This window comes from Gossypium arboreum, chromosome 3 (assembly GCF_025698485.1).
Source record: "Gossypium arboreum isolate Shixiya-1 chromosome 3, ASM2569848v2, whole genome shotgun sequence".
In the NCBI taxonomy this organism is placed as follows: Eukaryota; Viridiplantae; Streptophyta; class Magnoliopsida; order Malvales; family Malvaceae; genus Gossypium; species Gossypium arboreum.
In genome coordinates, this window is record NC_069072.1 from 100,084,556 (window position 1) to 100,228,734 (window position 144,179).

General features: G+C 37.7%; 1 long non-coding RNA gene and 1 other non-coding gene across 2 annotated transcripts; one reads left to right on the forward strand and one right to left on the reverse strand.

Moving 5' to 3' along the window:
• Window positions 1-30,646: 30,646 nt before the first annotated feature.
• On the reverse strand, window positions 30,647-91,831 carry LOC128290078 (uncharacterized). Its single transcript, XR_008279718.1, has 3 exons — window positions 91,757-91,831; window positions 31,671-31,756; window positions 30,647-30,859 (listed from the first exon to the last, which is right to left on the reverse strand). It is a non-coding gene; the product is annotated as an uncharacterized LOC128290078 (long non-coding RNA).
• A 36,487-nt stretch (window positions 91,832-128,318) lies between these two features.
• On the forward strand, window positions 128,319-128,425 carry LOC128290782 (small nucleolar RNA R71). Its single transcript, XR_008280568.1, has one exon. It is a non-coding gene; the product is annotated as a small nucleolar RNA R71 (small nucleolar RNA).
• Window positions 128,426-144,179: the final 15,754 nt, after the last annotated feature.

The window sequence follows — 144,179 nt, forward strand, 5'->3', positions numbered from 1 at the left end:
CTGAGGCTCCCTTTAGTTGATCAAACAAATCATTAATGCGCGGCATCGTATATTTATTCTTTATTGTCACCTTATTCAGCTGACGATAGTCGATGCACAACCTCATGGTTCCGTCCTTCTTTTTCACAAACAATACTGGTGCACCCCAAGGTGAGAAACTTGGTCGAACGAAACCTCTATCCGTTAAATCTTGCAACTGAGCTTTCAATTCCTTTAATTCCATTGGTGCCATACGCTACGAAGCTATCGAAATCGGTGTAGTCCCAGGTACAAGCTCGATGCCAAAGTCTACCTCCCGAATAGGTGGTAAACCCGGTAATTCTTCGGGAAAAACATCCGGGTATTCACAAACCACTGGCACAGATTCAAGCTTCTTTTCTAACTCTTTGTCATCAAGTACATACGCAAGGTATGCTTCACACCCTTTTCTTACATATTTCTGAGCCAACATTGATGATATTACAGCTGGCAACCTATTCAAGTCAGTAGACTCAACTCGGTTTATCTCGTTATTTACACACCTCAAATCGATGGTTTTTCTTTTGCAATTTACAATTGCATCATGTACGGTCAACCAATCCATATCGAGGATAACATCAAATTCGTCAAGCGGTAAAAGCATCAAATCGGTAGGAAAAGCAGAACCTCTCGATTTCTACGGGACATTTCTTACACACTTTGTCGACAAGCACGTAACGACCCAAAGGATTTGACACCCGAATTACAAACTTAGTAGACTCAACAGGTAGAGTCTTACTGGATGCTAAGGTTTCACATATATAAGAATGAGTAGAACCAGGGTCAATCAAAGCAATCACATTAGTATCAAAGAGAGTAAAAGTACCGGTAATAACATCTGGCGAAGAAGCATCCTCGCGTGCGCGAATAGCATATGCTCTAGCAGGAGCACGAGCCTCAGATCTAGTTGTAGCATCTCTAGATCCTCTCTGACCGCCACTAGCATTGCCCGTATTCCTAGATGGTCTACCCCGAGCAGTAGTAGCACCAGGTTTCCCACTCTGATTTACATTTTGTTCAGACAACCTCAGGCAATCTTTAATAAAGTGGTCAACTGATCCGCACTTGTAACAGGAGCGGTCATGGAACCTACAACTCCCTGAATGCCATTTACCACAATATTGACAATCCGTTCTGTCTCGACGATCATTTCCAACACTGGCGACCAAAGTGACTCGTGCACTCATAGGGGGTCGATCACGATCTCGTCTAGAAAAACCCGAAGTGTCTCAAGATCGGCCCAAATCATCTCTAGATTTCTTCGATGACTGTTGAAAGGGCCTCCTTGAAGAACTCTTACGAAACTCCTTTGCTCCCATATCAGCTTTTCTTTTCTCCATACTGAGCTCCTCGGCTTTGCAAGCTCGCTCGACAAGTACCACAAATTCTCGGATTTCCAAAATGCCAACATACAGCTTTATATCATCATTTAGTCCATCCTCGAAACGTTTACACATTACGGCTTCTGAAGAAATGCATTCTCGAGCGTACCGGCTAAGCCTTACAAACTTTCGTTCATAGTCAGTAACCGACATGGAACCTTGTTTAAGTTCAAGAAATTCCTTCCGTTTTTGGTCAATGAATCTCGATCGATATACTTCTTTCAAAACTCAGTTTGGAAAAACTCCCAAGTTACTTGCTCTCGAGGCACAACAGAAATCAACGTATTCCACCAATAATAGGCAGAATCACGTAGCAAGGAGATAGTACACTTTAGGCACTCATTGGGTGTGCAATATAGTTCATCGAGTACGAATAGTGTTGTCCAACCAAAATTCACTTGCTCGGCATCATCATTGTCGGTAGCTTTAAATTCAAGAGCCCGTGTTTTGGGATTCGTTAAGCGGGGCTTATTTGACCTTATTTGGTCAGTTACCGGAGGTATTGTAGGTGCAGGGGTGGTATTAGTCGGGAATGGAGGTTGTGGAACAGTCGTATTAGTCGAATGTATTGGTTAAACCAATCATTCATCACGCTATAAAAAGCTTACCTAGCCTCATCATTCGGATTGCTAGCAATAGGTTGAGAGTCCGCCGGCGCTGTCCCTTGTGCGGGAGAAGGCGCTACACTCTCAAGATCATCAGCTATCGCTCGGTCGGGATCGGGATCCATTACTATAAATAAACACATTTGCAAATGTCAGAAATCACCACACTATCAAATAATCACAAAATGGCATGTATAGCTAGACCCAAACGTATTACGATAGTCCTAGAATCGACTAAACCGTAGCTCTGATACCAATAAAATTGTAACACCCCGTACCCGAGACCGTTGTCGGAAGTGACCACGAGGTGCTAACAGACATAATTCATGTATGTTCACATCCATTGTAAAATTTCCAGACAAATGGCTAAGCTGCGTCACTTGTCACCTTAAAAATCATATCTTGAGTTCCAAAACTCGAAAATCAGTTTCGTAATTTTTCCCTGAAACAAGACTCATATATCCATCCACAAATTGTTTTTCTAGAATTTTCAATCGATCAAATTAGTACAGTTTATTAGTTAAAGTCTCCACTGTTACAGGGTTCGACTACACTGACCTTCCTGCATTGTGACTTAGATAACTCCTTATACAGGGCTTCAATACTTATGACGTTTGTTTCTAATGAAACTAGACTGAAAAATGAATCTATACATATATGGCATGACTTCTAATTATCTCTGGTTAATTTATAATGAATTTCCTAAGCCCAAATAGGGAATCCAGAAACAGCTCTGGCCCTGTTTCACGAAAACTTTAAAATCTCATAAAATACTGTTCATATGATCGTTTCATTACTTCCTTATGAAAATAGATTCATCAAGGTTAAATTACATAATTTATTCACTATTTAATTCCATTCTTACTATTTTTAGTGATTTTGTAAATCCACACCACTTCTGCTGTCAGCGTCTGTTTTTAAGGTAAACCTTACCTATTTCATGGTTTTCCATGAATCAACTAGAGTTTGTCATACATAGCATCAAAATAATCATAATTAATCATTCCCAATGGCTAATCATTACCAAACATTTCCATACCTCTCAATGAACAACATACAAGACGATTATAATGCTATGCTCAAAGTGTATATAAGCCATTTTCGCATGGCTATCCAAATTTATACAAAACCAAAGGGTACATGACCAACAACAAAAAGGGTAGTCCTATACATGCCATTTTTAGAGTTCAACCAAAAGTGTACCAAAAGGGCTTTGATAGTGTGGACGACTTCGACTTCGACAATCCCGAGCCCGATAGCTGGCGAGCCAAAATCTATAAAACAGAGAATCAAAGAAACGAAGTAAGCATTTAATGCGTAGTAAGTTTTGAATAATGAAATTAGTTTCGGCTAAGGTATAACATTCATATGGCTAAATGGATAACTTCATATATGCACATTCTCATAAACATACTTACTTCACACTTCAATCAATATATTCTTTCACAAGGTATCAAACCTAACTAAAGGCCGAAAATTCGTTAATCAATTGAACGAATACTATTTAAAATGAATCGGCTTTTCCGATGCATATACGAAACATAACTCATCGTTCGGATTTTATGAGCATATTAATTTGAAATTTACAGAAAGCTTGCTCAATTCCAAACCCAAGCATCTTCGGGATTTAGCCGAATATAACGACTTGCTCAAATGCCTTCGGGACTTAGCCCGGTTATAGTAACTCGCACAAATGCCTTCGGGACTTAGCCCGGATATAGTAACTCGCACAAATGCCTTCGGGACTTAGCCCAGAATTAGTCACTAGCACAAATGCCTTCGGGACTTAGCCCGGTTATCATCCGAATACCCATGCACATATCAGTAAATCATGACACAATCTATATTTCATTTTCATAACTAGAATTCAAACACAAGTCACTTATCAAGCATTATCATTTTCAGCTCAAAAGCTACATACAAGGGCATGATTTTGATTTGCTTATAACATAATCTAATCGAATCATAATCTAAGTTTCATTACTCGAAAACTTACCTCGGATGTTATCGAACGATTTAACGGCTATTCGATCACTTTTCCTTTCCTTATCCAACTTTGGTCCTCTAAGCTCTTGAGCTAATTCAAACAAATTTAACTTATTAAAGTCTCATTATGCTAGCTTATGGCGAATATGACAATGAATTTGATAGGTCATATGGCCACCTTTAGCTCAAATACAAAATGGTCATACGCATTTTTAATCACATTAAGCAATTTAATACCATTAATCTAACATTTCCTCATATGCAACTTTATGACCGAATACACATATCATTAACTCAATATCAATTAACTAAGCACTTAAACAAATTCTCTTTAACTATGCACACATTCAGCAATGACAAAGACAATTTAGCAAACCTTAAATTCAACTTATAACAATATATATATACTCAATATTCAAAGCATTTAACATCACTTCACCATAATTTTTACATCATGGCTGAATGTTCCTTTGAACCATTTACCCTTACAAGGGATAAATTTCACCATCAAATCTAACAAGGTTATAATCCCATGACCGAAACCTCTAACAACACCAATTAAAAGTACTTCATGGGTTTGAGATAAAACCAAGAAAGAAACTCATAAATATCGAGATATAAGCACTAACATTGTTCATCTAGATTTAGCATGAAACAACATCCATCACCCTTATAATTACCATAGCTGAAAACCTTACTCATTCAAAAATCCAAATCTCAACTTGGGTCACAAAAATAACTTGATATCTCATCAACACAACATCAACACCAAGCAAGAATGATACATCTATGGCCGAGTGTCATCTCCATCACATAGCAAGATTTAGACCATGGGCTAGGTAGAACTCAAGCTAACAACTAAAACATGCATGTATCTCATGGAACATCATCAAACATACCTTAATCTAGATACAAGTATGGCCGAACCTCTTCAACCCTTTCTCCCCCTCCTTCCTTTGATTTTTAAGTCAAGAAGAAACAAATGAGAACTTTTTTTTTTCTTCTTTCAATTCACGGCAATGAAGGGGGCAACCACACACATTTTTTTTTGTTTCTCCTCCTACTAACACTAATATTTTATTGCCCATGTTCTTTATTTTATTATTCCTAACATAAGCACTAACATAACATGTTTATGACATGTTTTGCCCATAAGATTTTGTCCACCCTCCTTGTCATGGCGGCCACTTACTAATTAAGGGGAAATTGACATGCAAGTCCACCCTTTGATCTCATGCACTAATAGATCCTTATAGATCGACCTATCACATTTCAAAAGTGTCACACATAAGTCCTATTAGCTAAATTCACATGCAATTGACTAAATCGAAGCTTAAAACTTTCACATATTCATATTCACATATTTTAGACAATAATCATTATATTCAAATAATTTGGTTACTCGGTTTAGCGGTCCCGAAACCGCTTTCCGACTAGGGTCACTTGAGGGCTGTCACAGATGCTGACACAATATGTCCCAGAAAACCAACCTCACGTAACCAAAATTCACATTTACTGAACTTTGCATATAACTGCTTATCACGTAGAGTCTGTAATACAATTCTTAAATGCTTGGCATGCTTAGTTTCATCTTGTGAATATATCAAAATATCATCTATGAACACAACAACAAATTGATCAAGATATGGTCTAAAAATTCGGTTCATTAAGTCCATAAAGACTGCAGGAGCATTCGTTAGTCCAAAAGGCATAACTAAGAATTCATAATGACCATACCTCGTTCTGAGTGCTGTCTTCAGCACATCAGAGTCTTTAACTCGTAATTGGTAATAACCCAATCTCAAATCTATCTTTGAAAATTTTATAGCCCCTTTCAATTGATCAAACAAATGATCCATCCGCGGTAAAGGATACTTGTTCTTGATTGTCAGTTTATTCAGTTGTCTGTAGTCTATACACATTCTCATCGTGCAATCTTTCTTTTTCACAAACAATATGGGAGCACCCCAAGGCGAAAAACTCAGTCGTGCAAATCCTTTGTCAATTAATTCTTGCAACTGAGCTTTTAATTCTTTTAAATCTATTGGTACCATTTTGTACGGAGCTATCAATATCGGCGTTGTACCCAACATTAACTTAATACTAAATTCAACCTCTCAGATCGGTGGTAAATCTAGTAACTCTTCAGGAAACACATCTGGATACTCACACAGAACTGGCACTAATTCAATTTTCTTTTCAGTCACTTTCATTTCAAGCACATAAGCAAAATAAGCTTCGCAACCCTTTCTTACATATTTTTGAGATAACATCGATGAAATCACTGCTGGCAAACCATTCAGATCATCTGACTCAATTCGGATAATCTTATTATTTTGACATCTCAAATCAATCGTCTTTCTTTTGTAATTCAAAACAGCACTGCGCAACATTAGCCAATCCATTCCTAGGATTATATCAAACTCATCAAATGGCAACAACATTAAATCGGCTAGAAAGTAATTATCCCGAATCATCAATGGAAAGTTCTTGCACACTTTATCAACCAACACACACTTCCCTAAAGGGTTCGATACTCTAATTAAAAATTCAGTAGCCTTTATAGGCAAAGTATTATTGAATACTAAATTCACACAAACATATAAATAAGTTGATCCTGGATCTATCAATACAATAACTTTAGTATCATAGAGTGTAAAACTATCGGTAATGACGTCCGGAGATGACGCTTCTTCACTAGTGTGAATAGCGTAGGCTTGTGTAGGTGCTCTAGCATCAAATCTCGTAGCAGTGTCTCGTGTCGCCCCTCTACCACCACTCATATTTCCAACATTTCGGGATGGTCTGTAACACCCCTTACCCGTACGCAAGACCGAGACAAGGTACGAGGCATTACCATATACAAACATGACATTTTTGGAAAATCACAGGCTATAAAAATTTGGTTCCAAATTAAAACCAATCAAACATATTCGTAATGTCCCTATTATGGGCCTACGAGACGCAAAATATGCATTAAGAATGGTCCAAGACTAAACTGAAAGCTTAAGAAAATCTTAGGAAATTTTTTAGGTTTAAGCCTCACACGCCCGTGTGGAGGCAATGCACATGCCCGTGTGCTTGGGACATGCCCGTGTCCTTTACCCGTGTAGAATTAATTGAATTTATTTTCCATTTTGAACCTACAGGGGTTTTCACATGGCCGAGCACACGCCCGTGTCGTCGCCCATGTCTAAAAACCCGAGCATTCTATTTATGATGTCATCATGCATTTAGGGGCACACGTCCAAGACACATGCCCGTGTCCTCTACAAGGTTGAGACACAGGGCCGTGTCTCTGCCTGTGTGTTTATTACCATGCATACTGATCTAAAAATTTTAGCTGCAAGGGACACACGGCCACACACGGCCTAGACACTCGTCTGTGTGTCTACCCGTGTAGACCTTTTTGGAGGCTACAATCCAAGCCAATGGTCACCCTCAACATCCACACAGATCTATGAACTTTTATGGTATTTAACAGGGCCTAAATATGCCCAATGACTACCTATAATGGTCTATTGCATGTTAACCTCATCTCATTGGTTTTATACATGCTAGATTATCCTTTTTGTATTAAGGATTACCATATCATCAAACACATTTAGACTTGGCTCATTTCATAATTCATTGCCAATTATGAACTAGCCATCTCCAAGTGATTTGGTCAAATTCTACATGTCCATTCATGATATACCACATTTAACCATCTCATGAACATTTAAACACCAACATGCACAATTAGTAAGTTACAACATACATCAAAATGAGCCATGTCTTATGGCCATATACAAAATGAATAGGTATATCATTCAAGCCCTTACATTGGCTAACCAATGATGCATATAATAAAATAACCAAAAACCTATACATGCTATTGAAACAAAGTAAGGGTATTTATATACCAAAGCAAGATAAGATGATAGTTTTGACAATACTCCAACCGTCTTCCAATCTTCAGGAGTCCACGAGCTTTGTAAAATAGGGAAAGGAAAAGGGTAAGCATTAACATGCTTAGTAGGTTCGAATAACAGGAAGGTAAACTTACCGATTATTTAGGATACAACCATAAAAGATATTCACGCTAAATATGCATAGTATAAATCCCATATCACATACACTCAATCATCAAGTTAGTTTCCTCTCGAGCAATATAGCATTAACCTTAGGTGAGCTCATCAATTCAAACATTTCCATTCTCGTTTCTCATTATAGTCTCGTTGGGTTTCTCAAAAATCAAGATGAGTATCCCGTTTACCGTCAAGTCATGCTAGTGACCATTTTAAATATACACTCCCGTCAACCTCATTCTTATAGCGGGATTACCAATCTAGATTAAATCCCTCATAACATAAATTCAAGGAGTATTGTCGGGATTACCATTCCAGGCTAAATTCCTTACAACGAAAATTACTCCAATTCTCTCGGATCTGAAATGCCAGTCCAAGCTAATTTTAGTCTTTAATTGTATTACCCGTCCAAGCTAAATTTATAATGTACATATATTCATCGGGAAGGTTCGATAACTTAAGGAACACTCGTCAGGGCTAGATCCTTACTATACTGAGATCATCGGATTACCCGTCCGGGCTAAATCCCTTTCTGCAACACATGCAGGATCTCATGTCATGTAAACAAGAATTTACCCATCGAATCTCCCTTTTTCATTCAACCGGGACAATTGTCATCTTTTTCATTTCACACTACCACATTTCATGGATTGTCATGCAATCAATATAGTTTAACATGCATTTAAGAATATGCATTTTCAAGTATATTTAAAGTTTACTTCGAGTTACACGAACTTACCTAGAAATTGCTTCGGTTTCATATTTCGGTTATTCTGAAACCTTTCGTTTTCCACGGTCGACCTCCGAAATTGTTTCCTCGGGGTCTATATCAGTAAAATTAAATTATTAATACCTCATACTATTCATTTCAAACTTAAATTTTACCCCAAGGAAAATGACTATTTTGCCCTTAACCTTTCTCATTTTTACAAATTAGTCCCTAGTCTAGTATAATGGAATGCACGAAATTACTTGGTTACTTATGCCTAGCCAAATGTATTCTAAGCTCATACCAGCCCATATTGTCCTCTATTTCACATTTCTACCACATATTTTATACCTTTTACAAAATGGTCCTTTAAGTCATTTCTATGAAAACCTACCTAGTAAAAGTTGTTTACCATCCTTTAAACTCTCATATTCCTCCATAAATCATCAAAACACAAGCATCTGGTGCTTGGGTAAATTTCCAAACATGAACCCTAGCATGAGATAAGGGTAGAAATAGAAAGAGCATGTTACGAGGACTCAAAAATACAAAGAACATTAAAAACGAGGATAGGATTGACTTACTATCGAGCTTGAAATGTTAGAAAACCCTATCTATGGAGACCCTTAGAATTTCAGTAGCATGGAGAAGAAAATGAGCTGATTTGAGCTTGATTTTTTCCTTTTTATTTAGTTTTTTACCAAATAACCAAAATGCCCCTCTTTACAAAACTTCTAAATTTTTCTATGCATGACCATTTTTGTCCAAAAACTTAGAAATTGGAAAAATTGCTATTTAAGTCCTTCTAATTTATAATTCAAGGTAATTTAATGCAAATTACTTCTAGAACCCTAGTTTTGAAATTTATTCAATTTGGTCCCTAATTTCCAATTGGACACCTTATACAATTTCTTTATGAAACTTTAACACATACTTGTTTTCATATCCTAGAACTCATAATAATCATAAAAAAAATATATTAACGTCAGATTTGTGGTCCCGAAACCACTATTCTGACTAGGCCCTATTTCAAGATGTTACATTTCTCCCCCCTTAAGGACTTTCGTCCTCGAAAGTCTTACCAGTAAACAAGTTCGGATATTAACTTCTCATGGCTTCTTTAAGTTCCCGTGTGGCCTCTTTTACTCTCTATCTATGCCATAAAACTTTAACCAAGGTTATATTCTTGTTCCTCAACTGTTTGACTTTCCGAGCCATAAAACTGTTTGACTTGTTTCGATGCTACTTTCAAACAGTCGCGTATCACTTTAACCTTTTCTTTAGTTTCCCTACTAAATCAACTCTGTGAATATGGCTTTCCTTGAGTTCTATCCAATACAGTGGAGTCCAGCACTTTCGGCCATACAATGCCTCCTAAGGTGTCTTCTTTAAACTCGTCTAGAAACTTTTTTTGTAGGCGAATTCCACCAATGGTAAATATTTCTCCTAACTGCATGAAATTCAAGGACACAACACCTTAACATGTTCTCGAGAGTCTGAATCGTCCGCTCAAACTGACCATCAGTCTGTGGGTGAAACGCCATACAAAAACTCAACTTTTTACCCAAAGCTTCCTGGAACATTCTTCTAAAATCTTGAAGTGAATCTTGGATCCCTCTCTGAAATGATTGATAATTGTACCTCATGTAGTCTCACAATCTCAAATATGTACAAGTCGGCCAATCTGTCAAGGGAGAAATCTGTCCGCACAGAAATAAAATGAGTCGACTTCGTTAGTCTATCAACTATAACCTAAATGGCATCTTTCTTCTCCGGTGTTAACGGCAATCCTGTCACAAAATCCATAGTAATCCTGTCCCATTTCCATTCGGGGACCATCACGGGCTGTAATAAACTTGAAGGCACTTTATGTTCAGCCTTAACCTGTTGACATATCAAGCATTCTAACATGAATTCAGAGATATCTCTTTTCATGCCATTCCAAAAATACATTTTCTTCAAATCATTATAATCTTGGTACTTCTCGGATGAATAGATACTCGGCTATCATGTGCCTCTTGCAAAATTTTCTGAATCAATTCACCATCTTTGGGTAAACAGACCCTATCTCGAAACATCAAACAACCATTAGGATCAACCCAAAAATCTGATTCAGCGCCCGTCTCACATAGTGCTCTCTTGGCCTGCAAATCATTATCATTGATCTGAGCTGCGCAAATCTTTTGAAGAAATGTCGGTCTGGCTCTTAACTCTGCCGAAACTGAACCATCATCGGAAAACACCAATCGTGTGTTCATAGCCCTCAATTCAAATAAGGACTTCCTACTTAGAGTATCGATGACCACGTTCGCCTTTCCTGGGTCATAATCAATGATCAATTCATAATACTTAATCAACTCTAACCATCTCCATTGTCAAAATTCAATTCCTTTTGAGTCATCAAATACTTTAAACTCTTGCGATCGATGAATACGCGACAAGTTTCACCATACAAATGGTGTCTCCAAATCTTCAAGGCAAAAACGATGGCAGCAAGTTGCAAGTCGTATGTTGGATAATTTTACTCGTGTGGCTTTAGTTACCTCGAGGCATAGGCTAATACGTTGCCTTCTTTCACAAGAACGCAACCTAGTCCATTCATGGATGCATCACTATAAACCATAAATTCTTTTCCCGGGTCGGGCTGCACTAAAACTGGAGCTTCTGTTAGCAACATCTTCAACTTCTCAAAGCTATGCTGACACTTTTTCGACCATTTAAACTTAACATCTGTTTGCAGCTACCCCATCAAAGGAGTTGAAATTATTGAAAATCCTTTCACAAAGTGTCGATAGTAACTGACTAAGCCCAAGAAGCTTCTAACCTCGGTTACGTTCCTTGGCGGCTTCCACTCGACAATGGCAGAAATTTTGTTTGGATCTACTCAGATGCCATCACTCGACACAATATGGCCTAAGAATCTGACCTTTTGAAGCCAAAGCTCGCTTTTTCTTAACTTAGCATACAATTTCTTATCTCGCAAAGTTTGTAAAATAGTCCTCAATTGTTCAGCATGCTCAGACTCACTACGGGAATAGATCAAAATATCGTCAATGAATACCACAACAAACTTGTCCAAGTATGGTCGGAAAACATGATTCATTAAATCCATAAACATAGCTGGGACGTTCGTTAGACCAAAAGGCATGACTAAGAACTCGAAATGACCATACTTCATCCTAAAAGTAGTCTTAGGCACATCCGACTCTTTAATTCGTAACTAGTAATAACCGGATCTTGGATCTATTTTTGAAAATACAGTGGCTCCTCTCAATTGATCAAACAGGTCATCAATCCTTGGCAACGGATACTTATTCTTGATAGTTACCTTGTCAAGTTGTCGGTAGTTTATACACAGCCTCATCAAACCATCTTTCTTCTTTACAAATAATACTGGAGCACCCCAAGGCAAAAAGCTCGGTCTTACAAAACCTTTAACCGTTAGTTCTTGCAATTGTGCATTTAACTCTTTCAGTTCGGTTGGTGCCATCCTATACGGAGCAATAGAAATAGGAGTTGTCCCAGGCACCAGCTCAATACCAAACTCTACTTCTCTAACGAGAGGTAATACGGGTAGCTCTTCCAGAAACACATCTAGATACTCGCATACTATTGGTACCGATTCCAAATTTAACTCAGATTCTTTAGTATTCAACACGAAAGCAAGGTAGGCTTCTTATCCTTTTCTCATATACTTTTGAGCCATCAATGAGGTAATCAAAACTGGCAGAGTGTTCAACTCACTTGAATCAATTCGGAGAACCTCACTATCTGAGCATTTTAATTCGATATACTTGCTACCACAATTTACAATCACATCATGCAAAGCTAACCAATCCATGCCAAGTATTACATCAAACTCATCGAATGGAAATAACATAAGGTTAGCCAGAAAACAATGATCTTGAATCATCAAGGGACAATTCTTACAGACTTTATCAATAAGAACTGACTTGCTTAGAGGGTTTGACACCTTAATCACAAATTCTGTAAGTTGTACAGACATGTTCATGTTAAACACCAATTTCATGAAAATGTATGAATGAGTCGATCCTGGGTCAATCAAGGCAATAACATGTACATCATGAAGAGAGAATGTACCCGTAATGACATCAAGAGCAGAAGCTTCCTCCCTAGCGCATATCGCATAAGTTCTCGTCAAGGCTCGAGTCTCTAGTTTTGCAGTTGTGTCCTTGGCAACATTTCGACTGCCACTTGCACTTCCAGGATGTCAGGGTAGTCTACCTCGGGAATTAGGAGCATTAGACTTTGGGGCTAGATCCACTTCTTTATCAACTCGTTCTGGGCAGTTTTTAAGGAAGAGGTCAAGAGAACTACATCTGTAGCATGCACCACTCCTCTTTCGACACTCACCGATGTGGAATTTGTTGCAGCTTTCACACCTCAGCTTTTGATCATCCACACTTCCCACACTAGCTACCTTGGTGGAGGAAGACTTCGAGTTGTGACACTTAGAGCTTTTTGTTCTTCCCGAATATCCCACTGATGCAGTGGAACGCTCTTGTTGACTCTTCGATTTCTTTGTGGGCAAAGAGTGTGTTCTGCCACTAGATCTCTTATTTGAAATTCGAGCCTCTCTCTTTGCTTGCTTTCTTTCATTGTTTAGCTCTTCGGCCTTCTTGGCCTGATCAGCCAATGCTGTAAATTCTCATATCTCAAGAATCCCGATCAATAACTTAATTTCCTCATTCAAGCCTTCCTCGAAGTGCTTACACGTTCCGTCTCTAATTGAACCTACTCTGTGGCATATTGACTTAACCTTACAAATTCCCTCCCATATTTTGACATGGTCTTATTTCCTGGCCTGAGTTCCAAGAATTCTTTTCGCTTCAAGTCTAAAAACCTTTGACTGATGTATTTCTTTTTAAACTCAGCTTGGAATAAATCCCATGTAATATCTTCCTTCGGTACCACTGAAGATATAGTCTTCCACTAGTGATATGCAGTATCTTTTAGAAGAGATACAACACACTTTAAACACTCCTCAGGTGTACATGACAATTCATCCAAAACTTGCGTAGTGTTCTCGAGCCAGAACTTGGCTCGTTCAGCATCATCATCAACCTTAGCTCTAAACTCTTCAGCCCTATATTTTCTAAGTTTGTCCACTGGTTCTTTACCAATTCTCACGGGTGCCATACCTTGTGGCACTTCTTCCTCAGGCCGAGCAGGGGGCGGAGGAGGTCGTGGTATGTTGGGGCAGATTCTCAAATAATCCCTAAACTATTCATCCATCATCTCAAAGAAGGCATCTCTTGCCTTTTCTCGACCTTCAAACATAGGCCGCCTACTACTACTAGCAGTAGCTCGCTGAACAGAAGCTGGAGCATGACTCTCGGCTCCCTCACACTCATCTTGAGCTTGATTGGAATACATTTACTATATTCAAATACAATTAAAAATGCTTAGGAGATGTCACCCTATCATAACTTGAATGATAGCATGTATAGCTATACTCACTACATGTTATGTTAGTCATAGAACCGACTAAACCATAGCTCTAATACCACTAAATGTAACACCCCGTACCCATACCCGAGACCAGGACAAGGTACGGGGCATTCCTGTACGCAAACATGACATTTTTAGAAAATCACAGGCTATAATAATTTCGTTCCAACTTAAAACCAATCAAATATATTCGTAGTGTCCCTATTATGGGCCTACAAGACCCAAAACATGCATTAAGAATAGTCCAAGACTAAATCGAGAGCTTAAGAAAATCTTGGGAAAATTTTTAGGTTTAAGCCTCACATGCCCAAGTGGTGGCAATGCACACGCCCGTGTCCCTTACCCATGTAGAATTAATTGAATTTATTTTCCATTTGGAACCTACAAGGGTTTCCACACGGCTGAGCACATGCCTGTGTCTCTGGCACGTGTCTTTCACATGGCCTAGATGCGCTCGTGTCATTGCCCGTGTCCAAAAACCTGAGCATTCTGTTTATGATGTCATCATGCCTTTAGGGGTGCACGGCCAAGATGCACGCCCGTGTGCTAGGCCGTGTCCTCTACATGATTGAGACACACAGCCCTGTCTCTGCCTGTGTGTTTACTACCATGCATAATAACCTAAAAATTTTAGGTGTAGAGGACACACGGCCGTACCACACGCCCGTGGAATTGACCGTGTGCCACACATAGCCTAGACACACACCCCTGTGTCTACTTATGTGGAACTTTCTGGAGGCAAGGTAATGATGACCCTCAACATCCACACATATCTATAAACTTCTATTGTATTTAACAGGGCCTAAATATGTCCAATGACTATCTACAATAGTCTATTGCATGTTAACCTCATCTCATTGGTTTTATACATGCTAGATTATCCTCTTTGTATTAAGGATTACAATATCATCAAACACATTTAGACTTGGCTCATTTTATAACTCATTGCCAATTATGACCTAGTCATCTCCAAGTGATTTAGCAACATTCCACATGTCTATTCATGATATACCGCATTTAACCATCTCATGAACATTTAAACACCAACATGCACAATTAGTAAGTTACAACGTACATCAAAATGAGCCATGTCTTATGGCTATATACAAAATGAATAGGTATATCCATTCAAGCACTTACATTGGCTAACCAATGACGTATATAACACAATAACCATAAACCTATACATGCTATTGAAACAAAGTAAAGGTATCTATATACCAAAGCAAGATAAGATGATAGTGTTGACAATACTCCAACCGTCATCCAATCTTCACGAGTCCATGAGCTTTGTAAAATAGGGAAAGGAAAGGGGGTAAGCATTAAAATGCTTAGTAAGTTTGAATAACAGGAACGTAAACTTACTGATTATTTAGCACATAACCATAAAAGATATTCATGCCAAATATGCATAGTATAAATCCCATATCACATACACTCAATCATCAAGTTAGTTTCCTCTCGAGTAATATAGCATTAATCTTAGGTGAGCTCATCAATTCAAACATTTCCATTCTCACTTCTCATTACAGTCCCATTGAGTTTCTCAAAAATCACGATGAGTATTCCATTTACCGTTAAGTCATGCTAGTTACCATTTTAAATATACACTCTCGTGAACCTCATTCTTACAGCGGGATTACCAATTCAGGTTAAATCCCTCATAACATAAATACAAGAAGTATTGTCGGGATTACCATCTAGGCTAAATCACTTACAACGACAATTACTCAAATATGCTCGGATTTGAAATGCCAGTCCAGGCTAATTTTAGTCATTAATCGTATTACCTATTTGGGCTAAATCTACAATGCACATATATTTATCGGGAGGTTTGATTACTTAAGGAACACCCGTCCGGGTAGGATCCTTACTATACTGAGATCAACGGATTACTGTCTGGGCTAAATCCCTTTCTGCAACACATACAGGATCTCATGTCATGTAAACAAGAATTTACCCATCGAATCTCCCTTTTTCATTCAACCAAGACAATTGTCATCTTTTTCATTTCACACTACCACATTTCATGGATTGTCATGCAATCAATATCTAGTTTAACATACATTTAAGAATATGCATTTTCAAGTATATCTAAAGTTTACTTCGAGTTACACAAACTTACCTGGTAATTGCTTTGGTTTCGCATTTCGGTTATTCCAAAACCTTTTGTTTTCCACGGTCGACCTCCGAAATTGTTTCTTCGGAGTCTGTATCAGTAAAAATAAATTATTAATACCTCATACTATTCATTTTGGACTTAAATTTTACCCCAGAAAAAATGAGCATTTTGCCCCCAACATTTCACATTTTTACAAATTAGTCCCTAGGCTAGTATAATTGAATGCATGAAATTCCTTGGCTACCCATGCCTAGCCGAATGTATCCTAAGCTCATATCAGCCCATATTTTCCTTTGTTTCACATTTCTACCACATATTTTATACCTTTTACAAAAATGGTCCTTTAAGCCATTTCCATGAAAACCTACCTAGTTAAAGTTGTTTACCATCCTTTAAACTCTCATATTCCTCCATAAATCATCAAAACACAAGCACCTCATGCATGGGTAAATTTCCAAACATGAACCTTAGCATGAGATATGGGTAGAAATAGAAAGAGCATGTAACGGGGATCTTAAAAATACGAAGAACAATAAAAACGGGGCTAGGATTGACTTACTATCAAGCTTGAAATGTTGAAAAACCCTAGTTTTGGAGACCCTTAGAATTTCAGCATGGAGAAGAAAATGAGATGATTTGAGCTTGACTTTTTCCTTTTTATTTAGTTTATTACCAAATGACCAAAATGCCCCTCACAAAACTTTCAAATTTTTCTATGCATGCCCATTTTTGTCCAAAAACATAGAATTTGGGCAAATTGCTATTTAAGACCTTCTAATGTATAATTCAAAGTAATTTAATGCAAATTGCTTCTGGAACCCAAGTTTTGCAATTTATTCAATTTGGTTCATAATTTCCAATTGGACACCTTATACTTAGAATTTCTTCATGAAACTTTAACACATGCTTATTTTCATGTCCTAGAACTCATAATAAATATGAAAAATATTTTAACGTCAAATTTGTCGCCTTGAAACCACTATTCTAACTAGGCCCTATTTTAGGATGTTACATGGTCTCCCTCTAATTGCAGTGTTACTCGGCCTCGTCTTCTGAGTGTTATCTTTTTCAGCTAACTCTGGGCAGTCTTTAATAAAGTGATCTAGTGAAGAACAACTATAACAAGTTCTATTATTATTTTTCACCCAGCAATCTCCAAAATGCCGTCTTCCACACTATTGACACTCAGGTTAAACATCTTTTATGTTACCAACACTTGATACCGATGTGGCTTGAGCTTCAGGGCTGGTGTATTGCTTCCCGTGATCTCCATTTTGATATCCCACTGAAGCTGTTAATCAGTTAAAATATTCTCTAGATTTCTTTGACGAGGAATGATAAGATTTACTCATCGATTTGTTCCTCAAATCTCTTGCCTCTAAATCCGCCTTTCTCTTTTCTTTGTTGAGATCCTCGCTTTACAAGCCCTCTCAACCAGTACTACAAATTCCTTCAATCCAAGTATCCCGACTAACAGTTTTATATTTTCATTCAGCCCATTATCAAATCTTTTCCACATTGTTTCCTTAGTAGATTCATACTCCCAAGCATATTTGCTTAAACGTACGAACTCTCTTTCATACTTTGTCACTGTCATCCGGCCTTGTTTCAACTCTAGAAACTCTTTATGTTTCTAACCAAGAAATCACTGACTGATGTATTTTTTTTGGAATTCATCTTGAAAGAACTCCCAGGTAACCCGTTCTTTAGGAACTATTGATGTCAACGTTTTCCACCAATGGTACGCATTATCCCTCAACAATGATACAATGCATTTGACACATTCTTTGGGAGTACAGGACAATTCCTCGAATACTCTGATTGTGTTCTCGAGCCAGAACTCAGCCCTCTCAGCATTATCATCAATTGTAGCCTGAAACTCTTCAGCCCCATGTTTACGTATCTTATCCACTGGTCGCTTACTCAATCGAATCAGATCTATCACTTGTTGTACAACCAGGACTTGTTGAGGAATAGGTGGGGGTGGAGGTTGTTGAGCAGTCGGATTCATTCGTACGAATTCTGTGAACCACTCACTCATCATTTGGAAGAAGTCTTGCTTAGCCTCTCCCCTTTGACTACTCGACATAGGCCTAGAATCAGCCGACGCTATCCCTTGAGTGGGAGTTGGTGCATTACTTTCAACATCATTAGCTACAGCTCATTCGAGATCTATTTGCCATATAAAAACACATTTTAACTGTCAGGAATCATCACACTATCACAGTTTATATATATGGCATGTATAGCTAGACTCTCACACGTTACGTTAGTCCTAGAATCGACTAAACCCTAGCTCTGATACAAATTAAATGTAACACCGCTAACTCGTATTCGTCGCAAGAATAGGGTTACGAGGCATTACCAAATAACACACTTCATTCACAAACATTTATACATTCATACTCACAATCCATTCATACCAATGACATTGTCCCTTAAAAGGTCCTATGAGACCTTAAAACATGCTTAAACGAGGTTCGGGACTAAACCGATAATATTTACAAACTTTAGGAAACTTAGGAATTTTTTTTTGATTTTAGGGTCACACGCCCATGATAATAGGCCATGTGCCACACATGGCTACCAGACACGTCCGTGTCATAGACTGTGTGAAAACAGGGCATACATACTGACTTGCACCACATGGCCGAGGACACCCACGTGTGCCAGGCCGTGTGAAAACTAAAGGGGTTACTGACTTGGATCACAAGGCCAACCACATGCCCGTGTGCCAGCCTGTGTGCCATATACGACCAGTAGACACGTCCGTGTGTCTAGACCGTATTAGAACTGTAGCGTACACTGACTTTAATTCGAAGGGTACCCCAGGGGACAAATAACCGTGTAACATGACTGTGTGCCACACACGGCTGAGACACATGCCCGTGTCTTTACCCGTGTGGACAAAAATAGGCCATTCGAAAAGCGAATTTGCCACTCTTTCCTCATGCTCACCTACCCATCAAAATGGTATCATTTCAACACATATATAGGCAGCCAAAACATATCAATTCACATACATATCATGCCATCTATTCACAACCATTTCAACCACTCAATTCCACAACCAAAACAAACAGTTTCAATATGTCAAAATCATCAAACTTGCATAACTTCTAAATGCATTTACCGATCAACTTATCACCTATTTCATGCTTCAAAATATACCATTTTATCACCTCAAAGTTAAGCCACAACATATATTTTTTCTAGCATTATCTCACCACATAACCACTAGTTACATAAACAAACTTATAACCATCACATAAGACATTATATACATTACATGCGTCATATAATAAAAACATAATTCAAACCAACTTAAAAAGCTATATTCCAACATTTACAAGCCAAATATGATGGCTGGAATCACGAATCAAAACATACCAAAATGACACTAGCCTATCATACCATATACCATATATACAAATCTTCCAAAAATACCAACGACATGATTCATAGTGTGATGATGCCTCCTGACGATCCCCAATAATCTATAAAACAAAGACAAATAAAACACACAGTATGTAACACCCCAAACACGGCCTAGACGTTATGGCCAGATCTGACGTGTCACATGGACTTACGACTTAGTATGCATTCGCTGGTTTAAGTGATTGGGGTGGTCTTTGTAAAAACAGCGGTTGAATAAAAAGCCAGTTTATCAATCTTTAGGCTATCCATTTGTTGTGCTTGTTGAGTCTTGAAAACGTTCATTAATTTTGAAAACCCGTGCAGCCTAACACTATCAGTTTTGTCATAGTATAAATATAATCAGAAAATAAAACCATAACAGAAAAAAAAAATTTAAATAGTAGCATTATTACAACTTAAAACCCAAAATTAAATCAGAATATAAAAATAATAAAAAAATAAACTAACTTAGAAAAATCAACTTTGTAGATGATGTGGCCACTCCGAATCCCTCACAGCTCCAAGCCCACTATGGTTGGGGATTTCTTGCAGAGATGAAACTACAGGGTGAGTTCGGTAAACTCAGTGTGTAACATAACCCAACCATAGCCCAAAACAGATCAAACCTTAGAGTCAGACTTATCGGGCCTGACCAAAGATAGAAATCAGAATGAAACCCATAGGCCCATAGCAGATACAGAACAAATATATCATGAATGCAGAAATCCCAACCCAGAGCCATCCATAACACCCCCGTACCAGCCTTACATCATGTGGGGAGATTACTCGACCCACCCAACCGCTACACACTATAGAAATTGCAGTGAGGCTGCCAGATATTGTGACGAAGTCACCAGATATAGATATTGTGGCTAGGCCACCAGAACAGATATATATATATATATGTGGCGAAGCCACCAGATTGCACCGAGGCTGCCAGATATTATGACGAAGTCACCAGAACAGATATATGTAGCAAGGCCACTAGATTACAGCGGGGCTGCTAGAATGCTTCCTTCATCAATATAAACCCATGTCCCATGCAACCGATGTGACAGCCCAAAATTGACCCTAGTCGGAAGGTGGTCTCGGGACCACAAAACCGAGGCATAAAAATAGTTTAAAATTTATTTCGATGCCTATAATATGTGTGTATTCATGTATGACATTTTTTTGATGATTGGTTTAGTGTTATAAAGGTGAATTTCACTAGAAAGGACCTAGTAGTGAACTTTGAAAGTATGATGGGGAAATGTGCGATGACTAATTAAAGCATGCATGCAAAATAATGGACTTGCATGTCAAATTCCCCTTTATAGGTGGTGGCCGGCCATGACAAGGAGGATGGGCTAAACATGTCATGAAACATGTTTTGTTGGTGCATTAGGGTGAAATAATAAACAAAGGTGTATGGGTGATAAAAAAATGAAAAAAAAATGTGTGTGAGTGTGGTAATCCCCCTTGCCGTGAGTTGAGAAAGAGGGAAGAAAAAATTTTGTTGTGTTCATCCTTTCTCATCCTTTTGGCTGAAAATCATAAGGGAAGAAAGAGGATTTTTGCTTCATGCTTGGTTTAGAAGAGATCTAGAAGGTGATTTGGCTAAATTGGCATCAAGATTAAGGTATGTATGAGGTTGTGTTAGGAGTTTCATGCATGTTTTGGTTGCTAACTTGATGTGCATGTTAGCCATGGCTCAAATCTTTGTTATGCCATGGAAATGGTATTTGGCCAAAGTTGTTATGGTGATAAAGCCATTGCATGCTAAGTGTGAAGCTTGATGATGATGCATGCAATGATGGATTGTCTACTCTTGAGTAAGATTTTGAGTTTTCTTTTTGTGTTTAACCATGATTGAAGTTGAAAGGAGCATGATTGTCATATTCGGCCATGATGCATTCATGAGCATGGTTCATGCTTCTTGCATGTTAGTTAAAATTTGTATTTTGGATGGCTATGGACACCTTGAAATTCGCCATGCTCATATATGTATATATATGTTTGCACATGATGTTTTGGCTATGAAGTAAGTGATGAATATATTGGTTTAAAGAAGAAGATGTTGAAGAATGCTTGTGAAATTGCAAGCACAATTGACCTAGCACACATATAAGTGCTTGATGCTATATTATAAGTTTTGAGCCACAATGTGCAAAGCATTAACTAGTAAAATGCATGCTGTTTTTGTGAGGTATTAAGTGCATAATTGGCCTCAACATGTACATGAATATTCGGCCTTGGGTAGCCTATTGAAGGCCTTAGCTTTTCCTTGATGCTCAAATAAATTGTATTGAATTGCTTGATGTAGTATAAAATGTGCATGACCATTGTGTATTCAAGCTAAAGAGTGGCCATATGACCATTTAAACTCCTTGTCATATTCGGCCATAAGCTAGCACAATGTGGTTTTAATAAATTGAATTTGTTTGAATTAGCTCAAGAGCTAAGAGGGCCACAATTGGAAAAGGGGAAGGAAAAAGTGATCGAATAGCCGTAAAAGCCGTTCGACAACATCCGAGGTAAGTCCTCAAGAAGTGACCTTACTTGAATTATGTGAGATGAAGTATGGATGTGTATGATTATTGACTTATGTGTGTATGAGTATTTGAATTCTACCCGGGCTAAGTCCCGAAGGCGAATATGCTTGTGATTATATTTGCGTTTTGAGCCTTAGTAATGAAAATGAAATATGTATGTCCAATGATTATTGATGTATGTGTACATGAGAAATTGAATGATATCCGGCTAAGCCTCAAGACAATTATGCTGGAAATTATATCCGGTTAAGACCAAGGCAATTGTGCTAGTGGCTATATCCGGTTAAGACCAAGGCATTCGTATGAAGTTATTCTATCCGGGCTAAGACCAAGGCATTTGTGCACGTGATTATATCCGGTTATATTCAAGAATCTTGGGCTGGAGGTGAGTGTTGGTTGCTGTAATGAATTCAATTAGTACGCATACACTCGAAAAGCCCAAAGGATAAGGTACGTTATATGTGCATTGGAAAGTCGACATGTTTGAGCAACATTCGCTCAATCGACTAATGAATTTCAGTTATTGAATTGATTGATACTTTGTGAAAGTATATAATGATGAAGTGTGAAGTAAGAATGTGTATTAATGAAATGATGCATTTGGCTATGTGAATGTATTGCTGTAATTAGAGTTGATTATATTCCTTGAGACTTACTAAGCATAAAATGCTTACTCCGTTGCTTTGGCTCTCAGTTTTCTAGATTTCGCTCGATAGCAATCGGATTCGGGATCGTTGAAGTCGAAGTCATCCACACTATCAAGCCTCCATTTTGGTATAAATTCTTGGTTGAACTTGAAATGGCATGTATAGGACTACCCCTTGTTGGTTAAATATGTTGTGATGTATATATATGTACGGCCATGCGAAAATGGCTCGTAAAAGTGAAGTATCGACTTAGACTAATTGTGGTTTGTATGTATATATATTTGGTGTCATGATGTGGCTATGGCTTGGAAATGGGAATGTTGGTCACATGATCAGCCATTGGCATGGTTAAAATGATCATATATGAACCTATGTATGGCAAGACTAGTTGGTTCATGGAGACTACCAATAGGTAAGACCTACCTTAAAAACAGATGCTGCCAGCTGCAGTGACATGAATGTGAAAAATCACCAAAATTCGTAGGAATGGAATTAAATAGTGAATAAGCTATGTAAATGAACCTTGATGAGTCTATTTTCAGATGGAAGAAACGAAATGGTCATAGGAGTTACATGTTAAGAGATATTAAAGCTATTGTGAGACAGGGCCAGAACGGTTTCTGGGTTCCCTGTCGTAACTTTAAATATTTTCTATAAATTATCCAGAAATAATTAGGAGTCATTCCTTATATGTACATATTCTATTTTGAGTCTAGTTTCATTAGAAACAAACGGCACCAGAATTAAAGTCCCGTACAGTGAGATATTCAAGTTGTAACGCGCGAAGGTCAGAGCAGTCGATCCCTGTAACATGGGCGACTTTAACTAATAAACTGTACCATTTGACCCGACCAAAAATTCTAGAAATAAATCCATGGATGGATATATGAGTCTAAATTCAGGGAAAATTTACGAAACCGGTTTCTGAGTTTTGAAACTCGAGATATGGTTTTTAAGGCGACAGTGACGCAGTTTTCCAGCCTGACTGGAAATGTCAAATGGGTGGGCAAAACAAGTGAACTTGGCTTGTTAACCCCTCGTGTCCGACACCGGCGATGGTCTCGGGTTCGGGGTGTTACAACCGAAATAATATGTCATGGCATACGTATACAGAAACAGAACATCATGCTTTTTAGAAAAAAATAACCCTAGGGGTAAAATCATAATTTTGCATGCATAAGGGTATTTCAGTAATTATTACCTATTGCTAAGGTTTCATGCTCATTTTAACGTTTACCAAGTAATCAGAAGTACTTACCTCGTCTTTTTACCAAAGTGGGCCCAATAGCCCATTGGCCCGTTTTCGGCCCATTAAGCCCAAAAATACCGTTGTGCACAAAAATGCACACTCTCCACTCTAATCATCCAAATGCACCATATTCATTAACAATTGTCTCACGAGCACTCACTGTAACACCCCATACCCGATACCGTTGCCGGAGTCGAACACGAGGTGTTAACGGACTTAATTCATTAATTAAACAGCTCATACAATTCATTTTAAAATTTCCAGACAAGCTGGCTAACTGCATCACAGTCGCTTTAAAAATCATATCTCGAGTTACGAAACTCAAAATCCAATTCCGTAAATTTTTCCTGAAACTAGACTCATATATATATCTACTAATTTTTTTATAGAATTTTTGGTTGGGCCAATTAGTACAGTTTATTAGTTAAAATCTCCCCTGTTTCAGGGTTCAACTACTCTGACCTCTGTGTATTACGAATCAGATATCTCCCTGTACAGAGCTTCAATGAGTATGCCGTTTGTCTCTAATAAAACTAGACTCAATAAGGAATCTGTACATATAAAGTGTGATTTCTAATTATCTTTTTAAAATTTATGGTGAATTTCCAAAGTCAAAACAAGGGATCCAGAAATCGCTCTGGCCCTGTTTCACAAAAATTTAAACATCTCATAAAATATAGCTCATATACCTATTTCGCTTATTCCATATGAAAATAGACTCATCAAGATTCGATTCCATAACTTATTCATTATTTAATTCCATTTCTAATGTTTTTAGTGATTTTTTAAACTCACATCACTGCTGCTGTCTGAATCTATTTTATGGTAAATTTTACCTATTTCATTGTTTCCATGGATTAGCTAGCAATTTGACATACATAACACCAAATATGATCATAATTAGCCATTCCAATGGCTAATCATTACCAAGCATTTCTATTTCCCTACCACTCAATAACCATATCATAAGACCATATATACAAAATGATTATAATGCTATACATGCCATACTCAAAATATACAAGCCATTATGCCAAGATGGTATACGGATAGTGTGGCGTGCCTCCGACCGCTTCCGATTTCCGAGCTGGCTTGTCAACACTACAAGGAATGAAAAGGAGGAGTAAGCATAAATGCTTAGTAAGCTCACATGCAAATAGCAAGTAACATAACCATATAAGCAAACATAAAACATCATTTGCATAATCATCACCAAGACATTCATATCACCTTTTCATTTATCATCTTACCATATTGTAGTTATATCGAGTTTTCAACCCGAGGGTTAAGTACATACCTGTTCAAATTATCCATTTCACAACACTTACCAATACGTCCCTTTCATCTTGAGTATTCCTCCGTTTGAGTAGAACTTTACCCGTTGAACACATCGAATATAATTGGATACATGGAAAGTTTGCACATAAGTGCCACATATGTAGCCAAGCTACCATGTAACCCGCCCATAAGTGAACTCGGACTCAACTCAACGAGCTCAGGCGTTCACATCCATAAGTGAACTCGGACTCAACTCAACGAGTTCGGATGCCTAGTTACATCTCACGAACTCGGACTCAACTCAACGAGTTGGACGCTCGCATCCATAAGTGAACTCGGACTCAACTCAACGAGTTCGGATGCCCAAATATCCCAGTGACATGTCACTTGTATCCTAATCCATTCCTAAGGTTCAACGGACCTTTTCCCAATCATGTGTCTCAACCATCTTCTACGGAATGCCGATACCGATACTCGGTAGTATTTCATATTTTCCAAGTATATCACATAATTTGACATATTATCAAACAATTATCACAAGTATAATATTTCATAATAATTATCATATCATTTAAAAACATTAAAACATTTAAAATAATAACTATGTTACCAACATTTACATATGAACTTACCTCGTATGCTAAAATGGCTATTTTTACCATTTCGTCCACCACTTGGTATTTTCCCCATTTTAGCCCAATTTCAGTTTTCCTTGCTCTATCATTTAAAATATAGTCTAATTAGGACTCACATTATTCAAATTGACCCAAAATCATATTTTGGAAAAATTACAAATTTGCCCCTAAACTTTTGCATATTTACACTTTTGCCCCAAAGCTCGTAAATTAAAAATTCAGCCTATTTTCTTATGTTTTATGACATGCTGATCATTTTTCCCTTCTATGGCAACATCAAATTCTCACTCTAACATGTACTTATGACTATTAGGTATTTTTACCGATTAAGCCATTTTGCTTGTTTTCACTTAAAACCGAGTAGCACAAGTTGTCTAACATAATTTAAAACTTCATATTCTATCATAAAACACCAAAATACACAAATTTCACCTATGGGTATTTTTCCAAATATAAACCCTAGGTTAAATTATTGCTAGCATAAGCTAAATCGAGCTCTAGGGACTCCAAAAACGTAAAAATCATTAAAAACGAGGCTAGAACGGACTTACAATCGAGCTTGGAAGCTTGAAAACCCTAGCCATGGTTTCTCCTTGCTATATTCGGCCATGGGGTTGAAGATGAGCAAAATTGGCTTTAATTTTGTATTTTAATTCATTTTACCCCTAAATGACCAAAATGCCCTTACTACTAAACTTTCCAAAATTCCATCCATGTCCAATTTTTGTCCATAGACTTAGAAATTGGTAAAATTACTCTTTAAGGACCTCTAATTAATAATCTAATTCAATTTTATGCAAAATACTTCTAGAACACAAGTTTTGCAATTTATTCAATTTAGTCCCAAATTTCAAATTAAGCACTTTATGCATAAAATTTCTTCACGAAATTTTCACACAATCATGCAATCATATCATAGACCTTAAAATAATCATAAAATAATTATTTCTATATCGGATTTTGTGGTCACGAAACCACTATTCCGACTAGGCCCAAAATCGAGGATATTACAACTCTCCCCCTTGAGGATTTTCGCCTAGAAAATCTTACCGTAAAAGTGGTCTTCACTTTTAATCTCATATTTGGTGCCAAGAACTTGCACTTAGACTGTACCTCCAATACATCTCTTCAATTTCTCATATCATCTAAAAGCTTACGTCTCAACTCTCAACTGTTCTTAAATTTTCAACCCTTCTCAATTTCCCATGATATCATGACATAAAACCCAGATCTCAACTTGATTTAATGGAGACCGAATTCCAAGAAATCCAACAATCAAAGAGACACGAAATTCCATGAATCGATGAGTAGGAATTCATTCAATCTGAGATGTGATTTATAGATCTCGCCAAACATTTAACAATAGGATACATCACATTTTCCTCTTTCCGCCATAGAAATAATTCGATATGGCCTCAAGAATAATCCTTCTCATTTCCATCCCAATATCAACATTGACAAGGATAATTTTGATAGATCCCAATGCTCGGCTTTAACCCTTTAACAACTCCGATTTTATGTAACATCGGATGCTCTAAACTATCACATTACCTCACCGTCTTGAAACACATCACAATTCATACAACAATACGTTATCGAAAGTCGAAGTCATTGCTCAATGTAGACTAGTCTAGTTCGACGCTTTGTTACCAATATTCTTATCTATCCAAACTCTGTCAACATGTAATAAACTTTTCAGCTTTCACAAGATGGAAACCTTATCATTCGTAGTGACTTAAACTAATATTCAACTCTTTCTATTAAATATACACTTCTCGTTCAAACTATTTACTCTTTTATCCGTACAAAATGAAATTCTATTATCGACTTGGGAAAAATAATCCGACATAATTGTCACATGAAATCTTTCAAATAAATAATTTACCATACCGACTAAAACTCGCTTTTATCACCTATGCCTTTCTTGATGTCAAATCCTTACACGAAATTAGAAAAATCCCAATACTAAAATCACCACATTACCAAGATCAAATTAGAAGTATAGTCATATTTGACATGATTATCATGGGTCAGAACCCACTTGAACATGAGTCGTAATTGACAAATTATGGAACAAAGATAACAAGAAAACCGAATAAAGAAATCCAAGATAGAGAAACCCGAATAAAGAAATCCGAATAAAGAGATCCGGGATAAAGAAACCCAAGATACGATACTATGCCGAGAATCGAAAACCAAATTCATAGAGAAAATACGAATATACGATAATTCAAAGAAAGAAAGTCCAAAAGAAAACATCATTTAATCCCATGAAATCAAATATAACAAGATCAATATATCTTCCCATACATATATATCGATGAAGCATCAAGTAGAAAAACAGAATCATAATATCATATGAATTCTCTCATCAATTCTTATCGACGAAATGAAATAGAATACCCAATGAAATAGAGCAATATAAATTATAAACCATCAGACTACCAATGCTTTCATCCAACACCAAATTAGAAGACATTCCCATATAACAAGAATTTCTTGAAGATCAATAGCCATAGAAATATTTCGAGAACGGGTGAACACATAGAACATCTCAAAAGAGATCGCTAAATCTGTCCGGTCATAATCTGTCACACTCGGATAATTCACATTTGAAATATCATTTCCCCAACTAGTTCTGCCGTCACAAATTTCATATTAAATCATTCACTAAAGAATGTCAGTTCTGAATAAATTTCGATTTACACTTTTCTCGACCTTGCACTTGAGTAATTCGATTTACCAAAGAGAATTCCTTCTCTAACTGGGACAGTGCATAATTCCAATAATCTTTATATCAATCCGATACTTTCTGGCTCTAACTTTACTTATCAGCTCATTTTCAATCTCGAATCATACTTATAATTATTCTATCACTGAACTCTTTGGGTTCTCAACCGGAAACTTATTCAATACAAATCTCATGAAATTCCATTATAAGTACCACTTTGGTAAGGGGGAGGGGTTGTAGGACCTCTGACTCGACTTTCTTATACATACACATATGACACAACTTCCATCATCATAGTAACATCATCAAAATCATGTCATTCATTCATGTTGGCTTACACCAATTTTCCTATTGTCCCATTTAGACAATATACTTATGCATACATTCTATGTTTTCTAGACGACTTTACTTATCCATTCATTTAATTAAATTAATTCATGCTCATGACATTATATAAGGCCAAACAAACATAGATATTTGCATCACAATCACAACTTTCATTTCGTGCATCATCATGTACATATCATTACAATCATATAATTTAGTCCAACAATTTAACATAGATAAGTTCATTTCATTATAATCCTTTATCTCATAAAAAATTGTATATCATTAACATTCATCAACATTCAACGTCCAATCAAGACAAGGACATTTTCATTCAGATTATGATATTATGACCTTTATTCATACCTCTACTACTTTCTATTTGTTCCGTTCATCTTATCAAGTAAGCCACATACACTACATCGTATGAGCATTAAGCAAATATGGATATTTATCACAACATGAACTTTCATCCCACATATTATCACATATGTATCATAAACTTTTATTCATACTTTTCTGAACCGAGACTTATCATAATCATAACTTTACTCAAATACCTTCACATAACCGTGAACATGGTCGTACATTTCGGTTGGAGAGTACCTGTCTAAATAAGACGGTACTCATACAGCGTCGGAAGATATCACACTATCACGGATCGATGGCATGTATAGCTAAACTTTTACACATGCTAGGTTAGTCCGAGAACCGACTAAACCTGCTCGATACCACTAAATGTAACACCCCATACCCGATACTGCTGTTTGAGTCGAACACGAGGTGTTAACGGACTTAATTCATTAATTAAACATTTCATACAATTCATTTTAAAATTTCCAGACAAGCTGGCTAACTGCATCACAGTCGCTTTAAAAATCATATCTCGAGTCACGAAACTCAAATCCAATTCGTAAATTTTTCCTAAAACTAGACTCATATATATATCTACTAATTTTTTATAGAATTTTGGTTGGGCCAATTAGTACAGTTTATTAGTTAAATTCTCCCCTGTTTTAGGGTTCAACTACTCTGACCTCTGTGTATTACGAATCAGATATCTCCCTGTACAGAGCTTCAATGACTATTCTGTTTGTGTCTAATAAAACTAGACTCAATAAGGAATCTGTACATATAAATTGTGATTTCTAATTATCTTTGTAAAATTTATGGTGAATTTCCAAAGTCAGAACAGGGGATCCAGAAATCGCTCTAGCCCTGTTTCACAAAAATTTAAACATCTCATAAAATATAGCTCATATACCTGTTTCGCTTATTCCATATGAAAATAGACTCATCAAGCTTCGATTCCATAACTTATTCATTATTTAATTCCATTTCTAATATTTTTAGTGATTTTTTAAACTCACGTCACTGCTGCTGTCTGAATCTATTTTATGGTAAATTTTACCTATTTCATGGTTTCCATGGATTAGCTAGCAATTTGACATACATAATACCAAATTTGATCATGATTAGCCATTCCAATGGCTAATCATTACCAAGCATTTCTATTTCCATACCACTCAATAACCATATCATAAGACCATATATACAAAATGATTATAATGCTATACATGCCATACTCAAAATATACAAGCCATTATGCCAAGATGGTATACGGATAGTGTGAGCGTGCCTCCGACCGCTTCCGATTTCCGAGCTGGCTTGTCAACACTACAAGGAATGAAAAGGAGGAGTAAGCATAAATGCTTAGTAAGCTCACATGCAAATAGCAAGTAACATAACCATATAAGCAAACATAAAACATCATTTGCATAATCATCACCAAGACATTCATATCACCTTTTCATTTATCATCTTACCATATTGTTGTTATATCGAGTTTTCAACCCGAGGGTTAAGTACATACCTGTTCAAATTATCCATTTCACAACACTTACCAATACGTCCCTTTCATCTTGAGTATTCCTCCATTTGAGTAGAACTTTACCCGTTGAACACATCGAATATAATTCGGATACATGGAAAGTTTGCACATAAGTGCCACATATGTAGCCAAGCTACCATGTAACCCGCCCATAAGTGAACTCGGACTCAACTCAACGAGCTCGGGCGTTCGCATCCATAAGTGAACTCGGACTCAACTCAACGAGTTCGGATGCCTAGTTACATCTCACGAACTCGGACTCAACTCAACGAGTTCGGACGCTCGATCCATAAGTGAACTCGGACTCAACTCAACGAGTTCGGATGCCCAAATATCCCAGTGACATGTCACTTGTATCCTAATCCATTCCAAAGGTTCAACGGACCTTTTTCCCAATCATGTGTCTCAACCATCTTCTACGGAATGCCGATCCGATACTCGGTAGTATTTCATATTTTCCAAGTATATCACATAATTTGACATATTATCAAACAATTATCACAAGTATAATATTTCATAATAATTATCATATCATTTAAAAAACATTAAAACATTTAAAATAATAACTATGTTACCAACATTTACATATGAACTTACCTCGTATGCGAAAATGGCTATTTTTACCATTTCGTCCACCACTTGGTATTTTCCCCATTTTAGCCCGAATTTCAGTTTTCCTTGCTCTATCATTTAAAATATAGTCTAATTAGGACTCACATTATTCAAATTGACCCAAAATCATATTTTGGAAAAATTACAATTTTGCCCCTAAACTTTTGCATATTTACACTTTTGCCCCAAAGCTCGTAAATTAAAAATTCAGCCTATTTTCTTATGTTTTATGACATGCTGATCATTTTTCCCTTCTATGGCAACATCAAATTCTCACTCTAACATGTACTTATGACTATTAGGTATTTTTACCGATTAAGCCCTTTTGCTCGTTTTCACTTAAAACCGAGTAGCACAAGTTGTCTAACATAATTTAAAACTTCATATTCTATCATAAAACACCAAAATACACAAATTTCACCTATGGGTATTTTTCCAAATATAAACCCTAGGTTAAATTATTGCTAGCATAAGCTAAATCGAGCTACCGGGACTCCAAAAACGTAAAAATCATTAAAAACGAGGCTAGAACGGACTTACAATCGAGCTTGGAAGCTTGAAAACCCTAGCCATGGTTTCTCCTTGCTATATTCGGCCATGGGGTTGAAGATGAGCAAAATTGGCTTTTAATTTTGTATTTTAATTCATTTTACCCCTAAATGACCAAAATGCCCTTACTACTAAACTTTCCAAAATTGATCCATGTCCAATTTTTGTCCATAGACTTAGAAATTGGTAAAATTACTCTTTAAGGACCTCTAATTAATAATCTAATTCAATTTTATGCAAAATACTTCTAGAACACAAGTTTTGCAATTTATTCAATTTAGTCCCAAATTTCAAATTAAGCACTTTATGCATAAAATTTCTTCACGAAATTTTCACACAATCATGCAATCATATCATAGACCTTAAAATAATCATAAAATAATTATTTCTATATCGGATTTTGTGGTCACGAAACCACTATTTCGACTAGGCCCAAAATCAGGATATTACACTCACACGCTCACGAGTTCACAAAATACCAACGTTTCGGTATTTCGACTTTTACCGATTCAGTCTAAGGGAGGGTGTCATTTACACACCTGGTTGATGATGATTGATGACGATATCTCCCACGCGATAATCCTACAATCAATCACTAACACATTAGACTTACGAATTAACGATAACTAACATAAATCCACGTCAACTAACCCAATCATCACACAAGTTAGTCATTTATGCACAAGGGACAAAATAGTCTTTTTACCCTCCAGGGGTAAATCAGTAGTCCTACCCTACAGGAGTATTTTGGTAATTCTACCTCACAAGGGTATTTTTGTAATTTTGTAAATCGAGAGTAAAACGGTAATTCTATAAATCGATGGTACCTTGGTAATTTTACAAGTCGAGGGTATTTCAGTAATTTTACAGGTAGAGGGTATTTCAGTAATTTCACAAATTAGGGGTATTTTGGTAATTTTACAAACTAGGGGTATTTTGGTAATTGTACAAACCAGGGGTATTTTGGTAATTTTATAAACCAAGGGTATTTTGGTAATTCTACAACTTATCCACTTGGGCCTACGGACCCATTGGGACCACATGGCCCATTTCAGCCCATTGCGGCTCGAAATAGCCGTCCTACTGCTAGAGTAATGAGAAATACACACCTCTTAGGAGACTACAGTTAATCCGCGCTCCAAACACTCTTAGTTGACGCCCACCCCAAACGAGCACGTCACAAAACGAAAGGGATCAGCCAAGAAGGGTATGCCTACTCTCCTCATGGTTTGCTCTATTTAAAGCCAGCTCTCCATCTACTCTTATGTTAGCTTCCCGATGTGGGATCCCTCCATCACCAGAGTTTAAAACCAACACCAACTTTTGCCGTCCCAACATAGTAAAATAATCAACCTTTGCGTGCCAAGGGATTCGAACCAAAGTTCTCTCACATGCCAACTCACGCCACCACCACTAGGCCATCAACTCATTTGTGTCATAAATCCAACACATTAAAGTTTAAAGCGCACCTACTTGCTTCCAGATTTATTGAAAAGAAAAACCAAAATATATTGCAAGAGCCAAGACTTGAACCTTGGACCCCTTGCTTCCTCTATGGCGTCACTTCCTTGTCCCCTAAGTGGCGCCACCTTGCCACTACACCATACTCATTTTTGTGTCATCTTTTACCCCTCTACTCTTAAAAGCCCAAACGCCAATTGCATCACCTGTTCATAAAATTAAAATTTCGAAGTCTACCACGGATTTAACTTAAGTTTGGGCCTTCCAAAGGCCCACTAACCTACTAAAATATATATTTTAACCAACCAGAACACACACAAATTTTAAAAATCACAAGAACACAGAAAACCCGAAAATTGAGGCGTTACAACTCTACCCTCCTTAAAGAAATTTCGTCCTCAAAATTTTACCTGAATCAAACAGATAAGGATATTGTTGACGCATCGCCACTTCTGGCTCCCAAGTAGCTTCCTCTCTGCCATGATTACACCAATCACAGAAACACAGAAAACCTAAAAATTGAGGCGTTACACAGTAAGCTTCATAGCTTAGTAAGTTCGTACCAAAATACTCAATAGTTTATAATATACAAATCATCAAGTAATAGACACTTAGTAGTTCTCATAACATCATTCAATTATAATCTATAACCATTTATCATGTATATACAAATTCATCAAGCTTCATACGTATAGTATTAACTACCACATAGGTATCGTACGTACTTTCCTGTATTTATTTATTTCATTCTCACCTCTTTGTTCAATACATTAAATCATGCAGAAATCTTTCAATGCTCTAAGAACTCGCACACCTATTGCATAAATGATGAGTCGAAGCTATAAAGATATCGCACACTTAGTGCCATCACATTAAACTGAAGCTATCTCGATATTGCACACTTAATGCCACATATAGCCAAAGTGCTTCCAACTCGTACAATGAGTACTATATATACATAGCTGAAGCTATCTCGATATTGCACACCTAATGCCACATATAGTCGAAGCTTTTCCAACTCGCACAATGAGTATTATATATACATAGCCGAAGCTATCTCGAAACGCACACTAAATGCCAAACATAGTCAATTTGTCATCGTATGCAATCGTAGTCATATATACATATACAATTTATGCATTATTAAAGCATTAAAAACATAATTATAACAATGTTTATCACGTACAAACTTACCTCGTACTTGGAATTGACGAATTGAATCGATTACTTGATAACCTTCGATTTTCCCCTATCTAAATCCGATCCCTTTCTTTCTCGATCTATATAAATTCAAAATTAACTCATTTAATCACATAATTATTCAATTTAGTCCACAAACACATATTTTGGTTTTTTACATTTTGGCCCTAAACTTTCAAATTTCTTACATTTTAGTCCCTATTTCATAAATATACAAAATTCACATAATTCAATTTAAACAATTGCTTGCTGAATTTTATAGGGACCTCTAGTAGCCTTAAACTTTCATTTATTCACACATTTAACCTCACATTTTAACATTTTCACAAATTAATCCCTTTCATACAATTTCACCAAAAATCACTTTACAGAACATGATAATCTATCAATAAATACTCATTTTCCATCATCAAACATTCAAATGCTCAAGATATCATTAATGGTGTTTTACAAAATCACCATCAAACTCAAATTAAGGCACGTGCTAGCTAGTACTTGACGCAACGATCCTAAAAACATAGAAATCATCAAAAACTGTGCAAAGAACATACCTTAATCAAAGGTTATGTTAGCCAAATATCAAATCCCTAAAATGGATTCTTTTCTCTCTCAAATTCGATTAACAAGGATGAAAGATGATGATATTTTAACTTTGTTTTAATTAATAATAACTTACTAATTACCATTTTAACCTTAATGAATAAACATTAATATCTTATAATGGATGTCCATAAATGTCCATTATCACAATCAATGGTCTAATATCAACATAAGAACTTCACATTTAATAAGCCATGGCAATTCAGCACTTTTAACAAGTGGAATGCAACTTTTGCATTTTACGCGATTTAATCTTTTTTCTCAAATTGAGCTATTAAACGATAAAATTAGCTCACAAAACTTTCACACATATATTCACATGCTATAAACACCAAAAATAATATTAAAATAATTTTATGACCTCAGATTTGTGGTCCCAGAATGACTATTCAGCTTTAGCTAAAATCGGACTGTAACACACCCTACTTTTGCAATCTTCTTTTCTACTTTGTGTAGAAACGAAAGAGAAACATCTGAGGAACTACAACAAAGAGTTTTTCATGGAATCCAAAGAAAGTAACCGTGGTTATGGGTTCTCAACTTATTTCTATTGTTCCATTAGATATATTTCTTGAAATTTTTTTAGTTCCTAGATAGAAAATCCATCGAAAATACCTCCACAAAAATCTAGGAGAACTAGCTATCTAGAATCATCAACGATTTCAAACCCTTCAAATTTTTGGAATCAAAATATTAAAAAATACTTTTTAGAAATTCAAGGAAAGACGTTTATTTAAGGATGAGGGTTTGAACCGTTGATGACATGATGTCAAGAAATTTGGCCCTTGTAATACAATATATGAGAACACTTTTGTGTGATCTTGAAAGATTCTGTGGTGTGATAACTCTTGAAAAGAGTTACATTTCAGGATTTTAGACTTGGTTAATTGCTTGTATTTAGGTGAAGTTAGTGTATTTTAGGATATTATATTAGTATATTTTTAAAACATTGAATCATAAAGCTTGGATTGTGCTTAAATGTTATTATGTTACTTTTACTTGTGGGTGGAAGGGATTTGTTTGTGTTTGAATAGCAGGTGTAGAATGAGGAAAAGAAATGAAGGAGTGAAGTTTTGTAATGGTAAAAGGTTGGATGGATTGCCGACATTAATGGCATGGAAATTCTAAGAAGACACTGAGTCAGCATTCAATTCGTGCCACTCTTAGTCAACTGTAATTGTACTAGAAAGATCTACTTGAAATAGAGAGAGAAAAAATTATGGGCTGAGAGGGGGATCTATCTTATAAAAAGTGAGGAGAAGAGATAGAAGGGAGAGACTTTTCTTTTAGATATTTTTTTGGGGGAAAGATCATAAGGAAAAGAACTAGGGGAGTAGTAGAGGCTGAGCGGTAGACCAGAACTCGAGGGAGAAGAAGAAGGCAATCAACCTGGTATTTGAAAGACATTGCGCCACCAGAGTTGAGGGTTGGATCGATTAAAGCTTCCTGAAGTTCTGCCTTTATTTTCTTAAATTACTTCTTTGCAAAATTAATTGTTGAAGATGTTGAATGATATTTTGAATTCTGATTTGATTAAACAACCCATGAGTTAAATCTCATCAGGTTGGGATTATTGGATGATACTTGAATTTTCCATTAATGTTGAAGCTTATATTTGACCTAATTTACAGTTTCATTCAATTTATTCTTTTGAATTGAATGCATGCAATCTCTAGACATAGATGAAGGCGTAATATTCTTATAAATATAACTCAATTATGAAAAGGTTAGGTTAGTTGGACAACAATTGATTGATACGAATGGGTGTTCAATAGAATGCCCATTACAGTCTCTAAATTTAGAGAAACGTTCGTACAGAGTGAAGATTAATCAATACTAGGAATCACATCTGAGGTCTATAGACATATATTTCCTTAGGTAAGGTATCCTGAGGTCTTGCTCTCAAAAGAAGTAGACCATTTTAAATCCATTATGAGCAGTAAGTTGATTAAGAATTTGTCAAGGCATTATTGGTTTATAAGGGTAGATTCCTAGTAATCCCAACCTTCCAATCAACAGCGTAGACCTTCTTACTTTTGTCTCAGTATCTTTACCATAACATATTTTTAAATATTTGCTTGTTTACAGATTGCACAGATCATCATTATTTTGATTACCCTTGCATTTCTGTCATTGTTTTGCCTTTGTATAATTCACATACTTCATAGCAGCAATGTGACCAAGTTAATCCCATGAAGATGATCTTACTTATCATTATATTACTCAATTCAACATTTATACTTGCACATTTCGCATATTATATTCACACACGACAAGTTTTTGGTACCAATACCGGAGATTGACAATTTGGTGAAATTTGGTTTTGTTATTGCTTATCTAGTTCCATTTGTTTTATCTAACTTAGTTGTCTTTAATTATTCTAGTTTACTATCAGTCTATGAGAAGAGGCATTCATGTTAATAAAGAATATCCTTTTGACCCAGAGTTCGAAAGAACTTTGCAAAGAAAGAGAATAGAACTGCGAGATATGGCTAGGATTGGAAATGATCCAGGTATGGAAGATCCATTTCATCCTAATGGATAGGATGTTGACATTCCTCGTGTAATAGATGATTGAGACAGGCCTATTCATGAGCATGTAGTACCAATTCTGGATTTTTTGAACACAAGGATAGTCAGACTACACAAAAAATCTTAGTAGTTTGAGCTAAAATCGGTGATGTTTCAGATGTTGCAAACGGTAGGACTATAACAACCCATTTTTAGTCAAATCAGAATAGTGATTTTGGGACCACAAATCTGAGGTCAAAATAATTATTTTATTATTATTTTAAGGTCTATAGAATGATAGTAAGATTTAATTGTTTGCATGCTCAATTTGATAAAAAGGACTAAATCGTGTAGAAGTTGAGTTCTATTAGTTAAAGGTGTCTAATAGCTATGGAACCTTAAAATGGAGGTCCTTATGTTGTAATTAGACCATTAATAGTATGTGTGGCCAAAGATGGACATTAAATAGGTGAATTTTAAATTATTAATAAGGTTATTATAGTAAATTAATTAATAAAGATTAATTAAGTAAAACAAAACCACATTTTTGTCCATCTTCTTCACCTAGCCAAAAGTAAGGAAGAAAATACACCATTTTTGAGCTATTGAAGGTTCAGCTATAGACTCCTTGCATGTAAGTGTATTTTTGCTCAGTTTTTAATGATTTCTATGTTTTCGGAGTCGTTGTACCTTAATCTAGCTAGCCTAGGGACTAATTTGCAAAATTGTTAAAGGTTTAGGGTTTTACCATTGATGAATATGTGTTTATTTTGATGTTTGATGATAGAAAATGAATGGATGTTGTTAGATAAACAACATTTGTTAAGTGATTTTTAATAACATTGTCAATTAGGGATTTATTTGTAAAATGTGTAAAATTTATGGTGAAATGTGTGAAATAATGAAAAATATGGGTTGCTATGAGTATAGGTGAAATTCGGCTAGCATTGATGTGGACTTAATTGCATGAATTTGTATTTTTATGAGCTAGGGACTAAATTGTAAAGATGTTAAACTATTAGAGGAAAAAGTGTAATTTTTCCATAATATAATTTTTGGGTTAAATTGAATAGAATGATAATTAGATAAGTTAAATTTGATTATATATAGATCAAGAAAAGTGAAGTTCGGAATTAGATTAGGGGAAAAACAAGATAGTTGATTGATAGCTTGTTTCTCTCCGTATTAATCCAAGGTAAGTTTGTATGTTAATAAGCATTAATATAATTGTGTTTTAAATGCTTTATTATTGACTTAATTGTGAGCACGATCTTACGAAAATGTTTGACGAAGATTCTGTAATGTTAAATCCCGATTGAACCTTCAGAATAGATAGGATACAAATGACATGTCATTAAGGGTTATTATGTTTGGGTGCTGGTTTGTACGTTAAAGTTTTTGGCATGTGTTGCATATTCTTGTCAGCTTGTGTGAGCAGCACCATGTAGCTACGTCTTGACTGTCAACTTGTGTGAGCAGACCCGTTGATAGCTCGTAAGTGAACATTATATGAGATATGAGATTGTGATGGCTTCGGAGATATAAAATGGTTCTAATATTATTCCAAATGGTTCAACTGGTATATCGAAGATATAAAATGGTGAGAGATAGATATGTATCAGTACAGGTATGTACGGAAATCATATGAGCATTGAATCCATGAAATTTATGAGTTCATGATTAATTATGTGAATGAATAAATGTTAATTTTGCGATTAAATGGTTTTGTAGTATATTATGTTTATATTACTTTAATGGTGAATGAATGGTAAGCTTTACTTATTAACTATACGAGCTTACTAAGCTTTATAGCTTACTTTGTTTATTTTTCCATGTTTTATAGTGTTTTTCGAAGCCTGCTCAGATTTGAAGTCGTCCCAGATCTCATCACACCATCTTGCTGTCATTTTGGTACTTTTGAAATTGTGTATTTGGTTATATGGCATGTATAGGTATTTGTGGTTAACATGGTTTATATTTTTATAATGAATTTAGCCAATTGATTTGGCCTGCAAATGATTTTTTTTTGCTTATATGTTTAAACAGATGGTTCGACTTATTTTGGTATATTTGGTTATGTACATATGTGTAAATGGTCTTTTGTTAGGTGGTTGGTAATTTCCATGTGAATGCTTGTTTGTGGATTGGTGTTTTGAGTATCAAATAGTTGAAATATGAGTTTGTATGCTTGTGGTTTTAGGTAAAATAATGCATAATTGAAAGTGACCATATAGGTGATTTGTTAATGTAAGATTGGTATGAAATTGAATGGCTAATTATGATAATTATGTGTCCTGTGATTGATGGTATTGATATGGCATGAATTGAACTTGGTTTAGATAAGTTTAAATGCCATTTGAAGATATGGTCATATGCAATTTGGTTTGTGTAGGTGAATGCAAGTTTGGGTGAGAAAGATAGCTTGGAAAATAGCCTTTCTTTTTCCACACAGGCAGGGACACGGGCGTGTGTCTCAGCCATGTGTGATACAGGGTCAGGCGACACGACCATGTGTCCCCTGATGTTTAATTAGAAATCAATTCAATATGCTGCACACGGGCTTTTAAATTGGCTGTGTGGCATAAGTCAGTATACCCTACAATTTTGGCACAGCCTAGCACACGGCCTAGTAGATGGGCATGTGAAGCCATTTCAAAGGGTACACAAGCTAGTCACACGGGCATGTGGTTGGCTGTGTGACCCAAGTCAGAGAGTTATACGGGATCAGACACAGGATGGGACATGGCCATGTGATCCCATTTCGAATGACCGTATAGTATGTGACATGGCCATGTATTTGGCCGTGTAAGACACACGGCCTGGCCACACGGGCATGTGTCCCCTGTATTTTGAAAATTTTCTAAGTTTTCCATAATTTTTCTTAAGTTATCGATGTAGTCCCGAACCATTTCTAATGCATGTTTTGGGCCTCGTAGGCTCGTATTAAAGACTGTATGATTGATAGTGAATAATTTTTATGTGGAAATGAAAAATGTATGTTTGTTTAAGTAATAAGTCAGGTAATGCTCTGTAACCCTATTCTGGCAATGAATACGAGTTAAAGGTGTTACGCTTATTGGTATCAGAGCTACGGCTTAGTCGATTCTTGAACTAACATAACGTATGTGAGTCTAACTATACATGCCATATATAACCTGTGATAGTGTGATTTCTAATGACAGTTTTAAATCATGTTTTCATATAGTAATGGATCCCAATCGAGCAGTGGCCATTGATGTTGAAAGTAATGTGCTAGCCTCCGTTCATGGAGTAGCACAATCTAAGTCAAGGCCTGTATCTGGGAGTCAGGGAGGAGAGGCCAAGGAAGCCTTCTTCCAAATGATGAACGAATGGTTCGCTGAGTTTGTTTGAACGAATCTGGCTGCTCAGCAACCTCTACCCCCACCTATTGCCCAACCGATTCTCGTAACTCCTTAAGGTTTGGAACCTTTACATTCAAGTAAGCCACCTGTTGATAAAATCTAAAAATATAAGGCTGAATAGTTTAGAGCTACAGTTGATGATGATCTTGAGAGAGCTAAGTTTGGGCTTGAGAATACAATCTGAGTGTTTGATGAATTATTTTGTACGTCAATAGAATGTTTCAAATGCGTTGTATCACTCCTGAGAGATTGTAACACCCCAAACCCGGCCAGACGTTATAGTCAAATCTAGCAACGTCACATTGAAGTGTTTTTCGTAAAGCGAGATATTGTGGAGAAACCCATCTCTATTTAATAATCTTTGTGTGATCTTTATGACGTTTGTTTAGGTTGAAAATTGTTTGCCGAAAGTTATTCATATTAAAACATCCTTATTATATTTTAAAATGTTATTCATTTTTAAGATATCATTTTATAGCAGAAGCTTTTTAAAACAGTTGCGTACTTGCCGTTCACTTTGTAAAAACATTGCTTATTTTGAAAACTCGTGTTTTCCTAGCACTAGCAGTTATAAACCAAAGCAAGTAAAATTTAAAATCCATAAAGGCCATAATTACAGTAAAATACCCCAAAATTTAAATCACTTATAATTAAAACCAAATATGAAAGCATGAGCGGTCGTGTGGCCACCTTTGAGTCCCTCGCTGCACCGATCCTCCTAAGGATTACTTGCACGGTTAGATAGATGGGTGATTTTACGAAAATTCAGTGTGTAATTGCACTAATAAACAACAATGAACAACACAGTCTGGCCTAAGCCCATATCAGTAACAATTCAATATCAGTTAGGCCCTTGGCCCATTATAGAAACAATAGCAGTGGCAGTAATTAGTGCAGTAAGTATGATCAATGCAGTAACAATAATCAGTGCAGAATGCAAACAGAAAATCCTACCCATCCATCCTCTACACTCCACTCCGTCCAGCCCTACACTCTATATGGGGATAAAATTGACCCACCCATCCTTACACTCCAAATATAGCACCAGTTGCAGCACTAATCAGTAATTGCAGCAGAGCTGCCAATAATAAGCTTAAAGCCATCAGTAGGTCCATAGTCGTCTTGGGCGACCCGTGCGACCATATCAGTACAGTACACTTGCTCCAAAATAACAATCCCAACCTCTGCAATATGTCATGCATCGTATCATAGTATTTTACATGGATGCAACATACATATAATGTTGCATGCTCAAATACAGTCATACACATCGTAGGAAAAATCAGTCATTTTACCTTACAGGGGTATTACAGTTATTTTACCTATAGGTGTGACAGCCCTAAAGTGACCCTAGTCAGAAAGCGGTTTCGGGACCGCTAAACCGAGTCACCAAATTATTTGAATATGATAATTATTGTCTAAAATATGTGACTATGAATGTGTGAAAGTTTTAAGCTTCGATTTAGTTAATTGCATGTGAATTTAGTTAATAGGACTTATGTGTGACACTTGTGAAATGTGATAGGTTAATCTATAAGGATCTATTAGTGCATGTAATTAAAAAGGGTGGACTTGCATGTCAATTTCCCCACTTAATTGGTAGTGGCCGGCCATGACAATGAGCGTGGCCAAAATGTGATGGGTAAAACATGTCATAAACATGTTATGTTAGTGTTTTATGGGAGGAATGATAAAATAAGGAGCATGGGTAATAAAATAATAGTGGTTAGTAGGAGGAGAAAGAGAAAAAAAAATGAGCTAGGCTACTCCTCCATTGCCGTGACTTGAGGAAGGAAGAAGAAGAGGATTTTCTTGCTTCATGTTCGGTTGGTTGGTGTTTAGGAGGAGGTATGTTTGATGTTGTTCCATGAGATTCATGCATGTTTTTAGTTGTTAGCTTGAGTTCTACCTAGCCCATGGTTTAAATCTTTGCTATGTGATGGAGATGATATTCGCCATGGGTGTTGTCTTCTTGGTTGGTGTTTGATGTTGTGGTGATGAGGCATGAAGATGAGTTAAGTTTCGCTAAGGTGGATTTGTGTTGATGTCATTTGCATGCTAAATGTGAAGCTTTGTAATGATACATGTGATGGTGGATTGATGACTCTTGGATTTTCTTTTTAGCATTTTTGAGTTAGACATTAAGTTCTTTGTTTAACCCATGACCAAAATTGAAATGGTATGGTGTCTTGATGCATTCGGCCATGGTAGGAAGTAGAAGAGAAATATGGTTGTTGATTCATGTTATTTGGATGAAAAATGGTAGTAAGGTGAAGTGCAAATGTTAGTATTTGATTACTAGTGTATATATGTGTATTAGCCGAGTTTTGAACTTGAAACAAAATGGTATGTAGTCAATACAAGTAACCATATTTGTAGGAAGTATTAAGCATATAATTGGCCTCAACATAGACATGCATATTCGCCACATGAGATAGATTGGTGTTGCATGTATTCGGTTATAGGCGAGCATAATGATGAATCTATCTTGACTTAGATAATCGACTCAAGGAGAATTTGTTAAAGTGCTTAGTTAATTGATATTAGGTTAATGATGTGTGTATTCGGTCATAAAGGTGCACATGAGGAAATGTTAGATTAATTGTATTAAATTGCTCAATGTGATTAAAAATGCGTATGACCATTTTGTATTTGAGCTAAAGGTGGCCATATGACCTATCAAACTCCTTGTCATATTCGGCCATAAGCTAGCATAATGAGACTTTAATAAGTTAAATTTGTTTGAATTAGCTCAAGAGCTTAGAGGACCAAAGTTGGATAAGGGAAAGGAAAACGTGATCGAATAGCCGCCGAAATCATTCGACAACATCCGAGGTAAGTTTTTGAGTAATGGATCTTAGATTATGATTCGATTAGATCATGTTTTAAGTAAATCAAAATCATGCTCTTTGTATGTAACTATTGAGCCGAGAATGATAATGCTTGATAAGTGACTTGTGTTTGAATTCTAGTTATGAAAATGAAATATAGATGTGTCATGATTTTTAGATATGTGCATGGATATTCGGATGATAACCGGGCTAAGTCCCGAAGGCATTTGTGCTAGTGACTAATTCCGGGCTAAGCCCGAAGGCATTTGTGCGAGTTACTATATCCGGGCTAAGTCCCGAAGGCATTTGTGCGAGTTACTATAACCGGGCTAAGTCCCGAAGGCATTTGTACGAGTTACTATAACCGGGCTAAGTCCCAAAGGCATTTGTGCGAGTTACTATAACCGGGCTAAGTCCCGAAGGCATTTGAGCAAGTAGCTATATCGGGCTAAATTCCGAAGGTACTTGGTTTGGGAATGAGCGATCTTGCTGTAATAATTTCAATTAATACGCTCGTAAAATCCCAACGATGAGGTACGTTTCGTATATGCATGGGAGTAGTTGATTCCTTTTAAATATTATTCGCTCAGACAATTAATGAGCTTCTGGCCTTTGGTTAAGTTGATCCCTTATGTGTGAATATAAGGGTTGGAAATGTGAAGTAAGACTGAGTTTTGAGAATATGTGTATATGAAATTATCCGTTTAGTTATATGAATGCTATACTTCAGTTGTGCCGAATTTCATTGCTCAAAACTTACTAAGCATTAAATGCTTACTCCATTGTTTGAATCTCTGTTTTATAGATTTTGGTTCGTCAGCTATCGGACTCGGGATTGTCGAAGTCGAAGTCGTCCACAGTATCAAAGCCCTTTTGGTACACTTTTGGTTGAACTCTGAAAATGGCATGTATAGGACTACCCTTTTTGTTGTTGGTCATGTACCCTTTGGCTTTGTATAAATTTGGATAGCCATGCGAAAATGGCTTATATATACTTTGAGCATAGCATTATAATCGTTTTGTATGTTGTTCATTGAGAGGTATGGAAATGTTTGGTAACGATTAGCCATAGGAATGGTTAATCATGATCATTTTGGTGCTTTGTATGACAAATTCTAGTTGATTCATGGAAAACCATGAAATAGGTAAAGTTTACCTTAAAAACAGATGCTGACAGCAGCAGTAGTGTGGATTTGAAAAATCACTAAAACTAGAAGGAATCGAATTAAATAGTGAATAAATTATGTAATCGAACCTTGATGAATCTATTTTCATATGAAAGTAACGAAACGATCATATGAGCCGTATTTTATGAGATGCTTAAGTTTTCGTGAAACAGGGCCAAAGCGATTTCTGGATCCCCTGTTCTGACTTTGGAAATTCACTATAAATTAACCAAAGATAATTAGAAGTCATGGCCTATATGTACAGATTCCTTTTCGAGTCTAGTTTCTTTAGAAACAAACGACATAAGTATTGAATCCCTGTACAAGGAGATATCTAAGTCGTACTGGATGAAGGTCAGAGTAGTGGAAACCCCGAAACAGGGGAGACTTTAACTAATAAACTGTACTAATTGGATCGACCAAAAATTCTAGAAAACAATTTGTAGATGGATATATGAGTCTAGTTTCAGGTAAAATTTACGAAACTGGTTTTCGAGTTTTTTAACTCAAGATATGATTTTTAAGGTGAAAGTGACGCAGTTAGCCAGCTTGTCTGGAAATTTTTAAAATGGACTGTGAAAATAAATGAATTAAGTCTGTTAGCACCTCGTGTTCGACTCCGGCAACGGTCTCAGGTTCTGGGTGTTACAATTTTATTGGTATCAGAGCTACGATTTAGTCGATTCTAGGACTACCGTAATACGTTTGGGTCTAGCTATACATGCCATTATGTGATTATTTGATAGTGTGGTGATTTCTGACAATTGAAAATGTGTTTATTTATAGTAATGGATCCCGATCCCAACCGAAGCGGTAGTGATGATCTTGAGAGTGTAGCGTCTGCTCCAAGACAAGGGACATACCGCGGACTCTCAACCTATTGCTAGTAATCCGAATGATGAAGCTAGATAAGCTTTTTATAGCGTGATGAATGATTGGTTCAACCAATACATTCGAACTAATACTACTGCTCCACAACCTCCATTCCCGACTAATACCACCTCAAGACCTACAATACCTCCCAAGAATCGACCAAATAAGGTCAAATAAACCCCATTGATGAGAATCGAAAACATGTACTCTTGAATTTAAAGCTACGGACATGATGATGCCGAGCAAGCTGAATTTTGGTTGGACAACACCATTCGGTACTCGATGAGCTATCTTGCACACCGATGAGTGCCTAAAGTATACTATCTCCTTGCTACGTGATTACGCCTACTATTGGTGGAATACGTTGACTTCTGTCACAGCCCAGAAGCAAGTAACTTAGGAGTTTTTCCAAACCGAGTTTCGGAAAAGTATATCATCGAGATTCATGGATCAAAACGGAAGGAATTTCTTGAACTTAAACAAGGTTCCATGTCGGTTACCGATTATGAACGAAAGTTTGTAAGGCTTAGCTGTTACGCTCGAGAATGCATTTCTTCAGAAGCCATGATGTGTAAACATTTCGAGGATGGACTGAATGATGATATAAAGCTGTATGTTGGCATTTTAGAAATCCAAGAATTTGTGGTACTGGTCGAGCGAGCTTGCAAAGCCGAGGAGCTCAGTATGGAGAAAAGAAAAGCTGATATAGGAGCAAAGGAGTTTCGTAAGAGGTCTTCGAGGAGGCCCTTTCAACAGTCATCGAAGAAATTTAGAGATGATTCAGGCCGATCTAGAGACACTTCGGGTTTTTCTAGACGAGATCGTGATCGACCCCCTGTGAGTGCACGAGTCACTTCGGTCGCCAGTGTTGGAAATGATCGTCGAGACAGAACGGAGTGTTAGTATTGTGGTAAATGGCATTCGGGGAGTTGTAGATTCCATGACCACTCCTGTTACAAGTGCGGATCAGCTGACCACTTTATTAAAGATGGCCCGAGATTGTCTGAACAGAACGTAAATCAGAGTGGGAAACCTGGTGCTACTACTGCTCGAGGTAGACCATCTAGAAATACGGGCAATGCTAGTGGCGGTCAGAGAGGATCTAGGGATGCTACAACCAGATCTGAGGCTCGTGCTCCTACTAGAGCTTACGCTATACGCGCACGCGAGGATGCTTCCTCGCCAGATGTTATTACCGGTACTTTTACTCTCTTTGATACTAATGTGATTGCTTTGATTGACCCTAGTTCTACTCATTCTTATATATGTGAAACCTTAGCATCCAGTAAGACTCTACCTGTTGAGTCTACTGAGTTTGTAATTCGGGTGTCAAATCCTTTGGGTCGTTACGTGCTTGTCGACAAAGTGTGCAAGAAATGTCCCCTAGTAATCCGAGGTTCCTATTTTCTGGCTGATTTGATGCTTTTACCGTTTGACGAATTTGATGTTATCCTCGGTATGGATTGGTTGACCGTACATGATTCAATTGTAAATTGCAAAAGAAAAACCATCGATTTAAGGTGTGTAAATAACGAGATAATCCGAGTTCAGTCTACTAACTTGAATAGGTTGCCAGCTATAATATCATCGATGTTGGCTCAGAAATATGTAAGAAAGGGGTGTGAAGCATACCTTGCGTATGTACTTGATGACAAAGAGTTAGAAAAGAAGCCTGAATCTGTGCCAGTGGTTTGTGAATACCCGGATGTTTTTCCGAAGAATTACCGGGTTTACCACTGCTCGGAGGTAAAGTTTGGTATTGAGCTTGTACAGGACTACACCAATTTCGATAGCTCGTGATCGTATGGCACCAACCGAGTTAAAAGAGTTGAAAGCTCGGTTGCAAGAGTTGACGGATGGGGTTTCGCTCGACCAAGTTTCTCACCTTGGGGTGCACCAAGATTGTTTGTGAAAAGAAGGACGGAACCATGAGGTTGTGCATCGACTATCGTCGGTGAATAAAGTGACAATAAAGAATAAATATCTCATTATCGCGTATTGATGATTTGTTTGATCAACTAAAGGGAGCCTCGGTGTTTTCAAAGATAGATTTGAGATCGGGTTATTATCAGTTGCGAATTCGAGATTCGGATATACCCAAAATTGCTTTCAGAACGAGATACGATCACTACAAATTCTTAGTGATGCCGTTTGGGCTCACTAATGCCCCTGCGGTATTTATGGATTTGATGAATCGGATCTTCAGGCCGTATTTGGATCGATTTGTAGTTGTATTTATCGATGATATTTTGGTCTATTCGAGAAATGAAACCGATCATGCTGAACACCTGGGATTAGTGTTGCAAATTTTACGGGATAAGCAGTTATATGCTAAGTTCAGTAAGTGTGAGTTCGGTTAATAGAGGTTAGCTTCTTGGGTCATGTGGTATCGCGTGACGGTATTCGAGTTGATCCGAACAAAATTTCGGCCATACTTAACTGGAAGCCTCCGAGAAATATTACTGAAGTTCGGCGCTTTTTGGGACTTGCCAGTTATTACAGACGCTTTGTAAAGGGTTTCTCGGTGATAGCCACACCAATGACGAAACTACTTCAGAAAGATGTTAAGTTTGAATGGACAGAAAAGTGTCAGAAAAGTTTCGATCAACTAAAAACTTGTTTGACTGAAGCTCCAGTACAAGTGCAGCCCGAATCAGGCAAAGAGTTTGTCATTTATAGTGATGCATCCCTACTTGGGTTGGGTTGCGTATTGATGCAAGAGGGTCGAGTTGTAGCTTATGCGTCGAGACAACTGAAGCCACATGAGAAAAATTATCCGACCCATGATCTTGAACTAGCTGCCATCGTGTTCGCTTTGAAAATATGGCGACATTACTTATTTGGTGAGAAGTGCCATGTATATTCGGATCACAAAAGTCTCAAATATTTGATGACGCAAAGAGACTTGAATCTGCTACAAAGACATTGGCTCGAGTTGTTGAAAGATTATGAGCTTATCATTGACTATCACCTGGGAAAGGCTAATGTGGTTGCGGATGCCTTAAGTCGTAAATCACTGTTTGCTTTATGAGCGATGAATGTACACTTGTCTGTTCTATCCGACAATGTGTTAGTGGCAGAATTAAAGGCCAAACCATTGTTGATTCATCAAATTCGTGAAGCTCAGAAAGTCGATGATGAACTGGTTGCAAAACGGGCTGAATGTGTTTCGAATATGGAATCAGAGTTTCAAATTGATGATGACGATTGTTTGAGGTTCAGAAGTCGTTTGTGTGTTCCAAAAAATTTAGAACTTATTTCAATGATTCTGAACGAAGCTCATTGTAGCCGAATGTCAATTCACCCGGGGAGTACGAAAATGTACAACGATCTGAGACGTCAGTTTTGGTGGCATGGTATGAAACGAGACATTTCCGATTTTGTTTCGAAGTGCTTAGTATGTCAGCAAGTGAAGGCGGAACATCAAGTGCCTACGGGTTTACTTCAGCCAATCATGATACCTGAATGGAAATGGGATCGAGTCACGATGGATTTTGTATCTGGGTTGCCAGTGTCAGCAAGTAAGAAAGATGCGATTTGGGTTGTTTTTGATAGACTGACAAAGTCGGCTCACTTTATCCCCGTACGCACAGATTTTTCATTGGATAAACTAACTGAATTGTATGTTTCTCAGATTGTGAGATTACACGGGGTACCTATTTCTATTGTGTCGGATAGAGATCCGAGATTCACCTCACGATTTTGGAAGAAATTGCAAGAAGCTTTGGGTACCAAGTTGATTTTAGCACCGCTTTTCACCCCCAAACCGATGGTCAATCCGAGCAGATAATTCAGATACTTGAGGATATGTTGAGATGTTGCATCCTCGAGTTTAGTGGTTCATAGGAGCGGTATTTACCTTTGATTGAATTCGCTTACAACAATAGTTTTCAATCAAGTATTAAGATGGCACCTTACGAGGCATTGTACGGTCGTAAATGTCGTACACCATTGTTTTGGACCGAGCTCGGTGAAAGTAAAATTTTCGGAGTTGATTTGATGAAAGATACTGAACAGAAAGTAAAAGTAATCCGTGAAAGTCAGAAGGCAGCCACAGATCGTCAGAAGTCGTACGCGGATTTGAAATGAAAAGACATTAAGTATCAGGTGGGAGACAAAGTGTTTCTTAAAGTTTCACCTTAGAAAAAGATACTCAGATTTGGCCGTAAGGGCAAATTGAGTCCGAGATTCATTGGGCCGTATGAAATCTCCGAACGAGTTGGTCCAGTTGCATATAGGTTGCTTTTACCCCCTGAACTTGAAAGGATCCACAACGTTTTTCATGTTTCGATGCTTTGACGTTACAGATCTGATCCTTCGCACAAAATAAGTCCCTCCGAGGTTGAAATTCAAGCCGATATGAGTTATGAAGAAGAACCAATTCGTATCCTAGCTCGTGAAGTGAAAGAGTTGCGAAACAAAAAGGTTCCTTTAGTAAAAGTGTTATGGCTCAAACACGGGATGGAAGAAGCTACTTGGGAACCCGAGAACTCTATGAAAGAACGATACCCAAACCTATTTACCGGTAAGATTTTCGAGGACGAAAATTTCTTAAGTGGGGGAGAGTTGTGACAGCCCTAAAGTGACCCTAGTCGGAAAGCGGTTTTGGGACCGCTAAACTGAGTCACCAAATTATTTGAATGTGATAATTATTGTCTAAAATAAGTGAATATGAATGTGTGAAAGTTTTAAGCTTCGATTTAGTTAATTGCATGTGAATTTAGTTAATAGGACTTATGTGTGACACTTGTGAAATGTGATAGGTTAATCTATAAGGATCTATTAGTGCATGTAATTAAAAGGGTGGACTTGCATGTCAATTTCCCCACTTAATTGGTAGTGGCGGCCATGACAATGAGGGTGGACAAATGTGATGGGTAAAACATGTCATAAACATGTTATGTTAGTGTTTTATGGGAGGAATGATAAAATAAGGAGCATGGGTAATAAAATAATAGTGGTTAGTAGGAGGAGAAAGAGAAAAGAAAAAAATGAGCTAGGCTACTCCTCCATTGCCGTGACTTGAGGAAGGAAGAAGAAGAGGATTTTCTTGCTTCATGTTCGGTTGGTTGGTGTTTAGGAGGAGGTATGTTTGATGTTGTTCCATGAGATTCATGAATGTTTTAGTTGTTAGCTTGAGTTCTACCTAGCCCATGGTTTAAATCTTTGCTATGTGATGGAGATGATATTCGCCATGGGTGTTGTCTTCTTGGTTGGTGTTTGATGTTGTGGTGATGAGGCATGAAGATGAGTTAAGTTTTGGCTAAGGTGGATTTGTGTTGATGTCATTTGCATGCTAAATGTGAAGCTTTGTAATGATACATGTGATGGTGGATTGATGACTCTTGGATTTTCCTTTTAGCATTTTTGAGTTAGACATTAAGTTCTTTGTTTAACCCATGACCAAAATTGAAATGGTATGGTGTCTTGATGCATTCGGCCATGGTAGGAAGTAGAAGAGAAATATGGTTGTTGATTCATGTTATTTGGATGAAAAATGGTAGTAAGGTGAAGTGCAAATGTTAGTATTTGATTACTAGTGTATATATGTGTATTAGCCAAGTTTTGAACTTGAAACAAAATGGTATGTAGTCAATACAAGTAACCATATTTGTAGGAAGTATTAAGCATATAATTGGCCTCAACATAGACATGGATATTCGGCCACATGAGATAGATTGGTGTTGCATGTTTCGGTTATAGGCGAGCATAATGATGAATCTATCTTGACTTAGATAATCGGCTCAAGGAGAATTTGTTAAAGTGCTTAGTTAATTGATATTAGGTTAATGATGTGTGTATTCGGTCATAAAGGTGCACATGAGGAAATGTTAGATTAATTGTATTAAATTGCTCAATGTGATTAAAAATGCGTATGACCATTTTGTATTTGAGCTAAAGGTGGCCATATGACCTATCAAACTCCTTGTCATATTCGCCATAAGCTAGCATAATGAGACTTTAATAAGTTAAATTTGTTTGAATTAGCTCAAGAGCTTAGAGGACCAAAGTTGGATAAGGAAAGGAAAACGTGATCGAATAGTCGCCAAATCGCTCGACAACATCCGAGGTAAGTTTTCGAGTAATGGATCTTAGATTATGATTCGATTAGATCATGTTTTAAGTAAATCAAAATCATGCTCTTTGTATGTAACTATTGAGCCGAGAATGATAATGCTTGATAAGTGACTTGTGTTTGAATTCTAGTTATGAAAATGAAATATAGATGTGTCATGATTTATTGATATGTGCATGGATATTCGGATGATAACCGGGCTAAGTCCCGAAGGAATTTGTGCTAGTGACTAATTCCGGGCTAAGCCCGAAGGCATTTGTGCGAGTTACTATATCCGGGCTAAGTCCCGAAGGCATTTGTGCGAGTTACTATAACCGGGCTAAGTCCCGAAGGCATTTGTGCGAGTTACTATAACCGGGCTAAGTCCCGAAGGCATTTGAGCAAGTAGCTATATCAGGCTAAATTCTGAAGGTACTTGGTTTGGGAATGAGTGATCTTGCTGTAATAATTTCAATTAATACGCTCGTAAAATCCCAACGATGAGGTACGTTTCGTATATGCATTGGAGTAGTTGATTCCTTTTAAATATTATTCGCCGCACAATTAATGAGCTTAGGCCTTTGGTTAAGTTGATCCCTTATGTGTGAATATAAGGGTTGGAAATGTGAAGTAGGACTGATTTTTGAGAATATGTGTATATGAAATTATCCGTTTAGTTATATGAATGCTATACTTCAGTTGTGCCTAATTTCATTGCTCAAAACTTACTAAGCATTAAATGCTTACTCCGTTCTTTGAATCTCTATTTTATTGATTTTGGTTCGTCAGCTATCGGACTCGGGATTGTCGAAGTCGAAGTCGTCCACACTATCAAAGCCCTTTTGGTACACTTTTGGTTGAACTCTGAAAATGGCATGTATAGGACTACCCTTTTTGTTGTTGGTCATGTACCCTTTGGTTTTGTATAAATTTGGATAGCCATGAGAAAATGGCTTATATATACTTTGAGCATAGCATTATAATTGTTTTGTATGTTGTTCATTGAGAGGTATGGAAATGTTTGGTAACGATTAGCCATAAGAATGGTTAATCATGATCATTTTGGTGCTTTGTATGACAAATTCTAGTTGATTCATGGAAACCCATGAAATAGGTAAAGTTTACCTTAAAAACAGATGCTGACAGCAGCAGTGGTGTGGATTTGAAAAATCACTAAAAATAGCAGGAATGGAATTAAATAGTGAATAAATTATGTAATCGAACCTTGATGAATCTATTTTCATATGAAAGTAATGAAACAATCATATGAGCCGTATTTTATGAGATGCTTAAGTTTTCGTGAAACAGGGCCAGAGCGATTTCTGGATCCCCTGTTCCGACTTTGGAAATTCACTATAAATTAACCTGAGATAATTAGAAGTCATAGCCTATATGTACAGATTCCGTTTCGAGTCTAGTTTCTTTAGAAACAAACGGAATAAGTATTGAAGCCCTGTACAAGGAGATATCTAAGTCGTAATGCATGATGGTCAGAGTAGTCAAACCCCAAAACAGGGGAGAATTTAACTAATAAACTGTACTAATTGGCTCGACCAAAAATTCTAGAAAAAAATTTGTAGATGTATATATGAGTCTAGTTTCAGGTAAAATTTACGAAACTGATTTTCGAGTTTTGGAACTCAGGATATGATTTTTAAGGTGACAGTGACGCAGTTAGCCAGCTTGTCTGGAAATTTTTAAAATGGACTGTGAAAATAAATGAATTAAGTCTGTTAGCACCTCGTGTTCGACTCCGGCAACGGTCTCGGGTACGGGGTGTTACAACAGGGATATTTCGGTCATTTTACCCTACGGGGGTATTTCGGTCATCTTACCCTATGAGGGTATTTCAGTCATTTTATCACATAAGGGCAAAATCGTCATTTTATCACATAAGGGTTTAGGTATGCTTACCGACCCAACAGAAGGTCACAATAGTCTCGGACGACCCATGCAACCTTAACAGTTAGACAGTGAAAATGGGCCCAAGGCCCATAATGCCGGCATATGTGGGCTTGCACGCTTGTGTGGCCCACATAGCCCAATTATTGCCTTGGCCGTGTGAACTATACCGCTTGGCCCAGTAATCTCCACATATCCGTGTGGTTTACCCATGTGAGGCCCACGAGCTCATGGGGTCCACACGGCCCATTTCAGCCCAGCATGGCCGAAATTGACGTATGTAACACCCCAAACCCAGCGTAGACGTTACGACCTAATCTGGCGTGTCACATTGAAGCGTTATTAGGGAAGTCATGTTTTATCTAAAATCATTCTTAGTGTTTAAAGAATATTTTCGTTTTAAATTAAAGTGAATGGAAGCTGCGCACCAGGTAGGATTCAAGAAAAGAGGAGGTCAGTCAATTAGACTGCTTAAGTACCAAGCTCTTCCATGATCCAATCCTAGACATGCACACATCCATTGCCACACTTTAAGCTTATTACTTGTCCACGAACAACAAATTAAGTTTAAGTCTATTTAAAATATTTATTTCCTTTGAAAACATTTACGTTGCAGAAGCTTTGCTCGGTTATCGTGATATTTTGAAAATAAGTAACTTTTATAAAACGCGCCCTAGGGCTATCCAATTTTAAGGAATCAATTTAAGTGATGTGAATCTCAAGTTGAAAATGATTTAAAAACCCAAAATAAAAATAATAGAGCGGCCTTATTACAAATTTAACCAAAATAGAAATAATCAAAAATAAATGCAAAATTTAAAAGGAAGCTAATTAAAACTTATTTAAAAACCAGAAATTTAATCTTCGTGGCCACTCTGAATCCCGCCTAGCTCCAAGTCCACCAACTCGGGCTCACCTGCAAGGATGGAAGAGAAAAGGGGTGAGTTTGAAAAACTCAGTGTGTACTAGTGGGCCTATTCAGATAACAGTAGGTACTAGGCCGAAGCCCTTTTTAGAATACAGTAAACTGGGCCTTAGCCCCTTTTAAGATAACAGTATGACCCATAGGCCCATTCCAGAACAGAACAGACATATTCGTGTATGCAAGCCCAACCCACCTATAACCAACCGCTACACTCCACCCGTATCACCCTCTACACTCCATGTGGGAATAGCTTAACCCACCCAAACCTACACTCACAGTTGCAGCATAGCTGCTCAGATATCAGTAAGTTGAGGCAAAGCCTCCAGTAAGTGGTCAAGCCACTTTTAGCACTTCCTCCATCAATAACCCAGTCCCATGCATCAGATAATAATAACATGGCATGCAGTAAATAGTAACAGTCAAAATGCATTCAGGTCAACCTTAACCCTAGGGGTATATTAGTAATTTTGCTCCTAGAGATAAATCTGTAAATTTTCCACCTATAAAGGTATTTCAGTAATTTTATCAGTTTTAAGGGTACTCATAAATGTTACGATTCTTACTAGCCCATTTGTCATCGCAATAATTTATTTGTCTCAATTTTACAATTTTAGCCATTGGGCCCTAAAACCCCTAATGGGCCCTACAGTGTCCACTAGCAATTTAAGCCCATTTAATTCAAGTCTTATGACCAGTTTATCGATTTAAGCAGTTTCAATTCCACAGTCTAACAGGATATACTTATTGCCTTTTTTTTATTATTTTACCCGTATGGGCCTGTAAGCCCATTGGGCCCAATTTTATCCTATTGAGGCCCAATTACCGAAGTGCATGAAATTTCACACACGACTAACTTACCACTTTGCAATTTCAGATCTAATGATTTCTAAACATCTTTTGAGCACCCGCACACTCACAAGCCCACGAAATGCCGAAATTTCGGCATTTTGACTTTTGCCGAATTGAACTATGAGAGGGTGTTCGATACACACCTGTTTCGCGAAGACTGCTACTGAGATCCCTTACGATGTCCTACAATTGATTACCACAATTCTTAGATTGCAACCCACAACAACCAATCCCAATATTCAGCAACCCATATTCGAACCATGCTCCTAAAACCTTTAGAATCTTACCTTTTTGCCAAAAACTGATGACTAGATCTAAGTCTAGTTGTTCCAAAGATCCAAGCCTTCGATCAAACCTCTAGAAGACACTAATCACCAAAAGAAATTGTCGGTTAAAGACCCTTAAAGCCCTATGCCCAAATTGACAGCCTCCCTAGATTTTAGGGACTTCGGCTTTTCTAAATTGTAAAATAAGACTAGATCTGAGGTGATGAGCACTTACCACTTATTCCTCTTTGGTTTCTACGTAGATCTGATACAGATCTATCCTCCAAACAATAGTAGAACTCGAATCCAGGAGATCTAAAGTTTCAGCTATAAGTCCCTAAATCTATGGTATTTTGGCTTTTTAAGTGATGAAGAAGATCACAATTTGAAGCTATAACTTTGACGTAATGTTGCCGACAGATACTAATGGTTTAGAGAAGATGAAAGTTTATCAAAAAGAACAAACATAACTGAAGGATTTTGGCTTGGAGAAATCGGCACAAGAAGTGAGTTTTTGGGATTTCATCTTTTATGGCAATCGACTATGGAGGTTTTGTGGAGGATGGGATTGACAGAGGAGGTGAGTAAGGTGATCAGAAGGTTTTGACTAGAAGAAAAAGCAAAAAGGAAGAAATAAAATGGAGGAAAAAGAGAGGAAGAAGAAATCAGCACCAACGAGAAGGAATTTGCGTTTTCGACTTTTGTGAGAACTCAAAAAAGATGAATGGCAGTGAAAGCTTTCAGGTGGCTAACCCTAATTCTCCAAGACAGAAAAAGAAAAGAACCTAACCTTAATATCAACTAAAACAATCGGCCCAACCTCCCTAAGGCCCTTGCCGAAATTCACTTAAGTGATCACATGCCCGGCACATGCCTAAAATTAAAAAGTAACAATATGCTTACCTTGCAACTTGAACCCTGGACCTTTAATTCCTTCCCAGACGCCATTTTTTCAGGAATTTAGTGGCACCACCTCGCCACTTTAACAAGGCCTTATTTGTGTTCTATTTCACCACCTCAACTTTAAAAGGCCATATTGCCAGAACCCTCTCTCCCAAAATTAAAATTCAGGAATTGCCTCGAATTAAATTTACTCTTGGGCCTTTTTTCCCACACCATAAACCCTTCGTAATTTATTTAATTACTAAACTAAACATACAAAATAATAATAATAACATCCAAATTATTCGGGTCATTTTCCACCCGAACCCAGACTCAAGGCCCAATACTTCTAGGCCCAAAAATCGGGGCGTTACAGCATAAGTCCATGGTATTGCCCATGGTGGCCTCTCTTAATTTAGCCCCCACGTTTATGCATTCGAGGTTACCACACGAGCGATCACACACCCATGTGGCATCAATAGTCTTATTTTCTGGCTTTTACTGATTTACGGTAATGGCAATGTTTTACACACCTATAATGAAACTTTAGCCTCAACACTTCCGAGAGTTATAGCACCTATGATTCACGACAACAACTCCACCATTGGTTCATATTTGAGGCTAATCCAAAAACCATAGTATCACCAATACTTTAACCGAATCATCTCTACTTACCAATCGAACTATTGCATAACCTCTCTTGCTCCAAACCCAACGTACTCTTCCCAAAGCTTTAACCTTTACGAAATAGTTAGTCGATTCATCAGAAGTTATAATCCCTTATCAATATAATCACTACTTAAAGTGCTTACCACAAGTGAAAAGATCACTTGCCGTGAAGGAACAATCGGCCTAACCCCTTGACTATGAAGATCGCGCCCCAATAAACAGCCAAGACCCCAGTCTAGATACTGCCTAAATAACCAAAAGGGTGTTCGGTTTTAGCAAGAGAAGGTAGCATGATTGAGAGGGAAAGAAGAATCGGCCACAAATGCTAGAGGTATTCAGCCAAGAACTATTCGGCCAAGAGAAGAAAGAATGTTGAAACAAGGTGTTCGGTTTGCAAAAAAGAGTATAAGGGTTCGGCTAACACAAAAGAAGAGCAAAGAAGAATCGATGGAGAGGGAAGTGTTACTCAAACAATTGGCCAAGTTGAGACAGAGGAGAAGGAAAAATTAGCAAAAAATAAGATAGGGGATAGAAGAAATCAACCATGAATAAGGGGAAGTCGGTAGCATACTTGGAAACTTTTATGGACTACTCGAAACCAAAAGAAGAGAAAACAAAAAACCTGAAAAGTAAGGAGAGGATTTGGCCCCCAACTAGACTATGATCGGAATTTGCTAATAAGAACCCCTCTATTCGGTCAAAAAACTTCCACTTACTCCTCCACACAGCCCTACCGAAATCGAAACTCTGTGTGCCAATAGTCCAATTTCGACACAACACCTTCAAACCACTCAAACTCCCCGATTTCCTCCACAATTTCCTTCCCTCCATCTCCTTAGATTCGGTTAACAACAAATCCATTCAAACATATTCAAATTCTTGGTGTTTCGGTCAAACACAACTTCCTCCCATGGCCATAAGCAAAAATAACCTCTATTTGCACAAGTAGGGATTCGAACCTCAGACCACTAGAAAAATCCACACGCCACTATCCACTAGACCAATAGGCTTTTTATATCATACATTACCAAAATAAACTTATAACCCTACTGGCCAAAGTAGGGGTTTTATCCTCAAAAACCCAAAATTTTGTGGAAGCCAAGGCTTGAACCTATGACTTCCCAGACACTTCCAGAGCACACAACCACTAAGCCAAACACACAATTGTGTCACTTCCTTGCACAATTAAATATTTATGTACAGTCTCCTAACTGCACCCCTGCTCAAAACCTAATACTTCTAGGCCCAAATTCAGGGCGTTACAGAGATACTGCATATCAGTGGTGGAACACTTTGACATCTGTGGTGTCGACAGAAAGAGTCACATGGGAATTCTTTCAAACTGAGTTTAGAAAGAAATACAAAAGCCAATAGTTCATCGATAAAAAATGCAAAGAATTTCTAAAGCTGAAATAGGGTCATATATCTATGACCGAGTACGAAAGAGAATTTATGAGACTTAGTAAATACGCTCGAGAATGTGTTTCCACTGAAGATATTATGTGTAAGTGGTTTAAAAACTGGTTGAATGAAGACATTAAACTTCTAGTCGGGATTCTAGAATTGAAATAATTTGTTGTTTTGGTCTACAGAGCTTGCAAAGCTAAAAGAACTTGGCAAAGAAAAGAGAAAAGCTGATTTTGAGGCTAAAGATTCAAGAAAGAGGTCGATGAGTAAACTCTATCATTCTTCTTCAAAGAAATCACAGGATCTGTATAATCGTTCGAATGCTTCAGTGGGGTATTCTAATAGAGATCGTGGGAAGCAATACACGAGTCCTAAAGCTCAAGCCACCTTAGTATCGAGTGTTGGTAGTGTTAGAATTAACAAATCTGAGTGTCAACAGTGTGGAAGATGGCATCTTGGAGACTGTTGGATGAATAACAAAGCTTGTTTTAGATGTGGCTCACAAGATCATTTTATTTAGGATTGTCCTGAGTTACCCGAGAAAGACAAAAATCTAAATACAAGACCGAGCAATACAACTACCAGAGGGAGACCATCTAGAAATATGAAAAATGTGACTAGTAACAATGGTGCGACAAAGGATTCTGCAGTGAGATACGAGGCTCAAGCACCAGCCAGAGCTTACACTATTCGCGCTCGCAAAGATGCGTCATCACCAGATGTTATCGCCGGTACATTTTCTCTCTATGACACTGATGTAATTGCTTTGATTGATCTTGGATTGACTTATTCTTATGTTTGTAAGAATTTAGTGTCTAGTAAGAATTTACTTGTTGAGTCTACCAAATTTTTTATTATAGTATCGAACCCCTTAGGCAAGTATGTCCTAGTTGAAAAAGTTTGCAAGAATTGTCTTTTGATGACTCGAGGTTACTGTTTTCCCAAAAAAATTGATGCTTTTACCATTTGATGAATTCGATGTGATCTTGGGTATGGATTGGTTGACTCTGCATGATGCTATTGTGAATTGTATATGAAACATTATTGAGTTGAAATGTCAGAATAGTGATATTCTCCGTATTGAATCCGATGATTTGAATGGGTTACCTGTTGTGATATCGACAATGCTAACTCAGAAATATGTGAGAAAAGGTAGCAATACTTACCTTGCATATGTACTGGATGCAAAAGTGTCTGAATCGAAGATTGAATCAATTCCAGTAGTTTATGAATATTCGGATGTGTTTCCAGAAGAGTTACCTGAGTTGCCACTGACTAGAGAAGTCAAGTTTGCTATTGAATTAGTACTGGGAACATCACCGATATCGATAGCTCCGTGTAGAATGACTCCTACAGATTTGAAAGACTTGAAAGCTCAGTTGCAAGAGTTTATAGATAGAGGTTTTGTGCGACCTAGCTTTTCGCCCTGGGGTGCACCAGTGCTATTTATATAGAAGAAAGATGGATAGATGAGACTCTGTATCGACTATCGTCAGCTCAACAAGGTTACAATTAAGAATAAGTATCCTTTGTCGAGATGTAACATCTCGAATTAGGGTCTAGTTAGAATAGTATTTCGAGACCACAAATTTGAAGTAGAAATAATTATTTTATTATTATTATGAAGTCTATGATATGATTGCATGCTTGTGTGAAAATTTCATGAAGAAATTTTATTGATAAATTGTCCAATTTGACATTTAGGACTAAATTGCAAAGGTTGTAAAATGTGAGTTCTAGAAGCTTTAAGCAAGAAATTGCCATGGATTATTAATTAGAGGACCTTAAATAGCAATTTGCCCAATTTCTATATTTATGGACAAATGGACATAGTTAGGAAAATTTGAAAGAAAGGCATTAAAGGGCATTTTGGTCATTTGGTTAATAAAAGAATAAAAGGGAAAAATGAAGCAAAATTTGCTCATCTTCTTCAAGTGTGTGCTGAAAATTAGAAGAGCCATAGCTAGGGTTTTTTTTCAACTTTCAAGCTCGATTGTAAGTACAACTTAGCCTTGTTTTAATGTTCTTTACGTTTTTGAGATCCTTGAAGCATGATCTACCTATTTCTAGCCTTATTTTGGGTTATGGTTCATGTTTAAAAATTGACCCATGTATGACATGTATGTATTTTGATGTTTAATAGAGGAATATGAAAGTTTGATGTATGATAAACATCTTTTACTATGTGGTTTTTCATGAAAACACCTAAAAAGGACTTATCTGTAAAGTTTTGAAAATGAGTAGTAAGATGTATGATTTGATGAGAAATGTGGGCTGTTATGAGCATGTTATAAGTTCGGCTAGGCTTTGGTAACAAAGAAAATGAGAATATTTCATTTTACGAGCATAGAGACTAATTTGTAAATATGTGAAAGTTTAGGGGTAAAATTGTAAATTTTATAAAGTATGATTTATGGACTATTTTCAACAATGTGATAACTAAATAAGTGAAATTTTCTATTATAGATCAAGAAAAACGGAGTCCGGACCTAAACCGAGGAAAGAGCAAGGTTGTGGACTAAATCGAATAGTTAGCCATATTTTGGTACCGAGGTAAGTTCATATGTAAATAATGCAATGTTGCATCATTTTTTAATGCTTTATTAATGTATATATGAATTTCTTTGTTTAATTATTATAATGAGTGTATGAATGATATTATGGTCAATGAGAATGACATTATGAACGAGTTCGATGAATATGTGACAATCGAGAAAATCTCGTTTGAACCTTAGGAATAATTTCAGATACAATGTGACATGTCACTAGGAACAATGTGATTGTAAGCTCATGAGATTATGTGGATATGTGACTATGTGAATCCGGGTGCTAGTCATGTACGTCCTACTAGTGGCTGGGTAGCCAGTCATGTGTTGTGGGTACCTGTCAGCTTGTGTGAGCAACCCGTGTAGTTACGTCCTGACTGTCAGCTTGTATGAGTAAGCCTGTGATTAGCTTGAGAGCGAGCAATGTGTGATATTAGATATGAGGTAGCATTGGCTACGTATATGGAATTTACGAGCAAACTTTCTGTGTATCCGATAGTATTCTAAGTGTTCAATGGGTAAATCAGTGAGATATGCAACAAGCAAGCCAATGACGAGGAAATATGAGAATGTGTTATGAGTTGGTACAGGTATGTAGGAAAATCTCATATGATTGAGCTCGGTATGTGATGAACTTTTATTAAGATTGAGAATGAGGAAGTTATGGCTATGTAACTATGATGACATATATGTAAATTATGTGATGTTAATTGTATATTATTCATGCTTATGTTGCTATTTATTTGCATGTGAACTTACACAGCTTTATCCCTCTCTTTTCCATTTTCTTATAGTATTGCCAAGCTAGCTCAAGGATCGAAGGATGTTGGAGCTCGACTCACACTGTCAAACTAATCTTTTGGGTATGGTGAACTCAAGCATTTTGAGTATGGCATGTATAGGGACTTGGTCTTTTTGTTTATGTGTCATATTAATTTGGCCAAGTGTGTTGGCTTATAATGATTTGGTGATTCATTTTGTATATTACCATGAGATATGGCTCATATTAATTGTGGGGATGTAATCCTATTCATATATGCATGCATATGCTATGGTCACTCATGATGTATTTAAATGCATTTGGCATGGATGAATTGTGAACATGATCATGGATGTTAGATGATGGAATTGTGAATAAATAGCACAATAACAACTAAGGCATGAATGTATAAAATGGAAGTAAATTGATGTTACATATTGATGTGATTTGGTAAGCTTGGTTTAAATAAAATATGAAGTATTAAGCTAGCATAAATTGATAAGAAGTTAACATGCATGAGCCATGTTTATGAATGTGTAAGTGCTCATTTATGCCATGTAGGATGTCATTGAAATGTTTAAGTGTGCATGTGTTGTTGACGATGACAAAAGGCTTGGAAAAATAGCCTCAAAGTTGTCCACACGGGTAGGCACATGGGCATGTGTCTAAACCGTGTGTGACACATGGTATAACAACCCGTTTTTAGGGCTAATCAAAGCAGTGGCTTCGGGACCACAAATTCGGCAACAAAAAATATATTTTATTATTATTTTAATATTTACAGTATGATATTAGAGTTGTGTGAAAATTTCGTGAAGAAATTTTACCGTTTGAGTGGTTAATTCGGTAAAAAGGACTAAATCGCGTAAAGTGTAAAAGTTACGTTCTATAAGCTAAAGGTGTGTAATATCTATAGAACATTAAATTGGACCTTATGTGGCAAATAGCCCATTTGTGAGTTAGTGGATGATAGTGGAGTGGTATATGGTGTAATTACTAATGTTTCTAATGGCTAATTAGGTAATTAAGTAAATAAATGATAAGTTAGTAAAATGAAACATAAAGTCATCATCTTTTCACCATTTCTCTAGCAAAATGCATGAATAAAACAGCCATGAATGGAGATACATACGGCCAAGCTTTGAAGATTAATTGGTGAGTGGTTTTTGCTCGGTTTTTAATAATTTCTATGTTTTTAAGATCGTTGTTTCGTAATCTAACTAGCCCATATCTCTGTTTTCGAAATGGTTATAGATTTTGAATGATGCCATTGTTGAATTCTTGGTTATTTAGATTTTTTTATGATAGTTTATTAATGTTTGAAGCTAGATATAAAAGTTTGATAAAGTGATTTTTGACAAAAATGCAAATTAAGGATTAAGTTGAGAAAAGTGTAAAATTCATTGTTAGATGTGTGAATAAACTAAAAATATGGGCTACTAGTAGTATGGGTAAAATTTGGCTAGCATGGGCTTGTCCTTAATTGCATGAATTTGCAATTTTATGTGATAAGGACTAAATTACAAAAATGTGAAATAATAGGGCAACAGTGTAATTTTACCAAAAAGTATAAATTGTGTTAAATTGAATGAATCAATGATTAAATAATGAAATTTTGTTATTATATAGATTGATAAAAGCGAGATTTGGATTTAGAATGGGGGAAAACAAAGTTTCAGACTAGTCGATCCAATTCGTCGTTACAACAAACGTTGTAAGTTCGTATGCTAATAAACATATTTAAATTGTGTTATAAATGCTTATTTATTATTGAACTGAATTGAATGCTGAATGGTCATGATTACTAGTCGAGATCGACAGAGTTACGACATCCGAATGTCCCGTACGAACCTTAAGAATAGTATAGGATACTAATGTCATGACATTATGATCACCGAGATGAGATTACATGTAAGACCATGCCTGGGACATTGGCATTGTATTGTGATTATGTGTAAGACCATGTCTGGGACATTGCCATCATTAATCGATTTCGTGTAAGACCCTGTCTGGGACAGTGGCATCGATATGTGATAACATGTAAAACATTAAAAAAATCATAAATCATACATCATCATATCATAGCAATTTATACACAAATAGTCCCTTTAGAAGGTTTACGAAACCTTAACACATACAAAAATTTTTGAAACTTAAATAAATTTTCTAAGTTACAGAGGTCACACGCCCGTGTGAATAGGCTGTGTGCCTCACATAGCATTAGACACGCCCGTGTGTCTAGACCATGTCAAATCAAGAATACATACCAACTTAATAACACGGCCACAAGACTTGCCTGTGTGCCTTAACCATGGTTGAAGCTGACTTGGGTTACACGGCTAGGCACACACCCATGTGCCTTGGCCGTGCTCAAAACTAACTTAAAATCGTAGGGTACCTCAGGGGACACACGGCCATGCAACATGACTATGTGTTGCACACGGCTGAGACACACGCCCGTGTCTCTTCCCGTGTAGACAAAAATAGGCCATTTGCAAAGCCAATTTGCCACCCAATTTGGGTTAAACCTACAAACATCAATCCAAGCACATTTGCACTATAATTTCAGCCAATTTCAATACCAAAACTTACATCATTCATGCCATTTTATTATCAACCAAGTTCAAGCTTATAATCTATACTCAATCATATCAAATCATAAACCAAAGTCATATTAAATCATATGTTTCATAACTCCAATTCGCCTCATCCACTCACATGCCAAAACCTTACCAAATTCACCATTTCACTACGCCATTGATGTAATGCCTTATATCCAAGACCGTCATCGGAATCGAATACAAGGTGCTAACGGACTTAATTCATTACTTATACAGCTCAAACAATTTATTTTTAAAACTTCCAGACAAGCTGGGAATCTGCGTTATAGTCACTTAAAAATTCATATATCGAGTTCTGAAACTTGAAATCCAATTTTGTAAATTTTTTCCTGAAACTAGACTCATATATCTATCTACTAATTTTTTTCTATAATTTTTTGGTCAGGCCAATTAGTACAGTTTATTAGTTAAAGTTTCCCCTGTTTCAGGGTTTGACTTCTCTGACCTCTGTGTATTACGAATCCAATTTCTCTCGGTACAAAATTTCAATGACTATGCCGGTTGTTTCTCTTCAACCTAGACTCAATAAGGAATTTTTAAATATAAAGAATGACTTCTAGTTATTTTTTTACAATTTATGGTGAATTCTTAAAGTCAGAACAGGGGATCCAGAAATCACTCTAGCCCTATTTCACAAAATATCAAGTATCTCATAAAATATAATTCATATTCCTGTTTTGTTCAATCCATATGAAAATAGACTCATTAAGCTTCAATTCCTTAACTTATTCATCATTTAAGTCAATTTCTACCATTTTTAGTGATTTTTCAAATTCACATCATTGCTACAGCAATATTCTATTTTATAACAAATTTCACTTTACTATAGATTTCCATGGACTAAATAGCATTTTAAACATACGTGGGATCAAATATGATTTAGATTGGCCATTCTAATGGCTAATCATTCACAAACCCTTTTCTTACCAAACCATAACCATGTCATAAAATCATTTACACAAAGTGAGTATTTTGCCATACATGCCACATTCAAAATACACAAGCCATTTTACCAATTTAGGCCTTCAGATACTGTGAACGAGTCTTCGACCTATCCCAATTCTCAAGCCGGCTTGTCAACAACTACAATGAATGAAAAGGAGGGGGTAAGCATAAATGCTTAGTAAGTTCACATGCAAATAGCGAGTAACATAATCATGCAATTCCACATAAAACATCATTTGCATAAACAACATCAAGACATTCGTGTTTCGTTTGCATTTAATATCTTTCTACGATTTCATCATACCAAGTTCTCAACCCGAGGATTTAAGCACATACTTGTCAAATTTTCTTATTCACCACACTTACCAATATATCACCTTCATTTTAGGCATTCTTCTCATTCACTTAAGATTCACCCGTTGAACACATCAGAATATAATTTGAATACGCGGATTTCATGAACGTAAGTGCCATACCCTAGCTAGACAAACTCAATAGCCTGTAGAACTTATGTAGCCAAGCTACCATGTAACCCGCCCATAAGTGAACTCAGACTCAACTCAACGAGCTCAGGCGTTCGCATCCATAAGTGAACTCGGACTCAACTCAACGAGTTTAGATGCCTAGTTACATCTCACAAACTCGGACTCAACTCAACGAGTTCGGAACTCAAATATCCTAGTGACATGTCACTTGTATTCTAATCTATTCCCAAGGTTCAAATGGGCTTTTTCATCGATTACACATCTTTCCCGTCTTCCACGGAATATCGAAATCGATACTTCGGTGATAGTTCATACTTATCAAGTAATTCACATAATTACATATCATTCAACAATAACAACAAAACATAACATTTCATGATAATAATAAGCATCATATCATATAAACAACATTAAATTTCTTAAAATGACAATTATGTTACTACATTTACACACGAACTTACCTCGATACAAAATATTAGCAATCGAGCCTATTCTTCGTAAACTTTGTTTTTCCCTCGATCGCGACTTGAATCTCATTTCTTTTGATCTATAATGCCAAATTAATCTTATTTAATACATACATTCATCAAAACAGTCTTTAATACAAACTTTGGCAAAATTATATTTTTGCCCCTAAACTTTTGCATAATTATACTTTTGCCCCTAGGCTCGGGAACTAAACTTCATCCCTTATTCTTATGTTTTATGACATGATGATCATTTTTCCCTTCTATAGCAACATCAAATTCACACTCTAACATGCACTTATGACTATTAGGTATTTTTACCGATTAAGCCCTTTTACTCATTTTCACTTAAAACCGTGTAGTACAAGTTGTCTAACATAATTTAAAACCTCATATTCTATCATAAAATAACAAAATACACAAATTTCACCTATGGGTATTTTTCCAAATATGAACCCTAGGTTGAATTATGGCTAGCATAAGCTTAATCGAGCTACCGGGATACCAAAAACGTAAAGAACATTAAAAATGGGGCTTGAAATCACTTACTATGGAGCTTGGAAGCTTGAAACAAACCCTAGTTATGGAGAACCCTTGAAATTTCGGCCTAATGAAGAAGATGGACAAAAATTGGCTTTTAATTTTGTTTTTAATTCATTTTAATAACTAAATGACCAAAATGCCCTTCCTACTAAACATTCAAAAAAAATTCATCAATGTCCAATTTTTGTCCATAGACTTAGAAATTGGTCAAATTGCTATTTAAGACCTCCTCATTAATATTCCAAAGCAATTTCATACTAAAACTCTTAGAATGCAAGTTTTGGAAATTATTCGATTTAGTCCCTAATTTCAATTTAAGCACTTTAGGCATAGGATTTCATCACGAAATTTTCACACAATCATGAAATCATATCATAAACATCAAAATAATTATAAAATAGTTATTTCTATCTCAAATTTGTGGTCATGAAACCACTATTTCATTTAGGCCCTAATTCGGGATATTACAACTCTCCCCACCTTTAAGGATTTTCGTCCTCAAAAATCTTACCAGTAAACAGGTGTGGGTATTGGTTTCTCATAGTTTCCTCAGGTTCCCATGTAGTCTCTTCTACCCCGTGCTTTTGCCACAATACTTTCACGAGAGCGACACTTTTATTTCTTAGTTGTTTGACTTCTCGAGCTAAAATCTTAATCGGTTCTTCTTCGTAAGTCATATCCAATCGTAGCTCAACTTCTGTCAGTGAAATTATATGTGAAGGATCCGTACGATACCGACGTATCATAGATACGTGGAAAACATCATGCATCCTCTGTAATTCAGATGGCAATGCTAACCGATAAGTTACTAGTCCAATTCTTTCAATTACTTCATACGATCCAATAAAACGCGGACTTAACTTGCCCTTCTGTCCAAATCTAGGGACTTTCTTCCATGGAGACACTTCCAAAAATACCTTATAACCAACTTGAAACTTGATTTCCTTTCGTTTCAAATCCGCATAAGATTTCTGTCTATCTGAAGCAGCTTTCAAACAATCTCGAATCACTTTCACCTTTTCTTCGGTTTCTTTTATTAGATCAACTCCATAAATCTAATTTTCCTTGAGTTCAGTCCAATAAAATGGCGTCCGACATTTACGACCATACAATGCTTCATAAGGTGCCAGCTTCAAACTCTTCTGATAACTATTATTATAAGCAAATTCTACCAACGGTGAGTACCTTTCCCAACTACCTTGAAATTCCAATATGCAACATCTAAGCATGTCTTCAAGAATCTAAATTACTCTCTCTGATTGTCCATCAGTTTGTGGATGAGAGGCAGTGGTGAAATTTAACTTCGTACCTAATGCCTCTTGCAACTTTTGCCAAAACCGTGAAGTAAATCTCAGATCTCTATCCGAAATGATTGACAAAGGTATTCCATGAAGTCTAACAATCTCACAGATATACAATTCAACCAACTTATTAAGAGAATAATCCGTACGTACCGGAATAAAATTAGTCAATTTAGTCAGTCTGTCAACTATTACCCAGATGGCATTTTTCTTCCCCGGAGTTAACGGCAACCCTGATACAAAATCCCTAGTAATTCGATCCCATTTCCATTCAGGAACCATGATAGGCTGGAGTAATCCCGAAGGTACTTGGTGTTCAGCTTTCACTTGTTGACAAACTAAGCACTTTGATACAAACTCGGAAATATCTTTTTTCATTCCACTCCACCAGTACCTTTTCTTCAAGTCATTATACATTTTCGTACTGCCCGGATGAACCGCCAAGCAACCATTACATGCTTCATGCAAAATCTTTTTAATCAACTCATCATTTTTGGGTACACAAATCTGATTTTTAAACATTAAGCAACCATAAGAATCGATTCTAAAATCTGATCCCGTATCAGCTTCACACTGCTTTCTCTTGGCTTGGAAATCTTGATCATTTTTCTGAGCTTCACAAATCTCTTGTAAAAACATCGGTCTTGCTCTTAACTATGCTAGAATCGAACCATCATCTGATACCTTTAACTGAGTGTTCATAGCTTTCAAAGCAAAAAACAACTTTCTGCTCAAAGCATCGGCAACCATATTCGCTTTTCTCGGATGATAGTCAATAACAAGCTCGTAATCTTTCAACAACTCCAACCATCTTCACTGTCTCAAATTCAAGTCTTTCTGTGACATCAAGTACTTAAGACTTTTGTGATTTGTATAGACTCAGCACTTTTCACCATACAGATAATGTCGCCAAATCTTCAAAGCAAACACTATAGCAGCCAATTCCAAATCATGAGTCAGATAATTCCTTTCGTGAGATTTTAACTGTCTCGAAGCATAAGCCACCACTTTTCCTTCTTGCATAAGTACATATCCTAAGTTATTTCGAGAAGCATCACTATACACCACAAATTCTTTACCTGATTCTGGTTGTACCAACACTGGTGCTTCAGTTAATAACTTTTTCAATTCTTCAAAACTCTGTTGACATTCTTCCATCCATCAAAATTTAACATCCTTTCGGAGTAGTCTAGTCATAGGAGCAGCAATTATAGAAAATCCATTTACAAACCTCCGATAATACCTAGCTAGCCCCAAGAAACTTCTAACCTTGATTACATTTTTCGGTGGTTTCCAATCAACAATGGCTAAAATTTTACTAGTACCAACCCGTATACCATCATCTGAAGCAATATCACCTAAAAATCCAACTTCCCGAAGCCAAACTTCACTTTTACTGAACTTAGCATACAACTGCTTATCTCTCAAAGTTTGCAAAACTATCCTCAAGTGCTCAGCATGCTCAGTCTCATCTTTTGAATAAATTAAGATGTCATCTATAAACACCACAACAAATTTGTCCAAGTATGGCCGAAATATGCGATTCATTAAATCCATAAACACAGCAGGAGAATTTGTCAACCCGAATGGCATAACTAAAAATTCATAGTGACCGTATCTTGTTCTGAAAGCAGTTTTAGGCACATCCGACTCTTTTACTCACAGCTAGTAGTACCTAGATCTCAAGTCAATCTTTGAAAACCATGTCGCTCCTTTTAGCTGATCAAATAAATCATCAATTCTTGGCAACGGATACTTGTTTTTTATTGTCACCTTGTTTAATTGCCGATAGTCAACACACAATCTCATAGAACCATTCTTCTTTTTTGCAAATAACACAGGAGCACCCCAGGGTGAAAAACTCAGTCTCACAAAGCCTTTATCAGTCAACTCTTGCAACTGCGACTTTAATTCTTTCAACTCTGCTGGTGCCATTCTATACGGAGCAATTGAGATCAGAGCTGTTCTCGGTATCAATTCAATACTAAATTCTACTTCCCTGACTGGAGGCAAACCCGGCAATTCTCCTGGAAATACATCCGCAAATTCACACACAACTGGCACTGATTCAACTTTTGTAACACCCCAAACCCGAGACCATCGCCGGTGTCGGACCCGAGGGTTAACAAACCAAGTTCACATGTTTTTGCCCACCAATTTGACATTTCCAGTCAGGCTGGAAAACTGCGTCACTGTCGCCTTAAAAATCATATCTCGAGTTTCAAAACTCGGAAACTGGTTTCGTAAATTTTCCCTGAATTTAGACTCATATATACATCCATGGATTTATTTCTAGGATTTTTGGTCGGGCCAATTGGTACAGTTTATTAGTTAAAGTTACCCAAGTTACAGGGATCGACTGCTCTGACCTTCGCGCGGTATAACTTGAATATCTCTCTGCACAGGGCTTTAATGCTGGTGTCGTTTGTTTCTAATGAAACTAGACTCAAAATGGAATCTGTACATATAAGGTATATCTCCTAATTCTTTTGGATAATTTATAGTGAATTTTTAAAGTTGCGACAGGGAACCCAGAAACCATTCTGGCCCTGTCTCACAATAGCTTTAATATCTCTTAACCTGTAACTCCTATGACCGTTTCGTTTCTTCCATATGAAAATAGACTCATCAAGGTTCATTTACATAGCTTATTCACTATTTGATTCCATTCCTATGAATTATGGTGATTTTTCACATTCACGCCACTGCAGCTGGCAGCATCTGTTTTAAGGTAGGACTTACCTATTTGGTAGTCTCCATGATTCAACTAATCTTGCCATACATAGGTTCATATATGATCATTTTAACCATGCCAATGGCTGATCATATGACCAACATTCCGTTCCAAACCATAGCCACATCATGACCCCAAATATATATACATACAACCCACAATAAGTCTAAGTTCATGCTCCCTTTCGAGCCATTTTCGCATGGCCATACAAACTTACATTACAACGTATTTAACAACCAAGAGGTAGTCCTATACATGCCATCTCAAGTTCAACCAAAATTTATACCAAAATGGAGGCTTGATAGTGTGGATGACTTCGACTTCAACGATCCCAAATCCGATTGCCTCGAGCGAAATCTAGAAAACTAAGAGCCAAAGCAACGGGTAAGCATTTTTATGCTTAGTAAGTCTCAAGGAATATAATGAACTATAATTTACAGCAATACATTCACATAGCCAAATGCATCATTTCATTAATACACATTCTTACTTCATACTTCATCATTGTATAAGTTCGCAAAGCATCAATCAATTCAATAACTGAAATTCATTAGTCGATTGAGCGAATGTTGCTCAAACACGTCGACTTTCCAATGCACATATAACGTACCTTATCCTTTGGGCTGTCCGAGTGTACTAATTAAATTCATTTCAGCAACCAACACTCACCTCCAGCCCAAGATTCTTGAATATAACCGGATATAATCACGTGCACAAATGCCTTGGTCTTAGCCGGATAGAATAACTCGCACGAATGCCTTCAGGCCTTAGCCGGATATAACCACTAGCACAATTGCCTTCGGTCTTAACCGGATATAATTTCAGCATAATTGTCTTGGGCTTAGCCCGGATATCATTCAATTTCTCATGCACACATACATCAATAATCATTGGACATACATATTTCATTTTCGTTACTAAGGCTCAAACACAATTAATATCATTAGCATATTTCGCCGGGACTTAGCCCGGTGGAATTCAAATACTCATACACACATAATCAATAATCATACACATCCATATTTCATCTCACATAATTCAAGTAAGGTCACTTCTTGAGGACTTACCTCGGATGTTGTCGAACGGCTTTTTCGGCTATTCGATCACCTTTTCCTTCCCCTTGTCCAATTGTGGCCCTCTTGGCTCTTGAGCTAATTCAAACAAATTCAATTTATTAAAACCTCATTGTGCTTGCTTATGGCCGAATATGACAAGGATTTTAGATGGTCATATGGCCACTCTTTAGCTTGAATACACAATGGTCATGCACATTTTATACTACATCAAGCAATTCAATACAATTTGTTTGAACATCAAGGAAATGCTAAGGCCTTCAATGGGCTACCCAAGGCGAATATTCATGTACATGTTGAGGTCAAAATTTGCACTTAATACCTCACAAAACAGCATGCAATCTACTAATTAATGCTTGCACATTGTGGCCCAAAACTTATAATATAGCATCAAGCACTTATATGTGTGCTAGGCCGAATTGTGCTTGCAATTTCACAAGCATTCTTCCACATTTTCTTCTTTAAATCAATATATTCATCACTTAGTTCATAACCAAACAAAATGGGCAATCATATATATGCATATATGAGCATGGCGAATTTTCAAAGTGTCCATAGCCATCCAAAACACAAACTTTTAACTAACATGCAAGAAGCATGAATCGTGCTCAAGAATGCATCATGGCCAAGTATGACAATCATGCTCCTTTTCAACTTTAATCATGATAAAACAAAGAGAAAACTCAAAATCTTACTCATGAGTAGAAAATCCATCATTGCATGCATCATCATCAAGCTTCACACTTAGCATGCAATGGCTTTATCACTATAACAACTTTGGCCAAATACCATTTCCATGGCATACCAAAGATTTGAGCCATGGCTAACATGCACATCAAGTTAGCAACCAAAACATGCATGAAACTCCCAACACAACCTCATACATACCTTAATCTTGATGCAAACTTAGCCAAATCTCCTTCTAGATCTCTTCCAAACCAAGCATGAAGCAAAAATCCTCCTTCTTCCTTAGTTTTGGCTCAAAGAAAGGATGAACAAAATTTTTTCTTTCCTTCTCTACAACTCACGGCAATGGGGTATGCCACTCTCTCACACACATTTTTTTTTTCATTCTTTTCTTACCCATGCTTATTTGTTTACTATTTCTCCCTAATGCCCAACAAAACATGTTTCATGACATGTTTGACCCATATTCTTTGTCATGGCGGCCATTACTTGTAGAAAGGGAATTTGACATGCAAGTCCATTATTTTGCATGCATGTTTTAATTAGTCATCACCTATTTCCCTATCGTACTTTCAAAGTTCACTACTAAGTCCTTTCTTATAATTTAGCACCTAATTAATAAAAATCGAGACACGAAATATTTACGCATACCAATTCCACATACAATAAGTACGGAATATAACACTTAATTATTCTTGTGACTCGGTTTCGTGGTCCCGAAACCACTCTCCGACTAGGGTCACATTCGGGGTGTCACAACTCTCCCCCACTCAAGAGATTTTCGTCCCGAAAAGCTTACGGTAAATAGGTTCGGATATCGCTCTCTCATTGAGTTCTCGGTCTCCCAAGTAGCTTCTTCTATCCCGTGCTTGAGCCATAACACTTTCACTAGCGGAACCCGCTTGTTTCATAACTCTTTCACTTCTCGTGATAGGATACGAATTGGTTCTTCCTCATAACTCATATTAGCTTGAATTTCAATTTCGATGGACTAATCACGTGCGATGGATCGGATCTATAACGTCGAAGCATCGAAGCGTGGAAGACATCGTGAACCTTTTGAGTTTAGGGGCAAAATCAAACGATATGCCACCTTGGACCGACTCGCTCGATATCTCATATGGCCCAATGAACCTCGGGCTCAACTTGCCCTTACTACCGAACACGAGTATTTTTTCCAAGGCGATACCTTGAGGAACACTTTATCACCCACGATACTCGATATCCTTACGCTTCATATCCGCGTCGACTTACGACGATCGAAGGCTATCTTCAAACTTTCACGGATTACTTTCACTTTACATTCGGCATCCCTAATCAAATCCACCGAAAATCTTGCTTTCACCAAGCTCGGTCCAAAACAATGGTGTACGGCATTTACGCCGTACAAAGCCTCGTAGGTGCCATCTTAATACTCGATTGAAAGTTTGTTGTTGTAAGCGAATTCAATCAACGGCAAATACCGTTCCCATGAACCACTAAACTCGAGGACGCAACATCTTAACATATCCTCAAGTATCTGAATTACCGCTCGGATTGACCATCGGTTTGGGGTGGAAGGCGGTCTTTGAAATGCAACTTGGTACCCAAAGCTTCTTGCAACTTTTTCCAAAACCGCGAGGTAAATCTCGGATCTCTATCCGACACGATAGAAATAGGCACCCGTGTAATTTCACAATCGAGAAACGTACAATTCCGCTAATTTGTCCATTGAAAAAAATCCGACGACGGGGACAAAGTGGGCCGACTTAGTCAATCGATCTACCACGACCCAAACCGCATCCTTCTTACTTGTCGACAATGGCGGTCCGGATACAAAGTCCATTGTGACTCGATCCCATTTCCACTCGGGTATCGTGATTGGTCAAGTAATCTGAAGGCACCGATGTTCTCGCTTTCACTTGTTGACATATTAAACATCTTGAAACAAAGTCGGAGATGTCTCGCTTCATACCATGCCACCAAAATCGACGTTTCAAATCATTGTACATCTTCGTACTCCCGGGTGGATTGCCATTCGGCTACAATGGGCTTCTTTCGAATTATCGAAATGAGTTCAATTCTTTGGGACACACAGACGACTTTTGAACCTCAAACAATCGTCATCGTCGATTTGAAACTCCGAGTCCTTGTTCGAACACACGCAGCCCGTTTTGCAACCAACTCGTCATCGACTTTACGAGCTTCTCGAATTTGGTGTGTCAATAATGGTTTGGCTTTCATTTCAGCCACTAACACCTTTGTCGGATCGGATAGACAAGTGCACATTCATCGTCAGTAAAGTGAATAACGATTTACGACTCAAGGCATCCGCAACTACATTCGCCTTTCCCGGGTGATAGTCGATGATCACTCATAATCCTTTAATGGCTCGAGCCAACGTCTTTGTCGCAGATTTAAGTCTCGTTGGGTCATCAAATACTTGAGACTTTTGTGATCCGAGTATACATGGCACCTTTCACCGAATAAGTAATGTCGCCAAATCTTTAAGGCGAATACGATGGCGGCCAATTCGAGATCATGAGTCGGATAATTTTTCTCATGTGGCTTTAATTGCCTCGACGACAGGCCACAACTCGACCTTCTTGCATTAATACGCAACCTAACCCAAGTAGAGAGGCGTCGCTATAGATGACAAACTCCTTGCCGGATTCGGGTTGCACTAGAATTGGGGCTTCAGTCAAATAAGTTTTCAGTTGATCGAAGCTTTTTTGGCATTTCTCCGTCCATTCGAACTTAACATCCTTTTGGAGTAAGCCGTCATCGGCGTGGCTATCGTTGAGAAGCCTTTACAAATCGTCGGTAAGTAAGCAAGCCCCAAAAGCTTGAACCTCATTAATATTTCTGAGGCTTCCAATTTAGTATGGCTGAAATTTTATTCGGTCGACTCGAATACCCGATCACGATACCACATGACCCAAGAAGCTTACCTCTCTTAACGAACTCACACTTCTTGAACTTAGCATATAATTGCTTGTCCCGTAAAATTTGCGGCACTAACCGCGGTGTTCAGCATGTTCGGTCTCATTTCTTGAATAGACCAAGATGTCATCAATGAACACGACTACGAATCGATCCAAATATGGTCTAAAGATTCGATTCATTAAATCCATAAATACCGCGAGGGCATTAGTGAGCCCAAGCGGCATCACCAGAACTCATAGTGACCATATCTCGTTCAAGGCGTCTTGGGCACGTCAATCTCGGATTCGCAATTGATAGTAGCCCGATCTCAAATCTATTTTCGAGAACACCGAGGCTCCTTCAGTTGATCGAACAAGTCATCAATACGTGGCAGCGGATATTTGTTCTTTATCGTCGCTTTGTTAAGTCGACGATAGTCGATGCATAGTCGCATGGTTCCATCCTTCTTCTTCACGAACAACACCGCGCACCCCAAGGCGAAAAACTCGGGCGAGCAAAACCTTTATCCACCAATTCTTGCAATCGAGTTTTCAACTCCTTCAATTCCGTTGGTGCCATACGATACGAGCTATCGAAATTGGGGTGGTACCGGTACCAATTCGATGCCAAATTCTATTTCTCGATGTGGTAAACCCGGCAATTCTTTGGGAAAACATCCGGGTATTCACAAACCACGGCGCAGATTCGGGTTTCTTCTCGATTCCTTGTCATCGAGCACGACGCAAGGTACGCCGCACCCTTTTCTTACATATTTACGGGCCAACATCGGCGATATTACGGTGGCAACCCTTTAAGTCCGTGGACTCAACCCGAATTATTTCATTATTCGCGCACCTCAAATCGATAGTCTTGCTCTTGCAATTTACATCCGCATCGTGCATGGTCAACCAATCCAAACCAAGAATAACATCGAACTCATCGAATGGCAAAAGCATTAAGTCCGCCGGAAAACAAGAACCTCGGAACACTAGGGGACTTTTCTTGCACACTTTGTTAACAAGCACGTAATGACCCAAGGGTTTGACACCGAATTACAAACTCAAGAGACTCAATGGGCAAAGTCTTCTTTGGATGCTAAGGTTTCACATATATAAGAATGAGTAGAACCGGGGTCAATCAAAGCAATTACATTTGTATTGAAAAGAGTGAAAGTACGGTAATAACATCCGGAGAGGCAGCATCCTCGGCGTGCGCGTATGGCATAAGTCCTAGCAGAGCACGAGCCTCGGATCGATGGTAGCATCTCTAGATCCTCTCGACCGCCAACGACATTGCCCATATTTCTAGGTGGCCTACCTCGGCGATGGTAGCACCGGGTTTGCACTCGACTTGCATTCTGTTCATGCATCCTCGGGCAATCCTTCATAAAATGGTCGGCCGATCCACACTTATAGCAGGAGCGATCACGAAACCAACAGCTCCCCGAATGCCATTTGCCACAATGTGGACACTCCGTCCTCTCTCGGCGATCATTTCCGCCACCGGCAATCGAGGTGACTCGTGTGGTCACAGGGGTCGATCGCGTCCTCGTCTAGAAAATCCCAAACGCCTCTAGACCGGCTCGCATCATCTCGAAATCTCTTCGATGCTTGTTGAAGAGACTTTCCGAGGACCTCTTCGAATTCTCCAATCCCCACATCAGCTTTTTGTTTCTCCTTTCTAAGCTCTTGACTTTACAAGCTCGCTCAACAAGTACTACGAACTCTCGTATCTCGAGAATGCCAACAAACATCCTTATATCATCATTCAGCCCATCCTCAAGCGTTTGCACATAATAGCCGGACGAAATGCATTCTCGCAGCGTCGGCTAAGCCTCACAAACTTTCGTTCGTAGTCGATAGCGGACATAGAACCTTGCTTAAGATCAAGGAACTCCCTCCGCTTTTGGTCGATGAATCTCGATCGATATACTTTTTTGAACTTCGGTTAGAAAGAATTCCCAAGTCACTTGCTCTCTAGGCACCACGAAGTCGAGTACTCCACCAATAGTAGGCGGACTCGCGTAGCAAGGAGATGGTACACTTTAAGCACTCATCGGGTGTACAGGATAGCTCATCAAGCACCGGATAGTGTTATCTAACCATAATTCAGCTCGCTTCGGCATCATCATCATCCGTAGCCTTAAATTCAGTGGCCCCATGTTTTGAATCCTATCGATTGGGGCTTACGACCTTATTGGGTCGATCAACGGAGGTATTGTAGGTGCGGGGTTGCATTAAATCGGGAATGGAGGTGGTGGAACAGTACCGTGTTGGTTCGAATGTATTGATTAAACCATTCGTTCATCACACTATAAAAGGCTTGCTTAGCCTCGTCATTAGGATTGCTGGCCATAGGTTGAGAGTCCATGGCGCTGTCCCTTGCGCGGAGCAGCGCCACACTCTCCACATCATCAGCTATCGCTTCGGTTGGGATCGGGATCCATTGCTATAAACGAACATGAAGTCAAATTGTCGAATTCATCACACTATCGATTCATCATTTAATGGCATGTATAGCTAGACCCCAAACACATCACGGTAGTCCTAGAATCGACTAAACCGTGGCTCGATACCAATAAAATTGTAACACCCCAAACCCGAGACCATCGCCGGTGTCGGACCCAGGGTTAACAAACCAAGTTCACATGTTTTTGCCCACCAATTTGACATTTCCAGTCAGGCTGGAAAACTGCGTCACTGTCGCCTTAAAATCATATCTCGAGTTTCAAAACTCGGAAACTGGTTTCGTAAATTTTCCTGAATTTAGACTCATATATACATCCATGGATTTATTTCTAGGATTTTGGTCGGGCCAATTGGTACAGTTTATTAGTTAAAGTTACCCAAGTTACAGGGATCGACTGCTCTGACCTTCGCGCGGTATAACTTGAATATCTCTCTGCACAGGGCTTTAATGCTGGTGTCGTTTGTTTCTAATGAAACTAGACTCAAAATGGAATCTGTACATATAAGGTATATCTCCTAATTCTTTTGGATAATTTATAGTGAATTTTTAAAGTTGCGACAGGGAACCCAGAAACCATTCTGGCCCTGTCTCACAATAGCTTTAATATCTCTTAACCTGTAACTCCTATGACCGTTTCGTTTCTTCCATATGAAAATAGACTCATCAAGGTTCATTTACATAGCTTATTCACTATTTGATTCCATTCCTATGAATTATGGTGATTTTTCACATTCACGCCACTGCAGCTGGCAGCATCTGTTTTTAAGGTAGGACTTACCTATTTGGTAGTCTCCATGATTCAACTAATCTTGCCATACATAGGTTCATATATGATCATTTTAACCATGCCAATGGCTGATCATATGACCAACATTCCCGTTTCCAAACCATAGCCACATCATGACCCCAAATATATATACATACAACCCACAATAAGTCTAAGTTCATGCTCCCCTTTTCGAGCCATTTTCGCATGGCCATACAAACTTACATTACAACGTATTTAACAACCAAGAGGTAGTCCTATACATGCCATCTCAAGTTCAACCAAAAATTTATACCAAAATGGAGGCTTGATAGTGTGGATGACTTCGACTTCAACGATCCCAAATCCGATTGCCTCGGCGAAATCTAGAAAACTAAGAGCCAAAGCAGCGGGTAAGCATTTTTATGCTTAGTAAGTCTCAAGGAATATAATGAACTATAATTTACAGCAATACATTCACATAGCCAAATGCATCATTTCATTAATACACATTCTTACTTCATACTTCATCATTGTATAAGTTCGCAAAGCATCAATCAATTCAATAACTGAAATTCATTAGTCGATTGAGCGAATGTTGCTCAAACACGTCGACTTTCCAATGCACATATAACGTACCTTATCCTTTGGGCTGTCCGAGTGTACTAATTAAATTCATTTCAGCAACCAACACTCACCTCCAGCCCAAGATTCTTGAATATAACCGGATATAATCACGTGCACAAATGCCTTGGTCTTAGCCGGATAGAATAACTTCATACGAATGCCTTCGGGCCTTAGCCGGATATAACCACTAGCACAATTGCCTTGGTCTTAACCGGATATAATTTCCAACATAATTGTCTTGGGCTTAGCCCGATATCATTCAATTTCTCATGCACACATACATCAATAATCATTGGACATACATATTTCATTTTCGTTACTAAGGCTCAAACACAATTAATATCATTAGCATATTCGCCTTGGGACTTAGCCGGGTGGAATTCAAATACTCATACACATAATCAATAATCATACACATCCATATTTCATCTCACATAATTCAAGTAAGGTCACTTCTTGAGGACTTACCTCGGATGTTGTCGAACGGCTTTTTCGGCTATTCGATCACCTTTTCCTTCCCTTGTCCAATTGTGGCCCTCTTGGCTCTTGAGCTAATTCAAACAAATTCAATTTATTAAAACCTCATTGTGCTTGCTTATGGCGAATATGACAAGGATTTTAGATGGTCATATGGCCACTCTTTAGCTTGAATACACAATGGTCATGCACATTTTATACTACATCAAGCAATTCAATACAATTTGTTTGAACATCAAGGAAATGCTAAGGCCTTCAATGGGCTACCCAAGGCGAATATTCATGTACATGTTGAGGTCAAAATTTGCACTTAATACCTCACAAAAACAGCATGCAATCTACTAATTAATGCTTGCACATTGTGGCCTAAAACTTATAATATAGCATCAAGCACTTATATGTGTGCTAGGCGAATTGTGCTTGCAATTTCACAAGCATTCTTCCACATTTTCTTCTTTAAATCAATATATTCATCACTTAGTTCATAACCAAACAAAATGGGCAATCATATATATGCATATATGAGCATGGCGAATTTTCAAAGTGTCCATAGCCATCCAAAACACAAACTTTTAACTAACATGCAAGAAGCATGAATCGTGCTCAAGAATGCATCATGGCCAAGTATGACAATCATGCTCCTTTTCAACTTTAATCATGATAAAACAAAGAGAAAACTCAAAATCTTACTCATGAGTAGAAAATCCATCATTGCATGCATCATCATCAAGCTTCACACTTAGCATGCAATGGCTTTATCACTATAACAACTTTGGCCAAATACCATTTCCATGGCATACCAAAGATTTGAGCCATGGCTAACATGCACATCAAGTTAGCAACCAAAACATGCATGAAACTCCCAACACAACCTCATACATACCTTAATCTTGATGCAAACTTAGCCAAATCTCCTTCTAGATCTCTTCCAAACCAAGCATGAAGCAAAAATCCTCCTTCTTCCTTAGTTTTGGCTCAAAGAAAGGATGAACAAAATTTTTTTCTTTCCTTCTCTACAACTCACGGCAATGGGGTATGCCACTCTCTCACACACATTTTTTTTTTCATTCTTTTCTTACCCATGCTTATTTGTTTACTATTTCTCCCTAATGCCCAACAAAACATGTTTCATGACATGTTTGACCCATATTTCTTTGTCATGGCCGGCCATTACTTGTAGAAAGGGGGAATTTGACATGCAAGTCCATTATTTTGCATGCATGTTTTAATTAGTCATCACCTATTTCCCTATCGTACTTTCAAAGTTCACTACTAAGTCCTTTCTTATAATTTAGCACCTAATTAATAAAAATCGAGACACGAAATATTTACGCATACCAATTCCACATACAATAAGTACGGAATATAACACTTAATTATTCTTGTGACTCGGTTTCGTGGTCCCGAAACCACTCTCCGACTAGGGTCACATTCGGGGTGTCACAACTTTCTTTTCAATTTCTTTTGTATTAATTACATACACTAAATAAGCTTCATAACCCTTTCTCAAATATCTCTGAGCCGACATCGAAGAAATCATACTAGATAATGCCTCTAATTTGTCTGGTTCAACCCGCAGAATTTCACCACTTTCACACTTTAATTCTATAACCTTTTCTTTGCAATTTACTGCAATGTCAACCAATCCATACCCAAAATAACATCAAATTCATCAAATGACAACAACATCAAGTTGGCTGGAAAGTAATGACCCTGAATCATTAAAGGGCATTACTTGCATACTTTATCAACTATCACACATTTTTCTAACGGATTCGACACTCTAATCATAAATTTTATGTTCTCAACAGGTATATTCAACTATCACACATTTGTCTAACGGATTCGACACTCTAATCATAAATTTTGTGTTCTCAACAGGTATATTCATACTAGACACCAATTTCATACACACATATGAATGAGTAGAACCGGGATCTATCAAAGCAATAACATTAACATCATAAAGAGAAAGTATACTAGTAATCACGTTAGGCAATGAAGCATCTTCACGTGCCTTTATAACATAAGTTCTAGCTGGAGCCCTTACTTCAGATTTAGCTGCTGAATCTCTGGTTACATTCTTGCTGCTTGCTTCATTTCCAGCTTTTCTCGAATATCTTCCCCTCGACTTTGCACCACTAGCTTTTACACTCAGGAATTTTTCTTTCTCGACTCTCTCTGGGCAGTCTCTAATAAAATGATCCGGAGAACCACACCGAAAACATTCATTCGCTCTACATGGCCCAAAATGATTTCTACCACACCGCTGGCACTCGAGCTCTCTACATGGCCCAAAATGATTTCTACCACACCGCTGGCACTCGAGCTTAACAAAGCTCGTATTTCCCACACTAGCCGTAGAAGTAGTCTGAGATTTAGGACCCACATTTTGCTTCTTAAAATTTCCATATGATTTTCCAGCCGAAACCTGTGAACGAGGATTCATATTTCTAGATTTTCTGGATTGCTGTAAGAATGAACTGCTCATTTGTCTTTTCTTCCAATTTCTAGTCTCCGCCTCTGCTTTTTTCTTCTCTTTAAGCAGTTCTTCAGCCTTGCAAGCTCGATCAACCAGTACTACCATTTTTTTTAATTCAAGAATCCTAACAAATACTTTGATGTCTTCATTGAGTCCGTCTTCAAATCGTCTGCACATTTTAGCCTCTGTAGGAATATATTCTCTAGCATAGTTACTCAACCTGACGAACTCCCTTTCGTATTCAATAACTGTCACGTTTCCCTGCTTCAATTCAAGAAACTCTTTACGCTTTTGATCAACAAATCTTTCACTGATGAATTTCTTCCGAAATTCTTCTTGAAAGAGCTCCCAAGTTACTTTCTCTTTCGGTATTACTGAAGTCAATGTCTTCCACCAATGATAAGCTGAATCCCTCAACAATGATATAGCACATTTCAAGCATTCCTCAGGTGTACAAGACAATTCATCAAATACCCGAATAGAATTCTCAAGCCAAAACTCTGATTTCTCGGCATCATCATCAATATTTGCCTTGAATTCTTCAGCCCCTTGCTTACAGATTCTATCAACTAGAGTTCTGTGAAATTTCATCAGATCTACGCCTTGAGACATCAGGGGTACAGGTTGAGGAATCGGGGAAGGTGGGGGAGGTTGTGCATTCGGGTTCATACGAACGAACTCAGTATACCAGGCATTCATCATCTGGAGAAAGGCTTCCTGAGCCTTTTCTCCTCCTCCTTGACCAACAGTAGGAGGTGGATTTTCAGTTGGCACCGCCCTTGATCGAGCTAGTGCATTACTCTCTACATCATCACCATAATCGGATCGGGATCCATTTACCATAAAAAAATCATTTAAAAGGTCAGAAGTCGTCACACTATCACAATATATATATGGCATGTATAGCAAAACTAGTACATACAACACATTAGTCCGAGAATCGACTACACCTACTCTGATACCACCAAATGTAATGCCCCGTACCCGAGACCATCGCCGGAGTCGAATACGAGGTGTTAACGGACTTAATTCATTACTTATACAGCTCAAACAATTTATTTTTAAAACTTCCAAACAATTTGGCAATCTGCGTTATAGTCGTTTAAAAATTCATATCTTGAGTTCCGAAACTTGAAATCAAATTCCATAATTTTTTCCTGAAACTAGACTCATATATATATCTACTAATTTTTTCTAGAATTTTTTGGTTGGGCCAATTAGTACATTTTATTAGTTAAATTCTCCCCTATTTTAGGGTTTGACTTCTCTGACCTCTATGTATTACGAATCAGATTTCTCTCTCCACATAATTTCAATGTTTATATCGTTTGTTTCTTATAAAACTAGACTCAATAAGGAATCTGTACATATAAATAATGACTTCTAATTATTTCTTTAAAATTTATGGTAAATTCTTAAAGTCAGAACAGAGGATCCAAAAATCACTCTGCCCTGTTTCACAAAAATTCAAATATCTCATAAAATATAATTCATATACCTATTTTGTTAAATCCATATGAAAATGGACTCATTAGCTTCGATTCCTTAACTTATTCATAATTTAATTAAATTTCTACTATTTTTAGTGATTTTTCAAATTCATATCATTGCTACAGCAATATTCTATTTTATAACAAATTTCACTTTACTATAGATTTCCATGGACTAAATAGCATTTTAAACATACATGGCATCAAATATGATTTAGATTGGCCATTCCAATGGCTAATCATTCACAAACCCTTTTCTTACCAAACCATAACCATGTCATAAAATCATTTACACAAAGTGAGTATTTTGCCATACATGCCACATTCAAAATACACAAGCCATTTTACCAATTTAGGCCTTCAGATAGTGTGAACGAGTCTTCGACCTATCCCGATTCTCAAGTCGGCTTGTCAACAACTACAATGAATGAAAAGGAAGGGGTAAGCATAATTGCTTAGTAAGTTCACATGCAAATAACAAGTAACATAATCATGCAATTCCACATATAACATCATTTGCATAAACAACATCAAGACATTCGTGTTTCATTTGCATTTAATATCTTTCTACGATTTCATCATACCAAGTTCTCAACCCGAGGATTTAAGCACATACCTGTCAAATTTTCTTATTCACAACACTTACCAATATATCACCTTCGTTTTAGGCATTCTTCTCATTCACTTAAGATTCACCCGTTGAACACATCAAAATAGAATTTGAATACGCGGATTTCATGAACGTAAGTGCCATACCCGCAGCTAGACAAACTCAATAGCCTGTGGAACTTATGTAGCCAAGCTACCATGTAACCCGTCCATAAGTGAACTCGGACTCAACTCAATAAGTTCGGATGCCTAGTTACATCTCACGAACTCGGACTCAACTCAACGAGTTCGGAACTCAAATATCCTAGTGACGTGTCACTTGTATTCTAATCTATTCCCAAGGTTCAAACGAGTTTTTTCCTCAATTACACATCTTTCCCGTATTCCACGGAATATCAAAATCGATACTTCAGTGATAGTTCATACTTATCAAGTAATTCATAAATTACATATCATTCAACAATAACCACAAAACATAACATTTCATGATAATAATAAGCATCATATCATATAAACAACATTAAATTGCTTAAAATGACAATTATATTACTACATTTACACACGAACTTACCTCGATACAAAATATTAGCAATCGAGCCTATTCTTCGTAAACTTTATTTTTTCATCGACCGCGACTTGAATCTCGTTTCTTTTGATCTATAATGCCAAATTAATCTTATTTAATACATACATTCATCAAAACAGTCTTTAATACTAATTTTGGAAAAATTACATTTTTGCCCCTAAACTTTTGCATAATTACACTTTTGCCCCTAGGCTCGGGAATTAAACTTCAGCCCTTATTCTTACGTTTTATGACATGCTTATCATTTTTCCCTTCTATAGCAACATCAAATTCACACTCTAACATGCACTTATGCCTATTAGGTATTTTTACCGATTAAGCCCTTTTACTAGTTTTCACTTAAAACCAAGTAGTACAAGTTGTCTAACATAATTTAAAACCTCATTCTATCATAAAACACCAAAATACACAAATTTCACCTATGGGTATTTTTCCAAATATGAACCCTAGGTTGAATAATTGCTAGCATAAGCTTAATGAGTTATCGGGATTCCAAAAAAATGTAAAGAACATTAAAAACGGGGCTTGGAATCACTTACTATGGAGCTTGGAAGCTTGAAACAAACCCTAGCTATGGAGAACCCTTGAAATTTCGGCCTAATGAAGAAGATGGACAAAAATTGGCTTTTAATTTTGTTTTTAATTCATTTTAATAACTAAATGACCAAAATGTCCTTCCTACTAAACTTTCAAAAAAATTCCATCCATGTCCAATTTTTGTCCATAGACTTAGAAATTGGTCAAATTTCTATTTAAGACCTCCTCATTAATATTCCAAAGCAATTTCATACTAAAAAGTCCTAGAATGAAAGTTTTGCAAATTATTCGATTTAGTCCCTAATTTCAATTTAAGCACTTTAGGCATAGGATTTCATCACGAAATTTTCAAACAATCATGCAATCATATCATAAACATAAAAATAATTATAAAATAGTTATTTCTACTTCGGATTTGTGGTCACGAAACCACTATTCCGTTTAGGCCCTAATTCGGGATATTACAATTGAAGCACATCAAAACATACCATTTATGAACACAAGCATATACCAAATTCATTCATAATCTCATCCATAACCAAGCCATATCACATGGTTAAATATATGCATCACAAAACATAAGCAAATCCTCTAGCCTATACTTGCCATACTACAATATATGCATTTTCAAAAGGTACCAAAATAGAGTTCGATAGTGTGGTAATGATCCTTGATGATTCCCAAGCTTCCGATAGCTACAATATCTATAAAACAAAGCAAACACACACAAATTTAGCTTTCAAAAGCTTAGTATGCTATACACAAATAAACTTAATAAATAACATCAATTCATTCATATAATTTAAGGCAAAACACATTCGCTTAGCCATATATCTCTTATATTTCATTTGAACATAATTCACATATACATATTGTAACATCTCGATTTTGAGCCTAGTCGGAACAATGGTTTCGGGACCAAAAATTCGACGAATAAAATTTTATTTTTATTATATTTTATGGTCTACGATTTCACGGAATAATTTTGTGAAAATTTCGTTCGAAAATTTTGATGTTTGGGCACTCAATTTAGTCAAAAGGACTAAATTGTAAAAGGTTGCAAAATGTGTGTTCTAGTTCACAAAGGTACTAAGTACTTGTGAGTAATGGGTTTTTAAGTTGGAGATCCTTAAATGGTAAGTAGCCTATTTTATAATTAGTGGACAAAAATGGACATGGCATGGTATGTTTTTATTTATTTTTATTAAGGGTATTTTAGTAATTTGGCAAATAAAGCCAAAATAACTAAGAAAAAGATGTCATCTTCTTCATTTTTCTCATGCCATAACCGTATATAGAGATGGAAGACATGGCTAGGGTTTGTAAAACTTCCAAGCCTGATTGTAAGTCCATCTTTGCCCTATTTTTAATGTTCTTTGCATTTTTGAAATCCTCGTAGCTTGATTTACCCATTTCTACCATTAATTTGAGCTAGGGTTCATGTTTAAAAATTTACCCATATGTGACATGCATGCATTTTGATGTCTAATGGTAGAAAATGAGTGTTGGGTGTTAGATAAACAACTTTTGCTAAGCGATTTTACGTGAAAACGAGTAAAACAACATAATCGATAAAAATACCTAATGTTCATAAGTACATGTTAGAGTGAGAATTTGATGTTGTTATAGAAGGGAAAAATGATCCACATGTCATAAAAGATAAGGAAATAAGATAAGTTTAATTTCCGAACTTTGGGGCAAAAGTGAAAATATTCAAAAGTTTAGGGGTAAAAATGAAAATTTGAAAAACTATGATTTATGGACCCATTTGAATAATGTGAGTAATAAATGAGCTATATTTGTAATTTTAGATCAAGGAAATCGAGATTCGGGCTAAAACCGAGAAAATAACAAGTAGTGGACTTAAATGGTAAAAATTACCATTTTCGTATACGAGGTAAGTTCATATGATTTTTAATAATGGAATGTGTATTTTAATGTTATTGCTTTGATAGTATATGAGATGTAAGTTTATATGTAAATAATATATTGTTTTATTATGTTATAATATTTTATTTTGTGACATGTGATATAAGTTTCAGTATTGTTCAATTAATGGACACAAACGGTGATTTGTGGTTGATGAATTGATATTAAATGAGGAAATCTCAGTTGAACCTTCAGAATGGAAAAAATTTGGTGCTAAGTGGATATACCACGATTACACATATTGATACATGTAACGTGGTGCTAAGTGGATATGCCACGGTTACATATATCGATTCATTAACGTGGTGCTAAGTGGATATACCATGGTTAAACATGTAACGTGGTGCTAAGTGGATATGCCACGGTTATACATGTTAATTTGAAAAGTGGCGCTAAGTGAATATGCCACAATTACATGTTAGCCCAATAGTGTGGTGCTATGTGCATATACCACTAAGTTGGGCATTAATTATGGAAGGTGGAGCTATGTGCTAAAACCATCGGATATTGTTACTTTCCGATGTGTTCACCGGGAGAAACAAGTTTGCTAAATGAAATTTAACGTGAAAAAAAAAGTGAAATAATACTGGAATATGAATATATGAGTTTTGAATTATGAGTTAGATATGTGATTGAATTTTTGATAAGATGAATATGGATAAGTATTATCTTGAAAGTTGATAATAAGAAATTTTAGTGAAGGAATGAAATTTGGGATAAATAGTCTAAAACAGCGGAGCGGAGTGACTTTGAAAAATCACCAAAAATGGTAGAAGTTGAAAAAGAAGTGAAATGAGATATGGAATTGAAGCTTATTGAATCTATTTTCGTATAAAATAAATAGAGGAAACAAAGGAAATTTTTATTTTTAGATATTTATATTTTTGTAAGACTAGTTCAAACTGATTTCGTGATCCCCTATTTTGAATTGTAAAAATCATTAAAATTTTTAAAAAATATTTAAGGAACATAATTTATATTGTTGGATTCCTTATTGAATTTATTTTCATAAGAAACAACGAGAACCTCATTTGAATTTGGTAGCAAATGATAATTAAATTTTAGTTAAGAGTGGTCAGAGCTGCTGAACTGCAAAACAGGGGAGACTTCAATAAATAAACTGTATTAATTGGCCCAACCAAAAACTGCAAAACAGGGGAGACCTCGGCAACGATGCCAAAAACTTGATCGTGTTATTTCGTGATAGGGTTTATGTAACACCCCGTACCCGAGACCGTTGCCGGAGTCGAACACGAGGTGTTAACGGACTTAATTCATTAATTAAACAGCTCATACAATTCATTTTAAAATTTCCAGACAAGCTGGCTAACTGCATCACAGTCGCTTTAAAAATCATATCTCGAGTTACGAAACTCGAAATCCAATTCCGTAAATTTTTCCTGAAACTAGACTCATATATATATCTACTAATTTTTTTCTAGAATTTTTGGTTGGGCCAATTAGTACAGTTTATTAGTTAAAGTCTCCCCTGTTTCAGGGTTCAACTACTCTGACCTCTGTGTATTACGAATCAGATATCTCCCTGTACAGAGCTTCAATGACTATGCCGTTTGTCTCTAATAAAACTAGACTCAATAAGGAATCTGTACATATAAACCATGACTTCTAATTATCTTTTTAAAATTTATGGTGAATTTCCAAAGTCAGAACATGGGATCCACAAAATCGCTCTGGCCCTGTTTCACAAAAATTTAAACATCTCATAAAATATAGCTCATATACCTGTTTCGCTTATTCCATATGAAAATAGACTCATCAAGCTTCGATTCCATAACTTATTCATTATTTAATTCCATTTCTACTATTTTTAGTGATTTTTAAAACTCACGTCACTGCTGCTGTCTGAATCTATTTTATGGTAAATTTTACCTATTTCATGGTTTCCATGGATTAGCTAGCAATTTGACATACATAATACCAAATATGATCATGATTAGCCATTCCAATGGCTAATCATTACCAAGCATTTCTATTTCCATACCACTCAATAACCATATCATAAGACCATATATACAAAATGATTATAATGCTATACATGCCATACTCAAAATATACAAGCCATTATGCCAAGATAAGATGGTATACGGATAGTGTGAGCGTGCCTCCGACCGTTTCCGATTTCCGAGCTGGCTTGTCAACACTACAAGGAATGAAAAGGAGGGAGTAAGCATAAATGCTTAGTAAGCTCACATGCAAATAGCAAGTAACATAACCATATAAGCAAACATAAAACATCATTTGCATAATCATCACCAAGACATTCATATCACCTTTTCATTTATCATCTTACCATATTGTTGTTATATCGAGTTTTCAACCCGAGGGTTAAGTACATACCTGTTCAAATTATCCATTTCACAACACTTACCAATACGTCCCTTTCATCTTGAGTATTCCTCCATTTGAGTAGAACTTTACCCGTTGAACACATCGAATATAATTGGATACATGGAAAGTTTGCACATAAGTGCCACATATGTAGCCAAGCTACCATGTAACCCGCCCATAAGTGAACTCGGACTCAACTCAACGAGCTCGGTGTTCGCATCCATAAGTGAACTTGGACTCAACTCAACGAGTTCGGATGCCTAGTTACATCTCACGAACTCGGACTCAACTCAACGAGTTCGGACGCTCGCATCCATAAGTGAACTCGGACTCAACTCAATGAGTTCGGATGCCCAAATATCCCAGTGACATGTCACTTGTATCCTAATCCATTCCTAAGGTTCAACGGGACCTTTTTCCCAATCATGTGTCTCAACCATCTTCTACGGAATGCCGATACCGATACTCGGTAGTATTTCACATTTTCCAAGTATATCACATAATTTGACATATTATCAAACAATTATCACAAGTATAATATTTCATAATAATTATCATATCATTTAAAGAAACATTAAAACATTTAAAATAATAACTATGTTACCAACATTTACATATGAACTTACCTCGTATGCGAAAATGGCTAGTTTTACCATTTCGTCCACAACTTGGTATTTTCCCCATTTTAGCCCGAATTTCAGTTTTCCTTGCTCTATCATTTAAAATATAGTCTAATTAGGACTCACATTATTCAAATTGACCCAAAATCATATTTTGAAAAATTACAATTTTGCCCTAAACTTTTGCATATTTACACTTTTGCCCCAAAGCTCGTAAATTAAAATTCAGCCTATTTTCTTATGTTTTATGACATGCTGATCATTTTTCCTTCTATGGAAACATCAAATTCTCACTCTAACATGTACTTATGACTATTAGGTATTTTTACCGATTAAGCCCTTTTGCTCGTTTTCACTTAAAACCGAGTAGCACAAGTTGTCTAACATAATTTAAAACCTCATATTCTATCATAAAACACAAAATACACAAATTTCACCTATGGGTATTTTTCCAAATATAAACCCTAGGTTAAATTATTGCTAGCATAAGCTAAATCGAGCTACCGGGACTCCAAAAACGTAAAAATCATTAAAAACGAGGCTAGAACGAACTTACAATCGAGCTTGGAAGCTTGAAAAACCCTAGCCATGGTTTCTCCTTGCTATATTCGGCCATGGGGTTGAAGATGAGCAAAATTGGCTTTTAATTTTGTATTTTAATTCATTTTACCCTAAATGACCAAAATGCCCTTACTACTAAACTTTCCAAAAATTCCATCCATGTCCAATTTTTTGTCCATAGACTTAGAAATTGGTAAAATTACTCTTTAAGGACCTCTAATTAATAATCTAATTCAATTTTATGCAAAATACTTCTAGAACACAAGTTTTGCAATTTATTCAATTTAGTCCCAAATTTCAAATTAAGCACTTTATGCATAAAATTTCTTCACGAAATTTTCACACAATCATGCAATCATATCATAGACCTTAAAATAATCATAAAATAATTATTTCTATATCGGATTTTGTGGTCACGAAACCACTATTCGACTAGGCCCAAAATCGGGATATTACAACTCTCCCCCTCGAGGATTTTCGTCCCAGAAAATCTTACCGAAAAAGTGGTCTTCACTTTTAATCTCATATTTGGTGTCGAAGAACTTGCACTTAGACTGCACCTCCAATACATCTCTTCAATTTCTCATATGATCTAAAAGCTTACGTCTCAACTCTCAACTGTTCTTAAATTTTCAACCCTTCTCAATTTGCCATGATATCATGACATAAAACCCGGATCTCAACTTGATTTAATGGAGACCGAATTCCAAGAAATCCAACAATCAAAGAGACACGAAATTTCATGAATCGATGAGTAGGAATTCATTCAATGAGATGTGATTTATAGATCTCGCCAAACATTTAACAATAGGATACATCACATTTTCCTTTTTCCGCCATAGAAATAATTACGATATGGCCTCAAGAATAATCCTTCTCATTTCCATCCCAATATCAACATTGACAAGGATAATTTTGATAGATCCCAATGCTCGGCTTTAACCCTTTAACAACTCCGATTTTATGTAACATCGGATGCTCTAAACTATCACATTACCTCACCGTCTTGAAACACATCACAATTCATACAACAATACATTCTTGAAAGTCGAAGTCATTGCTCAATGTAGACTAGTCTAGTTCGGGCGCGCCGGTTACCAATATTCTCATCTATCCGAACTCGTCAACATGTAATAAACTTTTCAGCTTTCACAAGATGGAAACCTTATCATTCGTAGTGACTTAAACTAATATTCAACTCTTTCTATTAAATATAGACTTCTCGTTCAAACTATTTACTCTTTGATCTGTACAAAATGAAATTCTATTATCAAACTTGGGAAAAATAATCCGACATAATTGTCACATGAAATCTTTCAAATAAATAATTTACCATACCGACTAAAACTCGCGCTTTTATCACCTATGCCTTTCTTGATGTCAAATCCTTACGAAATTAGAAAAATCCCAATACTAAAATCACCACATTACCAAGGTCAAATTAGAAGTATAGTCATATTTGACATGATTATCACGAAGTGAAGAACGTGCTTGAACATGAGTCGTAATTGACAAATTATGGAACAAAGATAACAAGAAAACCGAATAAAGAAATCCAAGATAGAGAAACCGGAATAAAGAAATCCGAATAAAGAGATCCAGGATAAAGAAACCCAAGATATGATACTATGCCGAGAATCGAAAACCAAATTCATAGAGAAAATACAGAATACCACGATAATTCTTCAAAGAAAGAAAGTCCAAAAGAAAACATCATTTAATCCCATGAAATCAAATATAACAAGATCAATATATCTTCCCATACATATATATCGATGAAACATCAAGTAGAAGAAAGCAGAATCATAATATCATATGAATTCTCTCATCAATTCTTATCGATTTAAATGAAATAGAATACCCAATGAAATAGAGCAATATAAATTATAAACCAGTCGGACTACCAATGCTTTCATCCAACACCTAATTAGAAGACATTCCCATATAACAAGAATTTCTTCGAAGATCAATAGCCATAGAAATATTTACGAGAACGGGTGAACACATAGAACATCTCAAAAGAGATCGCTAAATCTGTCCGGTCATAAGCGTCACACTCGAGATAATTCACGTTTGAAATATCATTTCCCCAACTAGTTCTGCCGTCACAAATTTTATATTAAACCATTCACTAAAAAGGCCAATTCTGAATAAATTTGATTTACACTTTTCTCGACCTTGCACTTGAGTAATTCGATTTACCAAGGAGAATTCCTTTTCTAACTAGGACGATTGCATAACTCCAATAATTTTACGTCAATCCGATACTTTCGGCTCGACTTTACTTATCAGCTCATTTTCAATCTCGGATCATACTTATAATTATTCTATCTTTGAACTCTTTGGGTTCTCAACCAAAACTTATTCAATACAAATCTCATGAAATTCCATTATAAGTACCACTTTGGTAAGGGGAGGGTTGTAGGACCTCGACTCGACTTTCTTATACATACACATATGACACAACTTCCATCATCATAGTAACATCATCAAAATCATGTCATTCATTCATGTTGGCTTACACCAATTTTCCTATTGTCCCATTTAGACAATATACTTATGCATACATTCTATGTTTTCTAGACAGCTTTACTTATCCATTCAATTAATTAAATTAATTCATGCTCATGACATTATATAAGGCCAAACAAACATAGATATTTGCATCACAATCACAACTTTCATTTCGTGCATCATCATGTACATATCATTACAATCATATAATTCAGTCCAACAATTTAACATAGATAAGTTCATTTCATTATAATCCTTTACCTCATAAAATTATATACCATTAACATTCATCAACATTCGACATCCAATCAAGACAAGGACATTTTCATTCAGTATCATAATATTATGACCTTTATTCATACCTCTACTACTTTCTATTTATTCCGTTCATCTTATCAAGTAAGCCACATACACTACATCATATGAGCATTAAGCAAATATGAATATTTATCACAACATGAACTTTCATCTCACATATTATCACATATGTATCATAAACCTTTATTCATACTTTTCTGAACCGAGACTTATCATAATCATAATTTTACTCAAATACCTTTACTTAACATTGAACATGGTTGGCGCAGCTCGGTTGGAGAGTACCTGTCTAAATAAGGCGGTACTTATACGCGTCGGAAGACATCACACTATCACGGATCGGTGGCATGTATAGCTAAACTTTTACACATGCTAGGTTAGTCCGAGAACCGACTAAACCTGCTCTGATACCACTAAATGTAACACCCGCACCGAGACCGTTGCGAGTCGAACACGAGGTGTTAACGGACTTAATTCATTAATTAAACAGCTCATACAATTCATTTTAAAATTTCCAGACAAGCTGGCTAACTGCATCACAGTCGCTTTAAAATTATATCTCGAGTTACGAAACTCGAAATCCAATTCCGTAAATTTTTCCTGAAACTAGACTCATATATATATCTACTAATTTTTTTCTAGAATTTTTGGTTGGGCCAATTAGTACAGTTTATTAGTTAAAGTCTCCCCTGTTTCAGGGTTCAACTACTCTGACCTCTGTGTATTACGAATCAGATATCTCCCTGTACAGAGCTTCAATGACTATGCCGTTTGTCTCTAATAAAACTAGACTCAATAAGGAATCTGTACATATAAATAATGACTTCTAATTATCTTTGTAAAATTTATGGTGAATTTCCAAAGTCAGAACATGGGATCCACAAAATCGCTCTGGCCCTGTTTCACAAAAATTTAAACATCTCATAAAATATAGCTCATATACCTATTTCGCTTATTCCATATGAAAATAGACTCATCAAGCTTCGATTCCATAACTTATTCATTATTTAATTCCATTTCTACTATTTTTAGTGATTTTTCAAACTCACGTCACTGCTGCTGTCTGAATCTATTTTATGGTAAATTTTACCTATTTCATGGTTTCCATGGATTAGCTAGCAATTTGACATACATAATACCAAATATGATCATGATTAGCCATTCCAATGGCTAATCATTACCAACATTTCTATTTCCATACCACTCAATAACCATATCATAAGACCATATATACAAAATGATTATAATGCTATACATGCCATACTCAAAATATACAAGCCATTATGCCAAGATGGTATACGGATAGTGTGGCGTGCCTCCGACCGTTTCCGATTTCGAGCTGGCTTGTCAACACTACAAGGAATGAAAAGGAGGAGTAAGCATAAATGCTTAGTAAGCTCACATGCAAATAGCAAGTAACATAACCATATAAGCAAACATAAAACATCATTTGCATAATCATCACCAAGACATTCATATCACCTTTTCATTTATCATCTTACCATATTGTTGTTATATCGAGTTTTCAACCCGAGGGTTAAGTACATACCTGTTCAAATTATCCATTTCACAACACTTACCAATCGTCCCTTTCATCTTGAGTATTCCTCCATTTGAGTAGAACTTTACCCGTTGAACACATCGAATATAATTGGATACTTGGAAAGTTTGCACATAAGTGCCACATATGTAGCCAAGCTACCATGTAACCCGCCCATAAGTGAACTCGGACTCAACTCAACGAGCTCGGGCGTTCGCATCCATAAGTGAACTCGGACTCAACTCAACGAGTTCGGATGCCTAGTTACATCTCACGAACTCGGACTCAACTCAACGAGTTCGGACGCTCGCATCCATAAGTGAACTCGGACTCAACTCAACGAGTTCGGATGCCCAAATATCCCAGTGACATGTCACTTGTATCCTAATCCATTCCTAAGGTTCAACGGGACCATTTTCCCAATCATGTGTCTCAACCATCTTCTACGGAATGTCGATACCGATACTCGGTAGTATTTCACATTTTCCAAGTATATAACATAATTTGACATATTATCAAACAATTATCACAAGTACAATATTTCATAATAATTATCATATCATTTAAAGAAACATTAAAACATTTAAAATAATAACTATGTTACCAACATTTACATATGAACTTACCTCGTATGCGAAAATGGCTAGTTTTACCATTTCGTCCCACAACTTGGTATTTTCCCCATTTTAGCCAATTTCAGTTTTCCTTGCTCTATCATTTAAAATATAGTCTAATTAGGACTCACGTTATTCAAATTGACCCAAAATCATATTTTGAAAAATTACAATTTTGCCCTAAACTTTTGCATATTTACACTTTTTCCCCAAAGCTCGTAAATTAAAATTCAGCCTATTTTCTTATGTTTTATGACATGCTGATCATTTTCCCTTCTATGGCAACATCAAATTCTCACTCTAACATGTACTTATGACTATTAGGTATTTTTACCGATTAAGCCCTTTTGCTCGTTTTCACTTAAAACCGAGTAGCACAAGTTGTCTAACATAATTTAAAACCTCATATTCTATCATAAAACACCAAAATACACAAATTTCACCTATGGGTATTTTTCCAAATATAAACCCTAGGTTAAATTATTGCTAGCATAAGCTAAATCGAGCTCTAGGGACTCCAAAAGCGTAAAAATCATTAAAAGCGAGGCTAGAACGAACTTACAATCAAGCTTGGAAGCTTGAAAACCCTAGCCATGGTTTCTCCTTGCTATATTCGGCCATGGGGTTGAAGATGAGCAAAATTGGCTTTTAATTTTGTATTTTAATTCATTTTACCCTAAATGACCAAAATGCCCTTACTACTAAACTTTCCAAAATTCCATCCATGTCCAATTTTTTGTCCATTGACTTAGAAATTGGTAAAATTACTCTTTAAGGACCTCTAATTAATAATCTAATTCAATTTTATGCAAAATACTTCTAGAACACAAGTTTTGCAATTTATTCAATTTAGTCCCAAATTTCAAATTAAGCACTTTATGCATAAAATTTCTTCACGAAATTTTCACACAATCATGCAATCATATCATAGACCTTAAAATAATCATAAAATAATTATTTCTATATCGAATTTTGTGGTCACGAAACCACTATTCCGACTAGGCCCAAAATCAGGATATTACAGTTTAAATATTTATAATTCATCATTCTTGAAACTAACTATTATTGTGATGTAGGCAAGTGTACCTATCGAACAGTAGTATAGTTTTAGCAAGACCGGATTGTTGAACCCAAGGGAACTAAAAGTACTAGTAATGACTGTCTTTTTACTATCTAGCCTAAGAATAATGGGGTTTTGTTTTAATTAACTAATTATCTAAAATAAGAACTCACAGAGAAAAGAATTGCGAAATTGCTTTTGGGAAAAATCGATTGACTTAAGACAATACCAAAAGAAAAATCCACCTAGACTTTACTTGTTATTCTGGCTCCGAATCTGATGATTTATTCATTTAACTTGTTCCGTAGAGATCCCTAAGTAGACTAATAACGTCTAATCCCTAGATTGAATAACCAAGACTTTTCTCTAATTAACACTCTAGGGTTGCATTGACTCGATCTATGGATCCCCTTATTAGGTTTCACCCTAATCCGGCAAAATCTTGTCACCCTATGTCTAGGCGCGCAATCAAATTCGCTTAATTATGATAAATGTACTCTTAGCCATGGTCTGTTCCTCCTCTGAATAAGAGCTTATCTTGAATCAATATCCTGGGATATCAAAACAAGAATTAAGAACACATAATTAAGAACAAGTTAAATATCTATCATACAATTTAGAAAATAATAAGAAGATTCGTCTTAGGTTTCATTCCCCTTAGGTATTTAGGGGATTTAGTTCATAACTAAATAATAAAACATCTCAGAAAAATAAAGAATACAAAACATAAAGAAAACCCAAAACTCCTAAAGGGGAATTGAGGAGAGATCTTCAGTCTTGATGATGAATCCTGCTTCTGAGATGAATCAATCGGCTTCCTTGGAGTAATTCCTTACTCCCTATACTGTGTGCCCTCTTTTCTCCTCTTCTAGGGTGTATTTATAGGCTTTGGAATGCCTATGAGCCCCCAAAAGTGGCCTTTTCTAAATTGGACTCAATTTGGGCTCAACAGGGACACGCTTTTGTGCGATTACTTCAGCCCGTGTTCAAGCCTGTTAGAATGGAATGGGCGTGTGCTATACCCGTGTGAGCCGTGCTTCGATTCTACCAGATTGGCACGGCCGTGTGGGCTGCCTGTGTGAGGATGCCAGGCCGTGTTGAGTTTGTACTTTGGCCCATTTTCTCTGTTTTTGGCCCGTTTCTCGTTCCTTTCACTCTCCTATTCTCTTCTAAGTATAAAACATGAAATTAAAGTATTAGGAGCATCGAGTTCACCAATTCTAGTGGAAAATCATCTATAAAGTGCGTTAAACATGGGGTTAAAATATGTATAAATTATGGTTTATCAAATACCCCCACACTTAAGCATGTGCTTGTCCTCAACCAAAATCCTCAGCTCATAATCAAAATAAATTCTCCTCAACTTATAATTCTTATCAATAATATCTCAAAATAATCCATAGGTAATCATACATTAAGAATTCAACTAAAAGAACATAAAAGTTTCAAACATTCCAAGTTGAGTATTTAATCATGCAAACATAGCTGTCTCCCGCATCTAAGTAATTACCTTTGATTCAAAATATAACAGAGTTTCACATCCTCACTAAAGATTCACTCAAATCCCTCGAGGTGTTTAAGGACAATAAATGAAGCACTCAATAGTCAATAATGAAAAGTCATTACCATAGGCTTGCATGAAAATCAAATCTCCACCACTATAATTTAAGATGATACATCAATCAAAAGGTCTTTAGAGGGTTGTAGTGAGGCTTGGTTAGGGGGTGTGGTCACAAGTTGAAAGAAAGGGTTAGAATCAAGATTGAATTGAAAAATTTCCTACCTAGAAAAAGAGTTAATCTTCACTTGCGTACAACAGAGTGTCTTCTCAGAATATGGAATTACCGATATGTATACATTTTTTTTAAGAACAAGTTAAATAAATAGGCTAACTTATTACAAACAAGACATAGCTAAGCAATTTCTTCAACTCAAATCTCGACAAAAAATAGGGATCAAATTAATTTGGGGGATTTCAACAATAATGGGTTAAAGGTTAATATTAAGGGTAATACAAGAAATGGCTTGTTAGGCTCAAGGAGGTTTACTAGGGGTTAATCATGGAGGTAGGCTTTTATAGAATGAGTGTGTTAATCCTAAGTGCCTTAATCATTTTGATATACCAAATCAAATGGTGTGGTCTCGACATGCATAATCAAGCAAGTTCTAGAATAACAGTTCAATACTGATGCACTCAAAACAATAATAAAAGTGAGTATGAAAGAATTAATAGATGCTCAAAAGGCTCAAAAATCTCACAAAAAATTATGGCTTTTTGATGTTTAGACTCATGAATTCCAATTCAAAGTAATACTTAGACTTGGAGAAACAACCTATAATTTTAAATTCTTAAAAATCAACTTATCATGCTTGATTCTCTAATGTCTTAAAGTTTAAACAATCAATGCATAAATCCCTATGTTTTAATTCAAGACAATTAAAATTTATCCTAAATATGATATGAAAGCTTTTCAAGAGAACAAGGCAATCATTCAGGGATTTTTCTGATAATGAAATAAATACCCCCCGCACTTAAGATGTACATTACCCTCACTGTACAAAGATAGATATTAGAGTATATAAAATTAAGATAGGGAGAGAAGTGAAACTTCCTGTATGATGAATTTCTCGAATTGGAGTTTTGGGGAGTAATTGGTTCGAGAGTGTAGGAAGATACTCCGGCGGTCGTAGAGGTTCATTAGTCCATAAGTTCTGCGCCAAGAGAATATTATATCTAGTGGTAGCTATGGTCGTGGTCAATCAGGACATGGTAGTCGTGGAGAACCTTTCCCGGTGGAGTTTTAGTTCCTATGTGACGATGAGCTTAAGAACTCTATATAACTGTGATAAAATCAGGAACTTTTTAGGAGATATTAGGAAGAATAATTACTCAAAAAGGAATAACCGAATTTAATAATTAAAAATAAAATTTCTAAAATCTAATAAAAATAAAAAGTAGTTTCAATAAAAATTAAAAACATAAAATAATAAATAAATGTTTTTAAACATCTTAATCGTTGGATGATTTGCGAGGTGGGACTGGCGATGAGATGTGGAGGTGCTGACAAATCTGCTGAAGTGTAGCATCAATGTTGTCAAATCATTGAAAATACTGCTGCTTGAATCGGGTGAGGCGTTTAGAGATGTCAGCATATGAAGCCGCCGCATATACTGGACAAGAGGGTGGTGGTGGCTGAGTCGGTAGGTCCTCGTGTTGTGGGGGGACATCATCAGGAATGTCCTTGTAGGCCTTCTCCTCGGTAGAGTGGGCGAGATGATACTGGGGAGGGTAGGTTCCTCAGTGCCTCTCGATCATCCTCATGCTAAGCATGCTCGAGATGCCTTGTGGAGACATCTGGCTGATGAGGGTGAGGGATGATTCTTGGGCCGCGGTGTTGAGGAGCCCGAAGTGTCGCGCCAGCCGAGTCACGTAGGGGCCAATTGGGACAACCTTAAAACGACCCTAGTCAGAATGTGGTTTCGGGACCACAAAACCGAGGCATAAAAATAATTTAAAATTTATTTTGATGCCTATAATGTGTGTTAACTCATGTGTGACATTTTTGATGTTTTGATTTAGAGTTATAAATGTGAATTTCACTAGAAAGGACCTAGTAGTAAACTTTGAAAGTATGATGGGGAAATGTGTGATGACGAGTTGATCATGCATGCAAAAATGAGGGTTTGCATGTCAAATTTCCCCATTTAAGAACTAGTGGCCGGCCATGACAAAGCGGGATGGGCAAAACATGTCATGAAACATGTTTTGTAAGTGGTTTATGTTGGAATAAATAAAATAAGTTGTATGGTAATAAAAAATGAAAAAAAAATGTGTGTGAAGGCTTCTCCCCCTTCCCTTTGCCGTGAGTTGAAGAAAAGCAAAGAAAAAAAATTGTTCATCCTTTTCATTCCTTTTGGCGAAAATACTAAGGAAGAAGGAAGGAGTTTTGCTTCATGCTTGGTTTGGAAGAGGATTAGGAGGAGGTTTGGCCATACTTGTATCTAGATTAAGGTATGTTTGAGGTTGTGCCATGAGATTCATGCATGTTTTTAGTTGATAGCTTGATGCTCTTATTAGCCCATGGTTCAAATCTTTGTTATATCATGGGGATGGTATTTGGCCAAGGTGGATTTTGTGTTAATGCCATTGCATGTTAAATATGAAGCTTGCTAATGATACATGTGATGGTGGATTGATGGCTCTTGGACTTTCTTTTTAGTATTTTTGAGTAAGACATTAAGTTCTTTGTTTAATCATGACAAAAAAATTATGGTGTTGTGATGTATTCGGCCATGGTACATCCATAAGTATGATTTATGCTCATTGCATGGAAAGTAAGATTTGTGTTTTGGATTTATGTTCATGTTTAGTTACAATCAACTTGAGATTCGGCTCTAGCATATATATATATATATATGTTTGCACATGATGTATTGGTATGACATATATACTATCTCAAGGTATATATTTTCACATGATGATGTTTCGGTTATGAAGTAAATGATTGATGCGTATTGAGTTACAATATGGAATGCGTTAGTTAGTAAAATGTATGCCGTTTATGTGTGGTATTAAGTGTATAATTGGCCTCAACATGGACATGCATATTCGGCCACATGAGGGGGATTGGTGTGCATGCATTCGGTTAGAGGCAAGCATATTGATGCCTATTCTTGGCTCGGAAAATTCGGCTAAGGAGAGTACTAACTAATGTGTTGAATTCGATTCGTGATTTCGTACACATGTGACTCTAATGTCTAATGTATATAAGGGCTAAGTACCTTGAGCTTCACTTTGATGTTTGAATGAATTGTATTGAATTGCTTGTTGTGATTAAAAATTGTGCATTACCCTTGTGTATTTGAGCTAAAGGATGGCCATATGACCATTTAAACTCCTTGTCATATTCGGCCATAAGCTATCATAATGAGATTTTAATAAGTTAAATTTGTGTGAATTAGCTCAAGAGCTTAGAGGACCACAGTTAGATAAGGGAAAGGAAAAAGTGATCGAATAGCCGTCGAAATCGCTCGACAACATCCGAGGTAAGTCTTCGAGTAATGACCCTACTTGAATTATATTGAAATGATTTGTCATATTATGGCGGACAGCCGAATGTGCGTAGGGACTAAGTTATAAAGTCAATTGAAATCATGCTCTTTGTGTGTGGCTATTGAGCCGAAATTGGAAAGGTTTGATAAATGTTTTGTGTTTGAGCCTTAGTAACGAGAATGAAATATGGATTTGTCGTGATTATTGATATATGTGTACATGAGCATTTGAATGATACCCGGGCTAAGTCCCGAAGGCATTTATGCTAGTGATTATATCCGGGCTAAGACCCGAAGGCATTCGTGCGAGTTGTTATATCCGGGCTAAGACCCGAAGGCATTTGTGCAAGTTACCAAATCCGGGTTAAGACCCGAAGGCAATTGTGCTTGTGGTTATATCCGGTTAAATTCCGAATAAGCTCGGTTGAAGGTGAGCGTTTTGGTGCTGTAATAAATTCAATTAATACGCTCAAAAAACCCATACGATAAGGTATGTTTACATGTGCATCGGAAAAGTCGATCCGTTTGAAATAGTTTTCGTTCAATCGACTAACGAACTTTTGGCTCTTAGATAGGTTGATACCTTGTGTGTATATGTTGATGAAGTGTGAAGTAAGTATGATTATGAGAATGTGTATTAATAAAGTGATTCATTTAGCTATGTGAATGTAATACTTTAGTCAAAGCTGATTTCTTTACTTGAGACTTACTAAGCATTAAAATGCTTACCCCGTTGCTTTGGCTCTCTGTTTTATAGATTTTACTCGTTAGCTATCGGATTCGGGATCATCGAAGTCAAAGTCATCCACACTATCAAAGCCCCCTTTTTGGTACAAATTTTGGTTGAACTTTGAAATGGCATGTATAGGACTACTTTTTCGTTTGTTGGTCATAGACCCCTTTGATTTTGTATAAATTTGGATAGCCATGCGAAAATGGCTTATATACACTTTGGCATGGTATCATAATCATTTTGTATGTTGTGCATTAAGAGGTATGGAAATGTTTGGAAACGATTAGCCATTGGAATGGTTAATCATGATCATTCCTTGTGCCATGTATGCTAAAAGGGCTAGTTGAATCAAAGAAATTATGAAGTAGGTAAAGGTTACCTAGAAAACAGATGCTGACAGCAGCAGTGATGTGGATGTGAAAAATCACTAAAAATAGTAGGAATGGAATTAAATAGTGAATAAATTATGTAAATGAACCTTGATGAATCTACTTTCATATGGAAGAAACGAATCGGTCATATGAGTTATATGTTAATAGATATTATAGTTCTCATGAAATAGGGCCAGAACGGTTTCTGGATCCCCTGTTACGACTTTGGAAATTCATTGTAAACTAACCAGAGATAATTAGGAGTCATGCCATATATGTATAGATTCCTCTTTGAGTCTAGTTTCTATAGAAACAAACGGTATCAGTATTGAATCCCTGTACAGTGAGATATCCAAGTCGTAATGCGCGAAGGTCATTGTAGTCGATCCCTGTAACAGGGGAGATTTTAACTAATAAACTGTACTAATTGGCCCGACCAAAAATTCTAGAAAAAAATTTGTGGATGGACATATGAGTCTAATTTCAGGGAAAAATTACGAAACTGATTTTCGAGCCTTGAAACTCAAGATATGATTTTTAAGGCGACAGTGATGCAGTAACCAGCTTGTCTAGGAAATTTTAAATGGACTGTGAAAATGATTAAGTCAAGTTTGTGTGCACCTTGTGTTCGACTCCGGTAACGGACTCGGGTACGGGGTGTTACAATTTTATTGGTATCAGAGCTATGGTTTAGTCGATTCTAGGACTACCGTAATACGTTTGGGTCTAGCTATACATGCCATTTTATGTGATTATTTGATAGTGTGGTGATTTCTGACGTTTGAATTTGTGTTTATTCATAGTAATGGATCCCGATCCCAACCGAGTGATAGCTGATGATGTGGAGAGTGTGGCGCCTGCTCCCGCACAAGGGATAGCGCCGGCGGACTCTCAACCTGTTGCTAGCAATCCGAATGATGAGGCTAGGCAAGCTTTCTATAGCGTGATGAATGATTGGTTCAACCAATACATTCGAACTAACACGGCTGTCCCACAACCTCCATTCCCGACTAATACAACCCCCGCACCTACAATGCCTCCGGTAACTGACCAAATAAGGTCAAGTAAGCCCCCAGTTGACAGAATCCGAAAACATGGGGCTACTGAATTTAAAGCTACGGATAGCGACGATGCCGAGCAAGCTGAATTTTGGTTGGACAACACTATCCGTATTTTCGATGAGCTATCTTGTACACCGATGAATGCCTAAAGTGTACTATCTCCTTGCTACGTGATTCTGCCTACTATTGGTGGTGTACTCTGACTTCTGTTGTGCCCCAAGAGCAAGTAACTTGGGAGTTTTTCCAAACTGAGTTTCGAAAAAAGTATATCAGTCAGAGATTTATGGATCAAAAACGGAAGGAATTTCTTGAACTTAAACAAGGTTCCATGTCGGTTACCGACTACGAACGAAAATTTGTAAGGCTTAGCCGATACGCGCGAGAATGCATTTCTTCAGAAGCTGTGATGTGTAAACGCGAAGATGGGTGAATGATGATATAAAGTGTATGTTTGCATTTTGGAAATCAGAGTTTGTGGCTCTTGTTGAGCGGCGTGCAAAGCCGAGGAGCTCAATATGGAGAAAAGAAAAGTGAAGTGGGAGCAAGGGAGTTTCAGTAAGAGGTCTTGGGAAGCCCTTCCTACTGATCATCAAAGAAATTTAGAGATGGCTTAGGCGGTCTAGAGACAATTCGAGCTTTTCTAGACGAGATCGCGATCGACCCCGGTGACACACGAGTCACCGATTGCCAATGGTGGAAATGATCGTCGAGAGAGAGCGAGTGCCGAGATTGTGGCAAATGGCATTCGGAAGTTGTAGATTCCGTGACCGCTCTGTTACAAGTGCGGATCAGTTGACCACTTCATTAAAGATTGCCCAAAGTTGTGCGAGCAGAATGTAGATCGAGTGGGAAACCGGGCGCTACCTTTGCTTTCGAGGTAGACCATCTAGAAATACGGGCAATGCTAGTGGTGGTCGAGAGGATCTAGAGATGCTACGACCAGATCCGAGGCTCGTGCTCTGCTAGGGCTTATGCCATCACGCGCGCGTGAGGATGCTTCCTCGCCGGATGTTATTACGGTACTTTCACTCTCTTTGATACTAATGTGATTGCTTTGATTGACCACGGTTCTACTCATTCTTATATATGCGAAACCTTAGCATCCAAGAAGACTTTACCTATTGAGTCTCATCGAGTTCGTAATTCGGTGTCAAATCCCTTGGGTCGTTCGTGCTTGTCGACAAAGTGTGTAAGAAATGCCCCCTAGTAATTCGAGGTTCCTATTTTCCGGCGGACTTGATGCTTTTGCCGTTCGATGAATTTGATGTTATTCTTGGTTTGGATTGGTTGACCGTGCATGATGCGGTTGTGAACTGCAAGAGCAAGACTATTGATTTGAGGTGCGCAAATAACGAGATGATCCGAGTTGAGTCTACGGACTTGAAGGGGTTGCCAGCTGTAATATCATCAATGTTGGCCCAGAAATATGTAAGAAAAGGGTGCGAAGCATACCTTGCGTATGTACTTGATGATAAGGAGTTAGAAATAAAACCTGAATCTGTGCCGGTGGTTTGTGAATACCCGGATGTTTTTCCCGAAGAATTACCGGGTTTGCCACCTGTTCGGGAGATAAAGTTTGGTATTGAGCTTGTACCGGGGACTACGCCAATTTCGATAGCCTCCTAGTTTGTTTGGGTTTCCCAATAACTAGCTGTTTAAACATTTTACAAGGCATAACATTAATGCTTGCCCCTAAGTCAGCCAATGCATTATGAACATCTAAACTACCAATTAAACAAGGAATCATAAAACTCCCTGCATGGCACCAACCGAGTTAAAGGAGTTGAAAGCTCAGTTGCAAGAATTGACGGATAGAGGTTTCGCTCGACCAAGTTTCTCACCTTGGGGTGCACCAGTATTGTTTGTGAAAAAGAAGGACGGAACTATGAGGTTGTGCATTGACTATCGTCAGCTGAATAAAGTGACGATAAAGAATAAATATCCGTTACCGCGTATCGATGATTTGTTCGATCAACTGAAGGGAGCCTCAGTGTTCTCAAAAATAGATTTGAGATCGGGCTATTATCAGTTGCGAATCCGAGATTCGGATATACCCTAAACTGCCTTCAGAACGAGATATGGTCACTACGAGTTCTTAGTGATGCCGTTTGGGCTCATTAATGCCCCTGCGGTATTTATGGATTTGATGAATCAGAACTTCAGACCAAATTTGGATCGGTTTGTAGTTGTGTTCATTGACGACATCTTGGTCTATTCAAGAGATGAGACCGAACATGCGGAGCACCTGAGATTAGTGTTGCAAATATTACGGGATAAGCAGTTATATGCTAAGTTCAGCAAGTGTGAGTTTCGGTTAAGAGAGGTTAGCTTCTTGGGTTCATGTGTATCTTGCATCGGGTATTCGAGTCGACCGAGCAAAATTTCAGCCATACTTAAGCTGGAAGCCTCCAAGAAATATTACTAAGGTTCGAGCTTTTTGGGACTTGCGGTTACTCTTGACGGTTTGTAAAAGGATTGTCGATGATAGCCACACCCATGTAAACCGCTTGAGAAAGAGGTCAAGTTTGAATGGACGAAAAAGTGTCGAAAAGTTTCAATCAATTGAAAACTCATTTGACGGAAGCTCCGATATTAGTGCAGCCGAATCGGCAAAGAGTTTGTCATCTATAGTGACGCCTCCCTACTTGGGTTAGGTTGCGTATTGATGCAAGAAGGTCGAGTTGTGGCCTATCGTCGAGACAATTAAAGCCACATGAGAAAAATTATCCGACCCATGATCTCGAATTGGCTGCCATCGTATTCGCCTTAAAGATATGGCGACATTACTTATTTGGTGAGAAGTGCCATGTGTATTCAGATCACAAAAGTCTCAAATATTTGATGGCTCAAAGAGACTTAAATCTGCGACAAAGACGTTGGCTCGAGTTGTTAAAAGATTATGAGCTTGTCATTGATTATCACCCGGGAAAGGCTAATGTGGTTGCGGACGCCTTAAGCCGAAAATCATTGTTTGCTTTACGAGCTATGAATGTACACTTGTTTATTCTACCCGACAATGTGTTAATAGCCGAATTAAAGGCCAAACCATTATTGACTCATCAAATTCATGAAGCTCAGAAAGTTGACGATGAGTTGGTTGCAAAACGGCCTGAGTGTGTTCCGAACAAGGAATCGGAGTTTCAAATTGATGATGACGATTGTTTGAGGTTCAGAAGTCGTCTGTGTGTTCCAAAGAATTCGGAACTTATTTCAATAATTCTGAACAAAGCCCATTGTAGCCGAATGGCAATCCACCCGGGGAGTACGAAGATGTACAACGATTTGAAATGTCGATTTTGGTGGCATGGCATGAAACGAGACATCTCCAACTTTGTTTTGAGATGCTTAATATGTCAACAAGTGAAAGCGGAACATCAAGTGCCTTCAGGGTTACTTCAGCCGATCAAGATACCCGAGTGGACATGGTATCGAGTCACAATGGACTTTGTGTCCGGACTGCCATTGTCCGCAAGTAAGAAGGATGCGATTTGGGTTGTTGTTGATAGACTGACTAAGTCGGCTCACTTTATCCCCGTGCATACGGATTTTTTATTGGATAAACTAGCTGAATTGTACGTTTCTTAGATTGTGAGATTACACGGGGTACCGATTTCTGTTGTGTCGGATAGAGAGCCGAGATTCACCTCGCGATTTTGGAAGAAATTGCAAGAAGCTTTGGGTACCAAGTTGCATTTCAGCACCGCCTTTCACCCCCAAACCGATGGTCAATCTGAGCGGATAATTCAGATACTTGAGGATATGTTGAGATGTTGCATCCTCGAGTTCAGTGGTTCATGGGAACGGTATTTACCTTTGATTGAATTCGCTTACAACAATAGTTTTCAATCGAGTATTAAGATGGCACCTTACGAGGCCTTGTACGGGCGTAAATGCCGTACACCATTGTATTGGACCGAGCTCGGTGAAAGTAAAATTTTCGGGGTGGATTTGATTAAAGATGCTGAACAGAAAGTAAAAGTAATCCGTGAAAATCTGAAGATAGCCTCCGATCGTCGTAAGTCGACGCGGATCTCGAAACGAAAAGACATTGAGTATCGTGGGAGATAAAGTGTTTCTTAAAGTTTCGCCTTGGAAAAAGATACTCGATTTGGTCAGTAAAGGCAAATTGAGTCCGAGGTTCATCGGGCCATATGAAGTATCCGAACGAGTCGGTCCAGTTGCATATCGATTGATTTTGCCTCCTGAACTTGAAAAGATTCACGACGTCTTTCATGTTTCGATGCTTCGACGTTATAGATCTGATCCATCGCACATAATTAGTCCATCAGAGGTCGAAATTCAAGCCGATATGAGTTATGAAGAAGAACCGATTCGTATCCTAGCACGTGAAGTGAAAGAGTTGCGAAACAAGAGGGTTCCGCTAGTGAAAGTGTTATGGCTCAAACACGGGATAGAAGAAGCTACTTGGGAACCCGAGAACTCTATGAAAGAACGATACCCAAACCTATTTACCGGTAAGATTTTCGGAGACGAAAATTTCTTAAGTGGGGGAGAGTTGTGACAGCCTTAAAACGACCCTAGTCGGAATGTGGTTTCGGGAACACAAAACCGAGGCATAAAAATAATTTAAAATTTATTTTGATGCCTATAATGTGTGTTAACTCATGTGTGACATTTTTGATGTTTTGATTTAGAGTTATAAATGTGAATTTCACTAGAAAGGACCTAGTAGTAAACTTTGAAAGTATGATGGGGAAATGTGTGATGACGAGTTGATCATGCATGCAAAAATGAGGGTTTGCATGTCAAATTTCCCCATTTAAGAACTAGTGGCGGCCATGACAAGGGGATGGGCAAAACACGTCATGAAACATGTTTTGTAAGTGGTTTATGTTGGAATAAATAAAATAAGTTGTATGGTAATAGAAAATGAAAAAAAATGTGTGTGAAGGCTTCTCCCCTCCCTTTGCCGTGAGTTGAAGAAAAGCAAAGAAAAAAATTTGTTCATCCTTTTCATTCCTTTTGGCGAAAATACTAAGGAAGAAGGAAGGAGTTTTGCTTCATGCTTGGTTTGGAAGAGGATTAGGAGGAGGTTTGGCCATACTTGTATCTAGATTAAGGTATGTTTGAGGTTGTGCCATGAGATTCATGCATGTTTTTAGTTGATAGCTTGATGCTCTTATTAGCCCATGGTTCAAATCTTTGTTATATCATGGGGATGGTATTTGGCCAAGGTGGATTTTGTGTTAATGCCATTGCATGTTAAATATGAAGCTTGCTAATGATACATGTGATGGTGGATTGATGGCTCTTGGACTTTCTTTTTAATATTTTTGAGTTAGACATTAAGTTCTTTGTTTAATCATGACAAAAAAATTATGGTGTTGTGATGTATTCGGCCATGGTACATCCATAAGTATGATTTATGCTCATTGCATGGAAAGTAAGATTTGTGTTTTGGATTTATGTTCATGTTTAGTTACAATCAACTTGAGATTCGGCTCTAGCATATATATATATATATATATATATATATATATATATGTTTGCACAAGATGTATTGGTATGACATATATACTATCTCAAGGTATATATTTTCACATGATGATGTTTCGGTTATGAAGTAAATGATTGATGCGTATTGAGTTACAATATGGAATGCGTTAGTTAGTAAAATGTATGCCGTTTATGTGTGGTATTAAGTGTATAATTGGCCTCAACATGGACATGCATATTCGCCACATGAGGGGATTGGTGTGCATGCATTGGTTAGAGGCAAGCATATTGATGCCTATTCTTGGCTTGGAAAATTCGCTAAGGAGAGTGCTAACTAATGTGCTGAATTCGATTCGTGATTTCGTACACATGTGACTCTAATGTCTAATGTATATAAGGGCTAAGTACCTTGAGCTTCACTTTGATGTTTGAATGAATTGTATTGAATTGCTTGTTGTGATTAAAATTGTGCATTACCCTTGTGTATTTGAGCTAAAGGATGGCCATATGACCATTTAAACTCCTTGTCATATTCGCCATAAGCTATCATAATGAGATTTTAATAAGTTAAATTTGTGTGAATTAGCTCAAGAGCTTAGAGGACCACAGTTAGATAAGGAAAGGAAAAGTGATCGAATAGCCGTCGAAATCGCTCGACAACATCCGAGGTAAGTCTTGAGTAATGACCCTACTTGAATTATATTGAAATGATTTGTCATATTATGGCGGACAGCCGAATGTGCGAGGGACTAAGTTATAAAGTCAATTGAAATCATGCTCTTTGTGTGTGGCTATTGAGCCGAAATTGGAAAGGTTTGATAAATGTTTTGTGTTTGAGCCTTAGTAACGAGAATGAAATATGGATGTGTCGTGATTATTGATATATGTGTACATGAGCATTTGAATGATACCCGGGCTAAGTACCGAAGGCATTTATGCTAGTGATTATATCCGGGCTAAGACCCTGTAACACCCCTAACTCGTGACCGACGCCGGTGTCGGACACGAGGGGTTAACGGCCAAATCCTCTCAAAATACCAACCAATTTGACTTTACCAGTCAGGCTGGAAAATTGCGTCACCATCGCCTTAAAAATCATATCTCGAGTTTCAAAACTCGGAAACTGGTTTTGTAAATTTTCCCTGAATTTAGACTCAGATACCCATCCATGGATTTATTTTTAGAATTTTTGGTTTGGCCAATTGGTACAGTTTATTAGTTAAAGTCACCCATGTTACCGGGATCGACTGCTCTGACCTTCGTGCATTACAACTTGGATATCTCTCTGTACAGGGCTTTAATACTGGTGCCGTTTGTTTCTAATGAAACTAGACTCAAAATGGAATCTGTACATATAAGGCATGACTCCTAATTATTTCTGGATAATTTATGGCAAATTTTCAAAGTCGCGACAGGGGACCCAGAAACCGTTCTGGCCCTGTCTCACGAGAACTTTAATATTTCTCAGTATACTGCTCATATGGTCGTTTCGTTTCGTCCATATAAAAATAGATTCATCAAGGTTCAATTTCATAATTTACTCACTATTTAATTCTACTTCTACTATTTTTAGTGATTTTTCAATCTCATCTCACTGCTGCTGTCCGCAACAGTTACTGCAGTAGACTATGCCAATTTCATGAATCTTTCCTTGGCCTTAATCATCCATCATACATGACACAAATTATGGCCACCTTATCAAAATTAGAGTTTCTAAGACTCGTGGCTATAGGTTCTAGCATCCCACTCGACGACCACATAGGCCATTTTCACATGGCTTAAAGTTTACAACCCACAATTCGACAAAATATAATAGCCTATACATGCCAAATGTTCTTCAACAACAAAAACAATACCACAAGATTTCAGCCGTTGTGATGACTTCAGCGACGGTCCCGATCACGCAAACAATACGAGTCTGAGAGACCTAAAATGGGTGACAAGAAAACACCGAGTGAGTTTACAACTCAGTAAGTCATAAGCATTCATCAATCCACCGATAAAGTTACTACAACATGTACAACAAACGAGGCTAGGTACTCATCCATATCGAATCTATACCTTAATACCTCGGACCTTTCGGTCCAATCTCGCACCAAATCATACATCCACATTTCATATTTTACACAACAAGATAATCAAGCATTTTTACACATTAACTCATTTTCCAGCACAACCATACAATTTCAATCATCACATAGATTTAAGGCTTATCAAGTTCAACCCCAAGCATGAACGTATTCTCTATTCGTCATGAGCTCGAGGTACTTACCCTATCCGCTTTCCATACTCAATTCAATGGAGACACACCTCCATATATATAGAGTACGCTTTTACAGTGCTTACTACTCGATTTCGCACACTTAGTGCCACGTAATTTAAGCCCGCACACACAAATTGCCATACCCTCCGAGCTCGCACACCCAAAGGTCAGTATTTTTCCAGCTTGCACACATAGTGTCATATTTTTCCAGCATGCACACTTAGTGCCTTATATTTCCAGCACGCACACTTAGTGCCATATATTTCCAGCACGCACACTTAGTGCCATATATTTCCAGCACGCACACTTAGTGCCGATCTCGATCACCGCATACACGTATTGTTCAAGACACTTAGTGCCGAAAGCAAACTTTCTACACATTTCACTATTTCTTTTACATTCAACAAATGTCATCACTCCATACACATACATTTTCATTTATATATATATATATATCATCCCATTAAACACAATTGCATAAATTTTACAATCATTTAAGCAATATCAAATACGTGCTTAATGACTTACCTTGTTTGGGGTAGAACGGTTCCAAATCGGCTACTCGTTTGCTTTCTCCTTTCCTTTATCCAATCTAGTTCCCTTTGCTCTTGAGCTAAATCAAACAAATTTACTTCTCAATCTAACACATACATACGGCAACCATACACATTTCGTAAATCAATTCATTCAGTATCATTTGTCCATGCATTAGTTTTAACACATTCGCCACTAGGGCAACCTATTTAACTTTTAAGATTCATTTCTAATTTTAGTTAAACAATGTCGAATGCCATTAACTACTAATGCCACACACACATATGCATAAAATTAACCCATACATGACCTATAGCTCATTCGGTCATTCATCTTTCAAACCTATCAAAGCTTCATATCACACTTCCTTGGCGAACACACATACAAGCACAATTTAGCATTTTTTTATTTATTTCATGATACATTCGGCCTTGACATAATTTCATTAAAAGTCCCTATTAGCCACTTCACCCTTCAATTATATCATCTACTTATCATTTCTTAAGATTACCATCTTAATGCCCATTATAACCACTCTCATAATCTAAATCTAAAAATCGGCAACACCCACCTTTTAGCTATCTTAGCGAATACTTCTCAACACTTAGATTAAAGTATGCACCTTAACTTAATACAACTTTCATTATCCCATGTAGCCGAATGTACCAAGCATTTATCATTTGCACATAGATTCTATAGCATGGCCGAATACTCATGCACATACACATAACAACAAGAACTCAAGGATCTAAAATCTCCTTTTATTAAACATTCATCTCACTTCTCTTCATGCTTCATCACAACAACATTTAAACAACCAACCAAAAAAGACAACCTCCATGGCGAACTTCATCTCCATCAAATAGCAAAGAAATCTAAGCCATGGGCTAGGTAGGTTTCAAACTAACAACTAAAACATGCATGAATCTTAAAGAATGACATCAAACATACCTCACTCTAGTTGCAAGTATGGCCAAGCTTCTCCAAACCCCCTCTCTCTCACTCACGGCAATTGAAAGAAATTTGAGGAAGGATGAGCATTTTTTTTTGTTTTTCTTGTTCAATTCACGCCAAATGGGGGAAAGGCATCCACACACACTTTTTTTTTCTTTTCTATTTCTTTTATTATTTCCTTTCTTTTACATAAAATAATGACCACTTCATGGAAATTTACCACATATTGTAATATATGCTCCATCATGGCCGGCCACTATGCATAAGAAAAGGAGTATTTGACATGCAAAACCACTATTTTCACTACATGCTTTAATAGGTCCTCATAGATTAACCTATCACATTTCTACAATGTTTCATATAAGTCCATTTTTAATCAATTCACATAGAAATGATCAAATTAAAGCATGAAACTTTCAAACATGCATTTATTAAGATCATAAACATAGAATATAACAATTAATTATTTATAAGACTCGGTTTCGTGGTCCCGAAACCACTTTCCGACTAGGGTCAATTTTGGGCTGTCATAGACCCGAAGGCATTTGTGCAAGTTACCAAATCCGGGTTAAGACCCGAAGGCAATTGTGCTTGTGGTTATATCCAATTAAATTTCGAAGAAGCTCGGTTGAAGGTGAGCGTTTTGGTGCTGTAATAAATTCAATTAATACGCTCGAAAAACCCATACGATAAGGTATGTTTACATGTGCATCGAAAAAGTCGATCCGTTTGAAATAGTATTCGTTCAATCGACTAACAAACTTTCGGCTCTTAGATAGGTTGATACCTTGTGTGTATATGTTGATGAAGTGTGAAGTAAGTATGATTATGAGAATGTGTATTAATAAAGTGATTCATTTAGCTATGTGAATGTAATACTTTAGTCAAAGCTGATTTCTTTACTTGAGACTTACTAAGCATTAAAATGCTTACCGCGTTGCTTTGGCTCTCTGTTTTATAGATTTTACTCGTTAGCTATCAGATTCGGGATCATCGAAGTCGAAGTCATCCACACTATCAAAGCCCCCTTTTTGGTACAAATTTTGGTTGAACTTTGAAATGGCATGTATAGGACTTTTTTTTCGTTTGTTGGTCATAGACCCCTTTGATTTTGTATAAATTTGGATAGCCATGCGAAAATGGCTTATATACACTTTGGCATGGTATCATAATCATTTTGTATGTTGTGCATTAAGAGGTATGGAAATGTTTGGAAATGATTAGCCATTGGAATGGTTAATCATGATCATTCCTTGTGCCATGTATGCTAAAAGGGCTAGTTGAATCAAAGAAATTATGAAGTAGGTAAAGGTTACCTTGAAAACAGATGCTGACAGCAGCAGTGATGTGGATGTGAAAAATCACTAAAAATAGTAGAAGTGGAATTAAATAGTGAATAAATTATGTAAATGAACCTTGATGAATCTACTTTCATATGGAAGAAACGAATCAGTCATATGAGTTATATGTTAAGAGGTATTATAGTTCTCGTGAAATAGGACCAGAACGGTTTCTGGATCCCCTGTTCCGACTTTGGAAATTCATTGTAAATTAACCAGAGATAATTAGGAGTCATGCCATATATTTATAGATTCCTATTTGAGTCTAATTTCTATAGAAACAAACGGCATCAGTATTGAACCCCTGTACAGGGAGATATCCAAGTCGTAATGTGCGAAGGTCATTGTAGTCGATCCCTGTAACAGGGGAGACTTTAACTAATAAAATGTACTAATTGGCCAAACGAAAAATTCTAGAAAAAAATTTGTGGATGGACATATGAGTCTAATTTAAGGGAAAAATTATGAAACTGATTTTCGAGCCTTGAAACTGAAGATATGATTTTTAAGGCGACAGTGATGCAGTAACCAGCTTGTCTAGAAAATTTTAAATGGACTGTGAAAATGATTAAGTCAAGTTTGTGTGCACCTTGTGTTCGACTCGAACGGACTGCACGGGTGTTACAATTTTATTGGTATCAGAGCTACGGTTTAGTCGATTCTAGGACTACCGTAATGCATTTGGGTCTAGCTATACATGCCATTTTATGTGATTATTTGATAGTGTGGTGATTTCTGACGTTTGAATTTGTGTTTATTCATAGTAATGGATCCCGATCCCAACCGAAGCGATAGCTGATGATGTGGAGAGTGTGGCGCTGCTCCCACACAAGGGACAGCGCCGGCGGACTCTCAACCTGTTGCTAGCAATCCGAATGATGAGGCTAGGCAAGCTTTCTATAGCGTGATGAATGATTGGTTCAACCAATACATTCGAACTAACACGGCTGTCCCACAACCTTCATTCCCGACTAATACAATCCCCGCACCTACAATGCCTCCGGTAACTGACCAAATAAGGTCAAGTAAGCCCCCAGTTGACAGAATCCGAAAACATGGGGCTACTGAATTTAAAGCTACGGATAGCGACGATGCCGAGCAAGCTGAATTTTTGTTGGACAACACTATCCGGGTACTCGATGAGCTATCTTGTACACCGATGAATGCCTAAAGTGTACTATCTCCTTGCTACGTGATTTCGCCTACTATTGGTGGTGTACTCGACTTGTTGTGCCCCGAGAGCAAGTAACTGGGAGTTTTTCCAAACCGAGTTTCGGAAAAAGTATATCATCGAGATTTATGGATCAAAACGGAAGGAATTTCTTGAACTTAAACAAGGTTCCATGTCGGTTACCGATCACTGAACTAAAATTTGTAAGGCTTAGCCGACACGCGAGAATGCATTTCTTCGAAGTCGTGATGTAAACGCTCAAGATGGACTGAATGATGATATAAAGTCGTATGTTGGCATTTTGGAAATCCGAGAGTTTGTGGCTCTTGTTGAGCGGCGTGCAAAGCCGAGGAGCTCAAGATGGAGAAAAGAAAAGTGAAGTGGGAGCAAGGGAGTTTCAGTAAAGGTCTTCGGGGAAGCCCTTCCCAAAGTCATCAAAGAAATTTAGAGATGGCTTAGGCCGGTCTAGAGACACTTCGGGCTTTTCTAGACGAGATCGCGATCGACCCCCGGTGACCACACGAGTCACTTCGATCACCAGTGGTGGAAATGATCGTCGAGAGAGAACGGAGTGCCAGTATTGTGGCAAATGGCATTCTGGAAGTTGTAGATTCCGTGACCGCTCCTGTTACAAGTGCGGATCAGTTGACCACCTCATTAAAGATTGCCCAAAGTTGTCTGAATAGAATGTAGATCAGAGTGGGAAACCGGGCGCTACCACTGCTCGAGGTAGACCATCTAGAAATACGTGCAATGCTAGTGGTGGTCAGAGAGGATCTAAAGATGCTACGACCAGATCCGAGGCTCGCGCTCCTACTAGGGCTTATGCCATACGCGCACGTGAGGATGCTTCCTCGCCAGATGTTATTACCGGTACTTTCACTCTCTTTGATACTAATGTGATTGCTTTGATTGACCCTGGTTCTACTCATTCTTATATATGCGAAACCTTAGCATCCGAAGAAGACTTTACCTATTGAGTCTCTCGAGTTTGTAATTGGTGTCAAATCCCTTGGGTCGTTACGTGCTTGTCGACAAAGTGTGTAAGAAATGCCCCTAGTAATTCGAGGTTCTGTTTTCCCACGGACTTGATGCTTTTGCCGTTCGATGAATTTGATGTTATTCTTGGTTTGGATTGGTTGACCGTGCATGATGCGGTTGTGAACTGCAAAAGCAAGACTATTGATTTGAGGTACGCAAATAACGAGATGATCCGAGTTGAGTCTACGGACTTGAAGGGGTTGCCAGCTGTAATATCATCAATGTTGGCCCAGAAATATGTAAGAAAAGGGTGCGAAGCATACCTTGCGTATGTACTTGATGATAAGGAGTTAGAAATAAAACCCGAATCTGTACCGGTGGTTTGTGAATACCCGGATGTTTTTCCCGAAGAATTACCGGTTTGCCACCTGTTCGGGAGATAGAGTTTGGTATTAAGCTTGTACCGGGGACTACGCCAATTTCGATAGCCCCGTATCGCATGGCACCAACCGAGTTAAAGGAGTTGAAAGCTCAGTTGCAAGAATTAACGGATAGAGGTTTCGCTCGACCAAGTTTCTCACCTTGGGGTGCACCAGTATTGTTTGTGAAAAAGAAGGACGGAACTATGAGGTTGTGCATTGACTATCGTCAGCTGAATAAAGTGACGATAAAGAATAAATATCCGTTACCGCGTATCGATAATTTATTCGATCAACTGAAGGGAGCCTCAGTCTTCTCAAAAATAGATTTGAGATAGGGCTATTATCAGTTGCGAATCCGAGATCCGGACATACCCAAAACTGCCTTCAGAACGAGATATGGTCACTACGAGTTCTTAGTGATGCCGTTTGGGCTCACTAATGCCCCTACGGTATTTATGGATTTGATGAATCGGATCTTCAGACCATATTTGGATCGGTTCGTAGTTGTATTCATTGACGACATCTTGGTCTATTCAAGAGATGAGACCGAACATGCGAGCACCGAGATTAGTGTTGCAAATATTACGGATAAGCAATTATATGCTAAGTTCAGCAAGTGTGAGTTCGATTAGAGAGGTTAGCTTCTTGGGTCATGTGGTATCTGCATCGGTATTCGAGTCGACCCGAGCAAAATTTCAACCATACTTAACCGGAAGCCTCCAAGAAATATTACCGAGGTTCTGAGCTTTTTGGGACTTGCGGTTATTACCGACGATTTGTAAAAGGATTCTCGATGATAGCCACACCTATGACGTAAACCGCTTCGTAAAGAGGTCAAGTTTGAATGGACGTAAAAGTGTCGGAAAAGTTTCGATCAATTGAAAACTCATTTGACTAAGCTCCAGATTAGTGCGGCCGAATCGGCAAAGAGTTTGTCATCTATAGTGATGCCTCCCTACTTGGGTTAGGTTGCGTATTGATGCAAGAAGGTCGAGTTGTGGCCTATGCGCCGAGACAATTAAAGCCACATGAGAAAAATTATCCGACCCATGATCTCGAATTGGTCGCCATCGTATTCGCTTTAAAGGTATGGCGACATTACTTATCCGGTGAGAAGTGCCATGTATTCGGATCACAAAAGTCTCAAATATTTGATAACTCAAAGAGACTTAAATCTGCGACAAAGACGTTGGCTCGAGTTGTTAAAAGATTATGAGCTTGTCATTGATTATCACCCGGAAAGGCTAATGTGGTTATGACGCCTTAAGCGAAAATCATTGTTTGCTTTACGAGCTATGAATGTACACTTGTTTATTCTACCCGACAATGTGTTAATAGTCAAATTAAAGGCCAAACCATTATTGACTCATCAAATTCGTGAAGCTCAGAAAGTTGACGATGAGTTGATTACAAAACGGGCTGAGTGTGTTCCGAACAAGGAATCGGAGTTTCAAATTGATGATGACGATTGTTTGAGGTTCAGAAGTCGTCTGTGTGTTCCAAAGAATTCGGAACTTATTTCAATAATTCTGAACGAAGCCCATTGTAGCCGAATGGCAATCCACCCGGGGAGTACGAAGATGTACAATGATTTGAAACGTCGGTTTTGGTGGCATGGCATGAAATGAGACATCTCCGACTTTGTTTCGAGATGCTTAATATGTCAACAAGTGAAAGCGGAACATCAAGTGCCTTCAGGGTTACTTCAGCCGATCAAGATACCCGAGTGGACATGGGATCGAGTCACAATGGACTTTGTGTCCGAACTGCCATTGTCCGCAAGTAAGAAGGATGCGATTTGGGTTGTTGTTGATAGACTGACTAAGTCGGCTCACTTTATCCCCGTGCGTACGAATTTTTCATTGGATAAACTAGCTGAATTGTACGTTTCTTAGATTGTGAGATTACACGGGGTACCGATTTCTGTTGTGTCGGATAGAGATCCGAGATTCACCTCGCGATTTTGGAAGAAATTGCAAGAAGCTTTGGGTACCAAGTTGCATTTCAAGACCGCCTTTCACCCCAAACCGATGGTCAATCCGGCGGATAATTCAGATACTTGAGGATATGGTGAGATGTTGCATCCTCCAGTTCGATTGGTTCATGGGAGCAGTATTTACCTTTGATTGAATTAAACACAACAATAGTTTTCAATCGAGTATTAAGATGGCGCCTTACGAGGCCTTGTACGGGCGTAAATGCCGTACACCATTGTATTGGACCGAGCTCGGTGAAAGTAAAATTTTCGGAGTGGATTTGATTAAAGATGCTGAATAGAAAGTAAAAGTAATCCGTGAAAATCTGAAGATAGCCTCCGATCGTCAGAAGTCGTACGCGGATCTGAAACGAAAAGACATTGAGTATTAGGTGGGAGATAAAGTGTAACTTAAAGTTTCGCCTTGGAAAAAGATACTCAGATTTGGCCGTAAAGGCAAATTGAGTCCGAGGTTCATTGGGCTATATGAAGTATCCGAACGAGTCGGTCCAGTTGCATATCGATTGATTTTGCCTCCTAAACTTGAAAAGATTCACGACGTCTTTCATGTTTCGATGCTTCGACGTTATAGATCTGATCCATCGCACATAATTAGTCCATCAGAGGTCGAAATTCAAGCCGATATGAGTTATGAAGAAGAACCGATTCGTATCCTAGCACGTGAAGTGAAAGAGTTGCGAAACAAGAGGGTTCCGCTAGTGAAAGTGTTATGGCTCAAACACGGGATAGAAGAAGCTACTTGGGAACCCGAGAACTCTATGAAAGAGCGATACCCAAACCTATTTATCGTAAGATTTTCGAGGACGAAAATTTCTTAAGTGGGGAGAGTTGTGTGACCTTAAAATGACCCTAGTCGGAATGTGGTTTGGGACCACAAAACCGAGGCATAAAAATAATTTAAAATTTATTTTGATGCCTATAATGTGTGTTAACTCATGTGTGACATTTTTGATGTTTTGATTTAGAGTTATAAATGTGAATTTCACTAGAAAGGACCTAGTAGTAAACTTTGAAAGTATGATGGGGAAATGTGTGATGACGAGTTGATCATGCATGCAAAAATGAGGGTTTGCATGTCAAATTTCCCCATTTAAGAACTAGTGGCCGCCATGACAAAGGGGGATGGGCAAAACATGTCATGAAACATGTTTTGTAAGTGGTTTATGTTGGAATAAAGAAAATAAGTTGTATGGTAATAAAAAAATGAACAAAAAAATGTGTGTGAAGGCTTCTCCCCCTCCCCTTTGCCGTGAGTTGAAGAAAAGCAAAGAAAAAAAATTGTTCATCCTTTTTCATTCATTTTGGCCGAAAATACTAAGGAAGAAGGAAGGAGTTTTGCTTCATGCTTGGTTTGGAACAGGATTAGGAGGAGGTTTGGCCATACTTGTATCTAGATTAAGGTATGTTTGAGGTTGTGCCATGAGATTCATGCATGTTTTTAGTTGATAGCTTGATGCTCTTATTAGCCCATGGTTCAAATCTTTGTTATATCATGGGGATGGTATTTGGCCAAGGTGGATTTTGTGTTAATGCCATTGCATGTTAAATATGAAGCTTATGAATGATACATGTGATGGTGGATTGATGGCTCTTGGACTTTCTTTTTAGTATTTTTGAGTAAGACATTAAGATCTTTGTTTAATCATGACAAAAAATTATGGTGTTGTGATGTATTCGCCATGGTACATCCATAAGTATGATTTATGCTCATTGCATGGAAAGTAAGATTTGTGTTTTGGATTTATGTTCATGTTTAGTTACAATCAACTTGAGATTCGACTCTAGCATATATATATATATATATATATATATGTTTGCACATGATGTATTGGTATGACATATATACTATCTCAAGGTATATATTTTCACATGATGATGTTTGGTTATGAAGTAAATGATTGATGCGTATTGAGTTACAATATGGAATGCGTTAGTTAGTAAAATGTATGCCGCTTATGTGTGGTATTATGTATAATTGGCCTCAACATGGACATGCATATTCGCCACATGAGGGGATTGGTGTGCATGCATTCGGTTAGAGGCAAGCATATTGATGCCTATTCTTGGCTTGGAAAATTCGCTAAGGAGAGTACTAACTAATGTGTTGAATTCGATTCGTGATTTCATACACATGTGACTCTAATGTCTAATGTATATAAGGGCTAAGTACCTTGAGCTTCACTTTGATGTTTGAATGAATTGTATTGAATTGCTTGTTGTGATTAAAATTGTGCATGACCCTTGTGTATTTGAGCTAAAGGATGGCCATATGACCATTTAAACTCCTTGTCATATTCTACCATAAGCTATCATAATGAGATTTTAATAACTTAAATTTGTGTGAATTAGCTCAAGAGCTTAGAGGACCACAGTTAGATAAGGGAAAGGAAAAAGTGATCGAATAGCCGTCGAAATCATTCGACAACATCCGAGGTAAGTCTTCGAGTAATGACCCTACTTGAATTATATTGAAATGATTTGTCATATTATGGCGGACAGCCGAATGTGCGTAGGGACTAAGTTATAAAGTCAATTGAAATCATGCTCTTTGTGTGTGGCTATTGAGCCGAAATTGGAAAGGTTTGATAAATGTTTTGTGTTTGCCTTAGTAACGAGAATGAAATATTGATGTGTCGTGATTATTGATATATGTGTACATGAGCATTTGAATGATACCGGGCTAAGTCCCAAGGCATTTATGCTAGTGATTATATCCGGGCTAAGTCCCAAGGCATTTATGCTAGTGATTATATCCGGCTAAGACCAAGGCATTCGTATGAAGTTGTTATATCGGGCTAAGACCAAGGCATTTGTGCAAGTTACCAAACCGGGTTAAGACCAAGGCAATTGTGCTTGTGGTTATGTCCGGTTAAATTCAAGAAGCTCGGTTGAAGGTGAGCATTTTGGTGCTGTAATAAATTCAATTAATCGCTCGAAAAACCCATACGATAAGGTATGTTTACATGTGCATCGGAAAAGTCGATCCGTTTGAAATAGTATTCGTTCAATCGACTAACGAACTTTCGGCTCTTAGATAGGTTGATACCTTGTGTGTATATGTTGTTGAAGTGTGAAGTAAGTATGATTATGAGAATGTGTATTAATAAAGTGATTCATTTAGCTATGTGAATGTAATACTTTAGTCAAAGCTGATTTCTTTACTTGAGACTTACTAAGCATTAAAATGCTTACCCCGTTGCTTTGGCTCTCTGTTTTATAGATTTTACTCGTTAGCTATCGGATTCGGGATCATCGAAGTCGAAGTCATCCACACTATCAAAGCCACCTTTTTGGTACAAATTTTGGTTGAACTTTGAAATAGCATGTATAGGACTACTTTTTCGTTTGTTGGTCATAGACCCCTTTGATTTTGTATAAATTTGGATAGCCATGCGAAAATGGCTTATATACACTTTGGCATGGTATCATAATCATTTTGTATGTTGTTCATTAAGAGGTATGGAAATGTTTGGAAATGATTAGCCATTGGAATGGTTAATCATGATCATTCCTTGTCCCATGTATGCTAAAAGGGCTAGTTGAATCAAAGAAATTATGAAGTAGGTAAAGGTTACCTTGAAAACAGATGCTGACAGCAGCAGTGATGTGGATGTGAAAAATCACTAAAAATAGTAGGAATGAAATTAAATAGTGAATAAATTATTTAAATGAACCTTGATGAATCTAGTTTCATGTGGAAGAAACGAATCGGTCATATGAGTTATATGTTAAGAGGTATTAAAGTTCTCGTGAAACAGGGCCAGAACGGTTTCTGGATCCCCTGTTCCGACTTTGGAAATTAATTGTAAATTAACTAGAGATAATTAGGAGTCATGCCATATATGTATAGATTCCTCTTTGAGTCTAGTTTCTATAGAAACAAACGGCATCAGTATTGAAGCCCTGTACAGGGAGATATCCAAGTCGTAATGCGTGAAGGTCAGTGTAGTCGATCCCTGTAACAGGGGAGAATTTAACTAATAAAATGTACTAATTGGCCCAACCAAAAATTCTAGAAAAAAATTTGTGGATGAAAATATGAGTCTAATTTCAGGGAAAAATTACGAAACTGATTTTCGAGCCTTGAAACTCAAGATATGATTTTTAAGGCGACAGTGATGCAGTAACCAGCTTGTCTGGAAAATTTTAAATGGACTGTGAAAATGATTAAGTCAAGTTTGTGTGCACCTTGTGTTCGACTCCGGTAACGGACTCGGGTACGGGGTGTTACACCAATGGAGATGATCCCCTTCCTATGCCACTCTGTCTGGTGCTGAATTGCGAGGGTGATGAAATAGGCAAGGTCGATGATGTGCCCTTGCGACATGCACCATAAGAAGTAGACGTCGTGGGTGTTGACGACCCCAGTGCTCTCTCGCCTCCCTATAATCGTGTGAGCTAAAATATCGCGTAAGTACCTTAGGGATGGTGGGAGAACTGATGCCTTGGAGTGGCTAGGATTGTAGGAGGCCGTGCTAGGGGCCAAAGTGTGCTAGCACTTCGAGGGAGAGAAATGTATGTGGCGACTAAGAGCATGTAGTTCATTCTCCTCCTTGAACTCCTCCGTATATAAGCCTAGTGCAGCACCAAACTCTAGGACGCTTAGCTGGCGGATTAATCTGCCTAGGCAAAATTGAATCATTCCGGGATCATCGTAGTTCATCATTACGGTCTGAAGATGGAACGTTGAGCATAGTTCCATCGTGAGCCCAAGGTATATTGGCTTGATAATCCCAAAGAATAGCTCCCAAGGGTCGGTGGTTAGGAAGGCCCGAATCGTATCAGCCATCTGAACTTGTTCTACGGCAGCCCAGTCGATGCAGCAGCCCACAATTAGAGGTCAGGCCCGAAGTATTTGGAAAAGCTCTTCTTGGGGCCCTCGGGGTAACTGCAAGAGGGGGTGATGAATTTTCATGGTTGGACCCGGGGAAGATAACGCTCCCTTCCTCTTTTTCAAGGTCGGTACGATGGTTTCCTTTCCTCTTGAAGACGATATTGTGTACCTACAAGTGGAAACATCAATTGGTCTTTTTGATGAGTGGAAAATGTATAATATATAAAAGGAATACGACTAAATTTGAAAAGGAAAATGCATAAATATATTAGCCACAATTACTAAATTAAAATAATAAGTTCAATGACCCATTTCTTTATGGCATGAGCATGGTGATATATAAAAAAAAATATGGCAAAGAATAGAATGCAAAATACTATATGAATGAAAAGAGATGTCAACGCAATATGCATGATTATTTCAACTATCCTAGCCATGAATATTTACTTCTAACTATTTACATAAAGTGTAGGAATCATGTAATGAGTAAGATTTTAAACATAGAAAGACGATAACTTGTTTGATAAATGAAATTTATGTGATTATCAATATGGAAATAACATGAAAAACATAGATTAATATGATAAATAGCATTACAAATCAGTGAACTAAAAGAAAAAGGAGTAAACAAACGCTAAGGGAAGAGAGTGGGCGTCGAGAATGGAGTTGTAGGCAGCGCACGGGCGTGGTAGGGGGGCCGTGTGGAGTTGCAGCAGCAAGGGTTAGGGTTTTTGAATGGGGAAGAAAGTGAATAGTGCAGGGTATTTATAGATTTTTGGGGCACACGGCCATGGCACACGCCTGTGTTCCCCAATTTCAGCCCGTGTGATTTGCGAATTTTAAATTTGGGCGCGTCTGACATTTAGTACACGCCTATGTTCCTCGTGCATGTGAGTTCACGCGGCCATGTCGCACGGCCGTGTCTAGCTTTGTTCGCTTCTCCCATGCCCTTGTGTGCAATCTCCACGCCTGTGTTAATTTAATAGGTTCGACCACGAGTATTCCACACGAGCTATCGCACGCCTGTGCTGTTTTAACAGGTTCGCCCAAGGTTCGTCCACATGGGCGTGTGGCACGCTCGTGTTGTTTTGGCAGGCTCAACCACGGCCATTTCATACGGCCATGGCATTTAATCGTAGCCCGTGTTAGAGAAATCTTTTACCTTATTTTCACACAGCCTTAAGTACGCCAGTGTGCTTGGCCGTGTCTCTGTGTAAACACCTGTATTCAAGATTTCTATTAGTAAGTTAAGAGTTAAATACCAAAATTTAAAGAAATTAATATTGTTAGTGCTCGGGTTGCCTCCCGAGAAGCACTTATTTATAGTCTAAGCTCGACTTACCTCCCCGTTTGAATAATCATAGTGGTTTGAGGAGTTTATTCTCCTCATTCCTGCTATCAATCTCATCAAAATAAGGTTTTAAACGGGTGTTATTTACCTTAAAAGTGCCGAACTTGGGATGACTCACCTCCACCATACTGAATGGAAAAATACTGAGTACCGTAAGAGGGATTTCCTCATTCGGTGTGGTAGTGACGATGTGGGGATCTGCGGCATTTAATAAGACCTTATCACCAACCTTAAGTTGATTTGGAGAGGTATCGGGCTCTTTTTATCGTAGTTTCAATTTTTCGGGTGTTCTTGGTTTGTGTGTCCGCCATTCATCGAGTTCCTCGATTTGTAGTCTTCGATCTTCATGAATAGGTCCTCTACTATTCCTTGAGAACAACTCGTGTGCTTTCTTCAGACTCATTTTCTGCAAAGTAGGTTGCACCATATTGTTAGTTTTAGTAAGATGGTTTAAATAATTACCTTCAATCCTTGATGTGTTGCCAGAATTACGAGTTTGAAGGGTGATTGTTTCGTCTCCCACCCGGAGTGTGAGTTCACCTGTGCCAACATCAATGATAGTTTTAGCAGTTGCTAAAAAGGGCCTTCCTAGGATTAAGGGAGTGTTGTTATCCTCTTCTATGTCTAGAATAATAAAGTCAATGGGAAATATAAATTTATCGATTTTAACTAACACATCTTCAATAATACCTCTAGGGAATCTTATAGTTTTATCTGCTAATTGAATGCTCATCCTAGTCTGTTTGGGTTTCCCGAGACCTAGTTGCTTAAACATTTTGTATGGCATGACGTTGATACTAGCCCCTAGATTAGCCAATGCATAATTAATATCTAAACTACCAATTAAGCATGGAATAGTAAAGCTCCTTAGGTCTTTTAGTTTGTTGGGTAGTTTATTTTAGAGAATGGCCGAGCAAACTGCGTTCAGTTCCACATGCGACTCCTCGTCCAACTTTCGCTTATTTGCTAAAAGTTACCTTAAAATTTTCATTACGTTTGGCATCTGTGATAGAGCTTCAATAAACCGTAAGTTAATATGTAATTTTTTTAAGAGTTTAAGGAATTTATCGAATTGTTCATATGAGCGGTCTTTCCTTATCGCATTGGGGTATGGCAGACGAGGTTTATATTCTGCAGTCACTGGTTTGTTTTTATTAGATTCTACCTCACATTGACCTTTGCTTACCACAGTTTCTTGCATCGGTTCTGGTCCAAGCTCAACGACTCTTTCATTATCTTGAATATTAATTGTGTTAAGCTGTTCCCTTGGGTTTGGTTCGGTATTACTTGGCAAACTACCTTGTGGTCGTTCGGAGATCAGTTTGGAAAGCTGGCCTATCTGAGTTTCGAGCCCTTTGATCGACGCTTGTTGATTTTTAAGTGATGTCTCAGTGTTTTGAAAATGAGTTTCCGACACTAAAATAAACTTTGATAGCATCTCTTCAAGGTTTGGCTTCTTTTCCTGTTGGTAGGGTGGTTGTTGGTAGCCAGAGGATGTTGTAGTCTTTGATTTCCTTGACCGCTCCATGAGAAATTTGGGTGGTTCCTCCAACCTGCATTATAAGTGTTACTATATGGATTGTTTTGTGGTCGAGGGTAATAGGATTATTACCCATGATATTTAATTGCTCGTTATCCATGTTGTAGCCATAAGGTTGGTATTTCGAATGGTTTGTTCCACCTCCACTTACTTCGCACTGCATTACTTGGTGAACCTGTGAAGAATTGACAAAACAATCAATCTTTTTATTTAAGAGTTCTACCTGGTTAGAAAGCATGGTGACTGAATTGACGTTATAAACGCCGGCTGTTTTCGTTGGCTTTGTCCTCATGACTTGCCACTGATAGTTATTTAGTGACATCTCTTCTATAAACACATAGGCATCTTCAGGTGTTTTATTCTTGATGGTTCCTTGAAATTGCGTCAACCATTTCTTTGAGTCGAAGGATTCAGACCATTGTGAAATGTTTGTACTTGGAGCCAAAGCAGTAACCCATGGTGAGGGTACCTTCTCAGAAGGTCCTTCTATCTCTCCCATGCATCGTAGAGTGTTTCTAAATCCATCTGCACAAAAGAGGAGATATCATTACGTAATTTATCCGTTTTAGCCGGCAGAAAATATTTTAGTAAAAAATTTTCGGTCATTTGTTCCCAAGTAGTAATTGATCCTCGTGGTAACAAGTTCAACCACTGTTTAACTTTATTCCTCAATGAAAAGAGGAACAACCGAAGACGAATGGCATCATCAGAATCGCCATTGATTTTAAATGTATCGCATAGTTCTAAAAAGGTGGCTAAATGAGCATTGGGATCCTCATCCTGCAAACTATCAAACTGAACAAATTGTTGTATCATCTGAATAGTGTTAGGTTTTAATTCAAAAGTATTTGCCGCTACAGCAGGTCTAACTATGCTAGATTCAGTTCCTGTTAAAGAAGGTTTAGCATAATCATACATAATGCGTGGAGCAGGATTTTGATTAACTGTAACACCCCAAACCCGTGACCGTCACCGGATTTGACCACAAGGTGTTACCGGGCTTACTTCCCTTATTTCTCTCTTGGAAATAATTAATTTCATTAAGGCGGTGGCTAACTGCATCACTGTTACCTTAAAAATCATATCTCGAGTTCCAGAACTTGAAAATCAGTTCTGTAAATTTTCCGTGAAACTAGACTCATAATTCCATCTACAAATTTTTTTCTAGAATTTTTGGTCGAGCAAATTAGTACAGTTTATTAGTTAAAATCTCCCCTGTTTCAGGGTTCGACTACACTGACCTTTGCGCACTACGACTTGGATATCTTCCTGTACAGGGCTCCAAAACTTATACCGTTTGTTTCTAAAGAAACTAGACTTACAAAGAAATCTTTAAATATAGAGTATGACTTCTAATTCTCTCTGGTTAATTTATAGTGAATTTTCAAATTCGGAGCAGGGTATCCAGAAACCGTTCTGGCCCTGTTTCACGAAAACCTGATTATCTCTTAAAATCCGACTCATATGACCGTTTTGTTTCTTCCATATGAAAGTAGATTCATCAGGGTTCAATTTCATAATTTATTCACTATTTAATTGTACTTCTACTATTTTTAGTGATTTTTTAATCTCACATCACTGCTGCTGTCAGCATCTGTTACTACGGCAAACAATCCCTATTTCATAATTCCTCCATGACCCAACTAATCATCCATCATTCATATCACAAATTATGACCACCTTATCAAAATTGAGATTTTTAAGACTCATGAATAAGTGTTTTGGAACCAAATCCATCCAACCATATGGGCCATTTTCGCATGGCTAAAGCTTACAACCCAAATTTCAACAAAACAAAATAGCCTATACATGCCAAATGTTCTCCTAAATCGACTAAGAAGACAATACCAAAGATTGCTTGCCGGTGTGATGACTTCGTTGACGGTTCCGAGCACATAAAATAGACGAGTCCACGAGACCTAAAATGGGTGACAAGAAAACACCGAGTGAGTTTATAACTCAGTAAGTCATAAGCACTTTACAATTATCCATTAGCTAAATTCATCACAAAGTGAAACAATGAAACAAGGCTAATTGTTCCATCCATATCGAACTATACCATAGTTCCTTAGACCTTCGGTTCAATCTCGCATCAAGTCATACATTCACATTTCATATTCTATTCAATAAGATATTTGAGTCATTTTTATACACCAACTCATTTTCACCACAATCATACAATTGTAATCATCACATAGATTTAAAGCTTACCAAGCTCAACCCCGAGCATGACCATAGTGCCTATTCGCCATGAGCTCAAGGTACTTACCCGATCCGCTGTCGAGGATTAACTCGATAATGTCGCACACTCATTGCCAATTGTAACGCAAGAGCATATAGTGAATCCGTACACTTAGTGCTATATATTTTCAGCTCGCACACTTAGTGCTATATAATTTTCAGCTCGCATGCTTAGTGCTATATATTTTCAGCTCGCACACTTAGTGCTATATATTTTCAGTTCGCACACTTAGTGCTGTACAATTTTAAACCCGCACACTTAGTGCCAATCTTGTCACCGTGTCCATTTATACCCGCACACTTAGTGCCGAGACCAATACCTTATGCATGTTGTGCCTTTATACATTCAACAATGGCATCATTCCATACACATACATTTTCATTTACACATCAACTCATTTAAACACAATTGCGTATATATTATGGTCATTTACATCAACACCAAATATATGCTTAATGACTTACCTTGTGTTGGGCAAATAATCCCAAGTCGGCTACTCGATGACCTTCGATTTCCCTTGTTGGACGCCTCCTTTAGGATCTTGAGCTTAAACAATTAAATCAACCCATTCAACCACTTTGTAAAATATTTGTATCACACATTAAAATTTCATTTCATAGGATACACATGACAAATTCTTATCCTTCTACCCCATGCTTTTGAACTATTTGGTTCACAACCTTAGGCTATCACCCTATTGCCAACTATCCTAATCAAGGATAGTATCACAAGTGTGTACACCCATATGGCCGAATGTGCAAGATTAAATTCAACACCAAATATAATATCTAATTCTTCTCTTTCTCTTTTCATCAAGACAACCTATATGAACATTTAACTAATTCAAACTTCACCCTCTTAATGCCCATTATAGCCGAATGTACCAAGCATTTATCATTTTGCAACATGAATTCTATAGCATGGCCGAATACTCATGCACATACACACACAACAACAAGAACTCAATGACCTAAAAATCTCCTTTTATTAAACATTTGAACTCACTCCTCTTCATGCTTCATTACAACAACATCAGAACACCAACCAAGAAAGACAACATCCATGGCTGAATTTCGTCTCCATCAAATAGCAAAAGAAATCTAAACCATGGGCTAGGTAGAACTTAAACTAACAACTAAAGCATGCATGCATCTCATGGAATATCATCAAACATACCTTAGTCTAGCAACCACCATAGACGATTTTTCTCAATCTCTTCCCCCTTCTTCCCTTGCTTCTATTCGGCCAAGACTACCAAAGGATGAACAACTATTTTCTTTTCTTTCTTTCTTTGTTTTTGTCACGGCAAAGGGGGCATCTACACATTATTTTTTTTTTTTGTTATCATCATTTTCTTTTTCCATTTCTTTAATACTAACTTTCTTATTTTATTGTTTCCTACATGCATCACTAGTCTAACATGTTGGAGACATGTTTCCACCCATAGCATGGCCGGCCATCATGCTCCAATTTGGCTAATTTGACATGCAAGGACAAACACTTTTCCACATGTATTAATAGGCCATTTAAAATTAGCCTATCATATTTCACCACGTCTCGCATTGATCCCTATTTTATAATTTCTCATACAATTGGTAAAATTAGAGAATGAAACTTCCACATGTGCATGTACACCCACAATAAGCATAGAATATAGCAATTAATTATTTTTATGACTCGATTTTGTGGTCCTGAAACCACTTTCCGACTAGGGTCAATTTGGGGCTGTCACAACTCTCCCCCACTTAAGAAATTTTCGTCCCCGAAAATCTTACCGGTAAATAGGCTCGGGTATCGCTCTTTCATAGAGTCCTCAAGTTCCCAAGTGGCTTCTTCAATTCCGTGTTTATGCCACAACACCTTCACTAATGGAATTTTCTTATTTCGCAACTCTTTTACTTCACGCATCAGAATGCGAACCGGCTCTTCTTCATAACCCAAATTAGGCTGAATCTCAATCTCAGATGGAGTGATTACATGCGACGGGTCGGATCTATATCGTCAAAGCATCGAGACTTGGAAAACGTTGTAAATCTTTTCGAGCTCGGGGTAAAATTAATCGAGACGCCATGGCCCAACTCGTTCGGATACTTCATACGGACCGATGAATCTCTTGACTCAATTTGCCCTTACGGCAAAATCTAAGCACCTTCTTCCAGGGTGAGACTTTGAGAAATACCTTGTCTCCAACCTGATACTCAATGTCTTTTCTTCTCAAATCCGCATACGACTTTTGGCGATCCGAAGCAGCTTTCAAACTTTCACGAATTACTCGAACTTTCTGCTCGGCATTCTTAATCAAATCAACCCCGAAGATTTTACTTTCACTAAGTTCAGTCCAGAATAATAGGGTACGGCATTTACGACCGAAAACTTATAATTATTCTATCACTGAACTCTTTGGGTTCTCAACCGAAAACTTATTCAATACAAATCTCATGAAATTCCATTATAAGTACCACTTTCGTAAGGGGGAGGGGTTGTAGGACCTCTGACTCGACTTTCTTATACATACACATATGACACAACTTCCATCATCATAGTAACATCATCAAAATCATGTCATTCATTCATGTTGGCTTACACCAATTTTCCTATTGTCCCATTTAGACAATATACTTATGCATACGTTCTATGTTTTCTAGACAGCTTTACTTATCCATTCAATTAATTAAATTAATTCATGCTCATGGCATTATATAAGGCCAAACAAACATAGATATTTGCATCACAATCACAACTTTCATTTCGTGCATCATCATGTACATATCATTACAATCATATAATTGTAACACCCCAAACCCGAGACCATCGCCGGTGTCGGACCCGAGGGGTTAACAAGCCAAGTTCACATGTTTTGCCCACCAATTTGACATTTCCAGTCAGGCTGGAAAACTGCGTCACTGTCGCCTTAAAAATCATATCTCGAGTTTCAAAACTCGGAAACTGGTTTCGTAAATTTTCCATGAATTTAGACTCATATATCCATCCATGGATTTATTTCTAGGATTTTTGGTCGGGCCAATTGGTACAGTTTATTAGTTAAAGTTACCCATGTTACAGGGATCGACTGCTCTGACCTTCGCGCGGTATAACTTGAATATCTCTCTGTACAGGGCTTTAATGCTGGTGTCGTTTGTTTCTAATGAAACTATACTAAAAATGGAATCTGTACATATAAGGTATATCTCCTAATTCTCTTTGGATAATTTATAGTGAATTTTTAAAGTTGCGACAGGGAACCCAGAAACCATTCTGGCCCTGTCTCACAATAGCTTTAATATCTCTTAACCTGTAACTCCTATGACCATTTCGTTTCTTCCATATGAAAATAGACTCATCAAGGTTCATTTACATAGCTTATTCACTATTTAATTCCATTCCTATGAATTTTGGTGATTTTTCACATTCATGCCACTGCAGCTGGCAGCATCTGTTTTAAGATAGGACTTACCTATTTGGTAGTCTCCATGAATCAACTAGTCTTGCCATACATAGGTTCATATATGATCATTTTAACCATGCAAATGGCTGATCATATGACCAACATTCCCATTTCCAAGCCATAGCCACATCATGACACCAAATATATACATACAACCCACAATTTGTCTAAGTTCATGCTTCCCTTTTCGAGCCATTTTCGCATGGCCGTACATACTTACATTACAACATATTTAACAAACAAGAGGTAGTCCTATACATGCCATCTCAAGTTCAATCAAAAAATTTATACCAAAATGGAGGCTTGATAGTGTGAATGACTTCGACTTCAACGATCCCAAATCCAATTGCTTCGAGCGAAATCTAAAAAAAAAAAAAACTGAGAGCCAAAGCAACGGGGTAAGCATTCTTATGCTTAGTAAGTCTCAAGGAATATAATCAACTCTAATTACAGCAATACAATCACATAGCCAAATGCATCATTTCATTAATACACATTCTTACTTCACACTTCATCATTATATGATTTCACAAAATATCAATCAATTCAATAACTGAAATTTATTAGTCGATTGAGCGAATGTTGCTCAAACATGTCGACTTTCCAATGCACATATAACGTACCTTATCCTTTGGGCTTTTCGAGTGTACTAATTGAATTCATTACAGCAACCAACACTCACCTCCAGCCCAAGATTCTTGAATATAACCGGATATAATCACGTGCACAAATGCCTTCGGTCTTAGCCCGGATAGAATGTCTCGCACGAATGCCTTGGTCTTAGCCGGATGTAGCTACTAGCACAATTGCCTTCGGTCTTAACCCGGATATAATTTCCAGCATAATTGTCTTCGGATTTAGCCCGGATATCATTCAATTTCCATGAACACATACATCAATTATCATTGGACATACATAATTCATTTTCGTTATTAAGGCTCAAACGCAATTATAGTCGCAAGCATATTCGCCTTGGGACTTAGCCGGGTAGAATTCAAATACTCATGCATACATAATCAATAATCAATACACATCCATACTTTATTTCACACAATTCAAGTAGGGTCACTTCTTGAGGACTTACCTCGGATGTTGTCGAACGGCTTTTTCGGCTATTCGATCACTTTCTCCTTCCCTTGTCCGATTGTGGCCCTCTAAGCTCTTGAGCTAATTCAAACAAATTCAATTTATTAAAACCTCATTGTGCTAGCTTTTGGCGAATATGACAAGGAGTTTAAATGGTCATATGGCCACCCTTTAGCTTGAATACACAATGGTCATGCACATTTTATACTACATCAAGCAATTCAATACAATTTATTCGAGCATCAAGGAAATGCTAAGGCCTTCAATAGGCTACCCAAGGCCGAATATTCATGTACATGTTGAGGTCAATTTTGCACTTAATACCTCACAAAAACAGCATGCAATTTACTAATTAATGCTTTGCACATTGTGGCCCAAAACTTATAATAGAGCATCAAGCACCTACATGTGTGCTAGGCTAATTGTGCTTGCAATTTCACAAGCATTCTTCCACATCTTCTTCTTTAAACCAATATATTCATCACTTAGTTCATAACCAAAACATAATGTGCAATCATATATATGCATATATGAGCATGGCCAATTTTCAAGGTGTCCATAGCCATCCAAAACACAAATTTTAACTAACATGCAAGAAGCATGAATCATGCTCAAGAATGCATCATGGCGAATATGACAATCATGCTCCTTTTCAACTTCAATCATGATAAAACAAAGAGAAAACTCAAAAACTTACTCATGAGTAGAAAATCCATCATTGCATGCATCATCATCAAGCTTCACACTTAGCATGCAATGGCTTTATCACCATAACAACTTTGGCCAAATACCATTTCCATGGCATAACAAAGATTTGAGCCATGGCTAACATGCACATCAAGTTAGCAACCAAGACATGCATGAAACTCCTAACACAACCTCATACATACCTTAATCTTGATGCAAACTTAGCCAAATCTCCTTCTAGATCTCTTCCAAACCAAGCATGAAGCAAAAATCCTCCCCCTTTTTCCTTAGTATTTTCGGCCAAGAAGTGAAAATGGATGAGCAAAATTTTTCTTTTCTTTCCTTAGGACATTCGCCAAGAGCTATGGTGAAAGATGAACATTTTTTTTTCTTTTTTTCCATACTCTTATTTTATTATTTCTAACATGCACCACTAGCAAAACATGTTTAAGACATGTTTTCTTTTGCCCATATTCATCACCATGGCCGCCACTATAGTCAAATTTGGGGAATTTGACATGCAAGGACAACATTTCTAGTGTGCATCAATAGGCCACTTCCACATTTGCCTATCTCAATTCTAAATTTTCTCACACAAGTCCTTTCTAGTGAAATTCACCTTTATAACACTAAATCAATCATCAAAAATGTCATACATGAATACTCACATATTATAGGCATCGAAATAAATTTTAAATTATTGTTATGCCTCGGTTTTGTGGTCCCAAACCACATTCCGGCTAGGGTCTATTTTGGCTGTCACAACTCCCCCTCTTAAGGAATTTTCGTCCCGAAAATCTTACCGTAAATAGGTTTGGATATCGTTCTTTCATAGAGTTCTCGGTCTCCCAAGTAGCTTCTTCTATCCCGTGCTTGAGCCATAACACTTTCACTAGCGGAACCCGCTTGTTTCATAACTCTTTCACTTCTCGTGATAGGATACGAATCGGTTCTTCCTCATAACTCATATTAGCTTGAATTTCAATTTCGATGGACTAATCACGTGCGATGGATCGGATCTATAGCGTCAAGCATCAAACGTGAAAGACATCGTGAACCTTTTGAGTTCGGGGCAAAATCAAGCGATATGCCCTTTGGACCGACTCGCTCGATATCTCATATGGTCCAATGAACCTCGGCTCAACTTGCCCTTACGGCCGAACTCGAGTATCTTTTCCAAGACGATACCTTGAGAAACACTTTATCACCCACCGATACTCGATATCCTTACGCCTCAGATCCGCGTCGACTTCTCGACGATCGGAGGCTATCTTCGACTTTCACGGATTACTTTCACTTCTGTTCAGCATCCCTAATCAAATCCACCGAAAATCTTGCTTTCACCGAGCTCGGTCCAAAACAATGGCGCACGGCATTTACGATCGCATAAGGCCTCGTAGGGTGCCATCTTAATACTTGATTGAAAGTTGTTGTTGTAAGCGAATTCAATCAACGGCAAATACCGCTCCCATGAACCACTAAACTCGAGGACGCAACATCTTAACATATCCTCAAGTATCCGAATTATCCGCTCGGATTGACCATCGGTTTGGGGTGAAAGGCGGTCTTTGAAATGCAACTTGGTACCCAAAGCTTCTTGCAACTTTTTCCAAAATCGCGAGGTAAATCTCGGATCTCTATCGACACGATAGAAATAGGCACCCGTGTAATCTCACAATCGAGAAACGTACAATTCCGCTAATTTGTCCATTGAAAAATCCGACGACGGGGACAAAGTGGGCCGACTTAGTCAATCGATCTACCACGACCCAAACCGCATCCTTCTTACTTGTCGACAATGGCGGTCCGGATACAAAGTCCATTGTGACTCGATCCCATTTCCACTCGGGTATCGTGATTGGTCAAGTAATCTCAAGGCACCGATGTTCCGCTTTCACTTGTTGACATTTTAAACATCTCAAACAAAGTCGGAGATGTCTCGCTTCATACCATGCCACCAAAATCGACGTTTCAAATCATTGTACATCTTCGTACTCCCGGTGGATTGCCATTCGCTACAATGGGCTTCATTCGAATTATCGAAATGAGTTCAATTCTTTGGGACACACAGACGACTTTTGAACCTCAAACAATCGTCATCGCCGATTTGAAACTCCGAGTCCTTGTTCGAACACACGCAGCCCGTTTTGCAACCAACTCGTCATCGACTTTCCGAGCTTCTCGAATTTGGTGTGTCAATAATGGTTTGGCTTTCAATTCAGCCACTAACGCACTATCGGATCGGATAGACAAGTGCACATTCATCGTCGTAAAGTGAATAACGATTTACGACTCAAGGCATCCGCAACCACATTCGCCTTTCCGGGTGATAGTCAATGATCACTCATAATCCTTTAATGTTTCGAGCCAACGTCTTTGTCGCAGATTTAAGTCTCTTTGGGTCATCAAATACTTGAGACTTTTGTGATCCGAGTATACATGGCACCTTTCACCAAATAAGTAATGTCGCCAAATCTTTAAGGCGAATACGATGGCGCCAATTCGAGATCATGAGTCGGATAATTTTTCTCATGTGGCTTTAATTGCCTCGACGACAGGCCACAACTCGACCTTCTTGCATTAATACGCAACCTAACCCAAGTAGAGAGGCGTCGCTATAGATAACAAACTCCTTGGGACTCGGGTTGCACTAGAATTGGGGCTTCAATCAAATAAGTTTTCATTGATCGAAACTTTTTGGCATTTTCTCATCCATTCGAACTTAACATCCTTTTGGAGTAGCTTCGTCATCGGCGTGGCTATCGTTGAGAAGCCTTTACAAATCGTCGGTAATAAGCAAGAAGCCCAAAAAGCTTGAACCTCAAGAATATTTCTGAGGCTTCCAATTTAGTATGGCTGAAATTTTATTCGGTCGACTCGAATACCGATCTGAGATACCACATGACCCAAGAAGCTAACCTCTCTTAACCGTAACTCACACTTCTTGAACTTAGCATATAATTGCTTGTCCCATAAAATTTGCAAAGACTAACCGCAAGTGTTCAGCATGTTCGGTCTCATTTCTTGAATAGACCAAGATGTCATCAATGAACACGACTACTAATCGATCCAAATATGGTCTAAAGATTCGATTCATTAAATCCATAAATACCATAGGGCATTAGTGAGCCCAAACGGCATCACTAGGAACTCATAGTGACCATATCTCGTCTCAAGGCGCCTTGGGCACGTCTCAATCTCGGATTCGCAATTGATAGTAGCCCGATCTCAAATCTATTTTCGAGAACACCGAGGCTCCCTTCAGCTTGATCGAACAAGTCATCAATACGCGGCAACAGATATTTGTTCTTTATCGTCGCTTTGTTGTCGACGATAGTCGATGCACGATCGCATGGTTCCATCCTTCTTCTTCACGAACAACACCGGCGCACCCCAAGGCGAAAAACTCAAGAAAGCAAAACCTCTATCCACCAATTCTTGCAACCGAGCTTCAACTCCTTTAATTCCATTGGTGCCATACGATCACGGAGCTATCGAAATTGGAGTGGTACCGGTACCAATTCGATGCCAAATTCTATTTCCGAACAGTGGTAAACCGGCAATTCCTCGGGGAAAACATCCGGGTATTCACAAACCATGGGCACAGATTCGGGTTTCTTCTCTGATTCCTTGTCATCGAGCACGTACGCAAGGTACGCTTCGCACCCTTTTCTTACATATTTCGGGCCAACATCGGCGATATTACGGTGGCAACCCTTTAAGTCCGTGGACTCAACCCGAACTATTTCATTATTCACGCACCTCAAATCGATAGTCTTGCTCTTGCAATTTACAACCGCATCGTGCATGGTCAACCAATCCAAACCAAGAATAACATCGAACTCATCGAACGGCAAAAGCATTAGGTCCGCCGGAAAACAAGAACCTCGGAACACTAGGGGACTTTTCTTGCACACTTTGTTAACAAGCACGTAATGACCCAAGGGGTTTGACACCGAATTACAAACTCAAGAGACTCAATAGGCAAAGTCTTCTTTCGATGCTAAGGTTTCACATATATATGAATGAGTAGAACCGGGGTCAATCAAAGCAATCACATTTGTATTGAAAAGAGTGAAAGTACCGGTAATAACATCCGGAGAGGCAGATCCTCGCGCTGCGTATGGCATAAGTCCTAGCAGGAGCACGAGCCTCAGATCTGATGGTAGCATCTCTAGATCCTCTCTGACCGCCACTGACATTGCCCATATTTCTAGGTGGCCTACCTCGAGCAGTGGTAGCACCCGGGTTTGCACTCTGACTTACATTCTGTTCATGCATCCTCGGGCAATCCTTCATAAAGTGGTCGGCCGATCCACACTTATAGCAGGAGTGATCACGAAACCAACAGCTCCCCGAATGCCATTTGCCACAATGTGGACACTCCGCCTCTCTACGATCATTTCCACCATCGGCGATCAAGTGACTGTGGTCACAGGGTCGATCGCGTCCTCGTCTAGAAAAGCCCGAAACGCCTCTAGACCGGCTCGCATCATCTCGAAATCTCTTCGATGCTTGTTGAAGAGACTTTCCCGAGGACCTCTTTCGGAATTCTCCAATCCCCACATCAGCTTTTTGTTTCTCCTTTCTAAGCTCTTGGCTTTACAAGCTCGCTCAACAAGTACTACGAACTCTCGATCTCGAGAATGCCAACAAACATCCTTATATCATCATTCAGCCCATCCTCGAGCGCCATACATAATAGCTTTGGACGAAATGCATTCTCACAGACGGCTAAGCCTCACAAACTTTCGCTCAGTAGTCAGAACGGACATAGAACCTTGCTTAAGATCAAGAAATTCCCTCCGCTTTTGGTCGATGAATCTCGATCGATATACTTTTTCTGAACTCGGTTTGAAAGAATTCCCAAGTCACTTGCTCTCTAGGCACCACAAGTCGAGTACTCCACCAATAGCAAAGCGGACTCGCAGAAAGCAAGGAGATGGTACACTTTAAGCACTCATCGGGTGTACAGGATAGCTCATCAAGCACCCGGAGATGGTACACTTGCCCCTAAACTTTTGCATATTTACACTTTTGCCCCAAAGCTCGTAAATTAAAATTCAGCCTATTTTCTTATGTTTTATGACATGCTGATCATTTTTCCCTTCTATGGCAACATCAAATTCTCACTCTAACATGTACTTATGACTATTAGGTATTTTTACCGATTAAGCCCTTTTGCTCGTTTTCACTTAAAACCGAGTAGCACAAGTTGTCTAACATAATTTACAACCTCATATTCTATCATAAAACACCAAAATACACAAATTTCACCTATGGGTATTTTTCCAAATATAAACCCTAGGTTAAATTATTGCTAGCATAAGCTAAATCGAGCTCACGGACTCCAAAAACGTAAAAATCATTAAAAACGAGGCTAGAACGGACTTACAATCGAGCTTGGAAGCTTGAAAAACCCTAGCCATGGTTTCTCCTTGCTATATTCGGCCATGGGGTTGAAGATGAGCAAAATTGGCTTTTAATCTTGTATTTTAATTCATTTTACCCCTAAATGACCAAAATGCCCTTACTACTAAACTTTCCAAAATTCCATCCATGTCCAATTTTGTCCATAGACTTAGAAATTGGTAAAATTACTCTTTAAGGACCTCTAATTAATAATCTAATTCAATTTTATGCAAAATACTTCTAGAACACAAGTTTTGCAATTTATTCAATTTAGTCCCAAATTTCAAATTAAGCACTTTATGCATAAAATTTCTTCACGAAATTTTCACACAAGCATGCAATCATATCATAGACCTTAAAATAATCATAAAATAATTATTTCTATCTCAGATTTTGTGGTCACGAAACCACTATTCCGACTAGGCCCAAAATCAGGATATTACATTGACCATCGGTTTGGGGATGAAAAGCAGTGCTAAAATGCAGCTTGGTACCCAAAGCCTCTTGCAATTTCTTCCAAAACCGCGATGTAAATGTTGGGTCTCTATCCGACACGATAGAAATAGGTACCCCATGCAATCGAACAATTTGGGAGATGTATAATTTCGCCAATTTATCGAGTTTAAAAATCCAAAGTGACAGGATAAAATGAGCGAGATTTGGTGGGTCTATCAACAATGACCCAAACCGAGTCTTTCTTATTCTCGAGTCAATGGTAACCTGCACACAAAGTCCATTGTGACTCGATCCCATTTCCACTCGGGTATCGTGATTGGTCAAGTAATCCCGATGGCACTTGATGTTCCGCTTTCACTTGTTGACATATCAAACACTTTGAAACAAATTCAAATGTCCGTTTCATACCGGGCCACCAAAATTGACGTTTGTGTCATTGTACATTTTAGTACTACCCGGGTGGACCGACATTCGACTCATTGTGAGCCTCGTTCAAAATCATCGAAACAAGTTCAATTCCTTGGAATACATAATCGACCCTTGAATGTCAAGCAATCATTGTCATCAATCTGAAATTCGATTCCTCATTCAAACACATTCACTCGCTTAGCAACCAATTCGGCGCCGACCTTCCGAGATTCGAGTACTTGATGAATCAATAACGGTTTGGTCTCTAATTCGACTACTAGCACCTCATCGGGTGAAACGGATAGATGAGCATCCATCGCTCTCAAAGCGAGCGGTGCTTTTACGACTTAAAGCATCACCACCACGCTGGCCTTTCAGGGTGATAATCAATGACAAGTTCATAATCTTTCGACAACTCAAGCCAACGCCTTTATCGCAGATTTAGATCTCTTCGAGTCATCAAATATTTAAGACTTTTGTGGTCCGAATAAATATGACACCTTTCTCCAAACAAGTAATGTCGCCATATTTTCAAGGCGAACACTATGGCTGCTAGTTCAAGGTCATGGGTCGGATAGTTTCTCTCATGCGGCTTTAGTTGTCTCGACGCGTAAGCCACAACTCGACCTTCTTGCATCAACACACGACCTAGCCCAAGCAAGGATGCGTCACTGTACGTGACAAACTCTTTACCGGACTCTGGCTGTACTAGTACCGGGGCCTTGGTTAAACAGGTTTTTAGTCAATCGAAACTTTCTTGATAGCGTTCCGACCACTCGAACTTAACATCTTTTTGGAGTAGTTTCGTCATCAGTGCAACTATCGTCGAAAAACCTTTCACAAATCGTCGATAGTATCCGGCAAGCCCCAAAAAGCTCCTAACTTCGGTAACATTCCTCTGAGGTTTCCAATCGACTATAGCCAAAATTTTGTAAGGGTCCACCCGACACCGATGCGACACCACGTGCCCCAAAAAGCTAACCTCTCTTAACCAAAATTCACATTTATCAACCTTGCATATAATCGCTTATCTCGTAAAATTTGCAGCACTAGCCTCGTGTGTTCAAAGATGCTCAAGATCATCTCTCGAATAGACCAAAATGTCATCGACACGGGCTATTGAGATCGGCGTAGTACCCAAGACAACTTCGATGCGAATTCCACTTCTCGAACCGTGGCAATCCCAGAACTCCTCAGAAAAACATCCGAATACTCACAAACCATCGGGTACCGATTCGAGTTTCCTTTCCGTCTCTTTACTTTCAAACACATACGCAAGGTATGTTTCACACCCCTTTTTCACATACCTCCGAGCGATCATAGAAGATACTATCGCTGGCACTCTTTTTAAATCGATGGTTTTCCTTTTGCAGTCCGCCACTGCATCATGTATGGTCAGCCAATCTATACCAAGAATAACATCGAATTCATTAAATGGTAGAAGCAGCAGATCAGCCAGAAAATAGGATTCTCGAATTATTAGGGGGCATCTTTTGTACACTTTATCAACGAGTACGTATTGACCCAAAGGGTTTGACACTGAATTACGAACTCAAGAGACTCAATGTAGAGTCTTCTATCGATGCTAAGGTTTCACATACATATGAATGAGTAGAGCCTGTGGTCAATCAATGCAATCACACTAGTATCAAATAGAGTGAAAGTACCGGTGATAACGTCGGGGAGGTTGCCTCCTCTCGTGCTGCGGATAGCATATGCTCTAGCAGAGCACGAGTCTCGGATCGAACAACCGCACAGAGGCCCCTCTCGATTACCACCCCTACCTCCCGAAATCCTCGGGGTCTACCTCTAGCTGTCGTCCCACTAGATCTTGCACCTTGCATCTTATTCTTCTCATCTAGCTCGTGCAATCTCTAATGAAGTGGTCCTTCAACCGCATCCATAACAGCCCTATTAATGCAGACTTACCCCAACATTCACCTATGTGTAGTCTTCCACATTGGGGCATTATTGCCCACACTATCTACCAAAGTAGCTCGTGAGTCCATCGATGGTCGTGCTCTAATGGAAATCCTTGATGCGCCTCGACTTATTTGTGTCCTCTCTCGAACTTCTTTACTGACCGAAAATGGAGCTTTACCCGTCGATCTTTTACGATAATCTCTAGCTTCAAATTCGCCTTCTTCTTCTCCCTTCCGAGCTCTTCCGCCTTGCAAGCTCGCTCAACTAGTGTTACAAATTCTTTTATCTCCAAAATACCCACCAAAGAGCTTTAAATCTTCATTCAATCCTCTTCAAATCTTTTGCACATAGCAACCTCATCAACCACACACTCCCGAGCATACCGACTAAGTCTTACGAACTCATGTTCAGATTCGACATCTGATCATCCGCCTTGCTTGAGTTCCAAGAACTCCTTACGCTTCGATCTATGAACTGTTGACTAATGTATTTCTTTCAAATTGGATTGAAAGAAATCCCAAGTAACTCGCTCATTTGGGACTATGGAAATTAAAGTCCTCCACCAATAGTAAGTCGAGTCTCGCAACAAGGATATAGCACACTTAAGACATTCATCGGTGTGCATGATAGTTCATCTAACACTCTAATGGTGT